Genomic DNA, 144,179 nt, shown 5'->3' with positions numbered 1-144,179 from the left:
TTATCAGCATGGTCAAAAGGAGACCTGACACGCACACCCAACAAGAGGCCATACAGCTCCCTTACATTATCTCACAAAAAGCTGCCACAGTTAGCTTTCATTCTGATGCATAAGAAGGCCAGGGGTCGGTGGTGGTACACTATGGTGGTTATAAAGCATTTTGTGTTCATTCCATGGGAGCTGTATAGACAAGAGGAATCCTGCTCAGCAACAGAGATAGGTCAACCCCACATGAAGAAGTTCAGTGACCTTGAATATGGGTTAGTCATCTACTCCAGAAGTAAGGAGTAGTGAGCATTTTATTGGATGGTGCATTTTATTGCACCATCAACTAACTGCTACTGACTTTCCTGGTTAGTTTGTGCAACCGATGCAACAAATTTTGGGAGAAAAATTCAACTAAATGTTATTAACCCAGGTGTCCTGTTCCTCTGATTCCACATCTAACCCCAGGATCACCTCATGAAAACAAATGTATTCCTGGAACATCAAGTTGCCCAGAAGACACAGTAACAGTGTCATTACCACAATGGATGAGCAGAACTGCTTTTAAAATGGTGAGAGCTCCAGCTTCCAAAAAAACCTTTACCCACCTCAGAGAAAACACTTTTTGAAGGTCCAAAATGTTCAGATAAGTTTTGCTCTTGGAAACCTTTGTATTTCTGGGGCTCAGGCAAGTAAGTATTCTCATTCAAGTGAGTATATTCATCCAAGAAGTGGATATGCCAAGATACTCCAGAGAAAGAGAGGCACACGATGTTTTGGACTAGGTTCAGAAACAAGGAGTACTGATTGAGAGAGTGACACTGTTCCAGCAAGATTTTTAGTCCAATCCTGTAGAAGCAGATGGTGGGGGGGCAGGGCTCAGCCCTGGGGGTTCCTTTTGGTTCATGTCTTATGGTCCTAAAATCACATGTTTCAGAATGTTAGCCAGTTACCTGCAGGGGTCAGGAAGGGATTTTTTAGCCCAATGTATTCTAGGTTTTGGGGGGCTTTTTGTCTCCTTCCTCAGAAGCAACAAAGATGGCCACAGCTGGAGGTAGGGCACTGGACAAGGTGAACCAGTGCTCTGAGGTGGTATTGAGAATGCTGTCTCTCAGGAGCTTTTCAAAGTCTCATTCTTACTCATATGCTTGGGGTATAACTGATCACTGCATGTTAGGTTGTGAAGGTTTTTCCCCAAGGTCAGATTGGCAGTGTCCTTGGAGGTTTTTCACCTTCCACTGCAGCGTGAGTCTCTTGCCAGGATTATCGGGGTATATCTCACTTAATCAACTGGCAGGGGCCTCAAGCATTGGTGCACCTCAGTCCCTCCTATTCTTTGCCTGTGTCACATAATAGTCTAGTCTCCTGTGAGCTGTAATTAGAACTGTTGGTCTAATTTCGGTTGTTGAGTTTAGTGTGCAGGTGCTGGTGGCCTATGATATGCAGGAGGTCAAACCAGGTGTTCTCTTGTGGTCTTAAACATGACTCTATCATGACTATGACTTAGGAAGTTCAGAGGTAGTCTAGCATCTAGTCCTCTACTCTGACGAGGGATTAAGAAGGAGATCAAGCTAGATGAACCAACGGGCTGCTCTGAAGTAGGATACTAGACTAGTCAACCAGAGGACTGCTCTGGAATGACAGTTCCTATGGTAATCTTTTTCTCCTCACTGCTCTCCTTTCATCTCCTCCTTTGTTCACGGCATTTGTATTCTCTTTCCTACTGTGACCCTGGGGACTGAATGTTTGATCCAACCCACTGTGGAAACATTTTCAGGTCTTTGTGGGTCTGCAGAGAGGAAGTAAAGGCCATGCCAGCTTTGATCCAGTTAGAAATGTTTCTATGTTTTGAGAATATGTGGTGGTTTCCTTGATTATCCACTAGTAGAATATTTAAGGTCAAATTCTGCCCATGAATAAACAGGCACTACTCCCATTCAGCTGTGCCTGTTACCCAGGATTCTCTCAACCCAAAGCTCAGGGTAACTGTACTCTTTGCGAGGTGCTGTCAGGAACCAATCAAAGGGGGACACAGCACATCTGTCTGATTAAAGATTGGCACAAACCAAGTGCTCTCATTCAAACTTACTATTTTATTAGGTCTCAAGTACACACAAATAGGCAAAAGCGTTAGAGCACCTCCAAACAGAAGTTACCCATGGTCTGGAGGGGTCTTGAGTGATCAAATGACAAGGTTCAAGTGGCCAGCTATCTGCAGGGATATCTCTGGGGATTCCCATAAATGTCCAGAAGGTCAAATCCAAATCACTCAGACCTGTCTGCCCCTTTTATGTTAGTAACTGCTACAATTACATCAACAACATGTCAATCAAAAAAAAAAACCCATTAAGCAAGCACTTTTAAGCCATTAGTCATACAGATGTGTTTTTGCAGAGTCTGCAGTCCCATGAGTCCTGACACACACACACACTGGAAGTCAAAGAGAGACAGACTTCCTGTCTTTCCAAAACCACATACTTAAGCAGTTTGAAGGAAGCAAGACAGGATGGCACAGGACCATGCTCAATTCTCGTAGTCACTTCCCCTCCTTTCCTGGCCTGCCTAGTTATGCTAAACCTGCTACAAAGGCCTAACAGGTACTTTTGGCAATAAGTATGATAATTGATATTCAAGGTACTGGCAGTGGCCTGGGCATTTAGCTGCACTGCCAACGTCTTCCCTAACATTCTCTACACTACAGATACATTTTGTCTGTAGAAGCTACTTTTGTGATTCCACTTGGATTTGGCTATATCAGTCCTAGGCTGTCTTTGATACATTTTGCTTTACTTCAGGAATCCAGTAAGAAAAGGGCATGGAGAGAAATTTTTACTGATGGGAGAATTTAAATTATGCTTCCTGTGTCCAGCTATTCAGTGGTTGCTAATCTGCTAGAAATTAAACATTATTTCATATTGAAAATGTAGGGACGTGACTAAAATATAAATAAAGCCTCAGGAAATGACAGTGTGAACTGGAGATAAGGAAAGAATTGGAAATTCATTCCACCTATCATGTGCGTCTTACACTTGGGTTTCCCATAGTAGGCAACTCTTGGCAATATTTCTGAGACACTTTGTTCCAGTCAGACAGCTTTATTTTTTTTTTCACCAAGCTGGAAGAAGAAATGGGGGGTTACATATGTAGGTGCACAAGTGCATGCACAGATGCTGGTTTTTGGATATGCAGTTCAGGCAGCCACTTTTGAAAACTAGGATCCTGTGATTTTTTACAAATGTAATTAGCACCATCCAATGCTATATGTTTACAACATCCAGTGATATTTTTTAAGTTCCAGCTCACATCAGCAGTGTTCATAAGAAGGCCTCCGATACAAACAGCAGTAGCTCTGGAAAAAAAGACCTATGCAACATATCAGCAAGAATTGCCAAATAGAACCAAAATTATAATTCATTATGACTGGGTTTTTATAAAGGTGCCTAAGTAAGTTAGGACCCCAACCTTGACTTCTTTTAAAATTCCAGCCTACATGCATCCATCAGTTAACAGTCCACTAGTATTCTCTCTATCAAGATTGAGGCCGGATTTGGCCCAGATATTAATTTTTCCAAAAATCAAACATTCACCAAACCAAAGACTGATACAAATGTATCCATTATTTTGTATTATTTTGGTTCCCTGTGCAGGTTTTTCTGCAAGCAAATGAACAGTCCTTTGCAGCATGTTCATCCCCAGCCTGAAGCACTGTGTAAATGCATGAAAACTGGAAACTGAAATCACCAATAAACAAAAGCCTGATTGTTTCCATTATTCATTTCTCTCTATTTGGGCCTCTAAAACAATCAACACAGTGAAAAGGCACTTCCATTTTTAAAAATCTTTCCTTCTTAATAATTAAAGTGTTATTGTATTAGTAACACAAGTAATTCCAGATATATTTTTACACATATGACTTTTAACTGAACAGTCTCCCAATGCTAGGAGTGAAATTCTGAGGCTGAGCATGAAGCCCATTCATAAACAAGGGTATTGTCTGGCCCTAAGCCACCTTCTTGGGAATGGTGAGCACCCTCAGTTCTCATTGATTTCAGTAGGAGTTGAGCATCTATAGGAAGTGCTCAACACATGCAGAATTGGACATGCTGTTCTGTGATGCATTAGCGATTATGTTGCTTTAAATAAAACAGACAAGCGCTGTTACTGTTCGAAGGATTGTCACTCATCACAGCAAACAGTCCTCACCCTAGGGACATTACCCTCAACCCCAAACAATCCTGGTTGGATCTCTCTTATTATTGCAAAGTAAAATATTTCTATTTATTGCTTAGATTATAAGCTCTTTAGAGCAGGGACTGTCTCTTTTGTTGTCTGGAAAGCAGCTACTGCATTTGGGGTGTGACTGAAATATAAATAACACATACCAATGGAACAGACAGGCCAGAAATACAGAATCAAGAAACTGAGGCTAATCCTACATCCATTAAATCTTCCTGAACTGTGCTGTTTCCTGTGTTCTTTATTTTGGATCATTGTTCAACATTTGAGCCCAAGCACAGTGAGTAATACTGTACGCCAAGGACTAATGGATCCTTCCCCCGTCCTTATTATGCCCTTCATCGCCAAGACAAAAGAGGCTTTTGGACAAGTTTCCAGTTTAGTCTGATACAGTGCTCTCTGTGAGGTAATGAATAGTGCCAGAGGAAACCCCGCTATTGCAAATGATCTGAGCGCATGTGGCTGTTTCTTGTTTAAATACACTTTTCTCTCAATCTTCTCTTCCAAAGAATATCCTGCGCGTTCAATGAGTTTCTGATCACCCAGGGCAAGGTCAGTGAGAGCATCAGTGCTGTCCCAAGTAGAATAATGGAGCTATCAATAATAGTTAGATCAGGGTTAATAAGTGAAAGATAATGAGGGGGAATGGGAGGTCACATTGACACATGCTGGAAACACCTTGGCTTAGAAAGACGGTTTGCAGTGAGGCTGGCTTTTCATTTCCACCTTATCCCTGGCAAGCATTTCATTTTTATTCTCCATTTATACTGAATTCAGACTTGCTCACTTGATCATTTTTCTGTCAGCTTTGGCAACTAAGGGCCAAATCTTGAGAAGTGTTTGACACCTGCAAATCCCACTGAAGTCAGGCTCAAGCCCAACTGACTCAATAATACCGTACTGAGGAAATTGCCCCGTCCAGAACTCCCTTGGTTAAACACAGTGAAATCATATTTAGTCCTCCCCATTTTCAGTGCACTGTACACACACTCCCACCCGACTACTCCTCACAGCACTGCACAGAAGAGGGCACTGAGACACCTGCCCTGCCTAGCAGAACACCCACGGGAGGACAATGGCCCCCATCTAGCACTACTGCCCCGCAGAGGCACAGATGGGAATTAAGCACCTTGTGTGTGCACCAGGAGCCTTCTTCCCCATGCAAGGGCCAAGAAAAATCATAGGCCCTGCTCTTAGGTGACTGCAGAGACTTCACCTTTCTAGTGCTCTGCAGCAACCACTGACCGAAAGCAGCAGGGGCATTGGCCCAACCTGCACCCAGCACCTGCCAATGGAGCTGGCCAGAAGCACTGAGGGGAATGTGTGCCACACCACCTTAAAGAACACTGTGGGGCGCACTCTTCACTCATGCTCTCACTCAATCCTTGGCCTCTCTGGCAAGACTGCCAGTTAATAATGGATTGTAATTCACATTTTTACTGACTTAATTTAGATCAAAATAGGGTACAAAATTTGTGCCCACACAGACTTGCAATGAAATAGCAAAGGTGTGAATCACAGACAAGTTGGTTAATTCCAGATACTGTATGGACAAGTCTGTAGAGAGAGCTGCTGTGGTGGTGATCTTGGTACTGGATAGAGACACCCACTGATTTCATGTAGGTATTTCCAGAGGGCATTTCCGTCTTTTCTTCATGCTGAGAATAACTGCCCAGACTTTCCCAGAATTTTCCACAGAAGTATGGTAAGTGCAGACACACTAGCCAGAGTGACACATGATTTTGGTGTGAAGAATGCTGCTATGTAAACACAGTTGAGACCTATTTGTTGTATAACCTGCTCAGACATGAATGTCATGACCTGCAGACAAAACGCCTAGCTGCGCCTATAGTGTCAATGGGTCCTTAAACTGTGCAGTACACTTGCAAGGGAAGGGGCTGAAATCTCACTTCTTTGAAACTTTTAATACAGAACACTGGGAAATATCCTCGAGGGAACAAACTTGCATTGGCAGAAAGAGGGACTGGATTACTGTAAGCAGACAGAGTTCCTACCAGGCTCCAGATTAACAGAGTATGCTCATACTATAGATTGTCCATACTCACCCTCTTCTTGGGATCTGGCTTTATTGGTAACTCCAACAACAAAACAATCTTCCAACCTTCTCCAAAAGCCTGGATGTTCCTAGGGGTTCCCCTGAAGAACCTCCTCTGCCCATAAAAGAGACACTAATCCCTTTTATATCCTTACTGGACCCTGATAGTTTAAGTCAACAGTAATTCCACTTTCATGCAAGGTTCAAGCACTAGACAAGATGCATAGACAGTGGAGTCTTGCATGCTTATTCAGAGTCTGCCACCCACTTACACTGATCAAGGGGTCCACAGGGTGCAACCAGCCTCCCTTTCTGTCTGGTTAGTTGGGAAAGGAGTCCCAAACCTGTTTCAGTTGAAACATGAGGTCACAATATGGAGAAGGTTGAAAACAGCTGTGCTGGGGGCAGGCAATTGCCTTCTATAACATCTATGATTGTGTGAACACCAGGCTATCCTGCGGACTCAGCTCCACAAATCTGCTAGGGCATGCCAATTTTGCTGGAAAATGTATTCTTCTAAAATATCACCTTGTAAGTGTGTATATTTCTTAATATCAACATAGTGTAACTAGATGGTGTTTAATGACAACATAGCCGCATGCTGCTCTCTGCCTTTGTTGCTTACTGCAGCTAAATACACCTCTTCACTTTGCGGAATGTGATTTAACCTCAGCAATAGCTCTGGAGTGCAGCAGGATCAAAGATGTACATTTGGAGATCGCTTCAATTAAAAGCAATCTCTGTGCATGTATATATAGTTCAGTACCATGCTTGCACCATAACTGGCCACTTAGCAGCCCTCTGGTTGGTAATCCCTTCAAAAAGGACAAGAACTGAATAAGCCCTGGAGACTTTACCAACCTCTTTGTTCTCTATTATGGTCCCTCCATGTCAAAGCTGAGGCACTTTGGCACAGAATAAGGATGGCATGAAGGAGGCTTGAACTACCTGTGGCCATAATGTGCCAGGGATACACAGAATAGTTGAGGCCTAGATACTATGGTGAGAGACACATTAACTATAACAGATTAGACAGACAGTCACACAGATTTCAGTCTCTGTGATTATCAGGATGGCACTTTACTTCAGCATCAGTTTCATCTTTCCAGAGAAAAAGGACATTGCAGTTGTTTTAAAATATTTTATTTTTTATCCACCAAGGAAACCTCTCAAAACAGCATAGTGGTAAACATGTTTGTGGATGTGTTCATTTTGTTCCCCCCTACAGCTCCTCCTTCCGTGAAAATGCACTCTAAATGATCTCACATGCCCTCACTTTCGCCCCACACACGCAGTTTTTCAATGTGCTATTTTGGGGTTGACAGAGGATTAGAACACACCCACTTCCATCCTCCCTCCCCCCCCCCCCAACTCCTGGACTCTTTCCCTGGCTAAACAGTCTCCCAAGGGAGATCACTCAGTAGTGTGGTCTCTTCCATTTCACTCTGAGGCTACCTCCTTCTCCCTCCTTCCCCTTGCTGTGCATGGTTCTCACACTGCAACATCCCCCCTTGGCCATATGCTAGGCTGACTCAAATAATCAATAGCCCTTTCAAACAGTCATCTCCTTCCCCTTCCCCACACAAGCCTGCGTGCAGTACAGTGTCAACTTGCCTGCCCCTGAGGAAATTAAACCGTCGATCCAAATCCCACAGAGCTTTGAGAAGCCACCTTTACCCCTGCCCTCTCCCTGATGCTGTCTACACAGCTGGAAACTCTCCTCAGAAGAGAGAGAAAAGCAATCAATAGTGTCTTTAAAGAAGATGCCATCGGCGGCATGGTAAGCACTTAACCACTGCAGTGAACCACATGCTGCTGATTAAGATGCCTGGGCGGGGGCTGATTGATTTGTCTATGCATGCAGCATGCTAACCAGCAACCCAGCTTTAAGCTGCTGCCTTTCCCCCCTCAGAAAGGAGAGAGCATACACGTGAAAGCGGTGCTTAAATCTACAGCTAGAAGAAATGCTGATGGCTGAGAGTTCTCTGTGAAAGAGAAGTAATGACAAGTCGGGCCAGAGCTCCTAGAAGAAAGAGAGAGAAATGGCCTGTTAGACTAGTTAATCCATCCCTTGGAGACTAACACAAAACTCTTCCTCACAGCATATTCTTCAGGGCTGTGTCCAGTCCAGTTTAAAATGACTTAAGCAGTGAGATGCTCACTCTTTCCCTCAGAAGATTATTCCAGAGTCACTATTGGAGCATTGTTTTTTCTCCCCAAATATTCAGCCTATTTTTCCATTGCTCAGTGTCACTGTCTTTGTATTCCTAGCCAGACCTACCCCTAGAGTGACCAGAAAGCAAGTATGAAAAATCAGGACAGGGGATGGGGGGTAATAGGCGCCTATATAACACTAAGCCCCAAATATCGGGACTGTCCCTATAAAATCGGGACATTTGGTCACCCTACCTAACCCATTGGATCACCCTAATTCCTTTCTTGTTTCCCTCTCTGGTGTTCATTTGCACTCCTCAAATACTTGTGGATAGAAGGGTTGTCATTATCATTAGCTATTTTCTAAATACTGACAATGTGCACATAGTGCTGCACTAACAGGGTAACAAAGATGGTCCTTTCCCTAAAGAGCTCACCGTCTCTGTTAAACAGAAATGGAGAATATAGCCTGGGAAGGTCAGAAGGAGGAATAATGTAGGGGGCAGGGAGGTGGGGATTCTGCTTGGTTTGGATCAATTCTTGCATGCACTGTGGAACTAGTGGGTCATTAGGAGGGCTCAGAATGTGGGAAGGGTGATGGCTATTTGGCAAGCCAGGATTAGTAGAGCATTTCATGTCTATGGGGTGGCATGGAAAAAGGCCCCGAGCTGGTTATCACTTCATCCTGAGTCGTGGTTTGTCAAGGCTCTTCCTATTTAACCTTTCCTTAGAAGTCAGTACATCCAACCACTCAATCATTCTTGTTTCTCTTCTCCGAATATGTTTAGGTTTGGTCACATCTTGTAGGTGCTCAAAAGAGAATACACTGGGTGCATTCTCACCAAAATCACAAAAGGGATTTAAGGAATACATATACCTTTTGCTCGTTCTCTATCCAGGGAGAAATTTCTCCCATAGCCAGAAACTATCTCCTCTCCTCTCCTTGACACAGTGCCTCAGCATATGCATCCCAAAAAACACTCTTGATGTATCACATAGCAAGCTCATAACCAATTTGCTATCAGTCTTATTTTTGTCAGTACTGCTTCCCAAGTTCTTATCCCTCTTTCCCGATTAACAGCTGTCTTTCTGATTCTTTTCTCCCATATGTATCAGCTTATGTTTTTTTCCCAAGAAGGCTGGTTTCTTTTCTACCCATATGTCAGTGATGTAAGTACCTATGAGACTAATGGCTTCTTTTGTGTGTGCTGCACTTTTAAGCGTACCTGCACTCTCCACCTGCAGAGAGTTCAGCAGCCATTTTGCTCTCATAGATCATCAGAACAGATTATCAGAGGAGACACACACCATGTAGTCTCTCTTTCTCATGGAGAATTTACTTTTGTTCTTCCTTGTCTTGTTTTCTGGCTGAAAATATCCATGTGCTCTCACTCTTTGTGGAGAGGGGAAAAACACAATGTCCAAGCTCTATTAGCCATAATGTACAAACCCCTTCATGTTATTTTCTAGTCCTTGATGGCATTTGCAACACCTTTCAACTTAATATTACCTGTAAACTCCATTAAGAGGCTATTTTATCCCTACTCCTAGATCATTAATGAAGGTGTCGCATAAGACTGGCTTAACACTGCATAACCTCACTTGACACCAGCTCTTTGCCACTTGATACACTGCTGTTCTTCACTGCCCTTTTGTCCTTTGCTCCTTCAGTCAGATTTCAGTCCAGGACTCCATCACCCTGTATTCATATGTATGGCTAATTCACATCTTAAATAGACTCTTTCAGGCTCAACAATTAGGGGAAAAGCACAGGAAAATAATGTCTCTGATTGATATCTACTGGCCATACCATTAACTAAATTCAGAGGCAGGGATATATCTATATAGCAGGTAGAGTTGGAACATTAAAAAACAGTCTATATAATTATGCCCTTGGGAACTTTCCCATATCTCAACCACCAGGTGGCAATTTCATCACATTATATGTTCCATTAGGTAGGCAATGGCCTAAATGGTGTGGAAAGATGAATGTATTTTCAGTCCATGCAGTCTGCAGAAGGATTGTGTCAGGCAGGGGGAACAGCTGAGTTCGCAGCATTCGGAAGTGGAATTGTTCTCTTCTCATATGCACTTGGTAGAATAACGCTCCTTTTTTGTTTGTGGCTTTCCTAGTTCCCATGCAGAATTGAGGTAGGCTGCTAGGTTCAGCCCAAAGTCAGGACGCAAGAAACAGCAGTGATACAAACACAAATGGAATTAGGTAACACAGTGAGTGAAATCTTGACCTCATTGAAATCAAAGGAAATTTTGGCCCTAATTTCAGTGGGGCCAAGATTCCACCCAGAATTTCTGATCATGTTCAGATTATGGGTGCGAGGATAAACCAGTTCACAGAAAACTGAGTTGGGTCCAAACAGAACCAAACCTGAACCTTTAGCATTGGATCGATTTGGAGAAGTGCTCTCCCATCTCTCCTGACCCCTTAGATCCCTGCCTACAACCCTCAACATGCCTCCAAGCCTTCAGTGTCCTCTCCAAAACCCTAATTGACCTCACAGCTTTCCTCTCCTTCTCCCCTCAATGGGCTACCCAGGTTTTCACTCACTACCAATTCCCCAATGGGCCTGCCAGCACTACGTGTGGGTTAAAGCTAAATGAGGCAGAGCCACCCAAGTTTTCAGGGCTACTAGAACAGGCTCCCATTCCTCTTTCCACACAGGATCGGACTGTTGTCTTCCTCTTGCTCCTGAAATCTTGATCTTCCTACCAGGCAAGATAAAAAAAAACAAAAACACCTCTACAGGCTAGCGGCAATCAGATGCACCCTGTGCTGCCACCTGCTAGTCCACATCTTGTCCAGCTCTCACCAGGGCACCTAGATCGCAAAGATGGTATCAGAACCTATATAGTATAGAATCCTACAAACCTAATGGACCTATTTAAATTTGCCTCTGAACTTACCATGTGACATTGGGAAAAGTCACTTCTCAAGATTACTTAGTAAATAGAAATGGGGGTGTGACGGGCTGGATCACAGAAACCCCCTTGGGAACTGTCCCCTGATGTGCTGGGACTCCCTCTGAGCCCGTTTGCCCTGCCAGCTTGGGACTTCAGTACCTTGCGTTGTTTGAGCCAGAACGCTTTTCTGCTGCAAACACAGATCCAAGTCTGAACCACGTCCCCCACAAGCTGCAGGCTTTACTGAAAACAGCTTAGGAAGTGCTCCTGTCTCTAGCACTCAGATACTCAGCTCCCAGTGGGGTCCAAACCCCAAATAAGTCCATTTTATCCTGTATAAACCTTATATATATAAACCTATATAAACCTTATACAGGGTAAACTCATAAATTGTTTGCCATCTATACAACTGATAGAGAAAGATGCACAGCTGTTTGCCTTCCTCCTAATACTTACTCTGGATTAATTCATAAGTAAAAAGTGTGATTTTATGAAATACAAAAAGTAGGATTTAAGTGGTTCTAAGTAATAACAGACAGAACAAAGTAAATTACCAAACGAAATAAAATAAAACATGCAAGTCTAAGCCTAATACAGTAGGAAACTAAATGCAGGCAAATCTCACCCTCAAAGATGTTCCAATAAGCTTATTTGACAGACTAGCCTCCTTCTAGTCTGGGTCCAGGAATCACTCACACCCCTGTAGTTACTGGCCTTTGTTCCAGTTTCTTTCAGGAATCCTTGGGGGGGGGGGTGGAGAGGCTATCTCTTGAGCCAGCTGAAGACAAAATGGAGAGGTTTCCCCAGGGGCTTATATAGTCTCCCTCTTGTGGGTGTAAACCCCTCTCTCTCCCATGTAGAATTACAGCTACAAGGTAGAGTTTTGGAGTCACATGGGCAAGTCACATGTCCATGCATGACTCAATTCTTTACAGGCCGACGCCATGTTAGCTGGAACATTCCCAGGAAAGCTCAGATGTGGGCTGGCGTCTATCAAGGTCTATTGTTGGCCAAGTACTCCCAATTACTTGAATAACCCCTTCACACTATATTGACCAAATCTGCCTTAGGTGCTTTCTACAGCAAACACTTTAAATACAAGCATAGAGCCAACACTCATAACTTTAGATATAAAAATGATACCTGCATACAAATAGGATGAATACATTCAGTAGAACATAACCTTTGCAAAGATATGTTACATGGTATATGTAGCATAAAATATATTCCAGTTATGTCATATTTACATTCCTAAGCATATTTCCATAAAGTGTTAGGGGGTGCAACTGCAAAATTCCAATCTCATTTTGAATTTTGAACACCCTAAAGTCTGGATCCATGTACTTTGACCTGTTAAAGGGGTAGAAGTCATTTGTGAAATTCAAAACAGAGGTTGGATTTCAAACTATTTCAAAATTCGTTTGTTCTCACATTGAGGTTTTTAGTTTGAATCCACCTCCATTAACTTGACTTCTGGGGCTCATGTCCCCATCTGTAATATGGGGATAACAACGTTCACTTAACTTAGGCTTTTGTGAAATTTGAAAAATCCTTTGAGATCTTTCTATGAAAGGCCGCATGTAGTAAAAGTAGAGAACATTGTGTACAAATGCAAACTGAAGATGTAGTTATATTGTTTCCAAACAAATGAGAAAATTGAGGTCATATGATGAGGTTCCTCTTTGAAGCATACCACTTCATAGCTGAGAAATGCAAAGAGCTGAATGCCAGAGAGCAGGAATTACAGAGTTTCTGGTTCCCAGGCCTTGACTCAGCACACCCTATCTAAAGTACTTATCTGACCCCCATCACCATAGTATCTGAGCACCACCTGATCTTTAATGTATGTATTCTCGCAACACCCATGGGAGGTAGGGTAGTGCTATTATTATTTTCCAGCTAGAGAAACGAGACACAGAGAGATTAAGTGACTTGTCCAATGTCAAACAGCAAGTCTGGTGGAGCAAGGAATTGAACCCAGCTGTCCCAAGCCCAGTCTATCATCCTAACAACTGGATCATCCTTCCTCTTTGCTGATCTCAGTAGGTTCACTGAACGTATAGCCATGGATTCTAATGCTATCAACCACACACTACTTGAACATGATATTCTGGGTTTCCATGATGTACTCAAAGAAACTATTTGGAAAATGTGTAGCCAGAGCCTTGCATTTCAGGTTTTTGCATAGTATGTGCTCCCAGGGTTCATTAGCAAAGATGAACAATTATTTTCCCTTCTGCGCCCCCTTGCTCAGTGTTTGAAGTTAGCTAAATAATCACTGCAGATAATCTGGTGATTTACGTGTTAACGCAGAGGTGAGAGGGAAAGGCAGCTTGCCTTTCACAGAGTTACGGCCAATAAATCCACCTCTGCCTTTCCTCTTGCTTTGCCCAATCAGTTTAAAATTCAAAAGGTGCCCTAACAAAAATTAAACAGCCATTCATAGTGGGCCAAGAAAAGGAGGTCTGTTCCATAGACAGATATAGTCTCCAAAGCAGCCAGCCAGCCAAAGCACTACATTTTATTACACCCAAGAGCACAATACCCAGAGCAGAAGAGGAGTCGGTAAGCTATAAAGGGGTCCAAAAATAGGTGTCCTAATCCTGTCATTGCAAACTTTAGTATGTCTGGTTGCCATTGCAGTGGTAGCAGGTACTTGAGAGGTATATTTTATTAAAGTTTGTAAAGTGCTTTGAGATCTATTAGTTCACGTATTTATCCTGTATTCATCCCCATGGCACCTGAGATCCTGGGATAAAGCAAATCGTAAAGTGTTATTACAAAGTATCCCTTGCTGGACTTTCTGTGGCATCTGTTTCCCCAGATTCTGGTTAAGTAAGGTAAAGGCCTTATTCTCAGATCAAATTAACAAAAGATGATACAGTTAGTTTTCCTTCGACATATGTCACTTCATAGCAGGAAAGTCCAGAGAAATACAATAGATTGGAAGCTCATCAGGACAGGGGGCCTTGTCTTCTTATGTTTAAGTGTCATGCAAACGTATGGCTCTATTTTAACAATAATATAGTTCAGTTTAAGGAACGAGCAGAAGTTTGTTCTTATGTCTCTTTTATTAGAACGAAAAATCAGATTATAGAATCATCGGGTGCATCCCAAGGAAACAGAGGTCCTAGATGAGCCACAGCTGATGTCACAACCTGTTTATCTTCCCTAGTTTATTGCTGAGGCCAGCTATACCACTGTATCCAGTCTAGAGCCAAAAGTCACAGCAGGCCTGGTGAGTTTGGTTATCTTCTGTCATATCACGAACCCATCAAAGAGTGAATCACTAGAAGACAGTAAGGGTATGTCGACACTGCAATTAAAAACCTGCAGCTGGCCCAGGCCAGCTGACTCAGGCTCACGGGGCTTAGGCTAAGGGGATGATTAATTGTGGGGTAGAAGTTCAGCTCAGACTGCAGCCCAAGCTCTGGAGCCTCCCACCTCCCAGGGTCCTAGAGCCTGAATCCTGAGACAAATAAAAGTAGGCGATAAGTGGGGCTCTGGCATATCATGTCTGTAAGCCCAGGATCAAGTTGTTATATGAATTTCAAGGGAAAACAAGCTCAGTGTAAGGCAGCCTGTTTCCGAATTGACAGTATATTGGCCCCCATAACAAAACCATCATGTAATTGGAGAAGGCCCTGGAATGAAAGAGTGTATGAAAGATTATGGCAAAGCTGGGGAGGAGTGAAACACTTGCATAATGCTTGCCCTCATGATACCTGTCTCAAATCAGAGTCATTGGCTTCTTACATTCAAGTGAACAATCTTTAAAGGCTGTAAATGCTGGGATGGCTATCAAAGTGTCTGGGTTACAAAAGACTGGGGCCCTCTGCTCTCATTTCACCCTCTTCTTGCTCTTTACACTCCTTCTAATCCTTCCTTTCCTTCTCCCACTGTTAGTTTGTGCCTTCTCAAATGCTGCCTCTACACTTAGAACGGCCAGGTTCCCTCTCTCTTTTCTCTCAGATGCCTAACCTGATCTGTTGTCCACTGTTGTGTCTTATCTTAGGCCCTGTCTACACTGGCAAGTTTCTGCGCAGTAAAGCAGCTTTCTGTGGTGTAACTCCTGAGGTGTACACGCTGCCAAGCCACTTAGTGTGCAGAAACTGCGCAGTTGCAGCGCTGTAAAAAAACCACCCCAACGAGAGGCGTAGAGCTTTCTGCGTCGGGGCTACAGCGCTGCACTGCCAGTGTAGACACCCTGGTTGATTACAGCTATTACCCTGCTATTGACTTCCGGGAGGTGTCCCACAATCCCTGTTCTTGCCTCTCTGGTCATCAGTTTGAACTCTACTGCCCTGCCCTCAGGTGACCAACCATCATCCCCTTTGGAATTTTGAAAGTCCCCTTCCTGTTTGCTCAGTGATGCGTGCAGTGGTCTCAGCGCATCTTTCCAGGTGGCCATGCCTGGTCCACGCACCAGGCGATCCCCCACTTGCAGCAATGCCGAGCTGCTGGACCTCATCAGCATTTGGGGAGAGGAGGCTGTCCAGTCCCAGCTGCGCTCCAGCTGTAAGAATTATGATACCTTCGGACAGATTTCACAATGCATGACAGAAAGGGGCCATGACCAGGACACACTGGAGTGCAGGGTCAAAATGAAGGAGCTGCAGAATGCCTACCACAAGGTATGGGAGGCAAACCGCCGCTCCAGTGCTGCCCTCACAAGCTGCCAGTTTTACAAAGAGCTGAACATGATACTCGGTGGCGACCAAACCTCCACTGAGAAGGCCACTGTGGATACTTCGGTGGCTCACGGGCCAGTTGAGAGTGGATTGAGCCAGAAGGAGGAAAACTTGGACAAGGAGTGGGACCCAGAAGCAGAAGACAACTCAGAGGTCAGAGATGTGTGCAACCAGGAGCACTTTTCTAACCCAGAGAAGGCTAGCCAGTCACAGCTGTTGGATCTTGGCAAAGCAGACAGGAGAGGAGGCCCCTGGTAAGTGGATTTGATTTTGGGAATCGCTGAAGCAAGTTGTTGGGGGCAGGAGGGTTGCAGAAAGCAGGCTTGTGTCTATAGGATGTGCATACTACCACATGCCTAGCCTGAGCAGCGGAACAGGCTGTTGATTGACTCCCTCATTTCATGGGAATCTGCCTCAGAGAGCTCCAGGAAACTCACAGAGATACTGGGCAATCCACTGCCACAGGTTCTTTGGCAGAGCTGCTTTGTTTATTGCCCCATTAACAGTAAATTTCCTGTGCCACTCTGCTATCACAGGGGGCAGCAGGGGGACCAATGCTGCACACAGGCAAGCCACATAAGGGCCAGGTTGTAAGCCGCAGTCTTGGAGATGACCTTCCCTCTTGATTCCCTGCTCACCCTCAGCAGCGAGATATCTTCCATAATGAACACATCCTGTGGAAACTGTGGGGACAGGAATGGTTATCAGGCCCCCCCTACAGTGCTGGCTCTCCTCAAGAGCCAAGTGCCCAGTGTACAATAGGGGCCAGGAACACTGATTTACCCTGCTCTGTGGCTACTCGCCATTTTGGGGGTCTTGTGGCTCATGTGTGCTTGCCTGGGGTCAGCCAGTTAGTGACAGGTATGTGAATACTGGCTGTGTTTAAATCACTGAGTCAGTGGTCCGTGTGTTGCAAACAATACTGATTCTTTAAAATGTTGTGTTTTGGCTTCACAGAGGAGACCTTGGGAGCCCAGCCTCCCTCTTTATTATCGCAGGCTGAACGGCTGCTCAGAATTAGAAAGTGGCCACGAAGAACTAAGAAGGACTTTCTGCATGACATTATGACACACTCCACGGCCAAAAAACAGGAATTGAAGGAGTGGTGAGACAGCGAGATGAGGGACAGAAAGGAGAATGCGGTACACCAGAATGAAGCCACGGAGCCACTCTTAAAATTTATGGAGCGCCAAGCGGACACACTCCAGGCGATACTAGCATGGCAAACCGAGCAGCTCCTTGCCGCCCTTTCCTGCAACCGTTGTCGCAAAACTCTTTCCCATGTGCCCCCCAGACAACGCCAACACACTCTTATCAACCTCCTGGCTCCAGTCTGTACCTGTGACATTCCACTCCTCCCCTGTCACTGTCCAACACTGCGGACTCCCAGTACCCACTACACTCAAGACCCATCCCTCTGCAGTTTGGCCCTGCTGAAGTACAGAAACCGCTGCACTGTACTCCAAAGGAGAAGGTTGGAAATGATCTCTGGACATACACAAATCTTTAACTGTCCCGGGACCCCACCTCCTCCTAGGACCTTCCCTTCTCCATCCCCCTCTGTGCTGATGTGTTTTTTGTTTGACTCTCTCTTCCAGTTGTTGTTTTTTAATAAAAGAATTGTGTTGGTTTGAAAGCAATCTTTATTTTGTTCATTGAAAGCAAACAGACAATTACCTTAAACCTTCATATTGCATCGTCTGCACCAATCATAATCACTCCCAAGCATAGCAACAAATATTAGTGACTTTCAGCTTCAGATTACTGCCTCAAGGCATCCCTGATCCTTATGGCCCTGCGGTGTGCCCCTCTAATAGCCCTGGTCTCTGGCTGTTCAAATTCAGCCTCCAGGCACTGAGCCTCAGCGGTCCAGCCCTGAGTGAAGCTTTCACCCTTCCCTTCACAAATATTATGGAGTGTACAGCATGAAACTATAAGCATAGGAATATTGTAATCGGCCAGGTCCAGCTTCCCATATAGGCAGTGCCAGAGGGCCTTTAAATGGCCAAAAGCACACTCAACAGTGATTCTGCACTTGCTCAGTCTATTGTTGAACTGCTCCTTGCCGCTGTCAAGGTGCCCCTTGTATGGTTTCATAAGCCACGGCATTAAGGGGTAGGTGGAATCTCCCAGGATCACAATGGGCATTTCAACTCCCCCTACGGTGATCTTCTAGTCCGGGAAGAAAGTCCCTGCTTGCAGCTTCCTGAACAGGCCAGTGTTCCAAAAGATGCATATGTCATGCACCTTTCCAGACCAGCCTGTGTTAATGTCTGTGAAAGGCCCACAGTGATCCACAAGCACCTGGAGAACCATTGAGAAATACCCATTCTGATTAATGTACTCGTTGGCTAAGTGGTCTGATGCCAGAATTGGAAAAGGCATGCCATCTATCACCCCTTCACAGTTAAGGAAGCCCATTTGTGCAAAGCCATCCACAATGTCATGCACGTTGCCCAGAGTTACAGTCTTTTGAAGAAAGATGAGATTAATGGCCTTGTACACTTCCATCAACACGAGTTCAATGGTAGACTTTCCCACTCCTAACTGGTTAGCAACCAATCTGTAGCAGTCTGGAGTAAACAGCTTCCACTGTGCAATTGTCACGCACTTCTCCAACAGCAGGGCAGCTCTCATTCTCATGTCATTGTGCTGCAGGGCTGGGCGAGCTCATCACACAGTCCCATGAAAGTGGCTTTCCTCATCCGAAAGTTCTGCAGCCATTGCTCGTCATCCCAGACGCGCATGACGATGTGATCCCACCACTCAGTGCTTGTTTCCCGAGCCCAGAAGCGGCATTCCACTGTGGTCAGCACTTCCATGAATGCCGCAAGCTATCTCGTGTCATGGCTAGTATAAGTGGGAAGATCAATGTCGCACTCCTCTTGCCTTTGTAGTTTAAGGAATAACTCCACTGCAACTAGTGAAGTGTTAGTCAGAGAGAGCAGCATGCTGGTCAACAGTGCGAGATTCATTTCTGCAGACCAAAGAGGCAGAGCGCGCAGTACACAAACCGTTGAAAGATGATGCCAAATGCAGACGGAAGCACAGGGATTGCTGGGATGTGAAGCAATGCATCACGGGGCATTGGGACAGGACCCAGGATGCCCCGCGACGCCCTCCACCTTCCCACAACTCTTAGTGGCAGAAGAGGAAGAGATGCTCTGTGGGATAGCGGCCCAGAGTGCACCGCTCCGAATACCGCTGCAAGTGCCACAAGTGTGAATACGCTATTGCACAGGCAGCTGACAGTGTGAACACACAACAGTGGTTTCCCTTCAGCGCTCTCTGAGCGGTGCTGTAACTGCCAGCACTGTAACTCTGCCATTGTAGACATACCCTGAGTCGTATCTTATTTAGATAATAAGCTCTTGGGGCAGGTGACTTGTTTTTTTCTATGTGTACAAAGCATGTGTGAATTGATGGCACTCTGTAAATGATTTAGAATAATAATAGTATTTGAAGATGCTTGCATATATTGACTGTCAGGCCATATAAAAGGCGAAAGTTTTACACTCAAAATATTAGCTATTAGAGTTCTATTTGCAACATAATTGAAAGACATTATTGTAATTGGTTAGCAAAGCCTCCAAAGTTTCAACACAGTCCTCTGCAAAATGAAAATGAATGGAGATGCGATGAAAATGACATCTTAATAACAATAATGAAATTCAAACCCCTAGTGCAAATGCGGTGTGTAATCCATTACATAGAGATTAGATGACATATAAATACCTCAAGGATATGACATTATTGATCTGACGTTAGTCATCTGTTTTTGCAACCAGAGAATGGGGCAGACAATGGGGACATGGATGAGGTACAGTGCCGAAATCCCATTTTGTCAGTGCCGAAATCCCATTTTGTCAAGGAGATTGAACAGAGAATTTAATGGCCCTACTTTGCCAGGCAAAAGCTTACTTTGAATTGCTTTTTATAACAAGAAGGTCTTGTCAAGGTCTGGACAGTCTTGTAATTAATGTAGTGGGACTGAGACTCCATGATCTGGGTTCCATTCCTGGTTCTGCCCCAGACTTAATCTCACTGTGTCTCAGTTCCCTACATAATGCTTCCCTACATGACAGGGCTGTTATAAGGATAAATTAATTAGATTTTGTAAGATACTCAGATACTAGGGTGATGTGAGCTATGGAAGTACCCAGAGAGATAGAAAAACGTGTCTCTAAATATCTGTGAAACAAACTAAACAAATTTGCAGCTGGCGATGATTGGATTTATTGAGCCTCATTCCCTTACACCACTATAAATGAGTAGTAACTCTTTTAACATAAGAACGGACATACTGGGTCAGACCAAAGGCCCATATAGCCCAGTATCCTGTCTTCCGACAGTAGCCAATGCCATGTACCCCAGAGGGAATGAACAGAACAGGTAATCATCAAGTAATCCATCCTCTGTCACCCATTCCCAGCTTCTGACAAACAGAGGCTAGGGACACTACTCCTGCCCATCCTGGCTAATAGCCATTGATGGACCTAGCCCCCAGGAACATACCTAGTTCTTTTTTGAACCCTATTATAGTCTTGGCCTTCACAACATCCTCTGGCTAGGAGTTCCACAGGTTGACTGTGCGTTGTGTGAAAAAATACTTCCTTTTGTTTGTTCTAAATCTGCTACCTATTAATTTCATTTGGTGACCCCTAGTTCTTGTGTTATCAAAAGGAGTAAATAACACTTCCTTATTTACTTTCTCCACACCAGTCATGATTTTATAGACCTCTATCAAAACAGCCTTAGTCATCTCTTTTCCAAGCTGAAAAATCCCAGTCTTATTAATCGCTCCTCATATGGCAGCTGTTCCATACCCCTAATCATTTTTGTTGCCCTTTTCTGAACCTTTTCCAATTCCAATACATCTTTTTTGAGATAGGGCTACCAAATCTGCATGCAGTATTTGAGATGTGGGCATACCAAAGATTTATATAGAGGCAATTTGATATTTTCTCTCTTATTATCTATCCCTTTCTTAATGATTCCCAACATTCTGTTCGCTTTTTTGACTGTCACTGCACATTGAGTGGATGTTTTCAGAGAACTATCCACAATGACTCCAAGATCCCTTTCTTGAGTGGTAACAGCTAATTTAGACCCATCATTTTATATGTATAGTTGGGATTATGCTTTCTAATGTTTATATGTATAGTTGGGATTATGTTTTCCAATGTGTACTACTTCGCATTTATCAACATTGAATTTCATCTACCATTTTGTTGCCTAGTCACCCAGTTTTGTGAGATCCTTTTGTAGCTCTTCACAGTCTGCTTGGGACTTAACTATCTTGAGTAGTTTTGTATCATCTGCAAATTTTACCAACTCACTGTTTACCCCTTTTGAAGTCAATGGAGTTACAATCGTGTAAAACCAATGAAAGAGCATCAGAGATTGGATCTCAGCTCGTGGGCACTGAGGTTGGAGGCCGAAAGAAGCAACTTCTTGGAGCTTGTTGGAAAAGGTGGTTGTATTTTTCAATGGATTGTCTCTTGTCTAGGGTGACCAGATGTCCTGTTTTTAAAGTGACAGTCCCATATTTAAGCTCTCCTGCAGGTGTCCCGACTTTTTCTTAAAAACAGGCAAATTGTCCCATATTTTCTGTCTCCCCCACATCGGTACTTGTCAGCTGCCTGCCCACCAGTGGACCAATGATGGGGGCGGGGTATGCAAGGCAACATGTGGGGGCCGGACACTACTGTCCATCAGCACAGCCCCCGCTACATGCCAGCTCTTGACCAGCAGGGCCACTCCCCCCGTTCCATTTCTGGACAGCACTGGCTGCGTGCTGCAAGTTGTGGTGGCTAATGAGTGCGGCCAGATGCCAGGCAGCGACCGGTTATGCGTTGCTTCTGCTCCCACCCATCAGTCCTTTACACACTCTCCATCACTGTCCTCTCTCTGCTTTGCCCCTTTGCCTCCCCCAGCCCCGCTGCTCCTTCATATCCTCTCCAGCAGGGTGCTTCCCTCTTCCAACACTGTGCAGAGAACCAGGCCCTGGTCGGAGCGCTCAGCTCACCTACAGCCTGTCCAGCAGGCTCCTTCCTTCCCCCACTGCCTCTGACTGGGCTTGCACCCTAGGAAAGCCCAGGACCCTGCAGCTCAGGATGCTGGTCAGGAGGAGCCGAGCCCTGTGTGTGCCAAAGCCCCATACAGTACGGGCACAGGGAAGCCTTTCCGCCCCTCAGCTGAGCTCTAGAGTGGGGGAGGAAGCGATTTCCAGCCTGTTTGCACCCCGACCCTGCGGGCTCCACAGCACCCTCTTCACACCCCCAGGTCCTGCCCCCAGAGAGCACGGGGCTGCTGCATCCTCTACACACCCTCCCCTGCTGAGCCACCTCTCTGGCCGGGTTCCCTGAAGCCCCTGCAGTCAGGTTCCCTGGGCCCTTGTACACAATGCATCCTTAGGGCTTAACCCCTTCCTGCCCATGCTGTAGCCAGGGGATAGGAGGTGGCTGGGTTATGTCGGTGGCCAGCACCGATAGGAGCTGCTTCCAGCTACAGGGGAGTGGGGGAGTAAGGACACAGAGTAATGAACTCAGCAAAGACACAGGCCAGAACATCCCCCCCCCCCCCCCGTCCTCCTGCTCTGCGGCTGAAAGCAGCTCCCATCCCTTCCCGTGTAATTTACCGGGTGTCCCATATTAAGCACAGGGAAATATGCTCACCTATCTCAAGCTGATACCAACAAGTGCAAATGCACTCCCTGGACCGGGGAACCTTCAATTTTATACCCCTGCTCAACTACTACATCACTCCTCTAATCTCTGGGCCTCATTCTTCTCTGCCTCATACCAGTTTTACATTGGAGTTACTCCAGATTCACGTCAGTGTAACTGAGAGCAAAATCAGACATGCTAGGTGTTCATATTGTGGCTATGCTGTGGTTTTGGGGTTGGAGGTAACATGATAAAGAAAAAAATGAAGAGAGCACAGACTCTTTCCACTCAAACTAACGAATCAAATCAAATGATTCCCCCACTATGATCTCGCTGCCCTTGTGTGTAGGTCTATAGCCACAGACAGTGATAAAATCTGTTTTTATTGGTTTGAGCTGTCCAGATATATACAGTGCACACGGACAGGCTGCCAAAATTAGTGAGAAAGAACAAGAGTATTGCATGTCTGTATGCCTTTGCCAGAACGCATTAGCTCAGTGGGCAAAAATTATGTGCAGAAAAGTAATTTGTACATCTTGTAAAAGGCAAGAAGGATGGTCTTGTGATTAAGGTACTAGACTGGCACACAAGAGACCTGATTCAATTTCTAGTCTGCCATAGACTTATTGTGTGACCTCAGGCAAGTCATTTATTCTCTTTGTGCCTCAGTTTCCTGTAGGTAAGATGGGATAATACTCCTTTCCTTCCACTTTTTTACTGTTTTAGATTGTAAGCTCATTGGGGAAGGGACTGTCTTTCGTTATCTATTTGCTGGGTTTTTAGGCACAAGTGCACCACAAATCATAACGATTATCAATTGAATAAACATGACAAACTCCCTGCAGCATGAGGAGGATACTAAAGTGGTTTTGCATACACATTAGGGTGTGTGATTGTTCCAGCCCAGACCCACTTTCTGTAGGATGCTTGCTAAAATCCCTAAATTCTGTAACAGATCTCCTCCTTTCCCTTCCCCAACACATACACATTAGGGTTCATCCTGATTACTGAGTCACTCTACTTTGATGTTGTGAGCTTGCTTCTGAATGCAGAGGCTACAGTCATTGGATTGCTGGTGTAAGATTGTCTGTGAGTGCTGAAGCTGGGCAGACTGGTTTGGTTTTGCACAGCTGCTCATGAGCTTTTGGGCTGCACATACAGTGTATTATTGTAGAGCTGCTTGTGCACAGCAGGGCTCTGAACACTGGTTTTTGTATTGTAGGGATGCCTGGCAGCAATGTATTTGCTTTTCACTGAGGAATAACAAAGAATTACATAGACATGGCAAAACAAAATTTATGGAGGAAAAAGGGAAGTTACATTTTCTTGCCAGTGTTCTTTTGACTTTACTCCACCATCTCGTTTTGTGTAATATCCTCACTCTTACAGAGTGACCAGAGACACTCTCCACATTCTAATGAAGTACTTGCCTGTTACAATACTCTCTGCTTCTAGAGATGCATCCTGAGGTCTTTGTTTGCCTTGTCTACCACTGTCCAGTGCAAACATTACCCAGCTGATTTAAGAGGCTCCTTCACAATGCCCTGCAGGGCTCTCTTCTGTGCTGTATGTTCTGTAGTCTGTTCCTACTTAAACCATGAACACTTTATTTAGATGTTATTAATGTCTTCTCAGTCATTACTTACTTTTCTTCTGCTGATAAAAGACAGGAAATATCAAGTGGACTGGGAAAATCATTTGAGTGGTACAAATGGAAGAGCTGATGGAGGATCAGCAAAAAGCAACTTCTGGCTAAGACCAGCAGTGCATCACTCCTTTTGCTTCTGATACTAAATGGCAGGGAAGTTAGAAATGAAACGGGTTATTGAGATGCAGTGTAGTCTAGTGGCCAAAGCACAATGGTGGGAATTAGGAGACCTGGGTTATAATCCTGGCTCTGCCACTGACCTGCTCTGTAACCTTAGGAATTTATTTCACCTGTTTTTCTTTCCATGCTTTATCTGCCTTGTCTATTTTGGGGGCAGGATGAATTATGTCTGACTCTGTGTCTGTCCAGTGCCTAGCACAGTGGGGCCCCAATCTCAATGGGGATCTTTAGACACTACTGTAATACAAGTAATAATAATTATAATAATATTGCAGAATGTTCACAGAAAGCAAATATTGAATTTATCATGAGTTTCTGCACCAGACATGAGTCTGAAGCTTCTGTTCATGCAATCAGTGAATAGAAACAATACCATGTGACCTGTGCATGCAACCTAAACTGCTTATATTCCAAGTACTGGCTACTTGAAGTAAACGGCAGACTAGGTGCCTATCCGGACCCCATCAGCAAAGAATATAAGCACCCCACAAAAATGAATGAATGCAGCCTCACAAAACTCCTGGGAGGGAGACACGTATTATCTCCATTGTACAATGTCTTTCTGGTACAACATACCTGAACATAGCAGTTCAGGTGCAGCCTCAGTATAGCTACCTATCTGCTCCTCTCACAAGGTTGTTTATTTTACTGCTATATTAAATTACCAGCTCATATCTAATTAAGATAATAATCTCATGGAAGTGATGCATCAGGGGAAATGAAGACTTTACAAAGTGTAATTGCCTTTAGGAGGGAAAGGCAGACACTGTGAATCCAATTTTGCTTGTCTGTTTTAAATGCCACAGAATTTTCTCCTAGTTTTTCTCCTATTATTTTTTCCTATGTGTTTCAGAGGTTGCTTTCCCTAGGCCCTGAGATTTCTGGCTGGCAGTGCAGAGCAGGGAAATGCTGACTATTGTAACTCAGTGTCAAAGCTAATTTTAATACCTTCCCCCTTACCCCATTTTGTTGAACACTTTCCAGTCATCGTTTCATCTGTTGCTTCTATACCATTGCATTCAAATATAACTGCCGCTAGAACACCCAGAATCCCAGCTCCTTTTTTATGCTGAAGTCTTTTGACTCTAAGTAACAGATCATCAAAAGCATTAAAATCCCTCTGGTCTTTTCATCAGCCTCCATTCATAGTACAGATTGCCAGAGGGATGATGGTGCACCCTGAGAAATAATTGCTACCAGCTTGCAACGACTTAAGACCCACAGCTTTCTTTCAGTCTACAGACCAACAAGGTGCATCTCAAACAGTCGTCTGGGTTGATTAGGTTTGCGCCCTTGCCTATAAACAAACACCTGTTTGGTTTGCCTCTTCTATTGGCTTGCTGCTCCTCACATCAAAGAATGATATACAATCTGGTTTTGTTTCAGTTTTGTAGGTACATTATTTTTTTTAGCAATCATAAATAGTGCTGGCTTGAGTGAGGAATAGGGATACAGGTATTGCTGTATGTATCAAGTCAATGGTACAGCTATTCTGGTACCGTCAGCCACAATGTCGGCCTGTACCATCTGCTTCAGAGATAATCCCCATAATGGGCAACTAGATAGCAACATGCCTTAGGTGGCATTTCCTCCTTTGCCCATGCAGTTACTGAGTGCCTTGCCTCCTGAAGGAGAGAGGATTGATATCCCTTTTAAAGATGTATCCTAATTAGTTGATTATACCTTTCCAGATGTTGCACAGGCTCCTTCCTTAACACAGTTCCACCACTGCACCTCAGTCCAAACCTGCAGCAACCCCTGCTCTGGCAATCCTGGGCCCCCTCCCAGCTCTACTAATACTTTCCCAGCCATGAACCACAGTCCGACCCCTCTCCACTGCCATTCTGCTGTAGGAGTCCAAGGATATAGACACAGGAACAAAGAAGAGCAAAGCCCCCTTATTTACTATCATGACCTATGATAGTGTTTGAACTTCTGTCCTTCAGCTAGAAGTGAGGGAGAATGTCAGTATGCTAGTCCACTAACACTCCTTGTTAAATGAGCAAAGGAGATGTGTAACTCCCTTGATTACTGCCTCCCCAAGCCCCAGCCATCTATACTCCAGCTGCTGCCTAGTTTCTCATATACACAAAGCATGACCACTTCAGCTCCCACCTTCAAACAGCTCCATTTGCTTTAGTGAATGGGGATTCATTTACAGCATCCAGTCCAAAACCTCCCCAGACTTGCTCCGTACAACCTCAAACACATCACTTCCCTGTACTGTCTTCTCTGTCTTAACATGATGCGTCAAATTCAGCTGTGGAAGAAGCCATGGTATTATTGCGATGGTAAGATTGCTCTCTTTGACAACACCAGGGACTGGGATTGAACCAGTGACCCTCCAGCCCCAAAAGAATGACTGGTTATAGCTTGAGCTAAAGAGCTACTCTTTCAAGCTAAGAGCAGAATAGACTCATGTCATCTGTGGAATGGGCACAGAAGGGGACTGCATACTATTCTAGTGACCCACTTACACCAGGGCTGAATGTGTTAATGGCTATCACACTCTGCTATTGCTTGTTAATTCCTTAAGCCTCTTGGGCTTTAAAGAGTTAACAAACCTTTGGGATGCAGGTTTGTTTTGTGGGGTCTTTTTTGTAATAAAAGAAGTTACGCAACAATCAAGCTGTATTGCACTAAAGCTCTGGAGCGATTTCAGATCATTAGAGGACGGTTCTGATTTTGTGCATTCCCAAACTTTCTTAGACTTTTTTTAAAATATGCTGTGCAGAGGAAGCAAAGCAGATAATAGGGGCTGCCATCTTTTTAATTATGCAAATGAGGGAAGTTGACGATGAGTTATCTAGTAATAATATCTTGGATGGAAATACCCATTGCTGGAAGGCTAATTCCACTCTTCACATACAAGCTGGTCAATAGAACCTTGGTAGATATTATTTTTCCCCTTACAAGCTTCTTGCTTAAATTGGGTATTAATGGGCTTTGTCGCCTGTAAGCGATGGCCCTGATAATGAGGACTGATAGGGTGAATGGCTAATAATAAAGGACAAGTCCAGGCACTGTGATGAAGGCATCCTGGTGAGATTATGCAAGGCTCTTTGCATTAGAACGCTTGAGATTTCCTTTAACATTTAAAAATACTTTTCTTTCTCCCCATAGGGAGCAAATCATGCCAAGGATACTGTGACAGGGCAAGGCCAGATGGCTATAGAAAAGTAGTGGGAGATAGATATATTAGCTCCAGACTAAACAAATCCCTGGTACCAGGATAAGTGAAATGGCAGCTGCTCCAGGTCAATTAAGACACCTGGGGCCAATTAAGAACTTTCCAGAAGGCAGGGAGAAGGCTAGGTTGATTGGGACACCTGAAGCCAATCAGGGGCTGGCTGAAACTAGTTAAAAGCCTCCCAGTTAGTCAGGTGGGTGTGGATGTCAGGAGCTGTGGGAGGAAGTTGTGCTGTTGGAGAGACTGAGCAGTACACACTATATAAGGCACAAGGAACGAGGCCCTGAGGTAAGGGTGAAGTGGAACTTGAGGAAGTGGGGGCTGGTGTGGGGGAAGTAGCCCAGGGAATTGTACGTGTCATGTTTCTAAAAGGTCAGCTACCATAGCTGATACTATTAGGGTCCCTGGGCTGGAGCCTGGAGTAGAGGGTGGGCCTGAGCTACCCCCTTTGTCCCACCCCCCTGTTAATCACTGAGACTGGGAGACAACAGAGACTGTGAAGGGAGGATAGCTTCTCCTCACCTCCCTCGCTGGCTTATGATGAAAATGGTTCATTAGACTGTAACCCTTGTCTCTAGAGAGAGAAGGGTTACATGGGGGGTCACACTAAGCCTCTGAGGCTAGTGAAATCTGCCAGGAAATGCGGGACCCATGGAGACAAGGACAGAACTTTGTCACAATATAGCTTGCAAGGGTCACTGCCCAGTGCAGGTGGAGGGTCCACAGCTCCCCACAGCTGCCTGTGTGGCTCTTACCCCAACCTGGCTCCGGATTCCTGCCTTGGGGTGGAGCCTTGGTGGCTGAAGAGCTGCATCTGGGCCATAGTAAGAGCCACCCGGCAGCTGTGCAGAGCTGTGGACCTTCCACCTGCTCTGGGTGAGAGTCTGGGGGTGGGGACACAGGGCCAGGGGCTGCTCTTGGGCCCCCCACCCCAGGCAGGTGGAGCGGTCTTCAGCTGCCTAGGCTCCCTGGGCTGGGCTCTGCTCCCAGCCTGGCCAGGGGGCTGTGCCTCAGGGGAAAGAGGAGGGATGGGGGCCGGGCCCATGACAAAAAGTGGATGGTCCAGGCCCGTCCACTTTCAAAAAGTGGAAGGGCCATGGCCTTTTGGGCCCCCCCTGTTCCGGCACCATGGCCTGGGGACCAGTGTCCTTGAAGTGAAGGACTCCATAAACTCACTGCCAATCCCCTGAGCCATCAAATGCCATCCTGAGCTATCCCCATCAATCCTTTCTTCTGTTTCTATGTATCTGACATATCCTCCTTCCTTCATTCCAAGATCTTGGTAACAGAGATTATCCCAAACCCAAACCTCAACTTCAACATAAGGGACAAGTTTCAAACCATATAATCCAAACTTGCTTCTACAGTTTGGTGTACAGGTCAGATCCATGAAGAGGCCCATTATAGTCCAGATGTGGCCCAAGATAGCAAGAATACCATGAGAAGAGCTGTTGGCATGAGATTTCTAGCATTCAAAATAGCAAGCAATCTTGCCAAAACATTTCTGCCATTTGGGACCAAAAATCTTGTATCAATATACAGGGACTATTATTCAGCACCAACAAACCCAAAATTTGAGCCTGATTTGGCCTCAAGTCTGGGCCCTGAATCCCATCCAGAACTGAATCCAGACCCCTGCCTGAACACCACTCCTTTGGGCTGTCTATAAGTACTAATAATGATCAGGCTTATTCTCTGATTCTTTGGAAACAGCCTTGTGTGTACTGTAAGCACAAAAACTGGCATAATTGTGCCCTTTCTTCCCCTTTCTACATTGAAGGCCAGCACTCAGTGACATACAATTACCAAAGATGGAATATAAGTGCCTTGCAATACTGAAAACCGTGTCGCTACCTGTCAGGGAGAGGGGAGCACAGAAGCTAATGCACTCTGTGACTTCGTCATATAATCATCTTGTGCCCCTTGAATAGCTCTCCCACTCACCGTTTGCACCTGCTCTCCCGCCCTGGTCCAGGATTAATGACCTATTAGAAGTGTCAGGAGCACATGGCACTTGAAAGGTAATGAGATGGCAGGTGGAGCCACAGGGAATTAAATTACCCTGCAGCCCGGATGCTTGAAACCAACAATTAGATTATAATCTCTTTGAAGCATGGACTGTCTTTTGGTTCTATGTTTGTACCATGTATGTTGTATGTTTGCACAATGGGGTGCCAATCCATGACCAGAGTTTCTAGCTACTGTGGTAATATGAATAATTATTAATATTTTACTCTGCATGTGTACCCTTGCAGAGCAGCTTTCAGATGGAGCAATCAGGATAAAAGGTGCATTTCAACACAGAAAAGCAGCATGTGGAGTCTTTCTCCAGGAGACGGTGCAAAGAAAATTCTCTCTTCCCTGATCTAGACTGTCATTTCAGGCAGGGAGGAGGGGGGAAAAGAGGACAAGGGAACCAGCTAACTAATCCAGAAACACATTGTCTTACAGGCAGGTGTGCAGAGGGCTGCGGGTGGTGGGGAAATAGGAAACCAAGGGATACCAAACAAACCTTAGAAAGCCACGTTTTTAGTGAAATAATCTCTACATTTCCTGGTTCTTTTTGATGCTGTTGTTTTTGAGGTGTAGGGGGAGGGCTGTGTGTTAGACTGGAGGTGGAAAAAATATGGCCCGGTGGGCTGGATCTGGCCCATCTTATGTTTTTGTCTAGCCTGCCATGACTAACGTTTCTGTCCAGCCTCCTCTGCCCCCACACGACCTCCGAGTCCAGGCTGCTAAAAGTCCCACGGCGCAGAAGAGCGCTCAGGCAGGCTGCATGCCTGCCGTGGCCCCATGCCGCTCCCGGAAGCAGCTGGCTGCTGCTGGCACATCTGGGGGCAGGTGGCTCCACGCACTTCCCCCGCCCCCAGCACTGTCCTCACAGCTCCCATTAGCTGGAAAACAGCCAATGTGAGCTGCAGGGGTGGTGCTTGCAGGTGCAGGCAGCACACAGAGACCCGCTGCCCCCCTATCCCTATACTGCCCTCTGCCCCCAAGAGGCGCGCAGAGACATGCCAGCAGCAGTCGGCCACAACCACTTCCAGGAATGGCGTGGGGCCCAGCATGCAGGCTGACTGCCTGAGTGCCCCGCTGCACCGCTAGCAGGAGCCACCAGTGGTAAGCGCCTCCCAGCCAGAGCCTACACCTCGCACCCACTCCTGCACCCCTACCCCAGGTCAGAACCCACTCCAGCACCCAAACTCCCTCCCAGACCCCGCACCTGCTCCATTAATATAGTAGAAATGTGTGGCCCTTGACGACTTACCAAAATTCACGGAGTAGCCCTCCTGCGAAAATTATTATCCACCCCTGCATTAAACCCACACCCACGTGTGGAAATGTAATGTCAAGCAAAATGAAAAGCCCTTCTGGATAATTGTTATAGAAAGTAATAAAAGAAGTAGGAGACAGAGAGAAAAAAAGAATCTGATCCAGAGATGTCTTGGGGAGAGAGGAAGAAAAATGATTCTGTTTAAAATACCGGCCTCCTGTGAACCCCTCTTCTTTTTCTTCCCCTGTCTCTCTCTTGCATGATCTGTCACTCTGTTCCCACAGTGATCTTCTGCTGCCATCTACTGGCACATGACACAGCTGGAGATGCAGCCTCCCTCCTGAGTTTATTCTTGCAGAGAAGTGAAGTGAGGGAGGCTTCAGAATGATGGAGGACCAATCATTTGTTGGTACAACATTGTCATTAACTGCTTCTCAGAATAGGGGAGGAAATCTCACAGCCAAACTTAAAATCCAAGGCACAACATTATCAGTGGACAGCAACAGCAAAGCAAAGTATATGTGAAGGAGATAGGGGCCTGAGTGAAAACGCTGACTGTGAGACCCCCACATTTTGGGCGAGGTGGGATCAAAACTTGTACCCAGATCCAAATTTTGCAGCTGATTCAGTCTGGTAGTGACCACAGGTTGTTGCTGTGTGATGAATGGTTCTTGGCCTACACGCAATGACTTTGGTTCATTTTCTATATGTTCTAAGTCTAGTTCACAGGGAGAGGTGTGTACATCACCACCTTGCCACCCCAGCCCACAGCAGAGAAGCCAAGAAGAAATGAAAATATCATTGGGGCAGGGGGGAAGCCTGCATTGTCCTTGCATCTGCCCACATCGTACCTGTTCTGTGGACAGAGGGCTTTAAGCCAGTAAATCAGGCACCTTCTGCCAGCATTAAATTCACATAAAAATGGTTTAGAAAACAAAGAGAAGCCCACAAACAGTTGCAAAAAATATTTACACTAAACTTAGAGGAAAGCATGAGTGTACCTTTAAAATATACATGGGAACGTGAACCCACCTATCCAGTATTTGAAAGTCAAATAGAAAAAATGAACAATTCTGTTTGATCAATGGAATTATCTTGTTTGTCTCCTGTAACAAAGCGAGGCCACCTGGAACTTCACAGCTATACTTCACTACACAACGGGCCCTTAACTTCATAGTGACAGCAGAGATTGGACCAAGATCCTCCTATTCCAAATAATTCACATTTTCCCCCATTTGAGCTACATGAGAATTTCCATTAGCAGTACAGAGCCTATGACACATGGCTGAGTAGCTCTGATTCCATTCAGCAGAGAGTAATGGTAAATAAACACATTCCTCTGGTCCTTATATCTATCTGAGGGTAAGGCTACAGTTCAAGGCGGGGGTACTAAAAATAGAGTGTAGCCATGTTGGCATGAGCAGCTAGCTGCCCCAAGTACATACCCATCTGAGACGCTATGTCAAGGTTCCTCCCCCACTCTGAACTCTAGGGTACAGATGTGGGGACCTGCATGAAAAAACCTCCTAAGCTTATCTTTACCAGCTTAGGTCAAAACTTCCCCAAGGTACAAAATATTCCCCCCGTTGTCCTTGGACTGGCCGCTACCACCACCAAACTAATACTGGTTACTGGGGAAGAGCTGTTTGGACGCGTCTTTCCCCCCAAAATACTTCCGAAAACCCTGCACCCCACTTCCTGGACAAGGTTTGGTAAAAAGCCTCACCAATTTGCCTAGGTGACTACAGACCCAGACCCTTGGATCTTAAGAACAATGAACAATCCTCCCAACACTTGCACCCCCCCTTTCCTGGGAAATGTTGGATAAAAAGCCTCACCAATTTGCATAGGTGACCACAGACCCAAACCCTTGGATCTGAGAACAATGAAAAAGCATTCAGTTTTTTACAAGAAGACTTTTAATAAAAAATAGAAGTAAATAGAAATAAAGAAATCCCCCCTGTAAAATCAGGATGGTAGATATCTTACAGGGTAATTAGATTCAAAAACATAGAGAACCCCTCTAGGCAAAACCTTAAGTTACAAAAAAGATACACAGACAGAAATAGTTATTCTATTCAGCACAATTCTTTTCTCAGCCATTTAAAGAAATCATAATCTAACACATACCTAGCTAGATTACTTACTAAAAGTTCTAAGACTCCATTCCTGGTCTATCCCCGGTAAAGACCAGCATATAGACAGACACAGACCCTTTGTTTCTCTCCCTCCTCCCAGCTTTTGAAAGTATCTTGTCTCCTCATTGGTCATTTTGGTCAGGTGCCAGCGAGGTTACCTTTAGCTTCTTAACCCTTTACAGGTGAGAGGAGCTTTCCCCTGGCCAGGAGGGATTTCAAAGGGGTTTACCCTTCCCTTTATATTTATGACACCCTAGCACAGATAGCCCCTCCAGCCACCACAGCTACACTCTATTTTTAGTGCATTAGCTCAATCAGAGCTAGCATGGGTATGTCTCCTTGAGCTGGGAATTTAACCCACTGCTTGAAGAACAGACATACTCTGGGACATGGCTCATTGTATCATTGAGGTGTATCTACACACACGAGCTAATCATGTTCTCGGTAAGACATGTATGGGCTTTTTTTCTTTGTGATACTCAGATACTATGAAAACATAAGTATATAGCACTCAAGTGCATTAGAGATGTACTTTCCTCTCCATTTTACAGATGGGGATTTGTGTCAGAGAAAGATTATGTAACTTGTTTAAGGTCAGATATTAAGACTGTGGTACATCAGAGCGAGAGCAGGTCTCCTGAGTCCTAGACGAGCACTAATAACTGAACCATCATCCCTTACGCTAGCTGTGGTCTCATAGGGGATCACTTAGGGATTGGCTTCCATCTGGCTGCCACTGATTCACTAAATAGCATTATCACTACAGGGAAAGTCTTGTTGTGGACTACAATATATAAAACTATATGTTTGCCCTGAATTTGGTCTGGAGCAGGTAACCCGACAAGCATCTCCATGAGAGAAAGGGGATGTTTGTGGATAAATCATGCTACTGTCCAACGGGAAGCTTCCTTCTCCTCTTTCATTATTATGTATGGGTGGCAGGGAAATCTGAAGTGTCAGGGTGGAGAGCGCAGACAAGAACTAAACTAAGAGGAATATTTCTGTGACTGGCTTCAATTGTTTAGTCTCTGTGATGAATTGTGCGGCAGGAATTTTTGTTTTACAACATGGAATTAAATCTGTGCCTGGAGTGAATGGTAGAACTATTTACTCCTCCAAGTTACAAGGGTAAGTGGAAGACACAAGGGACTGGATATGGAGCCCTCTGCCCAAAGAACATTAGGTCAAATCCTCCCCAGGCTGCTAATGAGACTGAAAATTATAATTATAATTATATTTGTAGTTGAAATCTCGTGCTGTCACATGAGTGTAATTCGTGAAGTCATGTGTGTGAAAGAGCTGAAAATGGGGGGGGGGTGTTTCCATGCACTATGTTGTAATATGCAATGTTGCTGTTTGAACATGTCCCCCCAAAGATTGTGCACAAACCTTCCCCTGGATGTAGGTGCAACTACTTCTTTGTTACCCCACGTGGCTGTTGCTCCCACCTTGTGTGATCAACTGGCACATCCCAACTGCCACAGAACCTTTGTACACATAATGAACCATTATCTAGGGCTTACGCAACCTCAAGTAATCTAAGCATTATCTAGGGCTAACGAACCTCAAGTAATCTAAGTTCACTTCCTGGCTCTGTCTCAGACTTCCTGTGCAATTTTGGGCAAGTCCTTTCATCTTTCTGTGCCTCAGTTCCTCATCTATAAAATGGGGGTGATGACAATAATACTCCCTCGGTCTATCTTGTCTATTTAGTTTGTAACACCTTTGGGACAGGGACTGTCTCTTATTCTGTGTTTGTATAGCACCTAGCACAATGTGGCCTTGATTTTGGTTGGGCCTCTAAACAGTATCATGATACAAAGAGTAATAATTATCGTGTATCTAGGAACAGAATTTGGTCCATTCTATTTCCTTTATATCTGCAAATAATATTTTCCCCCTGAAAGATCCCAAACACATATGGACACCTCCTCCTATAATGCAGCCACTTTTAGGATGAAACAAGGCAGTTGCTTAACAGTGCATAACAACACCACATAGCATTCAAGGACAGGAAATGAAGAAGAATCCTGTATCCAACTAAACTGTAAATGGATGGAGTATAATTACCCAAGATGGAATTTGTCAAGGAGATGGGGATTACAAAATGTGCCATGGAACCTGGCACTGGCCACTGTCAGAAGACAGGATACTGGGCTAGATGGACCTTTGGTCTGACCCAGTATGGCCATTCTTATGTTCTTAATGCCTTATGGCTGAGATCTTGGATTTTTCATCACACCCAAAAGTCCTATGTAAGCTTCATTTTCTATATAGAGTGAGTTTTGCTCTTAGTCTGCACTGGAGATCTCGATTAGACTCTGATCACTATACTAGAAGCACTATTGAAATCTATTTTCCTCCCTTTTGAATCGGGCAGATACAGATGCAGGAAGAAGGACGTACTTTATGCCTACCTGCTTTACACTGCTTACCCATATACAACTACTAGACCATCACAGCAGCAGTGACAAATGAGACATACCAAGGGCCACTGAACACTGCTAATTGTCATAGCAAATCAGCACACAGTGACTCCAGTTAGGTGTTTCTGTAATTGTGACACTGGGAGAATTCTCTGGCTCACACTTCCAGCTGTAGGGAAGTCTAAGGTTACTACATTGGGCTACAATAAAGACATTTATGGCACCAATGGACTCAAAACCTGCTAATGGCTTTTCCTCATACCTCTGTGTTTATCAGCATATATTGCTTTGCCACTTGATTTACATGAAATAGAGACAAACATGTAAAAAGATCATAGGAAAGAGTGAGAGGCCCATGCTGCAAGGTTTGGATCCACATCTTAACTTCCTCCAATAGTCAGCCTGGAGTTTATTCACAGACATCTCTGGTATGAGGTGATGTTAAGGTTTTGGTTGTTAGGATATAGATATTCAGGGCTGTCTGTAAAGGCCTATACTCTAAGAATTTAGCTGTATTCTTATCACTTAGCTAGTTATAGAGGTACAAAAGAAAGAATCAAAATCACTGTCTGCCGGTGTAAGGGCCTTCTCTTACTGTGACAGTCTGAGGCCCTGTTCTTAGGCTAAGGCCTTTGGCTAAGCAGCAGAGGCAGCCATAAGCTGGGAAGCGAATGGTCACATCCTCACATTCCAAACTAGACACATTGAAATAAGGTGCTATTGGGCTGATAGTGCCGACCACCTCCAGAGAAAAGGAAGTGCCTAGAAAATGTAAAAGGAAATTTAGTTTGATAGTTTTCTGTTCAGTAAGAACTCACTTATCAATAGACACAGCTGGGAAACCCTTATGTCTTTATAGATGTAGTTATGATATCCTCACTTCTATATTGTTTTGTCATAATAGTTCTCACTTTGCTATTGTTTATTTGCATGGTCTCTGTCTGGTTCTGTAATTGTTCCTGTCTGCTGTATAATTAATTTTGCTGGGTGTAAACTAATTAAGGTGGTGGGATATAATTGGTTAAATAATCATGTCACAATATGTTAGGCTTGGTTAGTTAAATTTCAGTAAAATGATTGGTTAAGGTATAGCTAAGCAGAACTCAAGTTTTACTATATAGTCTGCAGTCAATCAGGAAGTAGGTGGGGGGAATGGGGGTGGGGAAATTGGAATCATGTTTTGCTAAGGGGGGAAATGGGAACAGGGACACAGGTAAGGCTCTGTGGTGTCAGAGCTGGGAAGGGGGACACTGAGGAAGGAAACTGGAATCATTGCTTGCAGAAGTTCACCCCAATAAACATCAGATTGTTTGCATCTTTGGACTTTGGGTATTGTTGCTCTCTGTTCATGCGAGAAGGACCAGGGAAGTAAGCAGGTGAAGGAATAAGCCCCCTAACATTGGTCAGCACCAAACTAACAACCCATCCTGGTATTTGCGGGGGGAGGGGTGTTCAGTGCTGCTGGAGGTGCTACATTTTGATTGAGATGTGAAGCCAAAATGTTGATCACTTATGGAGTTCAAAGACGATATGACAGTTTGTGTATGAGTAGTGGTTCAGAACGGGTCTATTGCATTCTTTCCACTCACACTCCCCCTGCGGTTTCACATGAATATAATGGTCCCTACTTCTTGTCTCAAACTGTTGCAGAGAGTTGCTGTATGCTCTTAAGCGGCTGCTGTGTTTCTCTCCAGGGATGGTTGATGTTCAATGGTGGCTAAAATTATTCCTTTTATATACAACGTAAACCCATATAAGCATCCCTTCATGTACACTGTATAATCAATGAAGATTGCACCTTTCATCCAAAGAGCTCAATGTTTTAGGCAATGTAAATGTCAGTGAACACCAAAAATAAAAATAAAGAAAAACATCTCTTTTTCTTTCTGTTTGTTGCTTCACTCAACATTGAAACTTGCCATTTGCTCTAAATGATTGTTTTGCTCTGCTGTAGAAGTGCTGGAGTAAGCATGAGAACAAAACCTGTTTACCACTGAGCACCTTTCAGAGGTATAATATATTATAATACAATTCCAAAGCTTCTGAGTGCTATTGGCAGCCCTGCTACTAAAGTTTTCTATTTATAAAAGCTACTTATATTTTATCGTCAAAGGTTCGTCTAATCTGCCAAACACATGAGAGAGTGGGAGGAGGGAGTGGGAAGGAGATGAGGGAAAGTGTACTGTAAAAGTCTGACTGACAAGTTTGCAGTTTAAAGAAGTAATCCAGGCCTCTTAAATAGCCACTATTTACATTTTTTTTAACTTGGTTGCAGGATTCATTGCTATTCAGTATGTGATACATTGCACTTGAGAAAGAACACAAAATTGTCCCCTTCAGATAGCAATTAAAATAGCACAGCTCCCTTGAACATCATGCTCTGACATTGGGTTCATTATGGACTCAGAGGGAACCCACCCAGCTTCCCTTGTCGTATCACCAGTATGACAGATTGGCTCTGGAGCAGTACTGATGTTGGCAGCACACCAATCTGTAATGAATCTGCTACAGGCAACAGACATAAGACACACTTCAGATAGTGCCTTAAGAGTACTTAAGGCACTAGCTGAAGCAATCTTGATACCATTAGTGATTATCTTTGAGAACTCGTGGAGCATTGGAGAAGGGCAAACATTGCACCAATCTTTAAAAAGGGGAACAAAGACGACTTGGGGAACTATGGACAAGTCAGTCTAACTTTGATACCTGAAAAGATAATGAAACAAACTACTCAACAATCAATCTGTAAGCACCTAGAGGATAATAAGGTGATAAGTAATAACCAACAGGGATTTGTCAAGAGCAAATCATACCAAACTAAACTAATTTCCTTCTTTGACAGGGTTACTGGCCTAGTGGTTGGGGGCAGGGGGACACGAAAAGAGTAGACATGATTAAGGTGATATTTATGTCATGGAAGTCATGGAATCCATGACTTCCAGAGACCTCCTTAACACTCTCTGCTTCAGCCCCAGGGGCCCTGGCAGGGTTCCGGTGACAGGGGGCCCCCTGCAAGGTTCCAGCAACAGGTGACAGACTCCTCAGGGGGCCCTCCTCTGGGTTCCATAGATGGGAGAGAGCCTCACGCAGGAAGGGCGCCTTGGGTGAGCAGCTGGGGGTGTCCCATTTTCTCTTTGGGAAATATGGTCACCCTGCAGCTCCCAGCCACCATGGGTGGAGGGGGGACCCCACAGTTTCTTGCCACCATGGTGGCGGGGCAAACCATGGAACCGCAGCAGCAAAAGTCAAAGACAGGTCACAGCTTCCCTGAAATAAAAATACTAAAAATAAGCATGACACAATCTTAGCCTTAGACATGATATGTCTTGATTTTCATAAAGCTTTCTGTCCCACATTACATTCTCACAACCAAACTAGGGAAATGTGGTCTAGATTAAATTACTATAAAGGGAGTCCATAAGGAGGTGAAAGACCATACCCAAAGAGTAATTATATATGGTTTACTGCCAAACTGGAAGGATGTATCTAGTGGGGTCCCACATGGATTTGTCTTGGATTTGGTACTATTAAATATTTTCATTATTGACTTGGATAATGGAGTGGAGAGAATACTTATAAATTTGCAGATAATACCAAACTGGGAGGGGTTGCTAGCACTTTGGAAGACTGGATTAGAATTCAAAAGGACCTTGATAAATTGGAGAATTGGTCTGAAATAAGATGAAATTCATTAAAGACAAGTCCATAGTACTTAACTTAAGGAAATATGAAATGCACAAATACAAAATGGAGACTAAATGGCTCGGCAGTAGTACTGGAGAAGAGAATCTGGGGATTATTGTGGATCACAATTTCAATGTGAGCTAACACTGTGATAAAGCTGCAAAAAAGGCTAATATATCAGTGTGTACTAACAGGAGTGTGATATGTAACACACAGGAGATTATTATTCTACTCTATTTGGCACTGGTGAGGCCTGAGCTAAAGTATTCTGTCTAGTTTTGGGTGCTACACTTTAGGAAGGATATGGACAAATTGGAGCGAGTCCAGAGGAGACCAACGAAAATGATAAAAGCGTTAGAAAACTTAATCTATGAGGAAAGGTTTAAAAACTGAGGGAGGACACAGTAACAGTCTTCAAATATGTTAAGCACTGTTATAAAGAGGACAATAATCAATTGTTCTCGTTGTCCACTGAAGGTAGGGCACAAAGTAATCAGTTTAATCTGCAGCAAGGGAAATTTAGATTACATATTAGGAAACACTTTCAAACTATAAGGATAGTAAAGAATTGGAGCAGGATACTGTAGGGGGAAATACCTCTTGAGTACATCCATGCATCTGGGTGCAGTATTGCAGTCCTTTTCCACTCCTTTATATGCTCTGTCACTGCCAGTCTTCTGTGGCTTGGCCCTCTAGCCAGGTCACACAGTGAAAAATGACCCCATTTACAGGGTAGCAAAGAGTCCAACAAGTAAACAATCTATCTGCCCTCAGCAGAGTCTTCAGCCCCATTCTAAGCACTTTGATGTCAACCCTTTGCTTGGGCTTCAAAAAAAGTCCTGTCCCCTTCTTGGGGCTTAGGTAAGGCTTCCCCCTCCCATTCTTCTCAAGGGTTATGCCACATTATTCATGGCCAGTGGGGAACCCAGGCCCATCCACAACTCCAGGTTCCAGCCCAGGGACCCTATAAACAGCAGCCATGTACTCACTTTGATTAAGTGCTGTTACTTCCCCAGGCCTCTTCCTACCAGACCCTTTATCTTGACCCTGAGCTCAGGGCCAGAGTTCTCAGATCTCTCTCTCCCTGAAACCCCAACTGTGCAAATGTCACCAGAAGCTAGTGCTCAGGTTCCTGTGGCCAGAAGTAGAGTAAGCAGACAACCCGATATTAGGGGCTTTGTCTTATATATGCAGTTATAACCCACCAATAGTGTCCCAATTTTTCACACATGCTATCTGGTCACCCTAGCCAGAAGATCAGATCAGATCACACCCTTTCTCCAAGCCAAGGACTGCCCTGCTAAGCCCCAGCTGCTCCTTTTATCTGAGCCTGCTGGGCTCTGATTGGCTGTCACTAGCCCTTTCGGCCCCTGGAGAACCAGTTCTCTGTAGTTTCCAAGATGCAAACTGGGCAAGCCTGGAGCTTCACTGCCCCATATCATTGCTTCCTGGCGCGGGATGGAGTAGAATCATGGGGCCTCCTGTAGGGAGCCAAAAAGGCCAGGTACACCCCATCACAGTTACCAAGGGATGTTGTGGAACCCCCATCATTAGAGATTTTTAAGAACAGGTTGGACAAACACCAGTCAGGGACGGTCTAGGTTTACTTGGTCATATCTCAGTGCAGGGGGGCGTGGACTAGATGACCTCTTGAGGTCCCTTCCAGCCCTACCTTTCTATCGTTCTATGATTCTATAAGAATTATATAAATCTCTCTCACACACTAGAATTCTGGGCCTAGAACTCTAATCCTCTATTACTTGAGCTAAAAAAGGAATCCATTAGGTCCTGATCCTGCCAACACTGATGCATGTACTACCATGAACGGCTGCCTTGATTTCAGGGGTAGTAAAGTTAAGCACACATGTAAGCCTTTGTAGGATGAGGCTAGTAGCAGTAGTTGATCTTTTACTTTCTCTGTGGGCAGCTAATAAAGCGCAACCTCACTCATACACAAAACCAATGCATTACAAACTGACCAAAGCATTAATAGGTTTTGGAGCATCGTCTCAGAAACAGATTATTTTAGAGCTGGACAGAAATTTTAAAATGTAAAATACAATCAGGAAAAAATTTGGTGAAATTGTTGCACATTTTTTTCTCCTGGCTTTTGGTCAGCTATAGAGCCAACTGCATTTTTTTTTCTAAATTTCAGGATTTTTAAAAAAAATGGAAGGCAATTCAAAAAACTTTCATGAAATTCCCCCTACCCTTTTTTTTTTTTAACCCATTCTAGTTTAAGTCAGACACAGGCAGTTGTGATAAAACTGCTTCCTCTGTGATCTGTTCCTCCTAGGCCCTGGCACAAGCAAATTATAATACCAGTGAGTTGTTGAAACTCTATGCACAACAGCCAATCAAAATTCACAAAATAAATATGGAGTAGATCAGGCTTATGACAGTTGTTAAAATGCCGGGAATAGAACCCAGGTCTACAAAACCTGGCAAAGCTGATATTCCTATAGTGCCACCAAGAGGCTATGCAGAGGCACAGCCAGGGAGTACTGTGGAGAGTAGGCACCGTAGGACATACCATCCATGAGACCCAGAGTGACAGTACCCTGTGGCCCTCTGATTGGCCAAGTATCCCTACTTAACCCCAGGGGTTGCCCCAGGAAGTTGTCTGGGCAATCACACAGACCTTAGCCTACTGCAATGTCAGACCTTGCCTTATTGCCCTATTTCTGATGTCAGCCTACTCTGACACTGATTCCTCTCTCAATTCTAACCTCATACTACCACTGATCTCTGCTTTGTGATCCAGCCTGACTTTCACTCTTGTTTATGGGACTTGGCCTTGCAATTCCTCCAACTCCTGCCCCGTGACTCCCATCCTTGGTAGGCAGACCTCAGCCCAGCTGTGACTGCTAGGGCAGACTGCCTATGCCCTGGTCCCTTACAACAGTGTACCTAGTGGAAAACCTCACTAAAGTATTGACTGCTCAGCTATGTGTCATCACACAATGAAACCATGCAATGAATCATGGGATACAACTGTACCTGTCCTGTGCTTCTATGTGTTCCAAATCCATTTGAACTGGTTCATAGAGTGGTTGTGGAGAGTGGTGCCATCTAGTAGTATTTTCCCTATGAGATAAGGAGATGTTATGTCATGACATTTGTGTCCTGTTTCCTCTGTGACCTTGTGTCATCAAATATTGCACAACACCAGGATTTGAACTCAGAACTTAGCAATGTTGCATCACAACACCCATAACAAAACAGACCCAGGCAATTCCAGACAGTCTTGTGAATTTAAGAACAATTTCAAGCAGTAGTACTCAGCGTGGATGCTCCATGTTTAAGCTTAGTAGTGACTAACACTGCTACCATCTGATGGCTGTTTGGTGACCGGTCTCATCAATAGGACGGTCTCAGTCCAGTTCCCTATAGGCTAGTGTCCACTGCTCTGAAAAAAGCACTATTGGCACTGATGTGAAACTCTCCTGGAAATCTCAGTAGAAGCCAACGGCTGGATGGGTCATGGAAAATAAAATCCCTTCTTTATGAATCTTATCCCTAGACACGGTCCCTCCAAATCAGGGCACATTGGTGTGGCAGAAATGGAAGAAGCTTACATTATCACTGCTTGTGCTGTAACTGTCCTACAGATAAAAAGAAGGGTTCCAATGTAATCACTGGTGTAACCTTAAGACAGTCATGCAATTTAATCTGTATTAGTAAAACCATTTTCCAATACAGCACTGGTCTGTGCCTGCTTCCAAGAAGGCTTTAGAAAAGCTCTGGAGGCTGAAGAAATTATACTATGTCAGCTTCTTGCACCAGGCTATGGTCTTTTACACTGGTACCAATTTGGAGAAATCCTATTGAAGTCTGTGGAGTTACTCCAAATTTCCCCAAGGTTTGTCTACACTACTGAAGTTACAGCTATAGTGCCACAGTTGTGCCATGGTAGCACCCTAGTGTAAACACTTGCCACAGCAACAGAAGGGGCTTTTCCATCACTGTAGTTAATCTACCACCTTAACAGTAGATTAACCCCCCGAAAGAAGACTTCTTTCAACAACCTAGTACAGTAGTTCTCAACCTATTTACCATTGTGGGCCATATCCGGTACTACTTGTATGGCCCTGAGAATGTCACGGGGGCAGCAGCTGTTGGCTGATTGGACTGCAGGTTGAGAACCACTGATCTAGTGATATCTACACTGGGGCTTAGGTCAGCTTAACTCTGTATCTCGGGGGTGTGAATTTTTCATGCCACTGAGTGACATGGCTAGGTCGATGTTAGGTATAGACCAGGCCATAGCGTGACAGAGCAGAAAGACCGTAAATCCCACCTCTTGTATTCAAGCAAACAATGATGGATGCTATATTTTATTTTCCAAAGTATCATCCTTCACAAATGCAGTCAAACAAGTGGATATGGGATATCTCTGCATAAATAACAATTTATCTCCACTTGTCAGCTACTTACTGCTGACAAATCAGTATAAATATTTAAATACTTTAAAATATTGGAGATATGTTGAAACTGTTCAAATAACTGTTGCTGATACAGTTTCTTTCATTTGTAGAGTAGATGGAACAACATTTCTGGTGGGGTTGAATGTGGTGTGGGGAGAAAGATGCTGTCTCAATGCATGGGGACAGGAGACCACAAATGGACCCCAAAGTTTCCCTTCACCTCCAAGCTGAACATAGAAAAAGAAGTTAGCAACAATATATTATCCAGGAGTCTCCCTTCAGGAACAAGTAAAGGACAAAATCCTGATTTCTATTACACCAGCAATTGTCCACAGTAACTCCACTGACTCCACTGGTGTAACAAACATCAGAATCTAGCCTGAGTTAGCATCTACTGGGAAAACAGTCAGGTATTGATGAGTTTGGGTCAAATCCTACCATCCCTTCACAAACAAAATAGCCATTGAAGTCAATGCGAGATTTGCCTGGGTGGAAACTGACTGAGGCCTGCAAGGTTTGGTCCTTTTTTTTTTCCAACAAGAACTTACAAGTAAACTTGTTTCAGTCTCACTTTAAATGAGAGATGAGCCTGATCTGAATTCCAGGATCTCGGCCCAGGCCCCCGCCCCTGCCCCTGCCCCCACCAACACTTGATCCATCCCACACACACTCTGTTCAAAGAAAGAGCTAAATAGGTTTCATTAGGAGCCTCTTTGTTATTTTAAATGCTCGATCAGAGCTGAAATCAGTTGTGGTAGGACTGTGTTTCTGCCCTGCCTGCTAAGAGCTAAAAATCACTGAGAGCTGAAGTCACTTGAGATGGGGCTGTGTTTCTGCCCAGCCTGCAAAGAGCTGAAAATTACTAAGAGACTGACGTACAGAGGTCACAGCGGAGAGGCAGGTGGCAGCAGAAGGCGACTGACAGTCAGCTGGCAAACGAGTTGCTGGTGAGGCAGAGCGGTGTGGCGAGTTGCCAGCAGGGCGGCTGGCAGAGAGGCGTGAGCAGGATGCCGGCAGAAGCGGCCAGCAGGCGTGGTGAACAGGCAGCCGGCAGGAGCGGCTGGCGGAGAGGGCCAGAGCAGAGCCCCACAGAGAGGGGTGGCAAGTGAGTGCCCAAGCAGCGGAGTGAGTAAAGTGCCTCTTTACCTCCCCTCCACCCAGGGTGGGAAGTGAACTCTGCAAATGCACCTCTGAACTCTGTGTCTGCACTGACCAAGGACAGCAACTGTGAGTGGGGTGCAGAGAAAGGTCAGGCACATGAAAGGAACTTTTGGGTTGCTGGACTTAAGAACCTGAGGGGAAAAGGACACTGCCCAATTTACTTGGGGGTAGGTCTTTTGCTCATGGTTTATGTTTATGAACCCTGTTTGTGGTGTTTTCCCAAATTAACGCCCAGTTACTTTCTTCCTTTTATTAAAAGTTTCTTTTCTACACTCAGACTCTGTGCTTGCGAGTGGGGAAGTATTGCCTCTTAGAGGCACCCAAGGGTGGTGTGTAATTTTCCCAGGTTACTGGTGGGGGCTTGAGCCAGTTCTGTGTTGTATCAATGGAAAAGAACCCCTAGACATTGAACCTGGCCCTGGTTGCTGCTAGCTTTGTCATTCCTGACTCACAGCACCCTTCCCGTTTCAGTGGTAGAGAAGTCACATGTGTGCATAGTGCTTTGAATGCTCTCTGTTAGTAGCTTTCAATGGGAAATGCCCATTGGACACACTAACCAGAATTATTAACAAGGAGTTGGGTGAGGCCATATTTTGGAAAATGTGGGGGATATATCTCATAACTTCGGCATGTCCCCAATTCCAACTAGCCTTCTCCTGAGTGGATACTGGAATCTCCCACCAACAAAGGAATAGATTTTAACTGTGTTTCGGAAAAGTAATCATGCTGTATATTATGATAAATCGCACACATCTTTCTGCCAGCTGGCTGAGCATTGAAATCAACAAGGTCAATGGCTCAATCCTGATCAAACCACAAATTTAAAAGATTGGTGCTCTCTTCTTGACTCTCTAGTGAAGGTTCATGGACATCATAAAACCACCAATCACTTCAACACCATTGGCAGTGTTAATTTTACCATTTTTAATTTCCTCTTTTAAAATTCAGCACTTCCCATTCAGATGTGCATGCTACAGTACATAAAGTGGGCCTGATTATTTGTTTTTAAGAGGAGCCTCTGACTATGCAGGTGCAATTATTTGTGGATTTAAAATCAGAGGCCAGCTCCATACAATTAAAGCATCAACATTTATCATACTGTAGTATTTGACTTTATAGCAGTATTTTCTATACTTAGAATAAAGTCCATAGTAAGGTATCAGATGAATGCAGTATAAAAACCTAGATAGATATAGCTGCCCATAGCATAAAAACAGCTGACTTTCCAAGTTGCCTAGGAATTGCTATAGTGGATCGGACCCAAGGACCATCTAACCCAATATGCCATATGATTCAGTGGAAAATATAAGAACCCTGAAGTAGGCAGATATGAAGTAATCTGCACCCCCCCACACACACACACACATTGATCTCATCCTGATCTCTAATAGTTAGAGATTGGCTTAAATCCTGAAGCACAAGGTTAAATATCCCTTCCAAATTTTTTGTTGTCATTAATTATAACTGTGGGTATTCATGATACCCATAATGTTCTCCAGTCTCTTTGTGAATCTTCAGTTTTTGGCCTCAACAACTTCCTGGGGCAGTAAGTTCCACAGCTTAATCACAGATTGTATGAAAAAAATATTTCCTTGTTTCAGTTTTCAATTTCCCACATTTTAATGTTTTACAGTGTATTATATTACTGTGTACATACTTGTGCTATATCCTGTTTTAAAATTGCAACTTTAAACAGATGCTCTGGACATATTTTAGCTAATTGCTATAAAATATAACAACTCAATTTATATAAGAGCAGTAAAGGCAAGTGGTACAATTATGCTGGGTATACTGAAAGAGAGAGAGTTCAAGGCATATGGGCTTCAACCTTGTACCCAACACACTACATCTGTGGCTTCCAAATAACTGCTGTAACTGCCCAGCTCTTATTGTGCACTTTACCCATTTTGATCTCTGTAAATTGGTGCTATTTAGAACATGGACTTTGTTTCTTATCAATGTATTTATGGGGCCTGATCCTGTGAGATGTATTTCTGGGAACTGAGGGTACTTAGCACTTTGCAGGATGAGGCCCATATTTATGTCCTCTTATTTTAAGTATGGTAACAATCGGAGAAGTAACTTTAAAAATGACATTGCAGGGTGAGATGTTTATACTTTCCTATTGATTGCAGAACAAATTTACAAGCCAAAAAGGTGATTTTTTTTCCCAACTGCTAGTACCTCATACTCATCTGAGGGTCTGAAAATTCAGCGAGGGTCTGTCTGTCACTCTGACATTATCAATGAACATTTCACAACTGGAATTAATCTGACAATTCAGTTCATGTTGCATGATGCCGAAAATAATCCGTCTCCCTCTCCTGTCACTCTGTTGGCTCTGCAGGGCTAAGAGGAGTAAAAACTAGATTTTAATCAGCAGCTATGACTTGGAGCAACAAAAGGAACAGATAAAGCGGCACCTTCATACTCAACTTAACAGTCACTTTTCTGATTATTACTGCACTTTAAGGGGAAAAAAACCAATAAATGGAGTTAATGCTAAAAATTACCATGAAAAACCTATTTCACCTCAAGTTAAGGGACAGTGAGGTTACTGATTCTCACAAAGTGAATAGGGAAATTGCAGCAAGTAATGGGCCTAACAGATGATCTGAGTGCATTTAAGCAGATAAATTAGACAGAACATTAAAATTTATAACCGACCTAAAGTTTAATTTCTTTTAAAAAAAAAAAAAAGTTAGAGCCACTTTTCCAAGCTGTGAAACAAATGAACACATTATCTGCAAAGCGCTCTATTGTTTAAACAAGCCGGGCCAATTTATTTCCAGTGTAAGCTCATTGCAGCCAGGGAACTTACACCAGAGAGAATGTTTAACAGTTTATAGAAAGAAGGCCTTTTATATATTATGCAGCTATTCACACGGAGACACTTGCTTTTTTCTTTCTCAGCAGATGTGTCATGCAGTTTGACATTTGCTGCTTTTCCTGCCGAGCCATCTCTCCTGCTTTAGCTGATGGCTAGACAAGTGGTGTCAGGAAAGTACTCTGTGTGCCTGTTTGCTGAAAGCAACAGTGGGAGCCAGCAGTGGTGGACAATGCTAAGTGACCTGGGACTATGAGGAGAGGAGTACCTGGTCTCTCTAGATCAGTGGTTCTCAACTATGGTCCACCGCTTGTTCAGGGAAAGCCCCTGGTGCACCGGGCCGGTTTGTTTACCTGCTGCGTCCGCAGGTTCGGCTGATCGCAGCTCTCACTGGCTGCGGTTCGCCGCTCCAGACCAATGGGGGCTGCAGGAAGGGCGGCCAGCATGTCCCTCGGCCCGCGCCGCTTTCTGCAGCCCCCACTGGCCTGGAGCAGTGAACCGCGGCCAGTGGGAGCTGCGATCAGCCGAACCTGCGGACGCAGCAGGTAAACAAACCGGCCCGGTGCACCAGGGGCTTTCCCTGAACAAGCGGTGGACCACAGTTGAGAACCACTGCTCTAGACGTAGGAGGTTTGAGCTGGTATGCGATGTCTTGCCCAGATAGCATCTAAAGACAGGATATGCTTATTCCCTTGTTCTCTTTCCTTCTGCCAAAGAACTGTATGTCTGCCATGTCTCATTTCTTTATTGGGGGGATAATGGGATTAGATCATGTACATGTTTTAACAGCACCTAGCAGAAGGTCTGACCTTATTGCCCGCTAAGGGGTACCATGATATAAATATTCAGTAATAATTAACAACAACAACTATGGAGTGACTTACTCGTAGAAACAAAGTTAAACTGAGTGAAAAATCTGTGATCAAGAATGTCCCCTCCTCCCGTAATGGTGGATACCAGAGATACTGGAGGAGGCAGAGCCAGTTTCTTGAGGGTCAAGCAGGAATAACTTGTAAATATCAGCTGGATGCATCCCACTGCATCCATTTCCTGCAGTTTTGGACTTCAGTCTTTCCTATCTCCTACTTTTCTTATCTTGCCCCTAGCAATACCTCTCTCCCTTCAGTGGCAGGACACTGTGTAACCTTACCCTCATCTGTACTGTCATAGTTTGTTTTCATAGTATGTACCCATTGATCCTTCTTTTAAACCCTCTTGCATACAATCTCAAGGGATAACCTCACAGCGCAATGTATCCAGGCTCTTTCCTTCCCCCACCTCTGCCCCTACATACCAAATGGATCACCCTTTCCATACAAGTAGTGGAGAGAATCACTTGCCAGACCATGGTCTATCCTAGTCCTAGTGTGAAGGAATTTCAACAAAGTTGAAGCTCTTCATCATCTAGATCTGTTCTGCAGGCACAAAAACTGGGCCACCCATAAAGCCAGACAGCAAACTCCCAGCGTTTCTTGGCAACTTGTTCTTCCCGGAGCTATGTCAGGTTCCACCATCCCACTCAATATTTATTTCCCACCCTGTAATTCAGACATTATAGGGTGACCACTAACCTCCTGGAGTTGCCAAGAAATACAAGCTCACAGATTTAAAGCAGTAAACCTGAGGGGAAACTATTCCCCCGCAGGCTTCTGGCACTCGGCTCCTTCCTAGAAGTTCTCTCTCCCTTGTTCCAATCTGAGGGTAGAGTGCAGATATTTAATGAGGCAACATCCAGTTGTGCAGCTCCAATTTTACACAGAAAACAGATGCATTACACTGGATGTCCTGCTAGAGAGTAATCTTGCCCTTCACTGTGCCATTATACCAGCTGCATGCTCTTTAGAGTTACCTGGCAACAACACCATATGACTTCTAATGTAGTGGATGGGCACTAGGACAAGCCATAAAGTCCTGGAGCCATGCACATGAGCAGTAAAGCTCACAGTTTATGTAACTCACTATTTTAGTCTCAGTGCCTTGAAAAAAGCCCCCCTGCCCAGTAACCTAGAATATAACAGGAGCAGGGATATAAAGGGGACAGTGTATCTTTGAGTGCACAATAAACAAGAAAGGTTCTTGGCTTGTACGAAGTGGGTGTGCTGCCTCTTACAGGGTGGGATATATCAGACGATGTGTGCGTAAGCACGTGCTCTGAAACTTTTTTCATTTTCCTTTGATTCTGCAGTGACACTAGTGAGAATACTAAATTGCAGTCATACTTCAGGGCATAAACTGATCAGCTGCTGAGGTCACAACACAGTGTTTGCACAAGTGAGTACCCAATGTAAAAAATAGAATAATGTGGACCCTTGGTCTGTGCCAATGTTTACAATTCTTAGGTTCCTGTACAGTATCTCACATTCCTCCTAAATTTCTGGGAACCACAGGTGCATCACTGGGGTCACTCATGGGGTAGAGATGAGGATGTAACTTAATATGGGGCATGCAGAACAAAGCAAAGCTATCAGCAAGTACAGCTTGATTCTGTGCAATGTCATAGCCTTAAATAAACCGTCCATATGGAGAGACATTTCATATCTGATTCCAATGTATTACTACGTGCCAACCTTAAAAGGCACGAAAAATCCCAGAAGGAATAGATCCTGGCATGATCAAACTCATTTGCAATGCATCCCATAATTAAGGACTTTAAAAGAAAAAGAGGTAGGTTTTGTCAAATGTATTATTAAAGCATAATGGGGTCCCTGAGGTCCCAATTAGGAAACTGATTAAAAATGTTTGAGTTAAAAGAAGCTGCAGGTAGGGATTTCTGCTCTCAGCTGTCTTGAATTAGCATACTGATGGAACTGCAGTTCCAGCTGGGAGGAAAAGCACAGGCCAGGCACATGTCTTGCCAGGCCAGCAAGGGGCTCTCTGACTGTTGGTGCTCTCAAAATGTTGGCGCTCCAGTCTCAATAAAAGCTGAGTCATAATGCCAGCAATGACAGGCAATAAAGAAGGAGGTCATAAACTGAGGTACAATAGGCACATTCTGATTGGCTGTTAGAGAGGACAGGGGTGGTATAACTGGAGCTGTGCAACATAATTGTAATAAAATACAGTTTTGTTACAATGCGAAATGCAGGCTAGGTTCAATTCGTGATCCTAACAAATCTATGGCTAGGGTTTCAGAGTGGCTTGGGTTCTGGCCCAAGCCCAGGGCAATTTGAGACAAAGCCCAGGGTCCAAGTTTCAGAATGGGCCTGGAGGGGCTTGGGTTTGGAGCAAGTCTGGGCTGATTTTTACCTTTGTGTAGAAACCACAGGAATTCTTGGTTTCACAGGTTTTGTACCCAGAACAGGGCCCAAACCTTAGTGGTTTTGGCTGAGTGTCACTTTGATTTTCAATTGTTTCTCAGGCCCACCCAGAAACAATAAGACTGGCTCTGCTTAGGATAACGTTGAGCCCGGGACTAAGGAGGCCACTGGTGATTCAGGCACCTTCTGTGCTGTGGGTGTATCTGCCATTCCTGTGGGGGCAGTTGGTGAAATGGGAGCTTCCCAGCTATATGCAGTATGTAGTGCACACTCATTACCCCTGCCAGCTACTTGTGCCCACCTCTGCCTCCCTGCCCAGTCAAGACTGAGAAGAGCTGCTACTGGGAAGAAGCCTGGTGACCTGCCTCTTCCTAACCCAGTCAACAATGCCACAACCAGAGGCATAGGAAAACCTGTCCGCCACCCTGCTGCTGTTGTGAGGAGTAGCAGCCTAAAGGGGACCCATTTAAAGAAGATTCTCTGCAATGCGGGGAAGGAGGGCATGTGGGGAGGGGGGTGGATGGAAGCACTGATGGATTTAATAAATTGCAGGGAATGGGGTAGAAAAAGAGTCTTGATCTGATGGAGCTGGGGATGGGGGAAAGAACAAGGAACTGATTCACTGTTTTGGAAGGAGAAAAGAAGGGCATTTCACCCAGGGAATGTCACTTTTATTACTAAAGTGAGGAAAGTTACTGTGTGAATAAGCTTTTGCAGGATTGGGGCCTATGAGAGGTGCAAAGGCAGGGATGGTATTGAATTGGGTCACATGCTTCTGATGACAAGCTACAAGGAAAATGAAAAGTTATTTTTTAAACTCCTGCTCTATTACTAATAAAAACAACAGTTGTGTAGCCTCCTGGAAAATAAAATGAATCATAAAGGTCCATGAGAATGGCATGATCCAGACACTTATGCTCAGCACATTTTTCAAGAAGGGATTCATTCCCTGTCTCTCCTTCCAAAGACGCTATGATTTCCCTGGATGCCCATTGCTATCACACCTCTCTCTCACCGCCACGTTCGGCTTACAGAAAGATTTTGTTCGGTTTACGAACTGGCTGTTGCCCCCAAATGCATGCCATGTATGAAAGGAATGTAAATGCACAAGAGTGAGGAAATTCATAGTTATGACTCCCACAGCAACCGTAACTCAGCCCCCTTGTGCACGTGCAGTGGTTTGTAATACAGAATTTGCTGTTAAACGTATGCCTTGTTATATCCAGTGCATTATGGTGTATTTGAATGTTTAGTTGTTTTACAGCTCAGTAACAGTACTGCCTCTTACTCTCTTGATCACCATTCAGGCCCTATCATGACTCCAGTACATAGGTACTGTCAGTGCTCAGGGGCCCTCCCATGGAATTTGTCTCTTACAAATCCTTCTGGTGAAAGGGGGATTCCGGGTGGCAGAAAGACAGAGGAATGGCCTAATGCCACCTCCATTTTCACATCCTCCACAGGCTAGTGTCAGGGAATGACTTACATTTAAATTTTGTTTGTTTTTTTCCCCTTTCCCCGAATCTGAAATAAGTCATTCACACTGAAAGCGCATTTTGCTCTTGTACAGAAAACGTAACAATGCTCACATAATTATTCCCCTATAGCCACAGCACTGTTTATCAAAGTTGGTTGAAATTTTTTTGACTGAAAAATTTTCCCACTGGGGTTTGCCAAAAACAGGGGTTTTGTTTTTTTTTCCAGTACAAAGTCTTGGTCTGGCTTACATAGTTTGATGAGAGGTTTCAGAGTAACAGCCGTGTTAGTCTGTATTCGCAAAAAGAAAAGGAGTACTTGTGGCACCTTAGAGACTAACCAATTTATTTGAGCATGAGCTTTCGTGAGCTACAGCTCACTTCATCGGATGCATACCGTGGAAACTGCAACAGACTTTATATATACACAGAGAATATGAAACAATACCTCCTCCCACCCCACTGTCCTGCTGGTAATAGCTTATCTAAAGTGATCATCAGGTGGGCCATTTCCAGCACAAATCCAGGTTTTCTCACCCTCCACCCCCCCCACACAAATTCACTCTCCTGCTGGTGATAGCCCATCCAAAGTGACAACTCTTTACACAATGTGCATGATCATCAAGTCTGGCTTTCTCACATCCCCCCCACCCCCATACACACACAAACTCACTCTCCTGCTGGTAATAGCTTATCCAAACTGACCACTCTCCAAGTTTAAATCCAAGTTAAACCAGAACATCTGGGGGGGGAGGTAGGAAAAAACAAGAGGAAACAGGCTACCTTGCATAATGACTTAGCCACTCCCAGTCTCTATTTAAGCCTAAATTAATAGTATCCAATTTGCAAATGAATTCCAATTCAGCAGTTTCTCGCTGGAGTCTGGATTTGAAGTTTTTTTGTTTTAAGATAGCGACCTTCATGTCTGTGATCGCGTGACCAGAGAGATTGAAGTGTTCTCCGACTGGTTTATGAATGTTATAATTCTTGACATCTGATTTGTGTCCATTTATTCTTTTACGTAGAGACTGTCCAGTTTGACCAATGTACATGGCAGAGGGGCATTGCTGGCACATGATGGCATATATCACACTGGTGGATGTGCAGGTGAACGAGCCTCTGATAGTGTGGCTGATGTTATTAGGCCCTGTGATGGTGTCCCCTGAATAGATATGTGGGCACAATTGGCAACGGGCTTTGTTGCAAGGATAAGTTCCTGGGTTAGTGGTTCTGTTGTGTGGTATGTGGTTGTTGGTGAGTATTTGCTTCAGGTTGCGGGGCTGTCTGTAGGCAAGGACTGGCCTGTCTCCCAAGATTTGTGAGAGTGTTGGGTCATCCTTTAGGATAGGTTGTAGATCCTTAATAATGCGTTGGAGGGGTTTTAGTTGGGGGCTGAAGGTGACGGCTAGTGGCGTTCTGTTATTTTCTTTGTTAGGCCTGTCCTGTAGTAGGTAACTTCTGGGAACTCTTCTGGCTCTATCAATCTGTTTCTTTACTTCTGCAGGTGGGTATTGTAGTTGTAAGAAAGCTTGACAGAGATCTTTTAGGTGTTTGTCTCTGTCTGAGGGGTTGGAGCAAATGCGGTTGTATCGCAGAGCTTGGCTGTAGACGATGGATGTTTGGAATTGTACTTTTTGTTTTGTTTTTAGAAATGTAAACCAAACACTATTTTTATTCAAATCTAATCTAAACCAAAGTTTCTGTTCAAATTGAAATGGAAATTTCTGCACAAATCAAATGAAAATAAAGTATTTTCACAATTTCCTGAAGAAGAAAACAGAAGCATCCAAGGAAACAAAATAATTTTTTGATTATCTTTACTGTAGCTTCTTGGTACTGAGTAATTTTAGGGAATCTACAAGAGCAATTGTATTTCTCTGGGGCTTATTATAAGGGAAATGGGGGAAAGCAAATTATTACACAGTGAAATAACTGCACACATTTATTTCCTGACCGTTGTGACATTCAAAAGGGGAAAATAAATAAATAAGAAGAGTTTAATGTTAGCGGTTGAGCACTAGGAATGAGTAAGAAAAGGCTGCATTTAAACAACTTTTGTGTGGCTGTTGGGGTAGGTCTGGAGAAAGACTCTCTAGCTGAAACACTGACATTTTGTGATTGCTTCCTCACTCAATAAATGTAAGTATCAATTATCCTAAATGGACTGGTTTATCTGGAGTGCACATGCACTGTTTGTAATGAACTCCACATCCTGGTGTCTGGCCTAGTGATAAAGGGTCTGTCTATACAACAAGCTGGATTCTGTTGCTGCAAGCCTCAGAGCCCAGGTCTACAAAGTCAGGTCCATGACTGGGGCTCTGAGGCTCTCCCACAATACAAATAATAAATGGTTCTCAAACCCCTGTTCTAGCTATACTATATACTCTAGCTATATACTTCCAGCTATAGCTTCTTTTTTCTGCCAATCAGATTTGTTTCCTCTCTGAGGTCAGTCCCCTGTGAGTTAAATCACATGATCCGATGAGGACCTGCTCCCTGCCTGGATGCAATGAATTGACTGCAAGTCTGCAGTGTTAGTCATTCAAAATTTTGCAATGGCAGAATTGCTCCAAGTGACTTGTTTTATTAGTGCCTAATTTATATTAATTCCATATGCTGTGGTGTATTAATATCTCTCCTGCCTTCAGAAATAAAAAATTTGATTTATCGGTTAGCTCTTTATGCTGCCAGCATTTAATTGCACGTGGGTTAATTGTTAAAGCCCTGAGGGAGCTTTATGAAGGGATCAATCCTTTTATTGCTGTAGTAATGAGCTTCTAATGGTTGGCTGGAGAGACCTCCTAGCCTTCCTAAAGAGAGAGGTTTTAGCCTCCCACTTCCTCTGCCTGTTAATCACTGGTCCCCCTCGACAGCAGATCAAGGGCAAAACAATTGCACTACTGAAAAGAGGGAGCAAAAATGAGAATCACTGCAGCTCATTAGTGCTGCTATACAAACAGCAGGAGGGAAAATCATTTCCTAGAATGCTTTAAAAATGGACACTGGGTGGCTCAGAACAATGGTAAGGGAGAGCAAGGTTTTTTCCCCTCTAGTTCATTGATTCAACACCCACCCCTGGTTAATAGTGACCCAAAGCCATTATCATCTGACGGCACGTAGAGAACCTCGCTCTGAGGGAAGCAGCATCTCATGAGTTCCTCCACATCCACATCCCCATCTGTGAAACCAAACCAACTGATTCCACAGCCTTCCCAGACCCAAGAGCTCTGGAGAAAGGGAATGAAACTGGAGAACAGAGATCTCCTGTAGCTATCTCCCTGAGGTTTCCTTTAATACTACTAATGATCCTTGGAGCCATGTACAGTATCCTATCATACATCTTGTATCTACTGCTGAATGTGTAAACTTGTACAAGTATAAAATGGCACCCCTAATTTAAAAGGGTACAAAAGTATTTCCTCATCAGACTGTAAACCACATGTTTATCTACAGGTATATATGGTACCAAAGGTTCACCCATCCCACCTGGGGTGCCCAGTCCCTAAGTAGCTGAGGAGGATCCCCTCTTTCCATTAGTATGAAAAGCTTAAAAGCTCTGTCCAAGTGATGGGGAGTGGGAGGGAGCAGAGCCTGGGCTTACCTTCTCCATCCTGAGGTAAGAGGACCAACGTTTCCTCAGCACAACTGATTTCCCTTCTCTGGTCTGGGGTTTGGGCAGCCCAGGTGGGACAGAATTTTTTATAAACTGACCTCCCCCCTGCCCCCCCCCATCCAAAATTGCAGAAGAAAGGGTGGATTGTTTATGACTACTATATGGGGAGCTGGTCATGACCCCCTCTACTTAGGTTACCTAACACTTTCCATTATAAAGAATTCTTGCAACTTTTTCTTTGAGAAGCTCTTGCACCTCCATTGCTTGCAGCAAGCCTTTAAGATCTGGCAGGGAGAAAGCCCTCAAGCTAGGGAAGTGCCTTTTCTTTGTCCCATCAAATTCCATTCAGCTTTTGCTGAGTTACAAACTGTTAACAATCCCCATTCCCTTCCCTCATGAATACTGTGGCAACCTGCTAAAATACTACACACAAACATTCTAAGGCTGGGTTCATGACACCATTGCATCAGCAGCAATAGACACAGTACTGAGAATGCCTGGAAGTTATTGGAGAAGCTGTAGTAGGGAAGATGGAAAGAGAAGTACTTGGGGCTCCCCTCCAGACCCAGCACATGCCCCCCACGATATGTCTCCTCTGGATCGCCCCATCCATGTGATGCAGGAACTAAAGAGAAAGTGCCAGGTCAGGGTCCCTGCATTATAAATACTCCTAAGCCCAGCACTTGGCCCCTTCAACTCACTTTCCATCCCCAAAGGAACAACATAGGGTGGTAGCTCTCTGAACTGCCGGTGGGAGACAGACAGCTAATCGGTGATGGGCTCCTTCCCACATATTCTGGTTCACCCCCAAATCCTCAGAAAGGCCACTCAGCAGGCACCCTCTGTCCCTCCCTCTCTCCCTCCCATAATGGGAAACATGTCCACTTCAGGGCAAGGATGCATTTCCTCTCCCTGTTCCAGCAATGAGCCCGAGAGTACACAGCTCCCATCCCAGGCAGGCATTAAGGACTGCTTCCTAACTCTGAGCCTGACGACACATTCTGTCAAATGGTCTGGAGACCCTGCTACTGTCAAGCCCAAGAGTCCTTTCTCTGTGACGATTTCAGCCCTCATTGCCATGATTTGTCTGTTCTGCCAGCAGGGCAATGAGACAACTTTGCCTGTTGCTGCCTTCCAAGATGTTTATTGATCTGTGGATTCAATTAAAATGGACAGCAATTGCGCTAGCTTTTCTTTGCAAGCAAACGGGGAGGGGAGAGAAACACATCACTGTGAAATTAACACTGACTCCATACAACTGCCTACTGTGTCCCAGTAGAAGTGTAACGTACAGTCCACACAGAGTACAGGTGGTTATCTAGCCATCAAATGAGTCAGCTTTCTCATTGGGTTTCAGACTCCAGTCTGCAGACCTCTTCATCCTTTACCTTCTTCAGGAAAGATGTATTTATTTTCAATTTGCAAGAGAAGCCCTGGTTTGGGGCTGGAGGAGGGGTTGCACTATATTCTCACACACTGTCATAAACCCAGTATTCCCTCTGCATTTGGATAATATCTTTCCTTATCAGAGACTACAAACACAGAGATGGACAGAGACCAAGAGCCCTTTGAAGAACTAGCCATTTTTTCTGGAGGCATCTAGAACACTTTAACACTACACTTTTCTGGAAACCCCCAGACAAGAAGAGGAACATGATGGTCATTACCATTCTGCCTCATACCAATGGCCATTTTAAATTTCTCGTGGCAGTGACAGCAGGATTCAGACCTCCCTTTTTCAAAAGCTCAGGACTTTGCTGCTTAAGCTAAAGGAGAATCTTCTTTAACTATTAGCCTTATAGCACGTATGACACACTTACTCAGTTCTAATTATTCCAGCCAGCAGAATCCAGCAGTGGCACGTGCACATTAGCAATTGATTGCAATTGTAGACTTCAGAATATGCAAAGTGAAGTGTGAATACATATTTACTCCATGTAAAGAAAATATATTTCAGTGAAAGTTCTGTGTTAGACTGGTTTTAGTAACTACAACTAGAGATTGCATGGCATTCTAGGGCTGATGTTCTATGAAGGGAGACACAACCTGGCTGTTTGCTAAGCAGCACTAATGTCTCATTTCCTGACCTGGCCCAGACCTGTGTAACTTGAAAGATTGTCCCTTCCATCAACAGAAGTTAGTTCAGTAAAAGGTATTACCTCACCCACCTTGTGTCTCATTTGCTGGTGATTTTCTTGTGTGTAAAAAGAAAAGGAGTACTTGTGGCACCTTAGAGACTAACCAATTTATTTGAGCATGAGCTTTCGTGAGCTACAGTGAGCTGTAGCTCACGAAAGCTCATGCTCAAATAAATTGGTTAGTCTCTAAGGTGCCACAAGTACTCCTTTTCTTTTTGCGAATACAGACTAACACGGCTGTTACTCTGAAACCTTTCTTGTGTGTGTTCCTGAAAGCAATCAAGCTACATCTCCCTCTATAATCAAACCCAAATACCACATAGATTTGATACACAATTTGTACAAAAAGCATCTATGCCTTTGTAGAATCTTAGGCAGCGGGGCCCAGAACAGAGACACACAGCATCCTTTTACAGGACTAATCTTCTCATTCCTGTATCTGAGAGCAAAGGCTGTTTTATATGCTGTGTGCTGGCTAATAACATGAAAGGATTCTGTATTTCTAAAATGAAACTGGCTCTTCATTAAGAGGTCTATATCTATATGCTGCCACTGCAACTATCATGAAAGCCATGTGCACCCAGACTAACTTTCCAGTGCCTCCTCCAAACACTTCCCTCCTGCAACTTGTGCTCCTCCCTCCAAGTTCCATTCAGGTTACTACAAAGGCTACTTTCCCCCCACTCTCCCGTCTAAAAGCAGCCAAGGATCCACAAAGAGTCTTAAAGTCTCTTCCTTACCAAAAAAGACACAGACAAATACTCTATAATGAGGAAGGCAGGTCTTACTCATGCCAACTCCTCTGAATATTTTCCCCAATCAACATCACTGCCATCTCACCTGGATTCAGCCTTAGGCAGCCAGTTCTCACTCAAACTCCACTGGAAAACAGACACTGGAAAACAGAGCAACTGCCTATCTGGAACCAATTAGGAAATCTAAAGCTGAATGTCATCAGCCTGTTGTTGGCATTGGAGCCCAAATTGTCATCCTCAGCAGCTTCACATGCACTTTGGACAGGGAGACAGAAAATAAATGTGTGGTACCATAGACAGATAGGTACTGAGGATGGATAGATGGAGAACTAGTCCAAACTTAATATTATTATAAATCATTTAATTAAACCAAAAAAAAATCAACAGTTTCTCTGGATTAACCATTCCTTTTCAGTATTTGCAACCCAAATATTGCAACATTGGGAAAACCTGAAACTGATTAGTCTCTTTTTATTGTTCAGAGTTAAGTGTAAAAAAAAAAAAAGAGGTAAACAAACAGCAATAGGGGAAAGTAAATGAGATTTTTAAGATTCTTTCAACATTAATCACCTTTACTATTAACAGTAACACAAGCAAGAAAATCTGCTTCTTAAAAAACATCAGTTTTAACTCTTTAAAGAATGATGTGGTGGGCTCTTATACAGAGTCTCTCATATTGCTGAGGGAGGCCATGAGCCTGATTTCGCACATACTGTGCTACCTGTATTCTTTTGTTTTTAAGTAGACACCATGACATGAGTTAAATGCAGTAACATATGGAGTTTCTGATGAATTTCCAGGCCAGTCAAGTTATCTTTTCTCATTTCAGATCCACACATAGCAGTTTGCTCATTATCCACTAAAAGTAGAAAAACAAGAGTATTTGTTTATACATGTAGCACCCCCTCTCCACCTGGTTACCTCCTTTAATGCCAATCCGCTTACAGCTTTTGATGGACAGGTCTGGGATCTTTTGGATCTTGCCACCCACTCAGCAGGGTGTATCTTCTTTCTTTTCTGCCTATGAAATTATTTGGCGGTGCCTCCACCCCCTCGCTCCTTCCTGGCAGGGTCACCAGGGCAGCTTGGGTGGAAAATTCTAACTACAGAGTAATCCCCACTTACTTGCCAGATAGTTGGAGACTTCCAAGGAATAACACAAACAAACACAATAATTATATTAAACAGGAGACAAATACAACATAACAGGATAAAACACTATTTTTAGGGTCACCGGTGTCCACACTGCAAATACCCATGACTTGATGTAGCAAATGTAAAATTAGTGTCCTGTTGGTACGCATACTTTGCTGGGGCACTTGATGACCTATAACCACAAAATTCTTCTCTGCAGTGGTTTAGCAGCGTGGCTGACTGGGTTCAATACAGCCCAAAGGACTCACAAGTGGGAGAAGGCGGTAAATCCATCCACAGGTGTAATATGCAGCAGGTTATAAAATCCTCAAACCTTTACTCCCTGGCTTGAGGGCACAGTTCAGGGAGTAGGGGGTCCCCAAAACAAATTCCCTGACTAACTAACTAAATGATGGTGCACTTACAAACTCCATGAATGATCCTCAGATTCGAAGATGACTCTGGACTCCTCAGTCACTGCAGAGGGGCTGCTCTCTGCTGGCAGGGATCCTCCTCAGGCTGGAATCAGGCTGTGTCGGTCCCAGGATTTCCCCTCACCACAAAGGGGTGCAGGGCTCAAGGTGTAGGTTACACAACTACACTAACATCCAAACGGTAGCCTCCTAGCACAGCCTCCAGTCACACACTCAGCAGGCAGCTTCCCTGGACTAGCAGACAGAGCAGAGCTGACCATGTGGTGACTGATCTCACCTAGGGAGCCGGAGGGCAAACTCAGCCTGGCTGGGAAGTTTCCCAGCAAATGCTACAAATTGGGACTCATCAGTGGGAGGAGGGATCTGCTGCCAGGTCCCTAGAGGCCTGTTCTCAGGGGGAACCCTGCATGCAGTCCTGGGACTCACCAGCTCCCCACACAGCTAGCCCTGCCCTTTTCCTGGCTGGCTCCAGACTGACTACCAAATGGCTTCTCCCTGGGGGAGGGCCTCTTGCTCCCTATTGGTTGCTGGGAGGACTCTGAGTCTGCCTTGGCTCCCCCTCCCTACCAGGGACAGTGTGCCTCTCCCTGAGCTGCCAGCAGACAGAGTCCCAGGAATCTATGTCATCTCCTTGGGGGTTACATACAGAAATGTCAGGCTTTGCACTACTGTACACAAGATGAATCAACAGGCCTTTTGCATAAATCTTTTGAAGTCCTTAATCATTCAGATAGGGGAGAGAAAATAAAAGATCTGATAATGCAATGTTTTTCTTTAATACTTTGAATGATCAATACTGAGTGAAATCCCATTGCAGGTATGGTGGGGCATTTGTTTTAGATAAATGTTGTTGCTGTTGTTTTCCAAAATAAGATAAAACAGAAACAGGGCTGGCCTTACCATGAAGCAAACTGAGGCGGCCACCTCAGCTGCCAGACTGCCGAGGGGGCGTCACAAGGACCCAGAGTGTAGAAAATTGTGTCTGCTGCTGGTACATATGTATTCTCTCTGCTCTAGATGCACAGAGATGGTGGAGCGCTGTGCTGGAGGAAGGAGGGCACAAGAGACATAACAGGCAGGCAGGAGGAAAGGTGAGAGGGAATAACAGAAAGCAGCAGGAGCTGCAGAGACAGAGAGGAGGAGGAGCCTCTTATGTACCTCTCTAGCCTCCAGGAGCCTGGACTGATTAACACTAGCTTCTCAGGGAGCTTCCTGTTTCCTGCTGCTTCCCTGAACCCACTTGAGGAGAACAGGCAATCAACTGAAGTAGTAGGAGCCAGTTAGGCCCTTAAGACGCTGATATCTTCCCTCACTCAGGCCCCGCTACCAGCCTGCTTATTTGTCCCCTTCAACTGGGTGTTGAGAGCTGGCACAGAACAGCAGTCATGAGTGAAAGAAGAAAACACCCCTCTGGGGCAACATTTGGAAAAAGAAAGAAAGCAAAGGAAGCTTTTCTATCTAAGCAGGAAGGAGCTCTCCTGAGATACATAGACACATATGTTCACAGTGAGCCTTTTGACCCCAGTGAGGATGTGAGTGGTAATGAGATGCCTGATCTTCCAGTTAGTCAGAGTGCAGGTGACCTGGCAGCTACTGCAGCATCCATATCTCCATCTCAAATGGATGTAACCATGCGCATTCCTGAAGAAAAGTGTAGATCAGAGAAAAGTGTGGTGGAGGCACAAGAAACAGCTGCTGCTGAGTTTAGTTCCTTATGTCTAGATGATCCAGGACTTTGGGCCCACTTGAGCAGTAGCCCAAGGGACTTCCTTGTACTGCATGGGCCACAGCAAATCAAAAACTTCATGTTCCCCAAAGACAATGAAAATAGAAGTTTCCATCCAACGCATTACTGGCGTGAAATTCCCACTGGTGAAAAAGTGGAGAGGCCATGGCTTGTGTACTCAAAAACCCAGAATGCTGCATACTGTTTTTGTTGTAAAATCTTCCAGCCTAATGTTCCGGCCTCATTGGGTTCTACAGGAACAAAGGACTGGAAAAATCTGGCTAGAAATCTGGCATGCCATAAGAAGGCAGCAAATCACCAGAGAGCATTCCATAGGTGGAAAGAGCTTGAGATGAGACTAAGGTTAAAGGCCACCATAGATGATCAGCATCAACAGAAGATTGCATCAGAGTCTCTTTACTGGCAAAATGTTCTGAAAAGGCTCACTGCCATTGTGAAAATGCTTGCTACCCAAAACCTAACACAGTGTGGCACTTCAGATCAGCTATATGTGCCAAACAATGGAAACTTCCTTAAAATTGTGGAGCTGATGGCTGAGTTTGATGCTGTACTCCAGGAGCATCTAAGAAGAGTCATCACCCAAGAAATGTACACACACCACTACCTTGGAAAAACAGTTCAAAATGAGATCATACAGTTACTGGCCACAAAAGTCAAACAGAAGATTGTAGCAGATCTGAAGTCAGCCAGATACTACCCCAAACAACAATTCAAAGTTGAATTCTTTAACCAGGTGCTAGATTGTGCAATACAGTCAGTTGAAGAACATTTCATGCAGCTCAAGGAACACAGCAGTATATTTGGGATGTTGTATGATATTCCAAAACTCCTCACAGTACCTGAAGAAGACCTACACCAGCAATACAGGGCACTAGAGACAATGTTGACACATGTTGACATGCGCAATATTGATGCGAGTGAGTTAGGTGATGAACTGAAAGCCCTTTCAAGATACATTTCAGCAGGATCAACTCCAAACGCTGTTCTGGAATATATGTGCACAAATAAGATGACCACCCTCTTTCCACGTGCTTCTGTTGCTCTGCGCATACTTCTAACACTTCCTGTAACAGTTGCCAGTGGAGAAAGCAGCTTCTCCAAGCTGAAGTTAATAAAAGCACATCTACGCTCCACAATGACACAGGAGAGGCTGGTCGGCCTTGCAACCATCTCAACAGAACATGAACTGGCCTAGGAAGAAGTTCAAATCTTTGCAACCAAGAAAGCACGAAAGCACCACTTTGATTATTCAAACAGATGAAAGTGCCAGTGTTTACTATGCAGACAAGAAAAGTTACATTTGCTGTTCAGGGGTTTGAAAGTTAAGTGTTACTTAAAATTTTTGAACAAGGCATTTTAAGTTGTTAGTTCTCCTTTATTGGGGTAGGTAGCAGAGCAGTACCATGAGAGGAGTAGAACAGGAAGAAGGTAAAATTGAGACCTTTCAAAGTTTTGGCCCAAGAGAGAGGGAATGTGGGTGTCATTTGAGCTCCCCGCCGAAAGTGCCAAAATGTTGTGGTCTGGCCCTGAACAGAAAGAGAGAGAAACATTTTGAAAGGTTATGTCATGTATAAATAAGATACCACCTTCTGTTCTTATTAGCATGGTTTCGCTAATATGGCTATGTAGTGTTCTTAGGTCTAATTCTTCTACCACAGGATAGAAGCAGTCTCTGTTGGCTTCTCCCATTCATAGGTAGGTCTTTTCGAGACAGTCCATCAGCTCTTTATTTCACAAAGGGACAGAAAGTTTATATATGTCCAGATAGCCAAGACCTGATTCTCTACTGTCTCCTACCTTGTGTTGCCTGTCATTTACAACTGTGCAAAGGGAATGTAACCACCAAGGGCCTGATTCACTGATACCTTGTACAGTCACTTACACCAATGCAAAGGGCATATAAAATGTTACTAATTCAGAAAGGATAAGGTTTACACCCATTTTGCACTGGTGTAACTGACTGCACAAGGGTGCAGGACCATAGAGAATTTGGCCCTAACATTCTAATCTGGTAGCATTTTACACCTAGTTTGTGCTGGTGTAAATTACTATACAAGGAGCAAGACAGTGGCGATCAGGCCCCCGCCATCTAGAGGACAATACAATTCTAGCTGTCAACAGAGTAGAATATAAAGGACCTGCTCTAACAGCTCTTTAAAGCCCCTGAGTGATGGCCCACTATGGAGGCTGGGTCCTATGCATGGAATGCAGAGAACAGTGATGCAAGTTCCAAACAGACCTGAGATAGGAAAGGCAGTGCCTGTGTAAATGTGATGAAGTACTCTGCCAGTCAAGGCTGAGGAGCTGGATAAACAAGTCTTGTCCAATCAGCCTTTGCTTCTTAAGCCTTCTATTTATTGTCTAACAGATTGGAAACCATCAGGATTAAGCAGCTCCCAGACTCAGCCTATGAGAGCAGACTTCTGCTATGTGTAAAACGAAGCATTTGAGAAAGAAAGACTCATAAAGCATTGATTTGAAATCATAGCTAAAGAGCTGTGTCTGCCTTCACTGCTGAGTCACCACATTACAGACAGTACAGCTTTCCATTTCAATGATTAGAGGAAACTATGTTGACATGCGGAATCCCAGGAAGTTAATGTAATAGCATTACACCCATTGCAAGATCTGGTAGAGAGTCCAGTCTCAATATTGTAATGCAGCTGTGAGGCTGATCTGGTGTTGCCATTAGCTCTGCTAAAGCCCAGTCTACAAGGTATTCAAATAGGATCTGAACCCTCATTTGAAATCTGAGCCTATTAAACTAATCTCCCATGAAGCCAATTTCATTGTGGAAACAAACACCATGTAATGAAGAAATCCCAAGGTTCAAATCATGATTTAACCATAAATCACAAGGGAAATGGACCTGGCAGGTCTCTTCCAAGTGCAAGACACAAAATCAGTGGACAATCTGGCATGATTTGCAGACTCCACTCAAGAGAAAGAGGACCTTGGCTGGGATATAAGAGCATGTTGCACACTAGGATTGGGGTGGAGCAGCCGATGTGTGTGAGGGGTTTATTTTGAAATAGTTGTAGAACAGCAACAGAGAGCCAGGTCATCAGCTAGAGTAAACTGGCACAGCTGAGTTGAAGCTACTTCCATTTATAGCATCTGATGATTGGACCCAGAGGCCACAGGCATAGCTTGGTGGTGATCCAGAACTGAAACTGCAGAGCAGTGTTCAGCTGATCAGGAATGAGGTGTACTGCTGAGAGCTTTATGGAGGGCGTGAGAACAGAAGGCACCCAGATACCACAGTGATGGCACAATATAATAACCTTGACAGACAGAATAATGGTCAGGAATGAGATGCACTGGCAAAGCTGTGCATTGAGGAAGCAAGCACCACACCATATCTGCCTGCTCTCTGAGTGCTATTATCCCTCTCTTTTTCAGGAGCATCAAATTCATTCACAAATTTTATAAAAATAGTAAAAAAGAAATGGGTTGAGAATGTACTATCTATTCCACTGCTGATTGGAGGAGGAAGAAAAATATTGTTATTGATGTGAGGAGAAAGGCCAGGGTTGTGAGTTCAATCCTTGAGGGGGCCATTTAGGGATATGGGGCAAAAATTGGGGATTTGTCCTGCTTTGAGCAGGGGGTTGGACTAGATGACCTCCTGAGGTCCCTTCCAATCCTGATATTCTATGATTCTATGATTGCTAGGGTGCAATGAACCACCTTTTATAGGACTGTAATCCTTTCTTTGTACAGTAAAAAGATGACTCCTGAAATGACTGAGGCTGGGGTTTTCTTGTATCTAAACAGTCAGCATCTCCTTTAGCTGCCTTCTGAGTTCTCATTTATGTGGTTCAGTGCCACGGAATTAACATTTTTATTACCACGGGCAAGGTTCTCAGGCTGCCTAAATGGCTTGTGTCCATCTGAGAACATGCTCCACTCTTTCCAAGGTTGGGAGACAAGACTTGGAACAAGTATACTGTGCCAGTGAGTTCCACAGTCTAATTACACATTGTGTGAAAAAGTATTTCTTTTTATTGGTTTTGAATTTGCCATCTTCAATTTCATTGAATGCTATGAGACAGGAAGAACAGAAGTTCCTGATCTACTTTCTCTGAACCATTCATTATTTTATATATGTTTATCGTGTCCCCTCTTTGTTTGCCTCCTTTCTAAAGTAAACAATCCCAATCTTCAATCTCTCTTCACATAAGAGTTATTCCATGCCCCCAGTCAGTCTCAATGCCCTTCTCTGGACCCCTCTAATTCTGCAATAACTTTTTAAAGATGGAATGACCAGTACTGCACCCAGTTTTCCAGATGAGGCCACATGCTGTCCCCAAGAATAATTTAGTTTTAAATTACATTGTATTGAATATCTGAGATTGCCAGGAAGTGGGAGATAAAATGAGGTTATTGTGTTAATTGTGAGTGCAGGGGTGGAAAGTTATTAGGTCAGTGGCCACACAGACACTTCGGTTAGTAATGGTCCTTAGCCAATTAGTGTACAGTTATTGCGAAATAACAGTAGATTTGTTATGCAAAATTAGAACACCCAATCAGAGTGCAGGGCACTGCATAAATAACGAATAGTTTTCTACCTTGCGCATTGATTGACTGGCAAAACTCCACTGCACTATAATCTGGTTTAAAATGAATCCATAGTTCCCCCACTTGAGCAGTACAAAGGAGGTGTTTTCTGTGGTTCGTGACGAATATTTTGTTACACTGAGTTATACAAGAAAACAAATGTAAAGAACTGCAAATCTTAAAGAGAAAAATAGAAGGGGGAGCTGTCCAAGAACCATATGTTGCTGTTGTGTAAATGTTCATTTCAGCCATCTTTTGCCCCACAGAAAAAAACATACCAGTCTGTACAGTCTACCAGAGTAGTGATTTAAACAGTTCTAAAGAAGTAAATTGTAATAACAATAGTTAGTTAATTAAATATCCATTGGGCCCAGTGGGGACACAGCATCAGTGAGTCCAGCTCCAGATGGCTCTGTGCATAGCCAGAAACAGCAGTGCTGCCAATTTCAAAGTTCAAGTGAAAAGTTCCCCAAAAAATCACCAAACAACAATTTGCTTTAAAACACCCTCGTTTTTGCCATTTAAAAAGAAATGCTGCACCATCCCACTCACTGTGACCTAAATGGGTCACTTCCAGGTTTATACCCGACCCCCATCTTCCCACAGATTGCCTCCCCACCTGATTGGATACTTCCCAGGAACAATAGAAAGCCCGCTTTGCCACGGCCAGCAGGGCTCTGTTCCAAAAGAACATGTGCTGTGTGGCTTCTACTGGCCAGAAGTGGCAGACTTTGTCCATCTGTGCATGGGTCTAGGTGGCTGCTCATTCGAAAGGCTGCTAGGAGGCAGCAAAGAGACAGGGACTGGGGAGCAGCGGGCTCTAAGTAAAATTGCCCAGATTGCACTCCAAGAAAGTCATCTGTAGCCCAAAAGTCACCTGTCACCAGTTCATGATTTTTTGTTGCCAAGGCCTTTCAAAAGGAGCCTGACTTAAAAAAATTGTGGAAACCAGTTACGCAGAGCCTGAGAGCCCTTATAGGTGAAAGTGATGCCTCCCCAGCCCCTTCCTGAGCTCAGGAACCTCCACCAGAAAGGAGGCTGCCAAAGAGCTCTTCTCTCTTACAGGGAAGGAGTTCTGAGCCCCAACCTGGTTCCTTCAGCCTTCACCACCACTTGCTAGTCAGAAGGCCACATTTCAGCTTTTACTCAGACAAGACTAAACAGTGAGTGCTATCCCTCTTCCCCTCTCCTCTCCACCTCCTTCCTCACGCAGGTAAGAGCAACAAGGTTATCATGACAACACAAACAACTTATTTCAAGGACATGGATGTCCGAAGCCATGGACACTTCCACTTATTGGGCTCAGCCCTACCTATTACTATTGTCATTTATTACTGTTTCCATTGCTGCGGTGCCACCATGCTCCCAGCACAGCCACCAATACTCCAGGAACAGACTGCTTCAGCTCCATCCATTCCAAGGCCTTGGCCAGGTTACAGCTCCAAAAGATATCCAACAGGTCTGCTTTTCCCAAGGCATATGGCAAACCAGGTAACCATTCCTCCCTTTGGATCATCCTATGGCACCATCTACACCATCAGACTGAAGGACTCACAAAGAAGCTCACTGATATCCTGTCAGAAATGGTGGTGAAATACGTCAGCCTTGTCATTCTGGGACATTTCAACACACATATCAACAAGGCTGCAGAGGCAAAAGCCCCAAAACTCATCTCTTCACTTGCCTTTGACATGGCACAGGACCATCACTTAGGCAGGACCCAGAAGCACAGAGATTTTTGGATGCTGCTACACAAGTGAAACACATTGTTTATAGCAACATGTGATGGAAGCAGAAGGAATCAAAGCCCTAACTGCATTGCTCAAATTGAAAGACCAAAGATTCATGGACTCAACAAATTTCAAAGCCTGCTAAAATACATCGGCAACCCACCCACAGGTCGAGTAGCCAAGAATCTGCTGAATCATTCCCATCCTACACTCACCTCAACCATTGACATGCTGGCCCCCAAACTGCCCCATCCTTCCCATCACCTACACACATACATACATACATACACCTTAAGGTCAGAAGGGACCATTATGATCATCTAGTCTGACCTCCTGCACAATGCAGGCCACAGAATCTCACCCACCCACTCCTGTAACAAACCCCTAAACTATGTCTGAGCTATTGAAGTCCTCTAATTGTGGTTTAAAGACTTCAAGGTGCAGAGAATCCTCCAGCAAGTGACCCGTGCCCTACGCTGCAGAGCAAGGTAAAAAAAACCCCAGGACCTCTGCCAATCTGCCCTGGAGGAAAATTCCTTCCCAACCCCAAATATGGCAATGAGCTAAACCCTGAGCATGTGGGCAAGACTCACCAGCCAGACACCCAGGAAAGAATTCTCTGTAGTAACTCAGATAGAACATCTTCTTGGTTTCCTGACACACAGCAACAGATGAAGAGAGAGGAGCAGAAGCACTAATGCGGGGTTGGAGACTATGGAAATAACTCCCTAAGGACCATCACAAACCTCACTACTTTCCATTCCAACTGCAAGGCTTTGTCTTGTCTTCTCTTGCCTTGCCTTCTTGTCTTGACTTTGTCTTTCCTAACATAAACACATAGCAAAGGCATATTTATATTTAAAAAAACTCCACTGCACGGGCATCTGGGACAAGGAAGAGAGAACAAACATATAACAAATGTGTAGTCATATTGCTTAATGGTCTACTGGAAGGCACTCAGATACTATGGTAAGAGCTGTGATATAAAAACCTATATAGAATAGAACTCTATAATTGATTGATTAGAGCACATCCCATGGGAGACCCACGTTCCAGTCCTTGCTCCAATGAAAATTTAAATATTTTATACAAAGTAAAATAGCTTCAACAGGAGAGACTGAGAGCAGCACCCCACGGAATGCCCTATACTATAGATCTGTTATTAGTGCATTCATCTGGGAGATAGGAGACCTGGGTTCATGTCCCTTCTCCAGACAAAGTGGGGTTTTGAACTCAGGCAGTGGTGCAAATAGAATTCATTTCTTACCGGTACGCTGCACCAGCTAAAGGGGGGGAGAGGCACATGACCTCCCCACGTGACCCCCGCCACATGACTCCTCAGATGACCCTGCCCCCAGCCCGGGGCCCCCCGCTCTTCCTCTCCTCTCCCCGTGATCCATCCCATATTACCTGTGGCGGGGGGCTCTGTCCTCCCACTGCACCGGAGACTTCTGAACCACAGGGCTCTCTGGAACTGCAGCGGCAAAAGGAGCAGAACATGGGTCCACGGGGCGGCCCCATGCCGGCAGCTCCTTTGGCGTGGCTGCACCGGTACCACCACCAGCCCTGTCCTCCGGCAGGCTGTCTACAGACCCCAGACAGGAGATGCTAGATGCAACTGCGTGGAAGGGCTGGGGACGGTACAGCCGCAATGAAGGAGCTGCCTGCATGGGGCAGCCCAATGGCCCCACCTTCTGCTCCTCCTGTGTCTTTCCAGTACAGCGTATTAGCTATAAATATCTTACTGGTACAACATACCGTACCGTACTACCCTACATGCACCACTGAACCCAGGTCCCCTATGTCCCGGATGAGTGCTCTTACCACTGGACTATTGGATATAAACACCAACTCTGGCTGTGTCTTGTACAAGGCCCAATCTGATAGGTGGCCTCTGAGCAGTGGTTTTGTAATTGCCACTGGCATCTAAATCCCCCTTGTGAGTCTTGTCCCTATAGCTCCACTAAAGTCAATGGGAGCTGCAGCCACTTTTGAAACTGGACCCTAAGTGCCTTGCTTGGGAACACTAAGTAAATCTCTGTCAGAGCTAGGAATATAATACAGGAGTTCTCAGCTCACACGCTTCAAGACCACAGCTCTCATGTCACTGAACAATGAATATTCAGGTGATATTAAGTATACAGTCACCTCATACAAACACCACGGCATGTTACCTCAGAGCAATATATAATATTATTATTTTATTATGTATCTCCATTCCTCCCCTACTGGTTTTGGGGAGGAATGGAGATATATAATAAGATAATAATGGAGAGGCGAATATAAAAGAAAGACAGATAGAGAAAAATGGGATTTTAATACTCCCCTCTGTTTAGCTGCAGGGGATAAAATATGCAAATGAATCACAGGGCTTTAAGAAGGTTACTAATGTTGCTTCTATGAGTAGCATATTTAATTGCACACATCTCCCACAGAACAGTCATTCGTTTCAATGAGGACTGCAGTTCATTTTGGAGTAGGGAGGGGAGATTTAAGAGCTTCAGACAATTTTCATTTTTAATCTTAGATGTATGCAGCCATTTCCATTAGCCTTGAACATACAGCCTCTGTTTGCTTCACTGCACTTAGTTAACATCAGCAGAAAACAACACACACACACATGCACACTCAGAAAAAACTATACATGATGAAGCTCATTTGCATAGTATGTGAGGTTCATTGAAAAGAGCAGGAAGAATCACATGGATTTCATTTAAAAGTTAAAAAAGAGAAAAAAACAAGAGGTCACACAACCACTTATGCTAATATTTAACTGTAATTCTCTCCCAGTTGACACTAAATTACTGAAAGGCAACTACATTTTAATAACAGTGCTAAATCTGCTGAACATCACAACATGGGTCAGGTGTTGAAGGGACAGCAGCTACAGATGTTTGAATCTTTTCTTTTTTAAAGGCAAAAAATGCCCACATGTTCAGTTAGCCTCAATTTGAGCAATGCAGTTAGGGCTTTGATTCCTTCTGCTTTCATCACATGTTGCTATCAACGATGTGTTTCACTTGTGCAGCAGCATCCAAAAATCTCTGTGCTCTTAATCAATGCGCCGTGTATTCTGCAAAACAATGGGACAAAATTCTGCAGTTGTAACCCCTAAATTCTGTAGCAACATTAATGTCATCTGCCCCTTGTTCCCATCCCCATTTCCCTAGCCTAAGCAAATACACATAACTGTAGGTCATAGTTGAAAATACTCATTCACATAAAATTTTGTGATTAGTTTCTGCAGACATTCTGTTCCCTGATCTCAGCTCCTACTAAGGGATTGTACATACTACCACTTATGTCACTAAGCCACCCCCCTGAGTATCATAAGTGACATCCACCTAAGCACGGGTGTGGACAGCGCTTTGCAGGTGAGAGAGCTTCTCCCACCGATCTAGCTACCACCTCTTATGTTGACGAGAGAGCTCTCTCCCATCAGCACAGAGCATCTTCACCAGATGTACTACAGCATTTCTGGTGTAAACTAGCCCTATGTTGTCCAGATGATGTGGCTTAAAACCTCCTTCCTACATGTCTGCTAGGGAAGAGAAGAGCATGTAGCTGGCAGCTTATCTCTCCAGGTCCCTGGGTTTTGCACTCCACTCCAAGCTCCCAGCTCATCATCCTTCACTTCTGCCACCACTTGCTTTCTGGCTGCAAGTTGGACTCCTGGTCTAGATCCCAGACCCTCTGACACCTGCCTTCATGAAACAGTGCAGGAGTCATGCACTGTACTCTTATTAACTCCCTCTTTGGGACAAAGCGGGAGAGCATGGGGAAGCTGCAGGCAAATCCCAGTAAGGCAGAGAGGAAAAAAATATGGGTGCCTAGCTACAGCAAATGATAAATTACCCTGCAAAAATGCTGGGTTCTGTGACATCTTTAAAAAAATGCTATATTCCATGGCTATGTAATATGGAGTTTTGGGGCCCTGTTTGAGATAAATAGGGCAGTTTCCACTCCCTCAGGCATTGTTTCAGGCAGGCATAACTATACTGTTTACAATTGGTTCCCTTTTTGATGTTATCGCAATAACCATAAGTGCTAGAATCATAGAATCATAGAATATCAGGGTTGGAAGGGACCCCTGAAGGTCATCTAGTCCAACCCCCTGCTCGAAGCAGGACCAATTCCCAGTTAAATCATCCCAGCCAGGGCTTTGTCAAGCCTGACCTTAAAAACCTCTAAGGAAGGAGATTCTACCACCTCCCTAGGTAACGCATTCCAGTGTTTCACCACCCTCTTAGTGAAAAAGTTTTTCCTAATATCCAATCTAAACCTCCCCCACTGCAACTTGAGACCATTACTCCTCGTTCTGTCATCTGCTACCATTGAGAACAGTCTAGAGCCATCCTCTTTGGAACCCCCTTTCAGGTAGTTGAAAGCAGCTATCAAATCCCCCCTCATTCTTCTCTTCTGCAGGCTAAACAATCCCAGCTCCCTCAGCCTCTCCTCATAAGTCATGTGTTCTAGACCCCTAATCATTTTTGTTGCCCTTCGCTGGACTCTCTCCAATTTATCCACATCCTTCTTGTAGTGTGGGGCCCAAAACTGGACACAGTACTCCAGATGGGGCCTCACCAATGTCGAATAGAGGGGAACGATCACGTCCCTCGATCTGCTCGCTATGCCCCTACTTATACATCCCAAAATGCCATTGGCCTTTTTGGCAACAAGGGCACACTGCTGACTCATATCCAGCTTCTCGTCTACTATCACCCCTAGGTCCTTTTCCGCAGAACTGCTGCCTAGCCATTCGGTCCCTAGTCTGTAGCGGTGCATTGGATTCTTCCGTCCTAAGTGCAAGACCCTGCACTTATCCTTATTGAACCTCATCAGATTTCTTTTGGCCCAATCCTCCAATAATTATAGAAGTATAATTATTTGAATGAAGTCTGAGATTCAAGAGCCCAGTTATGTGGGACGGAGTAAACTCTGTAGGTACCAAATACAAGGCCATGATATTAATTAATTTACTCTCACACCACACTTGTGAGTTAGGCAGGTACCATTATCCATTTTTTACAGATGGGAAAACCGAGTCACAGAGATTAAAGGCCACGATTTCAGCCTGGTTTTTATCAGGTCGCCATGATTATGGTGCAAAATTGTGGATGCAGTTTTGTACCCTACAACACGGGTTCTGCCCCCTTTAAGGGCAGAGAGGACTGGGGCCAGGCAACTCCCTTCCAAGATATAGCCCAGGAGCTGGAACTAGGAAAAGATCTGGGGAAAGGACTCTCTAGAAGGAACTCTCAGACCACCCTGCTTATAGGGAAGTGGGATCGGGGAGAGATTTGGTGCTTGACGGCCTGAGGAAGGAAAAGAGTTGGAGCCTATAAGGGCCTAGGGAACGGTATGTTTTCGAGAGAACTTAACAAATTAAACCCCCAGAGGGGAAATGTTACATTAACAAACAAACTGGCTGTGGATGAGTTATCTGGAGAACCAACAGGAGGAAGAGAAAGGCCATGACTTTAGTGCCATGCCATGAGATGAGATGCTGGCTCTGTGGCTGCATCCTGCAATATCCCCAAACCTACTTTAGATCACTTAAACATTGGACTCCCTGACTGAACCCATAAATCAGGGACTTTAACATCAAAGGGCTTGATCCTGCACCTTTTGACTTCACTGGCACATGACCAGGCACACAGATGAGGCAACCTTTGGCCCTCAAAAACAGAAGCCAGCATCAGAAAATCAGGCCTCATTTGACTTATCAAAGTGGTGAGAGAGGAAGTTCATGGATGAACCAGGAATAGAGACCAGACTGCCTGTGTCTTAGTCACCAGTGAAGACCATCCTTCCTCTCCATTTCTTAGTTGCAAGTCTGTTGGGGTAGCGGCTGTCATTATCTGTGTCTTATGCAGCACCGAGCGCATCACAGAATCATAAAAATGTAGGGCTGGAAGGTAGCTCAAGTGGTCGTCTAGTGCAACCCCCTGTGCTGAGGCAGGACTAAGGAATTCACTGTAATTATAATTTCAAACATCTTCCTAGCCTATGGCTTTCTGTCTGACTGGTTCAGTGGTTGTTTTCAATAAGTGAATTTAACAATCGACTCCGCTGCTGCTGCACACTCACATGAATAACTGATCCTGTTGTTACCTGCATTGTCGCTGGACACATCACTTTAGTCTTCAGGGCTGCCATTCTGGCACCTCCCACAAGTCCTGAATTTACTAAAATATTATTGGAAAACTAAAACTGCCTTAATGTCTGTAAATAATAACTAAAGAGTCTTTTGGGAAATACCAGCCATGTCTCTTCCCCTGTGTATAAATGTTCTCTCCCTTCTACTTCTTCCTCAGTGGCAAAATTCCCCCCATTTTACTAGAGCTGCTCTAGCTAACTAGGCTTTGGAGCACCTACTCAGCTAGGAGAGTCATTAATCTGTTTTTCAAACCAGTTAGCAAAGAACTTTCTCCTTAGGTTCTGGCTGCACTTTTCCCCACACCTCTTCATTTATGCACACCCCATCCGTGGCCCCACAAAGTTGCGAGACCTCCTTGTCAACCTCCTCCAGGCACTGGCCAAGGTGGCCATCTTTAAAAGCAGGGGGAGGATGCTGGACAAGGAGGTGTTCTGCAACTATTTCCATTCGTCCTTTGAATCATGCACCCGGGAAGAGTTCCTCTGTGCCACATACATTGGCTCCCTAGACACCTTTGGGGAGCCGGGTGCTGTCCAGAATTCTCTGCTCGGTGTCCTCTTCTGGATCCCTGATCTTGAACCTGTGACCCTCACTCCTGACCCTGGTTTTTATTTGTTGTCCCTGGTAATTATGTGAGCCCTAGATTTAGTAGCTCTTCCCCTTAGGCTTCAGATGTGGGGGGGGTTCTGCCAGCCCACCTCCCGGAACTCTTTAAAAAAATAAACAAAGATAAAAACATGTTTAGGCTAATGGTGGTCTCTCCTTCACCCACTGCAAAACAAGAGTCCCTTGCAGTACCAGCAAGTCTTGTCATGTACTCGTTACAGGGTCTGCTTGTAATTGCAGCAGGGACACAGACACTTCGCTGGGGTTTGCTACAAATGGCGTTGCCTCTTGCCCACATGTTACCAGAGCACTCATTATGGACCCGCATTGAAAGAGGCACATTTTCATAACAGTAACAATAGCTGCCCCTTTCCGGGTTCTGATAACATTTGACAGACATGAAGGGCTTCAGTCATGGCAGTACACTGACATGTCCTGTCCCAGCAGTAACTCCTGCTCCAGAAGTTCCTTCAGGAGCAGAGTGGGAATGTAGCTTCTGTGCCATCTTGTGACTGGGTTTAGTGTGTGCCTCACTTTCCCATGGGGCTAGCTCCACTGGCTGGTATGCAAGAAAGTGGAGGCATGGGCCCACACCATCTCTGCTGAGTCTAGCACTGCACACAAGGATACATCTAAGCTGCTCTTGTCTGGTCAAAATCTTACCCTTTCTCAACATACAGACTCACCCGTAAGGCAGTAAAGTATAATTCACCATTTTACCCACGAGGAAACTGAGTCATAGGGAAGTGCTAAGCAGGAAATAGAACCCAGAACCCTAACCACCAGTCCATATAGCCTCTCTTTCATGCCTCTAAGAAAGCTCCCTTTCAGCAGCGCCTCAGTTTATGACTGGATTCTAGCTATAACTTTTAATGCTATTTTAATGTACACAATTAATGCAGGGCTGCCCATTATCCTGCGCTGCTTCATAACAAACTAGTTTATGGTTCAATTAACAACTTTAAAAAATTGCTCTTCTCATTTCCTCTTTCTACTAATAATTATTAATGTATTTTATCCCACTCCTCCGACCTCTCCCAGGCGAGCATAACTAGGAGAGACCCAATTAGAGAAGAATATTGCTTTCTAAAAGCTTTGGCTAATGACTTATTCTTGTCGAGAAACCCTAGGGTGCCAGCTTCTCAAGTGTCAAAAGCTTGCTGAGAAACCGCATCACTTTGTATATGAACTTTCACCCACACTGGAAAATTAGCAGCTGACTCATTTAACTTTATCTATTTAGGGGAAGCAGTTCAGAGTTAGTTGAAGAGGCCTGGCTATTTGTCTGAGTATCTCTCGATATTTGTAAGCATGCACTCATAATAGCACACTGTCAGAGCCAAAAGTTTTCCAGAGATGAGTTTGCTCTCGTGTGCCCAGTTTAGCCTATGTTAGTGTATAATATTTATTTCTTGAGAAATACCATCATTTGCAAAATGGTGGACGGTGCATCATTCTCTGAACATGGTTAGAATGGAGCTCATTCTAGCCAATCCACCTATCCACACACCCCCTCTCTTTGCATATGCAGTAAAAGCTGCCTTAGAGACCTCCTCTGAAGAGAGACCACCTGTCACAAGCGACTACTTGCAGAGGCCGCTCTCTGGTGTGCAAACCTTTGAAAAGAGACAATCTCTTGCAAGCGACCACTTTTGTTAATTCCCATGAGTAGTCACTCTTGGAAGGTTTGACTGTATATGTATACATCATGCTACATAATTGCCAATCTAACCTGGTTTTGGAGTGAGTCCCTCAACCTAACCCCTTCCACCTGACAATTCCATGGTCAAAATTCATAGGTGTACAACAACTCGTTTGAAACAGCTGCAAAATGATCCTTAAGGAATCACAGCGCCAGCTGAGAACAGCCTGAATGTAGCATGCTGCAGCCTTTTTTCCTTCCGATGCCTCTCCCAAACTCCAACATGCCTCCTGCACGTGGGGGGGTGGGGGAGGAGGAAGGATGCAGAGAGAGTAGTTAGGATCCAGCTTTGTGCAGGCTAGAGACTTCCATATGACAGGGGAATCCCTAGCCTGGGGGTTGCTGCCAGTCTTTGCTCCTTTTGTGCTGCCTGAGTGATATAAAGAGAGCAGAACAGAACAGAGAGGCTGTACCTTAATCTATTCATGCCAGGTTCCCAGAGGTCGGGGATGCAGAACTGCTTACTCCCCACTTGCCTTTGAAATGCATTGCCATGCTAAAGCACCAAATCCCAGATTCTCAGGGACTTGTTTCAACACAGCTTTGCTCCTTGCTGTTTAGTATCACACTGAACATTCACTGAGCATGCAGCCATCCTGAACTCCGCACACAGCATCTTCCTTTGGGAGAGTCGGGCCTACATCAAGTCATTCTGCGAGCTGCAGTTCTTAGAGCTCTGGGGGCTCAGGAAAGCTAGCATCAGAAAACTGAGTTCATTAGTCCTTTGTTTGTATCATCAACTTTGGTACTAACTATGAATTCACAAACAGACGAGTTGGGTGTGAGGCTGGAAGGATTTGACCCTGCAAATTTAGCTTTCTCTGTCTCTCCTGCCATACCTTTGCCTCCAAACTGTATCAATGTATCAAGGATTGTGGTAGATTCTCCATTACTGGCAATTTTTGAATCAAGATTGGTAATATAGGCTTTAGTTCAAGTACCAATTAATCAGGAAAAGTTCTCTAGCTTGTGTTACACAGGAAGTCAGATTAGGTGATCACAGTGGTTTCTCCTAGCCTCATAGACTATGGGTATGTCTTCACTACCTGCCAGATTGGCGGGCTGTGATCGATCCAGCGAGGATCAATTTATCGTGTCTAGTCTAGATGTGATAAATCGACCCCCGAGTGCTCTCCCGTGGACTCCTGTAGTCCAGCGCCATGAGAGACACAGGCAGAGTCGACAGAGGAGCGGCAGCAGTCAACTCACTGTGGTGGAGACACCACGGTAAGTCGATCTAAGTACGTCGACTTCAGCTACGTTAATAACGTAGCTGAAGTTGCATAACTTAGATTGATCCCCCCCCTAGTGTAGACCAGAGCTATGAATCAATTGTTTGCTCATTTTGTGTTTGCTCCAGCTTCCCTCTAGCCTTCCTAAACTGAGAGGATCAAATAAGCCACAGTCTCCCATCTATACTCAGACCAGAGTTATTGCTGTGAAATAACATGTGTTGGAAGTCTCTTCAGCTTGCAAAGATTGCAACTGTCATCTATGCCCTTATATACAGTCACATCTTTCTATATGGGTGCTTTTGGTGACTGGATATTTATCCTTCTACCACATGCTTCCCAAAATCCCACTATTCATTTCTTACACTGTCTGCCTTTCGATAGTATCTGACATGCAAAGGCCTCAAAGCACTCTACAGACATAAATCAGGTGAGCCTCGCAAGCATCATTATCTTCATTTTGCAGCTGGAATGCCTGAGGCATTGAGAGGTTAAGGAATTTGCCTGTATCAGTGACAGAGCATGGGATGGAACCCAGGTCATAGAATCATAGAATATCAGGGTTGGAAGGGACCTCAGGAGGTCATCTCGTCCAACCCCCTGCTCAAAGCAGGACCAATCCCCAACTAAATCATCCCAGCCAGGGCTTTGTCAAGCCTGACCATAAAAACTTCTAAGGAAGGAGATTCCACCATTTCCCTAGGTAACTCCTTCCAGTGTTTCACCACCCTCCTAGTCTTACCACTCTACAACGCTTCCTGACTTGCCACTTTGCAGACATGTGAAAGCTGCATAGAATCAGACATGATAAGTTGTAGGCTATTTTCTGCATCGACTGGTAAAGATGTAGAGACACAGAGAATGCCTCATCAGTCTCTCTCTCTGCTCACTCAGAAGAGGCTCATTGGAAACCAACTAATTCATTATTTAAGGCACATCTGTAATGGGCGATTTGTTCTAATTATTCTAAATGGAGCTGATATCATTTTGCAGGTTTCATTGGAAAAAGCTAGCTCTAACCAGGGGGGAAATGTCAGGATTCTGAATAGTAACTTTTCCCAAGAAGGGTTCCCAAAAGTTATGTGAGATAAAGCAAGTCAGACAGAAATATAACCTAGACATTTCCTCATCTCAGAACCAAGTAACTAAGAATTTCCTCAAATATTTCTTGGTGATATTGCAACAGGGATCAATTTTTACAATGTTGCCTAGTGATTAGAGTTTGGCATTAGTGGCCAGGCCATCTGGATTCTTTTCTTGTCTCTACTACAAGTTGCTATAATGAAAAAAATATTTATATTAGAAATGAACCAAAACCAGAACCAAAGAACTGAAGTTTTTCAAATTTCATGTCGGGGAAGAGTGTGGTTTGGATGTGAGCCACCATTCTACAGTTTTTGTTTCAGGTTGGGTCAAAAGCCAGTAAAGGGTCTATTTCCAGTTCCAGCTGGCAAAGAACTGAAGTGTCATGAGAAGAGCTTTTCCCCAAGATAGTGAAGACAGCTGCTGTCATTAGATTTTCACCATTTTCAGATGATAACAGCTAGTAGGATTTGTGTGTCATGGACTTTGAACCCGGCGTCTGATTTAGCCTTGCCTCTGACTTGGAACCTCATTCAGATCCAGACCCAAGCACCATCTCTTTGGCCTGGCTTTACATTACATTTTGGTACGCAGGAAAGTCCAATGCAACATTTCTCTTTCCAGCATGGAGACAGGGCCCTTCTCTGAATTTTTCTGCCACATCAGTGACCCCAGTAAAACCATTCCTCTTTCCACCAACAATCAGATCACCACATTTCACAAGAAACTAGAACAATTTCCCCTTTGTCTTTTAAGGGGATGCAGCCTGGCCAGTATCCAGTATGAAGTGACTGTAGCTGTCACAGGACCAGAGGTTGGAATTTTAAATTCCACTCAAATTTGTGTTCTTATAAACTGTATTGGAGGCAGGAGTTTGAGGGGAGGGGTAATATAACTTTAAAAAACCCTTGCCACTGTTTCATTACATCTCAGAACAACAGTCACTGTTCAGCCTTGTGGAAGGCACTTGATGAGAGTCCTTAAAGATATACAATACCCTGATGATATTTTTAAAAAATAAATACAGACTATAAAGAGGCTGATTCAATAAAATGGCAGTTTGGTCGTGATTGTTTGTTTGTTTTTAAGACTGTCATTCATTTTAAATGAGTTTTAAAGGCTTTGATTACATCCCTGATGGATAGTGTTCCAGATACAACCTTTATTAAAAATATGACACTATTCCATAGTAGCGATCCCAAACATGGTAATACTTGTTAACATTATAACCTACCTCAAGTAAAGGGTTAGCACATAGCTTTGCCACCCTAGGAGCAGTTCATGAATGCATGAGAGTCAGACTTCCCTTCCTACTTTCCCGTTGCTCCACACGGCTCTCTGCCAGTAGCAGATTATTTCTCTCCTCTGCTCTAGTCACCTATTTTGCTTCCTAAATGGGAGTCTAAATCTGTCCCTGTCTATTGATGCTGAGCACTTGAAAAGCTGGTCCTTAGCTTTGTAAAGCATTTTGAGATCCTCGATAAAAGGTATGGCAGGAAAGCAAAGTCTTATTATTAATTATTATTATTATATGGATATAATAGTTATATAGTATTTACAGGTGCCCTTAAGGGCCTTTCATAATCTCCTGTGGAACCTTCACAGGGCTATATACTAAGAACCCTAATAAATGGCTGTACATAGGATGATTACTAATTCTCTGCTTATAACAAGTGGTAGACCTAAAATTCTTCTCTCTGAAACCAATTCTTCTCAGATGGTAGATCAATTATATTATCTCCTCTTTTACACTTAGAGAAACTTAAGCAGAGAAAGATTAAGAAATCCAGAGTTCCTAGCTTGCAGGCTACTTCTCAGACCACTACAGCATGCCAATAATGCTATTATAAGCTATTCTGTATAGGGACTACTGCCCATAATCATTAACCTGGGCCTCCTTTTTTACCAACAGCTGCTCAGGTGATGCCTTGAGGAAGGGCTGGCTAGCAAGTGCTCATGGTGGTGTTTGTCTCCGACTGAGCAGATAGAAGTCTTTCAGGAGGTGACCATACCTTATCTATTGAGAGAGAACAGATTTTGGTCTCTCTCTGACTTTCTTCTGGGAGTAAATATAAACACTCTGCACTAAAATCTTAGTTGTCATATTGCTAATGCACCCATCACCATAGTATCTAAGCACCAAATAGATCATTTCCACTCCCATTACATCCTCATCCAAAGGATAAAAGAAAGCTTCTTTACTGCACCATCTACTTTAATGTGGAGGACCTACAATTATATAAATGTTAAGCAACTATAACTGATTAACTAATTGCAGCTGAATGTAATTTACAAATGCATTTGAATTGAATTATATGTGTTTGTAATAACCAACATTTAAAGCTTCTCCTTATGGCACAGAAACAGCTGGTAAGCAAATGTTTGTAATATGTATTATTACTGTCAGCACCTGATCGGGTATGAGAGATGTTGAGTCAAAGATTTTAAAAAATGACTACTGATTTGGAGTACCTCCATTTTTTTTTTTTTTTTGCCCTATGTGCGGTACCTGAAAGAGGGCTTTGTATTCAGAAAGTGCTGAGCACCTACTCCCTGAACATAAGCATCCTTCTCAATAACTGGGTAATTGTTGCCTCAGAAATTAAGCCATTCCAATTCATTAATTTTGTCTTGAAAATCTTGACTTGTCTCATCACGAGACTGAGGTGACCATTTCTGATATAATAAAAGATAAATTCCAACTCCAATCAACTCCCTGGCCCTTTAAAACTTCAACAGGGTTCAGTACATTTAAAAAAAATAATTTTCCACAAACTGCTGCACATTTTAGTTTCATCCAGAGTCAAAATAGCAAAATATAATGCAAAAAGCAATTTTCTCAGGATTTCAGATGCTAATACTGGGAGGATCTAGGAATCTTGACAGGGAATGTGTGTGCCTGAGATTTTTAATTCAAATTGGTTTCAAAAATACCTGAGTTTCCAGAGAGGGATTGGCCTAGTGGCCTGAGCCCAGAACTGAGACCCAAAAGTTCCTGAATTAATATTTATATTGACTTATCAATCATCAGATTGCCTTGAGCAAACCATTTCATCTGCCTCAGCTCCCCAGTTTGTAATATAGGATTGATTATTTTTATTTACCTACTTTAAAGGTGGGATTGTGAGGATTTACTATATATTACTTACAAAACACTTTGATAATAAAATATAATTCTAGAAGTGCTACATATCATTTTTGCTATGCTTATATGAACCAGACTATTTTACGTTTTACTAGATGCACAAAAAAAACACAACCAAAAAAGAAAGTTATACCAGTTAAAAACTAACCTGATTTAAAGGGGAACGATAAAGAATTATATATATATAACAAAAGGAAAAAGTGGAAGCTGAGAACAATGAATATAAACTAGAAGCTAGGAATAGTAGAAAATTAATAAGGGAAGCAAAAGAACACAAGAAGAAATCTATGGCCAGCACAGTTAGGAACAATGAGGAGGTTTTTTAAGTATATTAGGAACAAAAGGAATCCTAACAAAGGTACTGGTCCATTACTACATGAAAATAGTACAATTGTCAATAATAATGCAGAAAAGGCAGAAGTGTTCAATAAATATTTCTGTTCTGTTTGGAGAAAAGACAGATGAAGTATTTGTATCGGATGGTGAGGATGAAACACTTTATATTCCAACAGTCACTACTAAAGCTAGACATTTTTAACTCAACAGATCTGAGAGCTTTAAAAGTTGGCCAAAGAGCTCTCTGGACTGTTAATGTCAACTTTCAGTACATCATGGAACACTGGGCAAGTTCCAGAGGACTGAAAGCTAATGTTGTGCCAATATTTATAAAGCATAAACAAAATGTATCAGCCCATAACTGTGAGCTTAGGCTAACATTTGGATGTTTAAAGTTAAGCACCTAAATAAGTGGCAAAGATTCTGCAAAGAAAACTGATCTGCTAAATTCAGACTGGAAATAAGGTATACATTTTTGACAATGAAGGTAATTAACCATTGTAACAATTTACAAAGGGTCATAGTGGCTTCCCCATCACTGGCAATTTTTACATCAATGTTGGGGTATTTTTTAGATATATGCTCTAGATCCAAAAAATTTATTTCGGGGGAGTTCCCTGGCCTGCATCATACTGGAGGCCAGACTAAATGATCACAGTGTTCCCTTCTGGCTTTGGAATCTATGAATCTAAGACGAAAAAGAGCCACTTAATGGCTTGCCACTGAGGGATATTAAATGCTATCAACTGTAAGCAATGTTTGGAACCCTCAGAAGGTGCAGCATATGCTGCCCATTTAACAACCCCGCATAAATACATTCACAATTTTTTTCTCTCAACAATCCAGCAAGATAAAATATTTGCCTATTGCTAGCCTTAAGCTCCTAGTGTCTGATATTTGCAGATTCAATAATTAGCAAGTGAAAGAAAAGACAGATTTAAATTTGCATAATAAAAGTTTGTTGACTTTGATTATAGCAGGCAATAAAAGTCTTTAGGATACTATAACTATCCTAGGTGGTTTACAGGCTGTAGTCTGTAATAAGCGTTGTTAGTAGTTGCTGCTGAGGGGATGAGAAGACTAGATGCTTTAATGCATTTCTATCCCAGACCTCTGTTAATTACTTGCCTGGCCAGTGAATTCAGATCAGCAGCATCTTTCACTGTTCACAAGCTACCTGTCACTGTCTAAATTGTCTTAATCTCTGTGGGGAGCATAAACATGTCCATCAGGGCTGCTTGCATAATCCACTCTGATGCAATTGTTCTGAGTAGGACCTCTGCCTCCCCTCACCCTGGAAATGTAAAGAGCATGAGATGCAGTTAGTCTGTATTCCCATAGGGATGGAAACTAGTCATCAGTTACATCAGACACATGCAGCATCAAGAAGAAAACCTGGAACCATCCATAAACACAGGCCTCTAACTCTTCGGCTAATAGAACAACTTTGTTAGCTGACAGCAGTAACACAAGGGCTTTATCTTGCACTGGATGCTAGCCTTTAGACAGGGTTATACTCAGAAATGCTTGAGCTGATCTGACATACCAACCAGTAGAAGGCAGTGATACATAATACACATACTCTGTAGATCATTACTGTAACTCCAAGGCCAGAACGTAATCTCTGCGTCATAGTCTGGTTGCAAAAGGACAACTCAGGGGATGGGGTGAGGAGACATGATGCCCTCCTAAGACTTACCTGCATTAGAATAAAGCACATCTTGTTGGATTACATTAAAATCACATGCCTTGGGTCAACTGAGTGCATCCTGATGTAACAGAAATCCAGTTCAGAGGACCTCACCAGATAAGGTGGCAAAGAATATTTTACACAAAGACAAGATGAACTGACTTAAACCAGAGAGACACAGCATGAGGAGACTCACTAAGCTGACAGGACTCAAGCAAGAATGGAGCAACTTTAATAAGGAGATCAGAGAAAATGAAATTACAATAGAAGAGAAGACAAGAAGGGCCAACATAATGGAAATCTCATCTGAGTACAAAGGCTGCAGAGATGAAAGGCAAAAGGAACATTGTGTGTTTTCCACCTTCTTGTTTTTGGTTTTGGATGCATTGGCATAATTGGCAAATGTCAGCAAGTCGGAAAGTAAATCAAAAAGAACTGAGGTGGTGTTTTTTAAAAGGAACAGGTCTGGAGAAGGTGAAATACAGCACATCAGGCCACCCAGATAATGAAGGGCAGCTGAGGAGATAGAGAAAAAATGATGTCAGCGCCTAAATGAGAAGGTTGGTGGAAGAGATGTATCCATTTTGTTAGCGATCCCATTAAGAACCATTTATGTAACAGTACTTCAGGCGGCAACTTTTGTTCACTCTTTCTCATATAAAATGGGAGCTGTTGGATGAGAGATTTCAGGGATGGATCTTCTTGAACCATCAGTGACCATTGCTATCTTCAAACCGGTTCCATAATTCTTTGAAAACACTGGGACAAATCCTGAGATACTTACTCCATCCTTACTCCAGCAACATTCATTGATTCCAATGGGAGTTTGCCTGAGTAAAGACCGAATAGAAATGAGCGGGACCTGAATAAGGACCATAGGACTTGGTCTCAGTGAAGACAGGGGCTACCCAGGGACAGTCTAAAAAAAGGGTGACACACCATCATCTTCTCTTCAATTGTATTTCTTCATGACACTTCCCCTTGCTGTATGGCTACAAGAGTGCACATTAATTCTCTGTGAATGCAGATGATCTGCGGGCCACGTCTGTCTCATTTCTGCCAGTGCTTCAGAGAATATGGTGTAGCTAAGAGAAACATCTAAGGTGTTTTGACTTGTAAACTCCATCTCAGAATGCTAATTTGCCAGTCATTGACTGGTTCAAGAAGAAACCTTTGATCTCCTATCAAGAAACAATTTCAAGGGGAAATTCCAACAGATGAGCAAGCCAGCTCTATAGACCTTCACTTTAAGGATATAAGCATTCAGGTCTGAGAGAGACAAGATGGGTGAGGTAATATCTTGTATTCCACCAATTTCTGTTGGTGAGAGCTTTCGAGATATTACTCACCCACCTTGTCTCTCTAATATCCTGGGACCAACACGGCCATATCTGTGAGGCACTCAGATACACTAATGGGAGACATAAAAATACCTCCATAGACAGAAATGTAAATCAGCTGTTGGGGGTGGGCTGAGAAGCTGATCAATGGGAATTTTAAAAAAGATGTGAAATACAGTGAGCCTGGAGGTGCCAGAAACCTCATCTGAAAGCCTGTTCTTATGAGATTTCTGCACCAATGACACTCAGATACGCTTGGATAAGTATCTGAACCCATCAGGATTTATATGATCAGAAATGAATTTCAGAGTCATTTGACATTCTGAGGGGGTCAGGTAGTGGCCTGCAACACGCTGTTCTGGCAGAAGTAATAAAGCCATGCAACTAATAACTGTATTGAAATGAAACTGCTGAAATTGGATCAGTAGAGGTTCAGGGCTATTGCAGCTTTACTGAGCCTAGTATCATTAGTCGGTAGGTGCTTTGGCATATTACCTGTATTGTCACAAAAGCAGTCAGTCCTTGTCATGTATAATAAGTGAGTATGCGTATGCTCTTCTTCTATCCAGACACATTCGATACCTGTACTGAGTGACTTTTGGGTGGTCCCTGGCCTATGAGATTAGGGTGATGACTGACTGAGTAGGTAGCCAGGTCTTAAAGGATCTTTAATATGTTTGAGAGCAGAGTTAAGAATCAGATAGAGACAGCAGTGTTGTACATAGCAGAGAGACATTGCTGGCGGAAGGCTTTTCAGCTCAGCTGCTATCAGGGCACCAGGGAGTTGCACATTTTGCTGTTGCTTCTGTACTTTGTTGTTTTTGCCATTTAAATCCCTGTCCAAGATTGTAAATGCTTGTGAGTAAAATGGTCCAGGAATACAGTACTCCATGTCTGCATCTACTCACTTTTCTCCCAAAGGAGGAATAAATTACAACTTCGGTCCATTCTTTCTCACCCAGTCTGAAGCCCTCGTTGCTCCCCCCATACCTGGGTTCCCTCCAGGTCCTAGCGACACCATAATATTGCCAACCACTGTTTCACAACTAATACAGATGGACCTACTGGGAACCCTCTCGAGTCCCGCTTCCAGGTCACACCCCTCAGACTGATAAATACCAATGCAGAGAAATGAGGAGACATTAACGGGTTATTTAAACAGGGGGAAATACAGACTTAAGTGTAGGCAAACTGCTATGTAGTTTTCACGGTAATTCACTGTTAAATAGCAGCTATGTGCTACCCTACAGCTGGCTGCATTTCAGAGGTGGTTGACATAATTCTTTTCTCTAGGGCCAAATTCTCCCCTCAGTTACATCCCTGCAAATTTGTTACCATCAATAGGGAGATGTAGGTAAGAGCAGAATTTGACTCATCATTTGCAAAGCTCTTTGGGATATTTTGGGATGAAATGCAGTGTAATGTCAATCATAAAAATAAACTCTATAGCATTGTTTTTCTGTGTGCTTGTAACATACTCGCTCAGATTACGTGCACCCACTGCCCTCTGCTGCCTGGAGTGTGTCAAATCACTTCCAGTTTTTTATCCGCTTCTTCTAGCAACAGAGGTATAGATCTTTTGGCTCTCTGGGCAGCTGCTTGTGTTTCAAAAATCAAACAATGGTGAGTTCTCTCAGTGAACTCATATGTATGCAACAGCTGGGGATGGTGGGTTCATGTTTGGCCAGAGATCACTGAATGTTGCTTCAAAGAGATATGAAGAGAAAAATTAAGAAAAACATCTGAGCCACTTACCAGCAGCTATTGGAACAAGTGGAAAGTCAGCCAAAAGCAGAAGATCCGGGGTGACACACAGCACTGGTTTCTTATCATCACTAACTAGAACTGGGCAGATACTGAAAGGAAACAAAATCCAAAAATATTCCTTTGGATTGTTAAATTAATTCCCTTCAGCTGTGTGCACTTCCTGCAGATATTCTGGTGAACAAGTTTCCTGACAGGGATAATCATGGCAACAGCAAATTTTATGTGAATATTGCAGAATACTTTTTATTCACAATAACTAGTATTTGCACTGAAATCCAGTTTGTTCCTCCAGTTTAGTGGACAGAAATATACCCTGTGACCCATGTCCAGTGAAAACAGCTTGAATCCCAAACAAATGGCCTGTGAATGAGCTCTGGGCCAAGAATGATCTGCAGAAACTATCAGGCAAATAATTTTGAATAATGGACACATTCAGGAAATCTGTTATTTGTTTCCTGACAATATGCAAACAGGAAAAGGGTGAGATTCACTGAATATTGTACTATCCTGTACGTATAATGGGTCACTCCCCCAGCTCTGTCACTGATGAAGAAAAGGTCATTGGAAAAGGAAGTGAGGCTGGGCTGCGGGCTACCACGATGCCTGAAAGCTTTGTGCTGGCCTGTTGCACGGGGGTGGATTTCACCCACAGTGCCAAATCTTGCCATCATTATTGAGCCCAAACCTGCCATGGTTTCAATGGGAATATTGCCTCAGGAAGGATTTTAGGGTTCATCTCTTGGATTTTGTGCATCCCCTATGTTGAAATAGAATTAAACTCACCTGCTGTGTGACCTTGGACAAGTCACTGCACCTCTCAGTGCCTCTTTCCCCTCCCAGCCTCCGTCTGCCTTGTGAGCTCTCCAGAGCAGGGACTGCCTATGACTGGGTTTTTGTACAGTGCCTAGTACAATGGGGTCCTGCCCTCACTTAGTGCATCTAGGTGCTGCCATAATCTAAATAATAATTGTGGTCAGCGTCCCTTTAAAATACTAAGTGAGAAATCCCGCCTTACCTCAAAGAAAGCAGAAACAGCAGAGGGATGGGACGGTATCCTGCGGCTTTAATTAAAACCTTAAAGGGGATTACTGCATGGTGCTGGTTTATTCTAGGGGGCTAATATCTAGTCCGTCATACATAGAGGAATTCTATTTATTAAGAAATAGATATGCTGGGGGTTTAATGTTTCTCTTATTAAGAGACATTCTTGTGTATGCATCAGGAAGGGCTGAATTGGAATCAATGCTGTATTCATCATCTCCTTTTATTAGAACCATCAATACATTGAGTGCCAGATCACTCCACCAAAATCCATGAAGTTACACCAGGGATGAACTTGACTTAGCATGTTTTTTCCCCCAAAATGTCACCTAGTGGTTTATTTTGTTAATATTGGGGGAGTTCTGCATTGGTGGTGTTTGTCTAACAGGACTGGGCTGTATGTTAAAGGGCAGTAGTAAAGCTGTCTGCTTGCTGGGTATTACTGTTTCCTGATCCAGCCATAGTCCTTATGACACTGGAGCCCAAATGCTATACAGTATTTGGATTTAACAATATAAACAGCATATCCCAGTGGGAAATTAAAGAGGCACCTGATTTCCACTCCTAGTGGAACCTTTTGAGGATTTGGAGGATTTGAGAAACTAAGGAGGAGGTCCCTACTTTTGGTGGGAGGCACTGCCTCCTCCCAGCTGTGCCAAGTGCAAACCCATTTGAACCCTGTGGGTATGTACTCCACACGGCTAGCCCATGCTGCTGTCCTGTGCACCTCCGGCTACACTGCTCTTTTTAGCGTGCTAGCTTGAGGAGAGCTACCACATGTCTGTACAAGCTGGGAATCACACCCCTAGCTCCAAGCGTAGACTGAGCGTCTCGCCTCTTCAGGTATTGCAGCTCCATGTTAGCTGCAGGGAACAGAGAACTAAAGATTTCCACACCCTAGATATTTTGCAACAGATCCATAGCCAACCAGGACTTGATGGTTGTCACTCTGCTGCATGTGGCTATTTGGCATTTCACACCAATGTCAGGGCTAGAATCCAGATTCATCAGCTTCCACAGCACAGCCTGCTGCTTGTTGAATTAAGGAGAATTCCTACGTGCTAGTCAAGTCTCATTCCTCTTTCCTCCACGTTAATTGGCTGAGTTATGCACCAGTTTTCATAGTGGCCAGAGAAATCCCTTTGACAGCCATTATAAACATTTTCACTGTATTTCTTGTCCATTTTTCCTTATGAAAAGAAAACCACTGCATCTGGATTATTTTCTATAGGGTCTCTTTTGATTAAGCAGTTGTGCATATGGCTCACTGTCTAGGACTTCATCTCCCAAAGGAGTTCCTCAAGGCAATATCATCTTGGAAATAAAGCTGTTTAAGACTGAAAGGCTGCATCATGCAAGATTGAGACCTATATCCCTCTTCAACAAAAGCAGGCGCATAACAATTAAAGGCAGCCCACAGTGCAAGAGAGCTCTCCTGGAGTAAGTGGCAGGCAGGCATGATTACTTTATCAGAGAGGTCTACAATTACCCCATCTGTTAGAGAGATGATGAAATGTGCAGTGAAGGAAATGAGTTCATGAACCTCAGATGTTAAAAAAAAGCCCATTCAATATCTCAGCACTGCCTAGAGCTTCCTTTTAGCCAAGCTTAATTTCTTTTGTCAAGTACCATTTGCAGATCTAATATGACATCAACCTTGCGTGCATGTTGCTCTTCCAGTACATTATGTATTGTAGAGTACAAGCTCTAAGCAACATGATGATGTGAATGTAATTTACCTAGAGGCTGCATCCCAGTCTTTAATTCCTGACTTCCTGGTCTGAAGAAATCCACTACATGACGCCTCCTTCCCCCATCAGTTACTCTTCTCCAGAATAAAAGATCAGATGCATGGGGCACCAGCCTTAAGTTACACTGAATTTCATACAGGAATGATGAAGGATCAGTAGATACCTTAGAAACTCTTCTTTCTGATAATGTTATCTCAAACTGGTTGTCATTTAAAAGGATACTGTTCAGTAACCTAGGGCCAAAAGTTAGCTATTGTAAAAATAAATCAAGACAAGCTTTTTACACACCCTAATAGCAATGTTATGACTTTAAAAGAAAAAATATTTTAAAATGAACATAAACATTCCCCTGTCATGACAGAAGCCCAGATCCAAGAACCCACATTGTGCTGGAGCACTGGATCTCAACCTTTTGGGGTTCAGGACCCATTTATAAATGTTTATGACCTGTCATGACCTAGTAAATAGTCTGAGTGTGGAGGCCCTGGGGTGGTTTCAGTTGGATCCTGCCCGCTATTGGAGGGAGGGTTGGGTCCTGCCCAGAATTCACCCTACAGTGTCAGCTAGTAAGAGAATGGGACTTCAGTTGGGGGAAGAAAGAAAACAGCTATTATTCAACTTGTCGGGAAGAAAGGCAGCTGAAAAGGCCAGGCTCTGGTTCCCTCATCCTGTATTAGAGAAGGGAGAACGGAATAAAGCCACACTCTCACTGTTCTATATGCTGGGCATTAAAGATGGGAAAGACTCATTGTGTCATCCAATCCACTCCTCAGCCAACGTCTCTTCCCCATAGCAGAAACCCTCCATTGGCTTCTGACCTCTGTGGTAAATAAACCAGCTGGGTAGTACATTTAAAATGGTGCCCAACTACGCAAAAATATAGGTATTTACAAGACGAGTCCAGGTGCTTTCAACAAGGAACATGGGCCAGTCCCCCACTGGATCATTTTAAATGGCTTAAACAAGGAATCCCCCAACATTTTCCAGAAAATGATAGACCTCAAGGAAGGGGAAGCAATGGGACTATTCCAGGCTGACAGAACTCACTGTTAGAACATCTTTCTTTACCCTCAGCCAATGACCTTGTCCACACTGCACCTTGAACCATGCTAGCAGCAACTATGTTAAACAGGTCTAGTACTCATAGCTTTGCAGTAGCTCTGCTGAATCACCATTTTCCAGCATTGCTGTCACTAATACAACTCTCAGAGTAGCTGCCGTGTTAGTCTGTATTCGCAAAAAGAATAGGAGTACTTGTGGCACCTAGTCTCTAAGGTGCCACAAGTACTCCTTTTCTTAGTACAACTCTAACACTGTTTTACTGCCCAGTGTAGAAATGGAGTTTGATTTTAGACTCAGGCCAACATAAACCCATTCTATTGATCCACTCAGTTACTTGTTAGTATTGTTTCTGAACATACATGACAGGAGATGGATGCAATTATTCTGGGCTGGAAGCATGTTTAGAAATGGTTACAAAGCATCATAGTGCAGACAAGACTGAATTTCCTTTTGCTAAATTAAATTCCATTATTCCTAGTTAAATCCCCTTGGACCATCCTAACCAAATCCCTCTCCTTCCTACAACTCCTTTTAGAAGGTTATTCTTTGCCTCATCAGTAGCCACACAGCCCAGCTATACATACTTGGTTCTTTTACTTTTTCCTTGTAAAATCACTCCGGCCCTCTGGTTGCCATTGTAGGGTCATCTCTGAATTTCCTGCAACATGGCATCATTGCTGAAGCTACTGCTAGTTAAACAAAACAGTTGAGAGAATAAATGGAACACACTCTTGAGAACTCTAGAGGGAGCTGAGGGGAGGATTTGGCAGCAGAGAGAAAACACGATGGTGAAGCTGTTCCATTGCTGAGTGTTGGCTTGAAGAAAGAATCCAGTTTAATCCCTAGGTGCTCAGACACCATGGTGATGAGCCTGATGGAACTAGGATAGCTCCTGTAGATTAGATTAGCCAAAATACAACCCACATCTTTCCTGCATTGATATACACAGAATTGTGTATGGGATTGCATAGTATTCTGGGTGCAAACAAGATGCAGTATATTTTTATAATCCTACTGTCCTTTCACAGGCAAAATTCACATTGATTTCCCAGTCTTGTGAAATTTCCTTCTGCATAAACAGCACCTGTGATATATCTTGGTCTTGAAAGGATGTCTGTGACTTTTCATATTCCATAACTGTCATGTCTGACTGAACCACCACTTAACAACACAACGATACTGAGCCAAATTCTTACCTAGGTGTTGGATTCTTTCAATTAGGCAGGATGCTTATACAAAAATATCAATATAAAAAAGAATTGTTCGCCAGGACACAAGGTGTGCTGAGTTCTTTAGTGACTCTGGCAACATAATTCCTGTCACACAGAGGTTTTTCCTGCTTGAGATCCTTTCCTTGTTAAATGGAGGTTGGGGTGGGTGGAAATTATATTAATTAAAGCCATTTTCAAAGGCAGATGGTAATAATGAGTCTGACATGAAAGACTATGGCAACATATAAAAATAAAATAGCATGATACTTAACCCTTTACTGAGGAAAGACATTAATTAGCAAGGTAGTCAGCTTAGCATGAATGAAGCAGTGTTAGGGTTTAATAGGGCTGTTAGTGCATGCTTTCAGGGAGCAGCTGCTATTATCATCCAAACCACTGAAAACTGACTGCTTTTGGATCCTCTATCAGCTGAAAAAAAGCTTAATTGGCACACAGATGCCTCCTGGCAAACTATGGCTAAAGGTGGGATTTTCAAAAGAACCGACGTGATTTAGGACCACAAATCTACCTGAAAGTCAATGGGATTTGTGATCACAGATCACTTAGGCACACTTGAAAATCCCAACCTAAATTTTGCCCTGAGTTGTGCCCATGCCAAGGAGATGGATGGAATAAGGGAAGCCCCTTCCTCCTAACACCACTCTGGCCCAACCAAGTGCAAGCAGCAGGCCCAAATCCCTGCATAATGCTCAATAGATTCAAACACACTGGCCCGAGCTATGCACCAAAGGGGCCATGATCTGTGGTTTATGGTGTGTCTAATTGTGCTGAGTCAGGTAAGGAGTAGGCTGCAGTGTCCGGAAACCATGTCACTGTGCCTCTTTCATTGTGACACTCTTTCGGTCTCTAGTCCTATTTACTTCCACTGACTCTTGGGTATCTTCACGTATAGTTATTATTAGAACATTAGAACACTGAAACTCCCATTAGAACATGCAGCATTCAAAACCAGCTGCAAAATCTTCAACACTCTCCAAAAAACTGCTATCAAGAGAAGAGCATAGTAATTAGAATGACCATTATAGATCAGGGCCTTCTGTAACTAATATTGCTACTCACTTTGCCAATTAGAAGGGCTTTGATCTGAAATTCCTTTCCTAAGTATCGGGAAGCAGGTTGTTTGCTTCATTCACCATGGCTGAAAAATGAATGGCCAGATTCTAGCTGCCTGTGAGCAAGATCCTTTTCACTCGCCACCCACACAGACATCATGTGCAGGAGCCAGCCACATGCAGTCTTTTTTCTTGCTGAATTGCAAGCATTGGATCAGGCTTGTGCTACGGAAGCACTAGCTTTCCTAGGAACTAGCACATGCTGTATCCTTCTGGAGCTTCAGCATGGCCTCTCCAGAATTTGAGTCAGCCAGGATTCCTCTGGGCAGTCCCACTGCCGGCTTGAGGCTATTGTACACACACGCACACGCCAGTGTAACCAGTGGCTTAAAGCCAGTTTGGCACTAGAAGAAGGAAATGTTTTTTTTATTCCCCCATCACTCCAGTCCTCAATGTGACTTGCACCTTAATGTGACTTGCCCACAGTTCTCACTGGTTTCCTGTAGGAACCCTGTCCTTCCACTACAAAGTAAAGTTGGCTCCTATTCTATCACAAGCATTATCCTTCTGTCCATCTACTACAGAGGAAAATGGGAAATTAACAGGGGCATATAAGCATAGTTTTGGATTGTACTACAACAACCAGATTCTGGAAAATGGGATGGTATTTATCAAATTACGTCTCCTTATCTATCTGTCTCTTTTAGGAGTTTACAGAGTTCCAATCACCACTGTACCTTGCCACTTGTTCAGAAGCTTGGTGATAGTGTAGAGAGCCCTTTACATCTCAGTTATTAGTCTAACTCCAGTCCAGATTGGGTGAGACTACAGTTTCCTACCATCTGATGACTGCTTGGAAGCCGAAATAAAATGAATTGGTAGGTCCAGAGCCTAGCGGACAAGTGTCTACTTTGCAGAAATCACCATCAAAGTTGACAGCCTGATTGGTAGCGTCAGCACACAGAAATCTTTCATAGCACTGAACAGGACATCAAGGCTGAACTACTATCTTACTTGCAGAAATGCTCCCTACAGATCAGAGGTAAAGCAGTTTAAATGAAGGGTAGTGCTTGAAAGAACTTGTACTACTACTGTCCATGTTTATATCTTTTCTAGAAGTACAGGGTCTGATCCTGAGAGGAGCTGAGCATCCATAATTCTCCAAATTGGATCACTTGAGTTCCCAGAACGATCCAGCCAGCCCCTTGGAAAAGGAAAACCCATTCTGTGAAAAATGTCAAAGTCATTTTCATTCTCAAGGAGAACGATTTTTCATTCTTTTTCCAAAATTTTCATAAAATATATTTTGAAAAAATTCAAAATTTCAGGGTTTTTCCCTTTTCCTCTGAAACACTCCCCTTTTTACCTTTTTGCCATTGAATTCCACAGAATGATGTCCAGATTTTTATTTCACTTTTTCAGGTTTTTTTCACTCTCTTTTCATTCTTTTGCCATGATAGCTTTTCAGAAGCTGAGGTTAAAGAAAAAAAAATTTAAAAATCTGGACACTGTACATTCTCTTGCATCCAATAGCAAAAAGGAAAACAGGACAAAAGGAAGAGGGAAAAACAAAAAAACAAAAAAACCCAAAATATCCAGTTATGATGAAAAAACTGAAAATTAAGAGAAGCAGCTTTTTCTGGAAACTTTTATTAAAAGGCCATTTTTTCATCCAGAAAAAAATTGAATGAAAATGTCAATGAGCAGTAGTGTTGCAAAGTTAGGAGTAGAGCTCAACATTGTCATGGACATGGTATTCTATGTAGAGATACAGGTCTTCATTCATATCTCAATTACACTTCTGCAAATCTGGAATAATCCACTGAAGTCAATGGAGTTACTCCTGATTTACAATGACGTAACTGACAACAAAATCTTCCTATTTTGTAAACAGCTAGGGTATAAAATAGTTGAGTTTTGTCATCATGATATTTGTCGTGTCTTTTCGCTGTTCTCCTGAGCCTACCTAGCAGTAGAAGAAGAGTCCACTTCCCAGTATCAGAGTAGCACTTCAGTCTTTATGTGGCACCAGGTGAATAATGTTAATTCTATACTGTCTTACACTGAAATCTTTCTATCACTGGCATCAACTTGATCCCCTTCCCTTTCACAGACATTCACAGTGGCTGGTGTAATTCTAAGGGAGACACTTGGTCTTGTTAGAACACTGGTTATCAATAAAGGCATAAATAGAAACATAAGAGATGCCAAGGTAGAAGGTTTGAGGAAGGAAAGAAAAAAAGCACAAAATGTATTCAACATAATTACAATCTAAAAAAAATCCAGTTCTTCTTCATAGTTTAATTCTGAAGTGTACCCATTTTAAACTAATTAGGTTTGGAGGCACCACTAATAAATCCGAATATTTCTCAAGGAGAAAGGAATGACTTGGAATTTAATTTTTTATTAAGCTGTTGCTAAGGTCCATGCTAATTAAGTCCAGGCATCAATAGCAATTTATCCAAAGTGAGATTTGAAAATGTAAATACCACAATAAAATAAGTAAATAACATTGTGTTACCCTGGTGAAAATGAGACTGGCAGGGGATTGCGGGGGAGATGAGGAAAAGAGAAGAGAGAATGTGTGTGTCTCTCTCTCTCTGTGTCTCTGATGTAGATTGTTTAATATTTTACAAGGCCTGCTGGGTTCTGCATGTAATTCCTTTGGAGAATGGTTCCCCTTTTGTTGTCAGTGTTAAAGGTTGGCTGATGAGGTGACGTCTGTGAACAGATATCTTGTCAAGTCCTGCCTCTGGGGGCTGAGATGAAACAAAGAGCAGGGCAGGAGTTGCGAGAGAGTATTCAGGGACAAGAGTGGATCCCAAGAGCATATTGTGATGGATGTATTCTCATTAAATGATATAAACTTAGTTTCCACCCACTCCTCTCACCAGACACGAGGGCCTGATTGTGCTCTGGGGCACACCAATGACAAAACTCTCATGGGTTTCAGTGGGAGCAGAATCAGGCCCAGAGGCAACAGAAAAACTGGGCTACAGATGTATGTGGGTAATCAGGAGGGGGTGCCTGTGTGTGAGTAGTAGGTAGATAGATAACACATCACAAACACTGAAGGCTGGATTGTCCAAGCCCAGCCTCGCTTGCTTTCTTTGCAAAATATGAATTATTATTTGTATTAGAGCATTATCTATAGACGCCCCTCCAAGCTGGGACCCCCATTGTGCTGTATATACACACTGTGAGAGGCAGTCCCTGCTCTTCAAAAGCCAGTAGTCTAAATACATAAACAGACAAAGATTGGGAGAAAGGAAGTGCTATTATCTCCATTTTACAGATGGGGAACTGGGCCCAGCTGCCCGAGATCACACAGTGAATCTATGAAAGAACCAGGAACTGAATCAAGAGCTTCTGAGACCCAAGCCAGTGCCTTCACCATCCTATACAGGAGTAAGTTAGCTCCCACAGTTATCTGTGCCCACAACTGATCTCTCTTGGGCATCTAAGTAATGATTTGCATACATGGTCTGGTACCATACATAGACATACAAATGAAATAAACTACACCCACAAATAATTGGGGATGTGAAAATGGAGACTGCACTGAGTCCAGGTTGGGGAAAAAAAACATGTCCCGTCCCCCCCTGCATTTTAAGGTGGTGAGTTTTGAAAAGTCTTCAGAGTCTGATGTGACATTGTCCCATGCACAACTCAGCTGTATAAAGGCATAGCTGAAAGAAAGCGGGTACCTGCCAAAGCCATTATATGATGCGGCCAGTCCCCTGAATTCTTAGTTAAGCTCCTGTCATGCATGGCTTTGTACCTGTTAGTGGATGTAAAGAATCCATGTTGAGATGCATTTGTTCCATTACTCATGTCCCATCAATAATGAAATGAAGCTAGTTCTGAATCCAATCTGGGCTCACGCAAGAGTTCTTCACCATGCTCCTTGATTGCCTACTGAGGGCCTGATCCTTGCAGTGGCTGGGTAGAGCTGCATGAAAAACGGGAGGACAGGAGAATCATCAATGAAACCCAGGTTTACTTTAGCCTCATAATATCACACTACTGTAGCATGAGGTCCCATTGTGTCCACACAACCTGGTGACACTATATGAAAATCAGAGTACACAGCTTCATCACTCAAGACCTGCCCTGTTACAGAATGTAAAGAAAAACATTCCTCTACACAAGAATAGAAAGGACAATCCAGAGAGCACTTCATTATAGTAATGGATTCAGGAAGGTCAAATGGGGCCCCAAATTTATCTTTTATAAACAGAAGCTTTTACAGATACCTAGCCAATAAAAATGCCATTTTAAAATATTCCAATGGAAACAGTTTGAAGTAGGGGTGTCAAACGATTAAAAAAATTAATCGCAATTAATTGCACTGTTAAACAATAATAGAATACCATTTATTTAAATATTTTGGATGATTCCAGTTACAACACAGAATACAAAGTGTACAGTGCTCACTTTATATTTATTTTTATTACAAATATTTGCACTGTAAAAAACAAAAGTAGTAGTATTTTTCAATTAATGCTGCCCACTTCTTCTTCACCTGAAAGTGAGAACATCTATTCTCATGGCACTGTTGTAGCTGGCATCACAAGATATTTACATGCCAGATGCGCTAAAGATTCATATGTCCCTTCATGCTTCAACCACCATTCCAGAGGACATGCGTCCAGGCTGATGACAGGTTCTGCTCAATAACAATCCAAAGGAGTGCGGACTGATGCATGTTCATTTTCATCACCTGAGTCAGATGCCACCAAAAGAAGGTTGATTTTCTTTTTTGGCGGTTCAGGTTCTGTAGTTTCCGCATCAGAGTGTTGTTCTTTTAAGACTTCTGAAAGCATGCTCCACACCTTGTCCCTCTCAGATTTTGGAAGGCACTTCAGATTCTTAAACACTGAGCTGAGCACTGTAGCTATCTTTAGAAATCTCACATTGGTACCTTCTTTGCGTTTTGTCAAATCTGGAGCAATAGTGTTCTTAAAATGAAATATGTGGCAGAATGCGGGTAAAATAGAGCGGGAGGCATACAATTCTCCCCCAAGGAGTTCAGTCACAAATTTAACTAATGCATTATTTTTTTAATGAGTATCATCAGCATAGAAGCATGTTCTCTGGAATGGTGGCCAAAGCATGAAGGGGCATACGAATGTTTAGCATTTCTGGCACATAAATACCTTGCAATGCCGGCAACAAAAGTCCCATGCTAACACCTGTTCTCACTTTCTGGTGACATTGTAAATAAGAAGTGGGCAGCATTATCTCCCGTAAATGTAAACAAACTTGTTTGTCCTAGCAATTGGCTGAATGAGAAGTAGAAGTAGGATTGAGTGGATTTGTAGGCTCTAAAGTTTTACATTGTTTTGTTTTTGAGTACAAATATGTAACAACAACAAAATCTACATTTATAAATAGCACTTTCACAATAAAGAGATTGCACTACAGTACTTGTATAAAGTGAATTGAAAATACTGTTTCTTTTATCATTTTTACAATGCAAATATTTGTAATAAAAAAAATAATATGAAATGAGCAGTGTACATATTGCATTCTGTCTTGTAATTGAAATCAATATATTTGAAAATGTAGAAAAACATCCAAAAATAGTTAATACATTTTAGTTGGTATTCTATTGTTTAACAATGCAATTAAAACTGTGATTAATTGTGAATAATTTTTTTAATTGTGATTACTTGTTTTGAGTTAATCGCGTGAGTTAACTGCGATTAATCAACAGCCCTAGTTTGAAGAAAACTATAAAACCAAAATTCCCCTGTAGTGTTTGCAATCCAGACTGCAGCACCCTGTTAATGCGTGTGTTCTCAGCTTCACACTTGTGACTGAGACCAGGGGCATACCAAACACCCTCCCTTCCTTTATGGATAGGTGGGCCCTGGGCCCAGTTATGAGAGTGCTCAGTATCAGTATAAGTAAATAATTAGCAAATAGAAGTAGATGGTGTTCAAGAATACATAGCATAGTTTCTGGGTTTTGTACAGCCAATAAAACGAGTTGTTGTGCCCTGCAAATGACTTCCTCCATGCAGCTCTTCACATCAGCACTGAGCTGTCCCAAAACTTTTTGCAATTGTGCCATAGAGGCGTGGTATAGAATCAGGTGAAAAGCGCTGTACTGCTGCATGAGAACCCAAACATGAAACTCATCAGAAACAAAAGTGGAAAGGGCCTAATCTACATTCACTGTCCAAGCTGAGAGAAATGCAAAAAGTAAAAAAAGTGAAACCAAGAGTGAAAAGTAAAACAGGTTCTTAAAGTTCTTTTGCTTTAATAATCTCAAGGTTTAATGTTAACATGGCCGAGAAGAGCTGTTTTTCAGAAATATCTGATAGTTATCCTAATGGCACCCCTTTAACAAGACAAACCCTTGTACTTGTATGTTTAAAGTCAACCCAAGAACATCAACAATATTTTGTGTCTGAATTTTATTCCATTTTGTTCTGAGTGCGAATGCATTTCTAGTGAATGGCATTAATCCTGTTTGTTTCTTTTCCATGCAATTGTTTGTTCATTCAGTTTGTTTAGCATATAATGAGATTGTAGGCAGCTAAAGGACACTTTTTTTTTTGTATTTATCATCATTACGTTTTATTATTTCTACAAGTTCTACACTGTGGAACTTTCAACCTGATGTTATTCTGTGTATCCTAATATCTTCAAAATAAATTCCAGTTCTGGAAATGACTATACAGATGCTGTGTGGTGTTTGCCTAATGAGGAGAACATGTTTTTCAGTGATGACCTTTCTGTCACATTTCATCTTCCAAAGGGAGAGAAATGTTTCTGTCCCCTTTAATGTCAGGCTCCTTGGCTCAGTGCAGCTTGAACATACACATACAAACAAGCAAGATCATTAACAAGACACTGTCAACTTGAAAATCACTGTTCTGTCCAAACATTACCTGCCATTGATACAAGGAACTTCTGAGATGACTAAAATGGAAAAAGGGGGGGAAATATAGGGGGGGGAGTTCTGTCCTTTCAGTTTGGTTAGGGCTGCACTGTGACTTGACATACATGTTTTCACAGGAGAGTAAGAAAGAAAGCTGGCTTTCGGGGTTGTGTGGATTGTGATATAGGCCAGCATTAATTTACTACTCCCCTGGAGATAGGGGAAAGCAAGCAGGGAATTGTGCTTCAGCCCGTCACATAGCACAGATCACGGCTACCTTCTAAACACTAACAGGGAGCAGAATATATTCTGCTAAGAACATTTTAAAAGGATTTTAAAGGGAGTTCAATCGAAAATAGGATTTCTTTTAAACTTAGTCCATTTTAAAAAAATCAAGTTGGCAGTGTCCTTTGAAATTATTTCAAGGGTTCTGTGATATCATCTACAATTTGGGGAGTCTGAGGTGCACAGAAGCACTAGGGAAGTTTTCCTGAACATTTCATGGAACATGATTCGGAGAAGGAAGAACAAGAGATATCATCTGTAGTCATCACTGTGTTAAAATCAGCATAAGCAAATGAGTAACCTACAACTTTAAAATCTCTATAATCTCCTTTGATTGCCCTAACTATTATGAGGTTCATAATCAAACTCAGAGTTAACACAAAGCAGCCAGATATAATATACATCTTGAGGTTTGTTTGTATTATTTTTGAAACTGCCAAAATACCCTATTTTTCATTCTCCAATTTCTCATAAATAATTATACAAAATGCACTGTAAATGCCCCAAAGGAAAATTCCGCTTTTATGAAGAAATACAAAAACCTTATGTACCAAAACCATATACACACACACACACACTTTTTTCTTTAATTTTTTTTCTCTGCCACCTTCACATTTATTTTAATTACAAACATCTATTCAGGGGACAAATGGTCTCATGTGCTATGCAATATAAACATACAAACAAAAAAATCTATGCTTTTCCCATGCCGGTCTGAGCATTCAGTGAATGTTTGCCGGTGAGTTAAAAAAAAAAAAAAAAAAAGCTCCTTACAAAGCCAATTAAGAGTAATGCAGCAAACAATATATGGGGTTTTCCCCCCGGCTTTGAAGCCAGCATTTTTTCACACAGTGATTTTTATAAAAGTTTCAGTTCATCCAGCCTTCTTTGCAATTTCCCTCCTACAGTATTTCCATTCCCCATATCCCAGAACTAATGCATTCACTCTGCCAAAAAAAAAAATAAGTATTTCTGCCTGTCAGACGGTGTTACCTGCTCCTCTTCAGTGAGTTTTATTATTATCATCATTAGAAATGGGCTCTGTTGTTTTTGTTAGGAAGTTTCTGAAAGTTGCTTCTCTTAAAACTACAACAGCAAAACCTTTATGGATGGAAACAGATTCATGCTCTCTATTCAGGTAGTGCTAACACGGCCCTGAGAAACTCCATCTTTTTCCTCTGCGCAGTGTGATCTTGCTTGAATTTATGTTAAAGTTGCATCAGGTTTAAAAAGTTTGCTTTTTTAAATTAAATCCAAATAGTAATAGATCAGACTTCCTTCAAATATAACATATAACATAGTATTGCCCATTCCAAGAATTCAAAAACAATGAGTCAGAGCCAAAAAGTATGAAATTGGACCAAAAATATGAGATTTTTTAAAATAAAATTGATAAATCCTGTTGTTCTCTTCTGTCACCCACAATGTCTCTCCCCCATCACCCACAATGTGTATGCGACAATTACAGGTTGGAAATTCATCCTTACATTCATGCAAAATCTACACATACAAAATGCAGGCTCTGGATTCCCTAGGCAACTCTTTCACTCCTTCACTTTTCTGCAGTCCAAGTGGCCCAGTGATCACTAGTGGCCGAACAGGAAAACTATAAGCCGCTCAGGCAAATTTCCTGAACACGAATGTTTTATTGCAAATTCAGGAGACTTCCCAAAAATCAGCCTGGAATTGTGACACTCACAACTGTATCATGGGTGTTGGCAAAACAAAATCTGACTTAGCCAATTCTGTTGAGTTATCCATTCACATAAGGCCTCAGATTCTGATCTCACTGGTGGAGCTTCACTGGTATCATACTTTATACCAGTATGAGAAAAGAATCAGGCCCCATGATTTTTAGTTCTCTATAACTTGGAAGCACATTTATCAGTCCAGGTGTACTTGCTGGTTAGGCATTTATTGTTTCATCTTTATTTAAACTGGTGACAATTTCACATGAGAGAAACAGTTTGACCAAGAATTCTCTATGGACCTGGGTGATATGCCATCAAGACCTGATCCAAAGCTCATTAATGTCAAAGGAAAAACTCTCATTGACTTCAGCAGGCATTGGAGCAAAACATTAGAATCTTTGCTAACTACTTTCTCTAGCCCTTTCCTTCATTCATTTGGTTTAAAGTCTTTTACAAGTAATGGCTGAACACCTTCTATTTCTTTCCCTTCTTCCACTTGAGATAGTCTGCAGAAGATATTTCTCATTTGATATCAGAGTTTTGACTCTTACAGGAATTTTCCCATAGTTTAACTCACAGACAGTTTTCCATTAGCTAACACAACTTCAAAGGCATGTCCATAACAGGCAAAGACTTACAATTTCATCTAATAGTAGATAATGAAATGTCTTTGATTATTAATGCCTCAGTGCATAACCACTTATATTTGAGGCCCCTCTGGCTGTTCACTAATTCTGCCATTCCATCACCTTTTACTGCAGTTTTGTGTTCTAAAATCTCAGCTTTTTTTTTTTCATTTAAATTTCTAGGCCTCATAGTTGTAATGGTAACTTTGAATATGAACCAAATGCCGTGTTTTCTGCCTGAGAATGCAGCTGGCCTGAAACAATGTCTCTGAGAGGTGTGAACTGCACATTGCATCTCAATGGGTTGTCAACTCTGAAGGTTAATGGCATAGGAGCATTGCCAGCAGATCAAGGGAAGTGATTATTCCTCTCTATTCGGCACTGGTGAGGCCACATCTGGAGTATTGCATCCAGTTTTGGGCCCCCCACTACAGAAAGGATGTGGACAAATTGGAGAGAGTCCAGCGGAGGGCAACAAAAATGATCAGCGGGCTGGGGCACATGACTTACAAGGAGAGGCTGAGGGAATGGGGCTTGTTTAGTCTGCAGAAGAGAAGAGTGAGGGGCCTTCAACTACCTGAAGGGGGGTTCCAAAGAAGATGGAGCTAGGCTGTTCTCAGTGGTGGCAGATGACAGAACAAGGAGCAATGGTCTCCAGTTGCAGTGGAGGAAGTCTAGGTTAGATATTAGGAAAAACTATTTCATTAGGAGGGTAGTGAAGCACTGGAATGGGTTACCTAGGAAGGTGGTGGAATTTCCATCCTTAAAGGTTTTTAAGGCCTGGCTTGACAAAGCCCTGGCTGGGATGATTTAGTTGGTGTTGGTCCTGCTTTGAGCAGGGGGTTGGACTAGATGACCTCCTGAGGTCATCCCTAATCTTCTCTGATTCTATGATTTTCACTACTGATTGTTCTAGCAGAAATATCCAGTCAGTGTGCCAGAGCCAAAACTGCCTCCCCACCTGGTAAATTTAACATCAAAATAAATAAAGAATACAGTGGCTACTCTGCTGAATGTGTCATTCATGTGCAGATTCAATTAATTAAAAACCTGCATTCTAAATTTAAATGAAACCAACACACCATTTACCAATCTGCCACACTAGAATGCTGCAGAATCCAGGGAACTCGCTGCAGAAGTTACATTAGTTTGACATCTGTAGTATGCAAGGTCTTGGAAAAATTTTTGAAGGAGAAAGTAGTTAAGAACATTGAGGTCAATGGTAATTGGGACAAAATACAACATGGTTTTACAAAAGGTAGATCGTGTCAAACCAACCTGATCTCCTTCTTTGAGAAGGTAACCGATTTTTTAGACAAAGGAAACGCAGTGGATCTAATTTACCTCAATTTCAGTAAGGCATCTGATATGGTTCCACATGGGGAATTATTAGCTAAATTGGAAAAGATGGGCATCAGTATGAAAACTGAAAAGTGGATAAGGAACTGCTTAAAGGGGAGACTACAATGGGTCACTGTGGTGGGGTGGTGCTCCACCCCCCTGAGAAGAAAGGCTGAACCAGGTCAGAGAGGCTGCACAGACCCGCAGCCAATCAGAGAAGGCCTGGGGAGAGCCAATCAGGGCAGGAGGAGAAGCAGCCAATCAGGGCCAGCATAGGCAAAGAGCAAGGCAGTCTCTCCCTGGCGGGCAAGGGAGGAGGACTGGCTCCTGAGCTGAAAGGTAGCACCTTGGACAGAGCAGTGCTGGGGAAGGGCAGAAGGAGCTGGGGAGCTTCAGCCAAGAAAAACCCCAGGCTGCCAGCCTAGCTACAAAGGGCTGGGCAGGTGCATAGGGCCGAAGGGGAAGCAGCCCAGGGACAATAGCAGGGCAAGGGGAGAGAAGGAGGGCAGAGAGGCTGCTGCTAGAGGGTCCCTGGGTCGGGACCCAGAGTAGCAGGTGGGCCTGGGTCTCCCTCTTCCCCCTTGTACTACACCTGGCTGAAGAGGAGTGTGGCCTGATCCAGGCTGTGCCTGGTCCCTGCGACAATGGGGCTAGACTCTGAGGCTGCAGCCGGCCTCTACAGCAGGTGCAGATTGTGGACTGCTGATAACACCAAACCCCTGGAAGGCGGCTAGACCGGACTAGGGGACACTGCTGGAGGGCAGTGTCCTGAAGTGGATGTCGCTGAGCGGGGAGCAACGTGAGTCCGGATACCGGCTCAGCAAACAACGGATGGGACACCACCGGCAGAGAGCGCCCCACAGAGGACAGACCTAATTCCCAGATGTGCCAGCGGGAGGCGCTGCGGTGGTGAGTCTGAACCCCGTCACAGTCACACTGAAAGGTGAACTGTCAGGCTGGAAGGAGGTTACTAGTGGAGTTCCTCAGGGATCAGTTTGGGGACTAATCTTATTTAATCTTTTTATAACTGACCTTGGCACAAAAGGCAGGAATGTGCTAATAAAGTCTGCGGATGACACAAAGCTAGGAGGTATTGCCAATACAGAGAAGGACCGGGATATCATACAGGAAGGTCTGGATGACCTTGAAAACTGGAGTAATAGTAATAGGATGAAATTTCAGAGTGGAAAGTGCAAGGTCATGCATTTAGGAATTAATAACAAGAATTTTTTGTTATAAACTGGGGATGCGTCAGTTGGCAGCAACAGAGGAGGAGAAGGACCACAGAGTATTGGTTGAACACAGGATGACTATGAGCCGCCAATGTGATGTGGCCGTCAAAAAAGCTAATGCGGTCTTGGGATGCATCAAGCAAGGTATTTCCAGTAGAGATAAAGAGGTGTTAGTACCTTTATACAAGGCACAGGTGAGACCTCATCTGGAATATTGTGTGCAGTTCTGGTCTCCCATGTTTAAGAAAGATGAATTCAAACTGGAACCGGTACAGAGAAGGGCTACTAGGATGATCCAAAGAATGGAAAACCTGTCTTATGAAAGGAGACTCAAAGAGCTTGGCTTCTTTAGCCTAACCAAAAGAAGGATGAGGGGAGATATGATTGCTCTCTATAAATATATCAGAGGGATAAATACCATGGAGGGAGAAGAATTATTTAAGCTCAGTACCAATGTGGACACAAGAAAAAATGGATATAAATTGGTCATCAGGAAGTTTAGACTTCAAATTAGATGAAGGTTTTTAACCATCAGAGGAATGAAGTTCTGGAACAGCCTTCCAAGGGAAGCAGTGGGGGCAAATGGCATATCTGACTTCAAGACTAAGCTTGATAAGTTTATAGAAGGGATGATATGATGGGATAGCCTAACTTTGGCAGCTAATTAATCTTCAACTATTAGTGGTAAATACGCCCAATGGCCTGTGATGGGATGTCAGATGAGGTGGAATCTGAGTTACTACAGAGAATTCTTTCCTGGGTGTCTGGCTGATGAGTCTTGCCCACATGCTCAGGGTTTAGCTGATCACCATATTTGGGGTCGGGAAGGAATTTTCTTCCCAGGCAGATTGGCAGAGGCCCTGGGGGGATTTTGCCTTCCTCTGCAGCGTGGGGCATGGGTCACTTGCTGGAGAATTCTCTGCACCTCGAAGTCTTTAAACCACGATTTGAGGATTTCAATAGCTCAGACATAGGTTAGAGGTTTGTTACAGGAGTGGGTGGGTGAGATTCTGTGGCCTGTGTTGTACAAGAGGTCAGACTAGACAATCAAAATGGTCCCTTCTGACCTTAAAGTCTATGATTCTGCCTGCTGTATGAGGCAGTGGATCCTAGTAAATATTTAATACTCACCATCTAGACCTAAATTTAGTTTTACCCAAGGATGAAGCAGTAAATCTAGAGTGTGCAAAGGCTTGTGATCATGAAAGCATCAATCCCGCATACAAGCATTACAGCTTCTTGTCCATTATTCAGCATCCAGGTCCATGTCCATAGGCAGCTGGATATGATGAGGAGTGCAGTATAAATACCTAGATGAATGGAGAGGTGGATGTTAGGCCAATAACATGTATTGTCTACAATTTGGTTTAGTCAAACAATAACTTTTTCAGTCCCACAAGCAAGCATAACTCTTTCTTCTACTTGGAAAATAAACCCATATGATACAGTGTCTTTCCAGAACAAGCCCAACTAGCAGAACCAGGTCCTTCATGATTCTGTGAAATGGATGATGTTTGTCCTACTGGATGTATATATGGCCATCTGATTTTACCATTTACCAGTTTGCACAGTTTAGGAAATTTGATCTCTAGTTAATCTCTAGTTCCACCACAGCTAATGCCTCCAAACTGGCAGTGCATGATGAAACCTTGTCTTCTGCCATCTGATCCAATGCAGTCTCTGGGCATGACAGACATAGCAAAACACCATTAATTTTTTCACACATAATGGATGAGATCCTCACTCCTGTCCTGCCACCTTTACACCATGTCAAAGGGCCAGAATGGCACAAAGGAACCATTGTGGACAACAACCAGAAAGCTGCCATCTGAAGTCTCCTTTGCAAGCCCTGGTGTATGGGACATACTAGGGGTGGAGGTGTGCATGAAGCGCAGGGCTACAGCATGTTGTGCTGCAGAGATTTTGGGCAGCTCTGGAGCCCATAGGGCTGCCTAGGGAGGCTATCATAACCGATGCAGATCGTGAAGGCATCTTAAAGCCATCAGAGCCTCCTCTCTCCCTAGGCTGCGAGTTCTGTGTTGCAGCTCTTAGAATCACACTCATTATATTTAGTGCTACCTTATAGCATAGCTATTTCCTGAGGGACACTTCCATCATCTCTTTTGGGTTTCTTTATGCTACTGAAATACCATCAAGAGGCTGGAGTAGAAGGGCTAATTGGGCATTCAAGCACTAATGAAATTTCTTTCACTCCCAGTATCAATTATTGTTTTCAACTGCCCATCAACAGTCACAGCCTCTTACTATTTAATTCATGAAATTAACCCACTCTTCTGAACCTCAAGCAGTGTGATCCCTCTCTACAGCAGCTCAGATCTACCTAACTGATGTCCCTCGTTAATGTATTAACTGTACACCTTTTTCTCTCCTATCTTTCATTTAAGGCTCCTTACATGTCAGTATCTTTTCTGCTTAATTCTCTCCTGTTCTGCTTCTTTCCTACCAAGTATCCCATTTCACAGCAGTTAATCTTGATTTAGCATTCCTTGCCCCACATTTATCTTGTCCGTGTGTGATCAGTCTAGAGTAAGAGCAGGCCCTGCTATTATTTGCCTTGGTAACATCAATAATATCTTGCACATGATGAAACCTCTTTTTTCCTGGCTACAAGTGACCTGAAAAGGGGGGGCGGGGAATTGGCTTGTGCCCCTTTTTGCTTCCCTGGGCCTGTTAGGCTTTCTATTTATTTGTTTCTTTATTTGTAAAGGGGCTGGGTTTTTTTCATTCAAAGTTCAGGTCTTGTCTATACTATTCTCCCAGAACACCCCATGGATGACTGGAGAACTAAAGATAGGATTATGACATCACAGGCTACAAAGAGGTGAAACCCTACTTATTCGAAAAGGAAAGTGAGTCATTTTAAAACTCTGTGTTAAATAGAAATTAAACTCAAACCATTTAAAAATGCCAAGCAAACCTGGGAGGAAAGAGCTCTTTATCAAAGACTCAGTCCCCTACACTTTCACTTAAGGGATGGGAAAGCTCCCAGTCCATTTCTATCTTGTTAGATAGTTCTATCTAGTTCTTATATGGCCCCACCACAGAGCTGAAGCATCTCCCAAATATCTAAAAATACAAATAATAATCTCTCTCCTTCTTCCATCCTTGTAGGGGAAATATGGTTGATTGGGGCGGGGGGTTAAGTGAAAGGTGCTTGTTTGTTCTCGTATTCATTCCCCTGAGTCTTCCAAGGAGGTCGCCATCAAACCCAGAAAGGACAAGACTTGACATTACTGGTATTTCTACGGTAAATGCAAGTGGTAAAAAATAGCTTTTGGAAGTTCCTTGTACCTATCATAAACAAGGCACAAGCACAATTTAATTTTTTTTCTTTACAGTTCCCGTTTAAAGCAACTGTTCACTCTGGAGAGACACAGAGAAAAGAACTCTGGATTCCTCCTACCCAGTGATGAGCTGCCAAAATCTTAACAACCGGTTCCCTCCTCACTCCACGAGGGGGTCATGGCCCGCCTCCGCCCCCCCGGGACTCCTGCCCTGCCCCCGGGACTCCTGCCCCATCCAACCCCGTCCCCTGTCTGCCCCCAGAACTGGGCAGGAGGGTCTTGTGGGCCACCGTAGTGGGTGCCCACCCCGCCCTGCCCCTAAGAGCCAGAGGGAGCTGCCAGGGGCAAGGTGGGGAGTCCCACCGATGCTTATCTGGGGCAGCTCTCAGGAAGCATCCGGCAGGTCCCTCTAGGCTCCTAAGGGTGGGGTAGCGTAGCTAGGGGGGGAACAGGAGGAGCGGCCACTCCTCCACTGATCACATCAAAAGTGGCACCTTAGGCACCGACTACGTGGGTGCTCCGTGGCTGGACCAGCAGCTCCCCACCCCCGCCCAGCCCCAGCTCACCTCCACTCCGCCTCCTCCTCTGAACACGCTGCCGCGCTCTGCTTCTTCGCACTCTCCCCTGGCTTCCCACGAATCAGCTGTTCGTGTGGGAAGCCTGGAAGCGCTGAGAAGCAAGTGGCAGCTTCGTGCTCAGGCCCAGGGAGGCGGAGCGGAGGTGAGCTGGGGCGCGAGGAGGGCTGCCCGCGCCGCAGCAGGTAACCCGGGGGGCGTGCAGGGGAACCGCTCCCCACCCCAGTTCACCTCCACCTCTGCCTCAGTGGGCCTGAGCACGAAGCGCTGCTTGTTTCTCAGCCCTCCCAGGCTTCCCGCGCGAACAGCTGATTCGCGGGAAACCGGGGGGGGGGGCAGAGAAGCAGAGCAGGGCGGCGCGTTCAGGGGCGGAGCAGAGGTGAGCTGGGGCCAAGCGTGGAGCAGGGAGCTTTGGAGCACCCACCAAATTTTCCCCGTGGGTGCTCCAGCCCCGGAGCACCCATAGAGTCAGTGCCTAAGGCGCCACTTTTGGCCAGTTGTTAAATTTAGAAGCCCTTTTAGAACCGGTTGTCCCTCCACCAGTTCTAAAAGGGCTTCTAAATTTAACAACCGGTTCCAGCGAACTGGTGCAAACCGGCTCCAGCTCACCACTGCTCCTACCCCAACTCCAACAGTCAACCTAGGAAAATGGTGGCTGCTTGAACATAGGAAAAACCAGCTTGCTATCAAGGTATGCCTGTTTGAGAACAGCGCATACTACCAGCATCACCACTTGACTGCAGCTCCTGTGCACCTGTAATTATTCAATAGATCTATTGCTCCAGTGGGAAAAGCTATTCAGTTTCCTCATGGCTCATCTGGGGGACATAGTCTTTGTAAATATTGACTCACTCTCTCTTCTTAATGCTTAGTGGGAACATTGTCCCAGAAAAATAGCAGGAGGTGCTAAAAATACACACACACACACACACATATAAGAGATAGAGATCAGAATTCAATCTAACAGGATTCACCTCACCCACTTGATGTCAGTGTGTCCATTTTTACCCGGATTTCAAATAATTGTAACAAGATATTTTACCTTAAAAGGTGACAGGGCAGCTATTTTTTCAGCAGTGTTGCTCACTCATAGGTCATTTTATTATTTCCTAACAGACCACAGAAGGATGAAGATCTACAATGAACTAACTAGATAATCTTGAAGGTGTCAGTTACTATTATACACACTGGATTGTGCATTAAACCTAGAATTTGGTTTTCAGGAGCTGATTTGGTTGTCCCAAAGCTCTGACTCACAGGAGAACATTACCATGGGACCAAAATTTATCTTACACTTCTATAAATCCAAAGTGACACCATTGGCATCTGTGTTTTTACTCTGGATTTACACTGGTTCAGCTGAGATCAGAATCTGGCCTCACATTAGCAGGGCTAAGGAGAACATATCATCTTTTTTCTTGGCAAATGTGAAGAAATAAGAAGAGCTGCTTCATGGCTCCCTTGGGATTCCCTGTTACTGTTGAATTGTTCTGAGCATTAAATACTAAAAAGTGTCTCGCTTCTCAAGCTCAGTCTTGCCTGTTAATGTAAAAGCACCATTAGAAATTTGATCTCTTTCCTTGCTTGGCTGATGATCATTGTTCTTGACACTCACTGGTGCACAGGACTGTGACTAATTTAGTGATGCTGAGTTGTTCAGTGACAAAATCAGTGGGTGGAAATGAGACCTGACAGTGCAGCCTATTTGTCTGTGGTATAAAGCAGAATGAAGGGGGACAGTTGCTCTCTTATATCTTAATATCATGATGACAGATGGGCCAGAGCCAAAAACACACACCCCAAACAGCCCCCCCCAAAGCTTCAGAGGAGTTTGGCACATGATCTGAACTTTGGGGTTCAGGTCCAGCTCTAATTCAGGAATAATTCTTCACCCACTTCTTCAGCATGAACCCGCTCAGATACAAAGGCCCAGTTTACACTGCATGGACTAGAGCGACACAGCTATGTGTAGCTCATAGTGTAGAGGCAGCCTATAGCAACAGAAGGGGGTTTTACATTGCTGTAGGAACTCCACCTCCCCAAGCAATGGCAACTGGATCAACAAAAGCATTCTTCCATCGACCTAGCAGCATCCTACACCAGAGGTTAGGTTGGCTTAACTACAGCACTCAGGTCCTGGATTTTTCACACCCCTGAGCACCGCAGCTATGTCAAGCTAAGTTTTAAGTGTAGCCCTGGCCAAAGGAATATCCAAATACTGACTTCCTGCTCAAAGGAATATAGTGACACAGGTGCTTGCCTAGATCTGCTCAGGGTGTTTTACCTGCCTAATACCTGCTGATGCAATTGTAACCTAGTCTATGAGAAAGCTAGGTGACTTGGTTAGTCCGAAAAACTGCTTACAAGGGTTTTCTCTCCCAGAAAGACAAGGAATCAGATGTGAATGTGCTAAGTTAACTAAAGTGGGCAGGACTGATTAAAAGCCTGCAGCTCTTTGGCCTTGTGTGAGGAGCTGAGCGAACAGCATGGGGGCAGCAGATTGGTAGTGAGGGGCTGGGACACAGCTGTGGAGTAGGAGCCTAGGACTGGAACAGCAAGGTGAACTGGCAGAGCTGTAGCGGAGGGGAGCTCAGACAGATACCACCTACACCGTGGCTGACTCTAGCAGGGTTACTCATCAGTCAAATCACCTCCTTAATAATCACGAACAGCTGGGTTTCTTATATACATTTATGCCGACTTCATCTTTTTGGGGAGAAGGAATCTGGAAGCTTGATTCTGTAAGATACATTTGAATGAAGACACTTGCTACCTGCCGTGTGCTGGGCTTTTGTAACTGAAAAAAAAAATTGTCTCCTTCTAACTGCCATTCGCCTAACAAAGACACCAAATCCCTCTTTCACTAGCATGAGGGGAAGGTGTTCAACACTGCCTGTGGTAGTGAGCACTGCATGCACAGCAGATGGTACAGCCAGGCCCCAATGCACATAAGGAGGGAGGAGTTTATACTTCAGAGTCTTTTCACAGCAGAGTGGAGGGAAGCCAGACAGGCACAGGGTTTATTGTAAAATGGATTTAAAGGGGCATTGCTAAAAAGCACAGGCCCCAAACTTAGGTTTTGTAAAAGTAAGGTTTTACAAAAGATGAATAAAATGCAGCTAGGATTTATTTATTTTTAAATTAACTTTCTGCCTATTAAATATTTCCCTGAAAAAAAAGCAATTTTGTTTACTTGGAAATATTCCCCTTCAGTATTAGAAACCCAAACACACCGGGCATGTGCATGAGAATCAGCACTTCTAACAGCTCAGGGGAAGAATGTGAAAACGACCAGTCTTATTTCACAGCCCCGAAGGCCAGAGGCGAGTAAAGAGCACAGGAGAAAGAGGTGATGAGATGTTTAATGTCCTTTTGGTTTTAACAATATAACTCTCTGTGACTTCCTAACCCAGCCCTCATCTAGAGAGACCCCACATGGTGACACTAGTCACTGCAAGCTGTACTAGTCTGTGTGATTCGAGCAATTACTTACTGGCAGGACTTCATTGCTTGGTAGAAAATGGATTTCTATTGGGATGAACTTGGCATTTGATTTTACCAGGCACCAGATTCAAATCCATTATCAGGGATGGTGATGAAATAAGTTGTTTTACCTTTTACTTTAAGTGGATATTTAACCAGCTAATTTTCTTATTTTTCTACATTTTAATTTCCCACAGTTGTCATTAATAAACATTTGGAATCTAGAAATGAAAATCTTATAGCCTTGCCAAAGGTTTCCTCCCTTCCATATTTATTGTAAGGTGAGCACTGGCCTGAGCACACTGGTCTCTGACTGTGGAATTTCTGGGATCATACGCTGTGTTATTATCAGCAGTTCCTCATGACTACACAGACTGTTCTGTTCCTGCGGAATTGTCATCATAGCTCTTTTCATGAGCCCTGTGTCGTGTAGACTGGTTTGTTCGTTTTTACTGCAAGGTTGCACAAGCATACAGGGCTGAGTATGCTGGTTTACCAGGAGCACTGACCTGTACATACTAATTTGTTGTGAGCTAGTTGTCAAAAAATGAAAAATGAAAATTTCTATCTATCTATTTAAACAGGGGAAAGTTCACCAAAAATGGGAAACATTTGGGAAAATGTTCACCAAAAACTTTCCCATCTCAAGCAGTTGTAAAGGTGGCCTGGAGCACTCGGATGTGCATTGTATGATGTGGTCACTTGTCTGCCTCTTAGAGATTAAAGCTTTCTGCCAGGTTGCCCCGCATGCTTGGGAGGTGCTCCCCGTAAACATCTGCAAAGCTCCCTAATTCATCTCCTTCAAATCCCTCCTCAAAATTCCTTCACCGTGATGTCCGCAAAGAACTTGACATCAATTAGGTTGCTGGTGTGCTGAGGCCATTGCCGGTCATGATGACAAATATTGTCTTATTGTTTCCTCATACTCCTCCATCTGTCTGCATCCATCTGTTGATTCTTGTCTCATACTTTGACTGGAAGCTCTTTGGGCAGGGACTGTCTTTTTGTTCTTCGTATGTACAGCACCTAGCACAAGGGGTCCTGATATGTGATTGGGGCTCCTTTATGCTGTGATAATATTGCAAGCAATAAATAACAATAAAGCTCGAATCAATTCAGCAGTAACAGGAGAGCACAAGGGCACTCTCAGTTGTTGGTCAGGATCACTGGGTGTATAAACTGATCATTACTGTAGAGCCGGTCGTGCTGAATGCTGGGCTGCCAGCTCTGATTTTGTTATTTTAAGTGTACACAAGCTTTGCAACTAGACAGAAAAAAGAGCAGAGGTTAGTTGAATTCTGGCCCTCTCACCCCTGTCAGTTACTCTTCTAGCACTGATGTGATGGTGCTTTTTCTTTTCATATCAAAATGTGCATCTGCACTTACTGCACCAGTCTCTTACTGGAGGCTTTTTTCAGGCTGGAAAGCTGAATTTGGGTAATTTTGAGCAGTACATATTTCATAACATTCATTCAGAAAAGCCTGTGCCAGTGTCCGTCACGTGACTTTTTAATTTTTCATGCTAGAATTGATTACAATGTGTTTCCAGTTTTATTTTTGGTGCCATAACAGTAAAGTTGGTGACCTAGCGATCAGTTTGGCTGTTTGGCCTCATTTATGGGCCCAATCCTGCATTCCTCATGCACCCACAACTGCCAGTGAAGTCAATGGTGCATGAGGAATGCAGGATGTCCACTGAGCTGGTATTCGTGCTGAGTACAAGATAGGATCTATGTTCTTTCTAAGGATGGTGTCACAGCTGCTCCTGGGGAGAGAAGCAAAACAGCTAAGGAAATTAGATTGCTGCATTTCTAAGTCCGAGCACAAGATCGTTTCCCTGTGTCACTTCTCCATGGAGATAAGAGAGGAAGGGAGAGAACGCACTTCTGGATATTCATGCTGCTACGGCAGGATCAGGGGTGAGCTGGAAAGGACAATGTAAAGATAAAAATCATGGCTGAGTTTCATCTCGGGGTCTGCACTAACTTCTGCCAGCATAGATGTGGGTGGAGTCTCCCAAATTATGAGGTGACAAAAAGTCCACCATAGGGAAACTATAGACAGCCTCCCTGCCACAAAGGGACCAGGAGTGAAATCCTGGCCTGACTGAAGTCAATGCGGGGGGGGGGGGGGTTGCCATTCACTTCAATGGAGACAGAATTTCACGCCGAGAGTGAGCCGGCACCACCTAACATGTAGGCGGAGCCAGTAAAGAAGTGTGATCAGGGCAGCTGTGGCATGCACTGATTCAGTATGTCCTTTGGACAGCCTCTACAGATGAGGATCAGTGCATTAATTTACTGGGGGCAAACACCACAAGGGAAAGCAAGAGGCAGCAGCAGCTGCTGTCCCTCAGAGTGAATCCTTTCTGTGGTGTAATTTATATGCAGAGAACAGGGCCAACCAAAGGATTCAGGGGGCCTTGGGCAAAGCAATTTCAGGGGCCCCTTCCAGTGGCGTAGCCAGGTGGAGCAAACAGGGGGAGCGGACATAAAGAAGGGTGCCAGCCGCTTGTACTCACCCAGCGGCGCTCCAGGTCTTCTTTGGCACTTCGGCGGCGGGTCCTTCACTCGCTCCGGGTCTTCGGCGGCACTGAAGGACCCCTGTTCGCCACTGGGTGAGTAAAAATTAAAAAGGCACCACTTGTGCTCAGTGGGCCGCTGCCTCGCTCCCCACCCCCCAAGCTACGCTACTGACCCCTTCCCTGTCTCAGACCTCAGACTTCAGACATTCTCATGGGGGGCCCCTATGGAGCCCGGGGCCTGGGGCAAATTGCCCCACTCACTCCCCCGCCCCCCGTCTGGGCGGCTCTGGCAGAGAAAGGGGGAGCGGGGAAGAAAAGGGTTGTGCTTCCCAAAAGGGCTGGTATGGCGACTATGATAGCTTTTGACAGCCAAACTCCCCATCGCTTGCCTTCACACGGCAGAGGTGTTTTTACTAAAAGTAGGAGAGAGAAAGGCAGATCTCTTGGGCCTTTAAAATATCCAGATAGCTCAGACAGGTGGGACCCCTTATCTGGGAGGGCAGCCCAGCTAGGAGAAGGAAAACTCTGATCTCAAACCCCCATCCAGGGGTTAAATGAAGGCTGGTGTTGGGCAGCGGTGACACCACTACTTGCTGTTGGCAGCCCATCAGGACTACGGCAACAAAGTGGGAAGAGAGTGGGTATGTACTTAGTCTAAGTGGGAAAAGGCCCTCTCACTGCGGTGTATGTCAGGGACACCAACCGATACACGATCGTTCTTATTGATGCAAGGTGATGACATTGGTGCAAGCAGGAGAAGAAGAAAGAGAATGGAGCTGCTGGAATTGCAGTACAGACACCGCTGCGCTCTCCCTGAAAGGATGGCAGAGTAGAGCAAGGAGACTGTGTTCAGGTTCCCCTTACCAATGGAAACAAATTCGCAGGGGAGGGAGGAAGCCATGATCCAGAGCGGGCCTGATGGTCCAGTGCAGAGTTACTACAAAATCTCCTGAAGGCTGAGAAAAAATATCCACACCCCACCCCTCAATTAAATATTTCTTAGAAGCTAATTCCTCCTCCACTCACCCCCAGCACCAGTCCCATATATATGGATCTCATGTAGGAGGAGTCCATGGGGATAGGAAAAAGAGGACTCCTCTCCCCTTGTAGGGCAGAATGACAACCGTGCTATTACATGACCACCACTGCAAGCCAGAGCTTGCTGTAGCCCCACCTAGAGAAGGGTTGCATTCTCAAGGAGGAACGGTGGCCCATTCACCTCACCCATACACCTCTACAGGCCCACTCTGCCCTGGCTCCTGAGCGCTACTGCACTGGAAGCACTCACGATGCTGGGCTCTCACAGGGGAAGCATGGACCCCTTCATGTGGCCCCAGATTCTATTCTCTGTACACCACATGTGGGGCCATCCTCAGCAGTGGAGTCATCTGCAATCATGGAGGGGGGATGATTTGCCCCTAAAAGAGATAAAGGAAAGAGGGAAATGTCAAATTAAGGTTCCTGATCAATTATGATAATTAATGATTCCACAGCACTTTTCAGAAGTGTACGGGTGATAGACTTACTACTAAACCCTGGTGGTCCTGCACAAACTTCCCTCTGGCCTCCCAAATTGCCCTTGCTGTATCAGTTGTATGTGATGTATGTTTTCCCGTTCTGGTCCTAAACAACTGCCATGTTCCACCCCAGAAGTGACAGTTATATGCAGTACACGCAGGATGTATTTTCTTTTGGGTTCCCTTAAGGTGAGGGAAAAGCTCATGCTTGGAGGATCTGAGGATCCTCTACTGCAGAAATCCCCTCAGAATTGTTAGCTGATCTCTTAAGAGTCCATTCAGTGCTGTCTGTCATCACTAAGCATAAGCACAATTGCCCATATGCATTTCTCACATTCACCACAGAGAGCTCAAGAGCCCTGGCAGAAATTCAGTTGACACCAGGAATTTGTTCTCATCAAATATATAAAAAAAACCTGCCTTCAGGTCCTTTTCTTTTTGCATGGGACTCTAAGTGGATACCATGTAACTGGTAATTATTTAGCAACCAATGTGCAGTCTTAATTGCTTCTCCCTCAGCTGTGTCAAAACCACAGAATTTCAGCCTGGAGGAAGGTTTTGTGCATATTCGGAGAACTGATTCCCTATTGTATGACATGTCATATTAATTTCTCCTGGTGCTGTCACTGGAACCTGTACAGCTTCCTTGGAAATCAGGATTATGGACAAATTAAAACAACAATAATAATAATGAAATGCTGCAATTTAAGGCTAGACAATGGTAAAATTAGTGTCTGATGAACATGTTTCTCCACATTACCCATATATATAAATATGCTAAAATTAGCCTAAAGATCTCCCTAGAAGAGGGTGTGATTTCTTGGGAGGTAACTGGGTAGCTCCCACTTGTGATTGGGTCAGAAATATGATGGGGACACCCTTTCTCATAGTATTATGGGTTATGATCCCAAGAAGAACCTGGACATAGAAATGCATCAGAAATCCCGAAAAAGTAATGTATAACTAGAGCCCTAGGCCTACCCTCTGTAAAAGATTGACAGTGGGGAAGAAAGGGAGAGAAAGATACCAACTCCCATCCCCACCCTCGCCTCTCCACATTTCTAAGGGGGCACTAAGAAGACCTGTGCTAAACATCACTAGTTTTTATTGTATCCTATTCTCCAGCCTATACCTGTGCATAGTCTAATTAGACTGTAAGCTCCTTAAGGCAGGGCCTTTATCTTTATGCAGTACTTGCCTGTAAAGGATGCTGCACATTTTGATGTGATATTAATAATTAGTAAATGCGAGAGATGCCATACACAAAGGGCAAGACTATACTATTAGTCTGAATGAGTTATTTTAGATTAAGGAAAAATAAGCAAATGCAAAGGAACAAAAGCCAAGTCTTCATGAGAGAGAGCGCAGTGTGTATGTTTCCTCTGTAACACTCTGCACCCATTCTGTCTCAAAAACCACATTAAAGGTGCCACTACACAGAAAACAAAGTCCCAATAGATCCTTAGCTATATACAGGGAAAGTCACAGAGGTGGGCTTTGGGTATTCACTGAGATATGAGTTCACCTAATGTTCTGATCCAAGGTTCTGGTTCAGACAGCAATTCTGAAGAGAACTTTCTGACAGTTTTAGTGTGAGTTCAGTTCTAATAAAAGGCAAGGATTATTTTTTCTCTGTGCCTGCTAATCCACAGCTTCTGATTAGATGGTAGAGCAGGAGCCTGGCTAAAATTTGTGAGTCCAGAGCACTATTAAGATGTTGCAATGAAAAGGGGTGTGGCAACAAACCCAATGACACCCACCTGCCTGTAGCAATTGTGTTTAGAATGTCTTTGCTTCTGCTATCACAGCCATGCTTGCTGGGACAGTGGGGTGCTCTGTCTCATTTATGCGCCCCCAACCTCCAATTTTTTTCCCCGCAAGCTGAAGCCTTATGAAAAGCTCAGCAGGCTCGACTGCATTGGCAGAGTGATAGGAAATCAAAGAGTTCCTGCCTCTCTAAGTCTCCCATGGAAGAACTGAGTGATATGACTACCTCTGCAGCAGACTGAGGCCTGTGGGAGTTTAAGCTATATTAGGCCATTTCTCTGTTTAATAGTTACTTACATTTCTAAAAATTTAAAAATAAACATCTCTCTCCTCCCCCTCCAGGTCAATTTTTGTTTAACCTTTTTCAATGCTAATTACTAGTGGTTCACCTTAAAATGCGAGCCAGACAGAGAGTTGGAGAAGTGGGAGGCACTGATGCCCAGACGTGGGTGTCAGGCTTACTTACCCTGTCATTATTTACTGCCATTTCACATGGGATAATGGTCCTTAAATGCACTTCAAAAACTGAGATATGCACCAAACAATAGGATCTCTTTACTGATCACTTCAGCTCATAGCACACATTAGCACTGTGCAACAGTCTACGTCAGCAGGGTGAATAATACTATGTCCAGTTGAAAGTACAACCCCTAGTCTTGAAAAGTTCTATGGGCTCCTAAATGACCTTGGGTGGGAATATCCTCTGTTTTACAGCTCATTCATAAGATGGCCAGCAAGATGGCTCATTCATAAGATCACCAGCAGTACAGCATGCCCACCAGCATCACTGCTGGGACATTGGTCCACTAATGAATTAGAGAGAAGATTGCTCCCTGGTGACTTACTGACAAAATCTACTGCAGAATATAAGTGCAACTTGGAGGCATCCTATCCAAGTACTGATTAGATATAATGCTCCTAGCTTGGGAAAGCTGACAAGTACTCAGATACCATATCAGTGTAGTAGAATAAAATCCTAGAGAAATAGAGAATGGATGGATGACACAAAACTCAAGGGAATTTATCAACACTCCGTAAGAAGTGATGATCTGGATTTTCACAATGGCTCGCTCACCCCTGGTAATGATGAACACTTAACTTTCAAGCAGTTATACAGGGAATTTGTTGCCCAGCACACACTGGCATTACGGAGAGTTGCTTAGTTACACACATACTTTTGTGCCCCTTTATTAGTTATGAAGATTATTGGTTCCCAGCCAGAGAATTTCCAGAACAACTCTCTGTCCCCAAAGGAGTTTTCCAGCCAAACAATAAATCCCTGACACAGACAGTTCCTGATTTCATAGAAATGCTGAGGCTAGAGACTTAGTTATGCTGGGTATCCAACTCAGAATTGGTGGCAGCCAAGCTAGCAGTTGGACAGCTGACTCATCTCTTGATTAAATTCCCCAGATAAATTAAAACCTCAGCCAGTAAGAAGCTGGCTTATTTTTTTAAAAGTGACTTTCACTTTGGCTGGATAGGCCAGGAGACTAAACACCTCTGTCCACAGACCAGGCAGGGAAAGGCCAGCTGCAGTCCATGTGTCCCCTACACCATTTTTCTCTAAGGTGGCACAACCATGACCAGGAGGGGGTCAACCCTTGGGTTAAAAGGTGAGTTTGGTCTCCATGGCCCATTCTGTGCCAGACTCTCCATTGAGTCTGCCAGCATAGGGGTATTTGTGATGTGGACTGCTGTTCTCTAGGAACTGGATTAGAATTAACATGTCACAAAGGCCAGGGAGCAACCATCAAAGGGTAATAACTTCTGATCCCCATTGATTTGGGCTAGATTTGAACCAGTGACCCACAAATAACAGGTTCTGTAGCTGTGAACTAGTTCCCTGAGACATCCACGCCCCTAGAAACTGCTTTTGCTTTACAATCCCCCACACAAAATCAGTCTCCTTTATGGGTGACCATGGAAGGGAACTGTTCAACATTTGTACTGAATTTTTAAGATACCTACAATAAAGAAAGAGTAATAGAAACTTGGAAGGAAGGAAGGAAGGAAGGAAGGAAACCAGCCTCAAAATATGCTATATACGGTCTGATCACAGTGGTGCAACATTCCCCACCTATATTCCCCTCCTCTATCTAGCAGATATCCTGTTCCTTATGAAAGAGAAGGGGAAAAGCCAAGGGGAGGCCTATTACAGACAGATATAATCAGCCACAACTCCTGCTGTCAGGCAACTTTTGGAGAGAAATTGCTTTGGCTCTTCAGCTTCCCCCAAATCAAATTATAAAGTGTAGGGAGATTTTAATTTAGAAAGGTGCTGACCAGTTCCAGCATCCTCATAAAAATTTTGCCATTTTTCTATTTGCCTTCATGTAATTACTGGGAAGTGACTGAAAATAAAATGGCATAAAGAAAATCAAAGGGAGCACTGAGGAACCTCTCCAATTTTGAAAGTCAATAGCACATCAAGAAACTTCTTCACGCAAGGTCAGCATGTGAAGGTAGCACACTGGATTTCAATACAGGAGGGTACCAAAGATGCCTTCATAATGGGATTAATTTTATTTCATGGTTGTTCAGGATGCTGATGAAACAATACAGTGTACTTTATAAAATATATACTTTTATGGACAATTTGTCTGCTGACTTGCTTAGAGAACAGACTCATATGTTATTTTGATTAAATCAGAACATGTCTGTTTAATAATGGCGCTTGAAACTATTATGAAGTCCCGTGGATAGCGGGGTTATTGGCATGATATTCACAGAAGCCAAACTTGTGTGTTTAACGCAGAATACACTCTGCAGAGGAGCCCACAAAGTATATTTGCTAAATGTTCTTAGCAGGGAAGCTGCCTGTGCAGCAGACACTATCTAAACCCCAAAATGTTCTGCTTTCTTTTCAGTAGTGTTTGAAGGCTTCAGAAAACCCTAGGTCCCTTGCTCTGCCAACTACTGTCCCAGGGGCCAGGTAGAATCCACCAGGTGTACAGCCAAATATGCCAGTAGACACAGCGAGCACACAACTGCTGTGCTGCTGAATAACCCAGGTGTATCCACTTAGAATACACCTGCTGTCCTGCAAAACATCCTCGCTTCACCTAATAATCCAGTGATTTCATAGACTGTCAGTAAGACCAGCTGTAGTCAAAAAGTTAGAACCAGGATTTTATTTATTTGCATTCCAGTAATGCCCACAACAGGCATTGTCCACTCACACAGGCAGTCCCAGAAAGGGCTTCCAATCTAAGACAAACATACGAAGGAAAGGGATGAGGGAGGCAATCAAAAGAGATGCTAAGACAGATTCTCAACTGATGCAAATGGGAGCCACTCCGTAGCCTTAAATTGAGCTACTCCAAATGTGGATCTGGCCCACCCAACTCCATATATTTTTATGCATTCTTTTTAATTTAAAAAAATTAAAAAAATAAAATATCAGCTGTGTCTCACTGCCCCTCAGCCTGTCCATTCTCATTGGCTAGTTTCTTGTAGGCATCACAGCTGTGGGTCCATTTGAAAGAGGAGAAGGTGGTAGATTTATTGATCAGTTCAGGGAAGGGGAGGCATGGAAAAAGGCATGAAGATGGTTGTGGGATTAGCAGACAAATGGCTCCTCACTATTTAGGTACTAGGCCAAGCACCTGGGAACTAAGCTGTATATAAATCAATTGGGCATGGAAAGGGGTAGAGCACGGGCACCTACTTAAACATTTAAATGGTGAGAGCTAAAACAATATATTTCGCCTTAGGGGATGAGCCATTTTCAGCCTTCTGATTATGGAAAGTTTCCTGAGCAAGCTAAATCTCAGCAGTGACACAAGAGAGACCCCAGTGCCATTTGCCAGGCCAGTCACCAGTGCTGAAGTCCCACTCCACCGCACTGGTCTTTTCTACACCAGCAGCATTTGTAACCAGCAACAACAAAGTGTTGAGGGCTTCTGTCAGTGCCTGCCAAGGAATAGAATCGTCCATGCCTGCCTGCCTTCCCTAAGCTGTGACTATGCGACTGACTGACTAGCTGACAGACTGGGCCTGTGAGTGCCAGAGCAGCCTAATGCATGGAGAAAGGAGATGAAAGGGCCTAAGGCAATATTTCCTGCATGCTAGCACATCTAATAATACTAGCACTTTTCTCTTTATGACATCTTACAAACACTAAGCAGCTGTGGGTTGGCATGGTTCCATCACCACCATTTCAAAGGTGGAGAGTCTAGGCACCAAGAGGTGAAGTGTCTTGCTCAAGGCTACAGAAGGCGGCAGCGTCATAGCAATCTCAGGAGTTCTTGGCTCCCACTCCTTTGCTCAGGCCACTAGGCGGTCCTTTATTCGTACACCCACCCCCAACACCTGAATTTAAGAGCTTTACAACCTGAACCCAGATCTGAACTTTACACTTGGTCCCTATTGCTATACTGAGCCAAGCTGCCCTTAGATTCCAACATCCTCCAATGCTGGGATCTTCCAGTTTCAGACCCAGATCTGAATATTACTGGTCAGGCCCATTTCCATTGTTTGCCTTGGTGTTTTTATGTTACTAAACACTGATAACTAGAGATGAATGACACTCGTAGGAAACTGATCCACAGCAAGACCAAAGAGGACCTACAACTGAGGAGTCAGGTGATTTTGGCCACGAATATCAACATAGACCTGCTGAACTGAGGACTAGAGGAGAAGGTCTGTCTAAAACCCATCAGTTTATGTCCAGATTTCTTACAATGCTCCCCAGAGCTGAGCTCCAGAAAGCGGGGTTAACTCCTGCCTGAACTTCTGCCCATGCTCCAGAGAGAGGTTCCCAGAGGCAGTCACATTTGTGTTATAATGCAACAATGCAGTGTCCATGTCAAGGTGTCTGCCACATCAGATGGCAATCTCCAGTGCAGCCAGTGGATAATAAAGTTGCAGCATGCCCTGGGAACCTGCTACCACATGATTCTGTCACTGAGCAAAATAAAGCCCCTGTTAGTCAAATCCTGGGCCTCCATGCAGACATGGTGCTGCTACTGTATCTCCGTCCTCATGCACAGTAGGGTTTACTCTTTCAGTTTCAATGGCTATCATACTACCACTGCATAAAGCTAGGCCTCTGCTGTATCAGTCCTGGGTCTCCTGCCAGGCCTCAGCCAAGGCATCTCAGGTCTGACTCCCAGAGACCCTTTCTTTTTAATCCTGGACACCTCTTGAGCTGTGACTGCTACATGGTCTTTTCATGACCGGGACTGGGCTGAAACCAGAACATATATTTCATATATCAAGTTGCAAGGTCCAGAGATATGTCCTCATATGCTAACATGATTAATATATGACTTGCTCCTGTTTACACTGGCAAGAATCATGTTTTAACCATCCCAAGAGCTCTAATTATTATAACTGTCTCACCCAATACAGTAGTTTTAATATTGCAAAGAGGACCACAAAGTCCCTGGGTGTTAGTCTAGAGCAGGGTTACAACCTGGGATTACAAACAGATGTCAGAGGGTCACAACCACCCTGCCCTTCCCATGATAGTGCTATATCCTGACAGAGAAGGGGGTCTCATGGGGTTCCAGGATGGAATAGGGGGTCCTGAGATTGAAAGTATTGAGAACTACAGGTCCAGTGATGTTAGGATTAGTCTCATAAAAATCCCCACGCAAACTGGTCGGGAAACCTTTGCTAGAAGCTAGAGGAAATCACCACATTTAAAAAACATAGTTAAAGTAAGATGATTTCAAACATAGTGTAGACAAGGCCTTTGTTACTGCTGACTCTGCTGCCCAGTTAAATTGCATTCTTGGCTTTCAACAAGGCTTTAAAAAATATATTTGTGTCTCTCATGCCCCCCCGCCATATCATTTTCCCAGGATAATATGGGGAATTGGATATCTGTTCATTGTTCAGTAAAAGAGAAGGCCTTTGGGCCTTATTAAGAAAGATCTCCAAGAGATTGAACCATGTGTGACCTAATTGGCTTCATAAGTGGCTTCTGGAGGGCAGAAAATAGTGTTACTAGCATAATCGCCTTTCACCTTGTGGTTAATTACATACTTCAAGCATTCAAAAAGAAGCAAGTCTTGGCCAGGAGCTGGAGTGTTTGTAAAATAAACATGTCAGGGACAAGAGTCAGGATACTATAAGATGAACAAAATAGGCAATTCAGCGCTGTTAAAAATCCTTTCTTTCTCTTTTTTTATTCCCTAAATCTCCAGCATGGCCCTAACAAAAAAACAGTCCTTTGTTAGTGAAGATGGAGAATATTTGTGTCTCCAAGTTACTTGGTTTTTAAGAAAAGAAAAGAAAAGAAAAGAAAGTGAACACACATTTTTTTTCTTAACCCATGAAAATAAAAGGGTCTTGCTGGTTAATAGTGATTTAAAGAGCTGGGGGTGCCTCAGGGACTCATACAAAGCATTTCCCTTTAGAAACCATTCTGTTTCCATAACCTGTAATTTCTGCATTTCTCTTCCCTTCATTCCTTGTTACCAAGGCTATTTATATGAAAACAGGATTTTTTTTAAAGAATTTCACATGCTTCTGCTGCTCATTACCCAACTGAAGTCAACATCCCATGCTTTTGACATCAGCATTAGCTGGGTGGCTTTGTCTGGGATTTAACAAATGGGGGGCAGTGATGACTTAGACAAAGTCATGATTATCCAGAGACTCCTCCCACAGGAGAAGTCATCCTGGATCTACTTACCTGACTGAACTAATGGAAAACAGGTACCATGAGCTGCCTGAGTTCAGATCAGGAAGGTCTCCAGGGTGCAGAGAACGCGGCAGGACACAGATTTAAGTTTCACAACAGCAGAACCCAGACAGGGATCCTGATTGAACCCTGCCTGTAGGCAGGTTTCCACTGGAAACCATTCCATTGCTGGGGCTCCATTCCCTTTCACAGAGAATTTCAAAGTGTTTGGTGTTTGTTCTGAATTGGAATGAAAGCAAATTCCAAAATATGAAACTCCCCTCATGAAACTAAATTACCGTTTTCCACATAGCTCTAGCAATGGAATTCTGTCCACTCTAGAGAAACCGCTTCACTCAAGATCTCTAATGACCACGCAGCTAAGGGAAATGGGTACTTCTCTATCCTTATTCTTCTATATCTCTCTGCTGCCTACTGGACTAGTAACCACTGTCTCCTTCACTTTATCTCCTCTTTCAGCATCCTTGAGTCTCCTGCTTCTCTCCTAATTTTCTGACCATTCCTTTTGTCTCTTCTGTCAGGTCTTCATTGTCCCCTCTTCTCCAATATGTTGTCAGTTCTCAGGGTTCTGTTCTCAGTCCCCTTCTCTTTCTCTGTCTTGTTACTGTAAACTCATCTGCTTCTGTGGGTTTAACTGTCCCACCTCTACACCGATGATTCCCAAATCTGCCTCTCTATCCCCAACCCTACTTTTCCTTCTAGCCTCACATCTCTCTGAATTCTCTCTTTGGATGTTCACTCTCCAGCTCCAATGCAGAACATCTCATTTTTCCTCTCAGTCCCTCTCCACCACCATTGTTTTCAGTATTTGCTGACACCTCCACTGTCTTTCCTGTCTCCCAAGCCCACAAGCTTCACCTCACCTGCATCTCTGCTCTCACTTCCTCCTCTCTCCATCCAATGCTCTCATTTAGTTTTCCCCTTTGTCTCAACTCTTTCCCTTCTGACAGCCACCCAATCTCCCCTTGTTCTCATCCACTAAATACCTTCCTTTCTTCTTTCAAAAACCACAGTGCTCTATTGAGCAGTGGCCCCCTGTGTCTCCTTCTGCCACTCCTGACTTCACACTTTCCTCCACTCTACTCCTTTTGGTTGGAATGAAGCCTGCTGGTCAATATAAACCAAGCACTCTCCTTATTCTTCAAATCATTGCTGAATACCTGAATACTTTCTTGCTCTCTGAAATCTATCTGTAACACTTCGTGCTCTGCCCTTTATCTCTGTCTTGCCTGTTCAGGTACTTATTTCAAGCTCTTTGTAGCCAGGATTTTGTTCACATACCTACTTACTGAATAATGCTATTTTATAAACCTGTGGCATCTTCACTGTGGTTCAGACTTGAATTCAGTTGCAATGATAATTTGACTGTCAATGCTAATTTGAGGCGGAGGGGATTCTATTATGATGCATGTGTTTGAGATTAAAGCAACATCCTTTACATAAAGGACTCCTGTCCTCCTTCATGTAAGGACAAGGATATTAACCATGAGCAGAAGGAATGATGGTGACATTGACTAATCACTCAGGATAATCAAAAAACATAAAATAAAATGATAAGGGCACTGGCCTTCCTGAGCTGTATTTTTCATGAGAATTTTTTTCCATGTAATTTATCTTTCTGCAGCCAAACTTTTTTCTCTGGGCTGAACTCATGTTCAATAGTTTTAGAATGGGTGACTACTCGGAGGAGAAACCTCTAGCAAAATAAACCCGAGTTACTGCAGGCAGCTGTGTTAGTAATTCAGCATAGGAATAGGGGAATTGCCATACTGCATCAGACCCATAGTCCATCTAGACAGGTATCCTGTCTCTGAGAGACTAGTACCAGATGCTTTCAAGGAAGGTGCAAGAATTCCTGTAGTGGACTACTAGGAATTACATCCCCATAGGGAAAGTTTCTTCCTAATTCAATCATCATTTAGTGGCTGGATTATACCTTGAAGCACTTTATATCTTATTTTATAGCACTTATTTTTTAATTAAAAATTATTCCCTCTACTCTGTAGCTGTGAATATTCTCATTATCCATAAATGTCTGACCCGTTTTTTTTCCCTCTCGGCTCTTGGCTTCAATGACTTCTTGTGGCACTGAGTACCACAGGTTAATTATGTTGTGTTAAAAAAAATCCATTTAGCCATTTTAAATTTGTTGTTTTTTAACATGATAGAACACCCCATTTCTCCTTTGTTATGAGGAAGGGTAAACAGAATCATCCAATTTACCTTCTCTATGTCAGCCATTATTTTCTGGACCTCTATCATGTTCCCTCTTATTATCTCCTGTTTTAACTAAATAATTCCAGTCAGGCAGTACTCTTCTTCTGAGTCAGTACAGAGCCATTGCCTCATCTTGATGCTGCTATGTTGCAGGAAGTGGTGGTAGGGATTTAGAAGATGGCTATGACTGACTTCTGAGCCAGTTCCCCAGCATGGTGCTATGGGTCCCTGTGCTACAGAAAACAAGGTCTTTCAGCTTAGTCGAAAAGTGCTGTTCTACTCTGAAAAGTGACAATATAAGACTGCCTCTTTTTTACCCAACAGATCTGCTCCCTGTGATTCTCTAAATTAGATCTGCTGACTTCAGTGATAAAGATATGATTTTAATACTTTTGGACTCTTGATAGCCTTGCAGAGTACACAGTCGGGGGGGGGGGAGAGATGTAGATTGTACTCTGTCTACAGGTTTATTTGCTGAATTCCATTCACATCCGTGCAATCTCACAGAAGACAATGGAGTTGCACAGATGTCACTGAGGCTAGAATTTGTGCAAGAAAACTTCTATTAATGGTGATGATGTTCTGGAAGAAAAGAACTGTCTTGACTTCACTCTCAGACTGAGTCTAGCAATTAGAAAAATTATCATTTTACTTGTAAACTGAGCACCTTGGAGCTGGAGCTCATTGAGAGACAGTAAGCATGTGGCATGACAAGGCCATATTTAGAACGTTTATAACAGAGCAGCATTTTAAAAACAAGATCCTGATTGTTATAATTAAAAAATAAGGGCACTTTTAGCAGGGGTAGGGCTGTTAACACATATGATGGACAAATTACAGTTGGATAAATACTTGCTACCACCCTTAATTGTTGCACTAGTTGCAAATGGCTACTGCATTCTTCGCATCCTGTCCCAAACTGTTGAGTAGTTTTGCATTATTAAACAATAGCTGCCTTTCACTCCAGAAGTGTGTGATGTGACAGTTATGCCAATCAGTTTGTTTATTAACTGTTCACATGCGTCAATGGTGCCATATAAAATGTATAAATCAAATAATAATAAAACCAATAAGCACAGGAAGAGTGCAAAGTGTCTGCTTCTCACACAGGCCCACAGTGGAAGATGTGCTGCCAGATGTTATCTGGTTCTTTGGTTCTCCCATTCTTGAGGCTGTTGGGTGGATTCCAGTCTGCCCTCCGGGGGTCCTCTGGTTATTTCCACTTGATGCCTTCTTCAGCCGATGGACACTGGATTCTTAGGCTGGCACCTCCCTGATCATTCAGTTGTTATCCACACCAACCATCCATCCACATACATCTTCTATCTCTATTTTAATCACAATTGTTAACAAAGAGAGATGAATACAACAAAAGGGCGGGGAGTCTCTGGGTGCTGTTTCTGTTGTTACCGAGTATTGCTTTGAGTCTCTCTCTGTGTGAGTAGTTGTTGTTACAAAGAATTGCTTTGAGAACAGACTCTGTCTTAGAATGTACTAACACAATTAGCAGCTTGCAAGTTTCACACACAGAGGGAGAGAAACAGTACCAAAAACCAAGAGACCTCTTAATTAGTAATACCCTGGAATTTAAACTATGGGGAATCAAACTCATTTGTGATTTTAATACAGAACTTCTTTAATAAGATCCTGCTGGTTTTTATTTTATTGGTATAACATAGTAATAGTGAATTATTTAGAACACTTCCAGTTAGTTGCATTACAATCACTGCTCTAATCAGAAGCTGTGGCCACAATGATTCCACCAATAATTCATGAGAAGAGCTTTATTTCAAAGAATAAACAATACTAAACAAATCAGTATTTTCAGCATGGTTAGATCAAGCATAGTTTAAAACCATGTATTTATTTTCATCACCTATTCAGTCACTGAAAAGCTTATATTAATATGAGTACCATGAAACTATGACATCCAAAGAAGTTATATTTAAATTTAGGAATCCTTTACAGGCTCCAATCCCAAACTAGTGTAAGAACTGCTTTTTTATTTATTGTCCTTGCTATTTTTAGAGCTTAAAGCAATGCTCAGGTCTTCAGAATCTTCAGTACTTATGTGGCCCCGATTACTACAGTATCCAAGCCAGTCACAATCGTTAATCCTTACAACACTCCTGTGAGGTAGAGAAGTGTTATTATCCTCATTGTATAGCTAGGGAATAGAGGCACAGAGAAGCTAAATGACTTGCCCACAGTCAGAGCCAGGACTTGAAGCTTGGTCTTCTCAGGGCTAAGCCAATGCACTAATCACTGGACCATCCTTCTGTGTAGAGTATGTATTTTCACTGTTATGTGTTTAGCGGCATGGATATTCTGACACCTTTAATGCACTTCACAAAGCATTATTTTGGCCTTGCTCATTTTGGTCCCGATCTGGAGCCCTTTGAATTCAATGGGAGCCTTTCCATGGACTTGCTGCATTTTGGGTGAGGCCCTTTTTAAAGAACTTGAGATGTGTGGGTTCCCTATGGAAGTAATTCAAGGAAGGGCAACACAAATAGCGAAGGTGTGAAGAAGTTGGTATAGGAGGAAAGATTAAAGCAGTTAACTGGGCCAAATTTCAATGGAACTGGGCATGAATAGGACCAATATGATGAGCTTGGCCAAATGACCAAGGGACAAATATGATCACTGTCTACATGTAGTTGCTAGGCACTTATGTCAAGGATGGAGTGCCAGCTTTCCCCATGTTCCCTGAGCTGGTGGAGAACCCAAGTCTGGGAAGAGGACAAACTAGTCCCCATGGCCCATTCAGTCCTTGTTCACTTTGAGGAGTCTGCAAATGTGTTTGTCAATGGGGATGGAGGTGTCTGTGGTGTGGGCACATGTTCCACTAAGGTCAGGTCTGCACTCAAAACTTTGCCAGTTTACTGTACCAGTTAAATCCCCTAGGGTAGATGCATCTTGTGCCAGCAGAAGAGGGCCTTTTCTTGTGCAGTTTATATCAGTGTCAGGCACAAGGACTTGCCACTGCACCTGCTTAGTCTCTGTGCACCCTCTGAGCACACCTGAGCCACAGGAGGGCCACCTGATTGACCATTCTGCCTGATTGGCTGAGGAAGTCAGAAAGCCTGCTCTTAAGCCCAACAGCAACAATGGGTCTCTGGCTTATGCCCATAGCTGCGATTGTTCCTCTGCCTGCCATGTTCCCAGTCCTGCTCCAGTCTTGTCCCTGCCTGCCAATCCTGCTGCCCAACTGGCTTCCTGACTCTGGCTCTGTCCCCTTACTTTGGTTCCTGACTCCCAACTCCTTCTCCGACCAGAAGGCATGACCACCCATGTCCTATCTTGTGACAACCGGATCCCTAAGCAAAATAAGCTATACAAAAGGACTTTTATGCCAGTATGACTATGTCTACACTAAGGCTTTTGAGGGTATAGAAATGTCATTAAGAAACCATACCTCTAAATTACATAGTTATATCAGCAAAATTTCTAGTGTAGACCTGATCTAAGTAAATTGAGCTCTACCATCTTATTTCATGCAGGCCACTGGAATGGGTATGCTGGCCCTTCAAGCCTTCAGGGCCAGAAGACCTGTTCCAGGCACACTGGAACAAAAAAAGGCCTAGGAAGTGACCAAAGGCAGAATGGGAAGATTAGATACAGTCCCAGGGAAATCGTGGTTGGGGAAAACCCAGGCCAGGGTCTCTTTAAGGGACCAGGACGAGGAGCCCTGTAGTATACAGTGAGCAGTGCTCCCCACCCTCCAGGATGAGCCCAGAAAAGGAGGGCAGTATCGTTGCTGCCTTCTCCCTCCCTCATAAAGAGAGATGTTAGCAGGAGGAGAGAGCCTACCTGCTGATCTCTTCAAGATAAAAGGGCTGAGTGTGAAATAGGGGCCAGCTGGAGAGAAGCTGGTTGAGGCAGCAAGAGTTACAACCCAGCCTGGAAGGGAGAGCTGAAAATTCCTGATCCAAGGAGGGGAATGGTTTTTATTCTAATCCTGCTCTTAGAGGGCTCTGTGGACTCCTGATGCAAGTGGAAAGAGACTGACAGTTATAACCCAGCAAGAAAGCCTACTTGAACCCTCAGAGCAATCCTGGAGGGCCATGGACTAAAAAAAGACTGAATAAGAGGGAAACTGAGGTAGGAAACCTGCTGGGCACCTCAGACCACAAGGGAATGCCCTGGAGGTGGCCACCCTATGACAACCACCAAATGGCTGCTAGATGGCTGTAATTTCCCATTGGTGCTGGATTCTGACCAATGATATAATGTTAGGAAGCTCTGATCCATTATCTCTCAGCTTCTGAAATATTCTCTGTTCTTGGGGGAAGGGATGGAAATTATACATCCACAGATAACATCACAGCTCTGTTTTAATGAAAGAAGTATCTAAAAGTAAGTCAGAAATTAGCTGGTTATACATTTCCATTTGAAAGCTGACAAATAAGGACAGAAACAGCATTTATTTTATTCTACAAATGAAAAATCTCTCCCTGTTATCCTTTTGATGACTCCATCCCCATTAAGCTTTCACTTTGTGTTCAGTTCAATAGAAACAGAATATTTTCTTTTTGTAGTTATTTATCAAAAGATCAAATTAATAAAAAAAATAGAAAGGACTGATGAAAACTTTCAAATGTGCCCTACTTAAAACTTCAACCCAATCCTCTGTCTCATACCTTCTACATAACAATGATCATTTGCAGTTTTATCATGCCTCTCAGCCCCGGGTCTGAAAGCATTAACATCGATAAGTTATCCCTCACAACACCTCCATGAGGTCAGCCAAAATGGGGCAAAGAAACTATTATTATAAATAAAAATAATAATAAAAATAAATAATATTTTACAGATGGGAAAACTGAAGCTCAGCGAAGTGACTCACCCAAGTTCACACAGCAAGTCAGTGGCAGAGCCAGTCTTAGCATCTGGAAGACTTGGTGTCAGAGAGTAGTTAGTCCTCTAAAGTGGGCAGGGGCCCAACCTATCACTGACAGGGTCCACAAGGGAGAATAAAACAATTCACTTGGGATTAGTTAAATCATTGAGTTTCTGAGAAGCACCTCTGCAAGATAAAAGGGGTAGTGGTTGGGGACAGAGGCTCCCGAGCAGTGGAACAGTTTCCAGAATGTAGAAAAAGATGTTCCTGTAATGAAGGCTTCTCGGGGGTGGAGGGCGGAATTGGTAAACGAGGGGTGGGGGGGACGGGTTACCAGTGAAGGGAACCAAGGAAGAATGCTCCGGGGTGGGAGAGTTTCTGAAAGGAAAGGACTCTGAATGCTATGTCTCAGAGGAACTTGGATCCCATGAAAGGCTTCACCAGGCAACAGTAGAAGCTCTGCTAAAAGAAGAAGAATATGTTGTCCTGAGGAAGGGTCGTTGTGGTTAATCCTCCACGGGAATCTTGACCCAAGAGGAGAGACCCTTCCCCAGACAGTGAAAAGAGAGAGGCTCCTCACTCCTGGAAAGGGTTCTAGGTCATGAAGACCTCGCTGGTAAGAGACCTTGGACAAAACTTGGGTTGATGGTCTAAGGTTGATTCAGCCCCTCTTCCCTGCAGCTAGAGAGGCTGAGGGGGAGGCCTGTCCATGTCACGTTTCACCTTTAGGGTTGAATAAACTAGAATCCTCAAGGGGCGCTGTTCAATACATAAGCCTCACTGGACTTATTAAAACCCTCACTCGGGGACACTGAGGCAGAGATGCAAAGGTGGCACTGCACCAGGCTGCCAGGGAGCCACCATTACACCTGACTATTAGCTTTCTGTTCTAATCAGAATCACCTACACAACAGCCAATTGTAATGTCACAAACTTTAACGAGCATTTAGGTATTTAGCACTTTCTACTTGCTAACATTGTGCTTTGCTTGATAGTCATTATCTGCTGAATGCTTTTTTTTAATCTATATTAATGGCTCATTCATCCTCTGTCAGAGGAGCAAGAGCTGCTGTTGAATAGAATAATATGATATGAATGAAAAATAAGGGATGGCCAATTGTAGTAATTTGCAGTTTCTGGACCAGACTATTATTATTATTATTATTATCATTATTTTAAGTGAAGCTGCAGTTAAGATTGCCTGACGCTTCCCATTATAAGATCCTGTTTTCAATTACTTATAACTCTGTCAAACTTTAACCATTTGGGCTGAAATTTTCCATGCCAGGTGTCTAATTCAGACTGATTTTTTTTTAATGTTTCAATTAAAACAATTCACCCATTATCAAGAATGAGGTAAAGAAAAATTAAGTTCTTTTGCTCAGGCTAAAACAAATCTGATAGCCATTTTGCTGAGAAGGTCTACACTTCCATGCTTTGGAGCAGGGACTTAAAATTTGGCAGGGAGGTGGCTTTGGTGTCAAGGATGTGTCTTTTGCTGTCCCCGTGAAAATCTACCCAAATTTTCCTGATTGATAGGAAACAGAGATACTTTGGGAGGGGAAGGGAGCTCTGAAGAAGTGGGGCTAAGTATCATTTCATGTTGACACTTTCCCCCTGACCACCTACCTGTACCACAGCTTTTCTCCCATGGATTTTCTCTCCTCTCCATCGTACATTCAATTTGCCAGTACTTTTCTCCTTTCCCCTTGTTATCACTGGCTTTTGTGTCTAGATAACATTGTTCTCCCTTCGCCTCCTGCCAGAGCCTGGTCCTGCAGTGAGCTGAGCAACCCCAGTTTCCACTGGGAGTTGAGTTCAGCCAGCATCTTGCAAGGCTGAGCCCCATATTTGCATGCCACAAGATCTTTGGTTCCTCCAGTGCTCACTGGCTCTTGCTACTTCTCCCCTTGTTAGGAGCCAGGGGCCTCGGTTTGTGCCATTACAATCGCTACTCTGTAGATAATTGTGGTTACTGTTCATTATTAATTACTGTTATTTCTTACATTGCTCCTCACAAATCCATAGCACTTTACAAAGCTGTCCATTAACAACTGCAGATGGGGAGAGAGCCTCAGAAGTGGGTGAACCTGAAAGGAAAAATGCTTGACCAGATTCTGATCTCAGTAACACTGGCATAGATCCAGAGTAACTGCACTGAACTCAGCAGAGTTTTTCTGGATTTACAGTGGTATAGCTGAGAGCAGACTCTGCCTCTCTGTTTTCATATAAATGTCATTGCTAATACAGAATGAGCAAGGATTATTAAACATGTGACATGACATTTAGCCCAATGGTCTGTCAATAGAACGTTCTTTCAAAGATTTCCATCGGGCAGCAGTAGCTCTTTGAAACCTCCATTGGGAGGCAGTACGGCTTATAGCTCATTATTCAATGTTTTGTAAAGCGCCATGCACATTTACAGCACTGTGTAAATGCTTGTTATTATTAATACTAAATAAAGCTGAAAGTTGAAGTGTGGCTGAGCCATTAAAACCATTCAGATATCATTCCAGCAGTGTATCAGACTTTGCCTTGTAATGTATCGGATATCCAGAAATATCCAGCTGAGAGAGCTGGATAATAGTGGGGAAAAGAGACTCGTGCCACTTGGTCAGTAATTCAAATCAGCTTATTTCTGGTAGTTACAGTCTGGTGGACACGTGACAGGTGATATTAGCTTAGTGGGTCTCAATCTAGGGCCACGTCACTAAAACAATCATTTTAATTGGAACACTTGTTGGCTGTCTCAGCAGGGAGTCCAAAGATTGAATGGTCTGTGGAAATCGAACTGACCTCTCAGCCCTAGGGTGATTCCTCCAGTCCAGGTCATTGTGACACTTTGGCAGGGTGGTCTGCTGAGGAAGTTTGCACTGCCCTGGCTGTGCTGTACCTGTTCCGTGGATGAACAGAGGCAGTTGTTCTCTCAGATTGTCAAGCTGACAACTTTCACCAGCACAAGATTCACTCAAAGGTTTTAAAAAGTGAAAAGAAAAAGAAGAAAGGGTGGTAACCATCCAGCAGTGAAGATAATTGCTATGAATACAGAGCAACCGTACAGCTGTTTAGCACTTCAAAACAGGCCTTTCTTCTTGTGTATGTTCACAGTGCTCCAAATCCATCATCAACAACAAAAATCTTCAAGTTACAGGAGCTGCAAGTCATGTTTCAAAGGCGATTACCCGGATGGATCGTTGTATATTGTGTCCGCACGTCAGTGTGGACGGAAGTGAAGCTGTAGAAGTTATCAGTCAGTTCCAGCAAAGATAAAAAGTGCCACTGCCTCACCATATTTCATAAGGCAGGCACTGACTGCTGGCTTCCCGACATGATGGATTTTATGGTCAGTTGTAGTGACATCTCATGACCGAACAGCCTGCACAGAGCGGCCGGTTTGTTCCTGATGAGGTTGACGGTGATAAATCACACTCCAGAACTTTCCATGAAAAACAACGTTCCAAGTTAGCAGTGTTGCATGGGATGTGAACGACCTCTTTCAACCCTGCAACTTTCGCTCTATAATAGACCTGTGGGAGTATTGGATATTTTGGTTCACTCTTCGGCTATCCCTCAGTATGAGGCTGATGTCTGCCACGGGGCTTCATTGGTGAATTTTTAAGTGGCTGAGGAGCCCAATTCTTGCCCTGCATATTTTCCCACAGAAGTGACAGGTGAAATCTTGGAGGAGACATAGTTGTTGGCTGGAGTATTGTGCCCTTTCTTTCCTCCTTTGTCACTTCTCTGTCTCATGAGCATGTCTGTTCTCCTCAGAGTCAGCTGTGGCTTGGTGTATGGTGTGGCACCACTGTGCTCTGTTCCGCGCCAAGTCCTCCCAGATTGTTGGATGGATGCCTCCCTTTTTAAGATGTACTTTCAGTATGTCTTTGAAATGCTTTAGGTGCCCTGTGTGAGCCCTTCTTCCCTGACTTAAGTGAGAGAAGAGTACTTGCTTCGGGAGGCATGTGTCAGGCATACGTACAGCCAGCCCAGCGGAGCTGGTATTTCATGACCTGAGCTTCTATACTGCTGATGCTGGCTGCAGAGAGAATGCTGATGTTAGTGTGTTGGTCTTTCCAGCTGATCCTAAGAATCCTCCTGGGCAGCGCTGCTGGAACCACTCCAGCCGCTTGAGATGACGTCTGTAGGTTACCCAGATCTCACGCCCACAGAGAAGGGTGGGGATGACAACTGCCTTATAAACCAAGATCTTGATACTTGTTTGTAGATCCCTATCATTGAAGTCTCATTTGAGTAGTCTTCCAAAGTCTGGCACAGCAGATCCCATATTCAATTTGATTGTCATTGCTGGCTAGTTGGGAGAGGTGCCTGCCAAGGTACAGAAAATGATGCACATTTTGCAGGGGTGCTCCGCTGTTGGTGATTTGTGGAGTACAAAGACTAGTCTGTGCAAGTGAGGGCTGGTAGAGTACCTTGGATCACTAGCAATTCTGAAAAGTAAAAAAAAAATGGGGGTCAAACCTAAAATATTATTTTGGCAATTTTTGGTGAATTGAAAAACAAACATTTTGGTTCAATTTTGAGCATTTTTTAACATTTTTATTTTTAAAAAATTAAATTAAAGGAAATTTTGAAATAAAAAGTCATTTCAAAGTAAAAAATATCAAAACATTTTGTTTAGAAAAATGTCAAAATGAAAAGTTTTGATTTTGGGGGATTTTTTTAACCAAACAATTTGATGAAACCAGCATGAATTTGCAAAACACATTGGTGTCACCAAATCTGCATTTTTCACTGAAAATGGTTTCGGCTGAAAATTTTCCCACAGCTCTATTCTTTAAGCTTTCTTAGTTAGCATGGTCCTTCCATGTTTGTTGGCCTATACTTTTTCATGCCTTACATGATCTCTCACCTATTTCTCAATAACCTTCTCCTTTAAGCTATCCTGTTCTTATATGTCCTTCACAAGGCAACATGAGAAGGAAACCTAAGTCAGGAATATTAGTGGATGGCTCACTGAAGAGTACTGGGCAACACAGAATTTTAGTTACACATCACTGATCCAACTGAAGTCCAATTTACTAGCATCCAAAATTATTACTATCTGATGGTTGCTTGCTGAGATGGTTGTCTCATTCCAGGTCATAGTGACAGGAGGTCTCAGTTCAGGTATCCAAATCACTAATTGTCCCCTTATTGACAGACAGCCAAAAAGCCAAGAACTGAATAGCCTATGAAGACTGTATGATCAACTTAAGAAATAGTCCCTCCAACCCAGGGTTGAGTCATAAGAACATAAGAACGGCTATACTGGATCAGTCCAATGGTCCATCTAGACCACTATCCAGTGTTCTAACAGTGGCCAGTGCCAGATGCTTCAGAGGGAATGAACAGAATAGGGCAAGTTATTAAGTGATCTATCTCCTGTCATCCAGTCCCAGCTCTTAGCTCTCAGAGGTTTAGGGACACTTGGAAAATGGTGTTGCACCCCTGACCACCTTGGCTCATAGTCATTGATAGACCTCTCCTCCGTGAACTTATCTAATTTTTTTTAACCTAATTATACATTTGGCCTTCACAACATCCCCTGACAATGAGTTCCATAGGTTGACTGTGCATTGTGGAGGTGGCTGTTAGAAGAAATTGAAGCAATCCCTCTCTTACCACTGGGGAGCTTTGCGTAGCTGTGCAGTAACTTCAGCCCCTGTGTCTGAGGGGTATCAGTACTGCCATGGACATAGCTCTGTACTATGTCAATTTGATCAGTAGCCTTGCTACGCTCGTCTTGGATCCACTCCAGATATTACACATTGGGAATATAGCATGGTTAAAGACTCCTCCCCAATGTGCAGCTGGCTACATCTGTTCTCAGCATATTTAAGACCAACTTGGCTTTAGTGACCACCAATAGCTGTAAAACAAGTGTTATTTCCAGAGTCTGCTGTGGAGGTCATACAAAATATCCAGGGATCTGTGAAAGGAGAGAACATTTGTATTTCCTTCATGCCCAGGTCTTGCACAATTTTTCAGCTCAACAGAAATGCAGTTCTCACCATGAAAACATTGCTTTTCATTTTTTATGGGGGAAAAGGGGAATCTGAGGCAAAGTCAGAAAATGTTTGATAAAACCCAAAGTTTTTTTTCTTTCTCTTGTGCTAATCCAGCATATTTTATACACACACACACACATTAATTGGCAGAGTGCCCCATGATACATATAACAATCAAGGAGCTTCCAGTGATGGAGCTAGCCTCCAAAAACTAAAAAAGTGGACAGATTCAATTTTAGGAACTCCATTGGTTCCTATGGATGTACACCAGGAATTAATTTGGCTAGTACACTTTACAGTTTATCTATCAAACGCCTGGGTAAAATTGCCTCCCTAAAGTATTGATACCATCTGAATTACTCATAACCACAGCCTCCCAGCTTTGCCTCTAAATAAATGTAGTTTATATAGCTGCAGACACTAATGAGGATTAATGATCTCAAAGCTCTCCTTACTATGGAATAATCTACACCAGTGATTTGTATGTTTTGGCCACACATTTCTGTTGCCCTCTGTCCTTTGCAATCTGTCTTGCTCTCTTCTCTCATAGGAATTAAATGTAACATTCCCCTTTTACTAGGAATGAATTAATTCCTAGGAGAGAATTCTGTCTATTTTGATTGTGGCCTCTTAAACTGTTGCTGGACCTCAGGAAGACAAATCTATATCCCAGAGCACCCCTTTCATCCACCCACTCTGCCTCTTCCCTGACCCCTCTCTGCTCATCAGCCAACAGGAATTCAAACATATTTTAATCCTAAAGGGCTGAGTTTATTTTGAAAAGCAGCCACTGCAGCAAAGCAATTACTTCTTTCCTTTTTTAAATATGTGCATGACTGTAGTTCTTTAGAAAGTGACAGTAAAGCCAGGATTAGTGTGGGTAACAAGCTTCTCATGCACAGCTCTACTTATGCACTTCCAACCTGATCGGTAGCTGCACCACCCCCTGCTATTCAACCCCTTCCTCCTCACCCCACACCTCTGCCAGTGCACCTCAGTCCAGGACTATAACCCTCCCAGACATTCTATTCTTGAACTTCTCTTTGAAAGAGACTGCAGCTTGTGCCAAACTGCAGGGATTGGGGGATGTATAATATGGGGGTTAAGAGGAGAGACCGACTACACTCCTTTCCCCTATGACACACGTGAGTATCCACACTCAGGTTTCTAGAGAGAAACAATAAGTATGCTAACAGGCAGCCACTCCAAATTCTCCAATAACTTTATTTCTAACTGGGAGTGGGCCCAATCCTACAGTTTTCTCAGGCAAAACTCCACTTGAAGTCACCAGGCATTTTGTCTAAGCAAGAACTACAAGACTGGATGAACGGAACATTTTTTCAGCACTGAAAGTTAGTGCATGTGCCGGCCCAGGGCTGCTATCAGTTTACTAGCCAAGGGAGGAGTAAGGATATTACATCAATGACTGTAAAGGCTCCAAAGGATTAGTTGCTATCTGTAGAATCAGTAATCCTGCAGGACTGAATTGGAGGCAGTGAGCAGACAGGGAGTGTTAGAACATAGTTTTTAGACATCTTTATTTCTCTATTCCCCCCCACATTCCCCAAAACAAAATATTTATCATGTATTAAATTAATGCAAGGACTCTCCAAAGTTCAGCCAGGGTCAGTCTTCAAATTCAAGCTAATCAGTTCCGCTCCAAGCAAACCAACAAGGCTGTTGCAAGCTGGGAAGTATCAGAGCCATCAAAATCAAATACATGTAAGACAACATGCAGATTAAATAAGCAGTTTACCCAAACCTTCACCTCAGAGGCACCTTCACCTCACCTTTAAAGGTTGCCCCATCAGTAATCTACTTGCACTGCTAGGTCAGGGACACTCATTCCATCCTCAGTGTCTTTAACAAATACAGTAGAAACTACAGTTAGCAGCCTTACAGAAAACTGTAGATGAGAATAATCACCTACTCTATTCTTGCCTAAACAATATAGGGTCTGGTCTACACTACAGACCTATATCCATATAGCTGTGTCACTCAGGAGTATGAAAAATCCACGCCCCAAGCGACAGAGTTATACGACCTAACCCCCTCTGTAGACAGCGCCATGTTGGCAGGAGAGCTTCTCCTGTCCCTCTAGCTACCACCTCTCAGGGAGGTGGATTAACTACACTAATGGGAGAGCTCTCCCGTTGAGTTAGTGTGTCTTCATTAAAGCTCTACACAGGCACAGTTGTGCTAATGCAGCGTTTTACGTGTAGACTTGCCCAAGGCCTTCCTGTACCACATAGGATACTTTAGCTGTTCCCTTTATACACATCAGGGTAATGCTCATGTGACCCCAAAAGTAAGTATTCTCTCTGTTACGGAAACATAGATAAACCCATGATAGTTTTCTGAGCACTATCACAAGAGCCAATACTGCTAACCCAAGCCAGAAACAAACACCGAAAGGTTAAGATAGCCCCACTTCCCCTAGAAGAGCCTGTGAGGGAGCTTTTAAAATAGTTATTGAGGGATGCACCATTAAAGGATATCCCAGCATTTTACTGCCACATCCTTCTATCTGATCATAAATCCTGCAGGAGAGAAAAGCAAACATTTTAGTTTTACTGCTGTTTGTATTACAAATTGTGATCTTTTCCCCTGGCGTCGATGGATTTTGAAATCTACTGGAACCCTATTGTCTTTGCTTCCTCCTCCATTAACTATAAGGGTTGATTTTTTTTATATTTATTTTATTTTATTATAGTATACTGCTCTGCAGTAGAGGATGAGAGAGAGAGAGCACATATCAGAACACAAACTAGCTAGTCAGCATTTTTAGACACATAGTAAAAAAGAAATAATATATTATACAAATCCAGAGCTTCAAGGCTGTCACTTCACTAGATATTATAGACACTCTGAATTTTATGATGACTGCAGGGACAGAGCACAGATCTTCCTGTTCCAAAAACCTCAGGACTAACCATCTGAGGCAAAGGGAAAACTCCTGAAGTTGTTAGCAGTATAGTGCACAAGACACAGTTGAGAAGTTCTGATTCTATACAAGATTTACCCACCCTCCACCATCACTTAAGAGCTTGGCTTTATTAATCTGATATATTTAGTAAGTGATTGTCACAAATCCACATTATAGGAACACGTATTGATAAGATCTGAGCTTCCCAACATTCCATAAGTATCTCTTCATGGACAAGACAGAAATCTCCTACACTCCCTACTTCCAGAAGAAAAATTTCTTTGCTGTTTTATAGAAGTTCATATATTAAAACCCAAATGACATTAGCAAAAAGCTACATTCTAGTCAGGTGAAGGCTGCTACACTGAATAACAGGAGGAAGGTGTCACAGATTTACCAGGCCTGTGCTATGCCCCAGGTTTTAAACATCTCCTGGGGAAATGCTCTTTCTTTGCCACGCCTTAAACTTGGCCTTTCCCAAAGGTTTCTCCGCAGCTTTCCAGCTCCAAGGCTGGGCCTTCTGTCTTCAGCAACTCTTGTTTCTCTCCCTGAGCTTTTACAGCAAATCCAGCTTAGTTAAGACTACTATTTTGAGACACGAGTAGCTGCAGCAACACAAGGCAGCCTTTTCAAATCAAGATAGCACTTATTTCGTCAAATGGAGTGACCTGGGGTTAGCACGGTAAAGCAAAGCTTATGTCAGTGTCGATCTTAGCTCACTTTCTAGGGACTCCTCAAATCCATTTCTATCACCTTGTCTCTCTAAGTTCCCCTGCCTGTTTGGGAGCACAGTCCTTGACATCTTGTCCCTTAGCTCTCCTGCTGTAACCAGGCTGTGTTCATATGTTCCCCTTCCTGGGCTGCTGGTCATTAGGTGTTAATGTTCCAGTAGTTTGTTCTTCCATTCTTATATGCTGATGCCATTCAGTGTATGATGTCGCATTAGAGTTCAACCCAGACAGACTACATAACTCAGCCTCCCCTATCCCTTAGCCCCTGTTTTGGGGGAAGCAATTTAACCTCTATGTGCTAAAGGGCTAGGATTATAAAGTCATTGGGTAAACTGAGTCATACATAATGGTCAGGTACATATTACAAAAATTCCCTCATTCAGCAGACAAGGAAATTCATGTGGAGGAAGGACTAGATTCTCTCCTTGAGCAGAACTGAATTATATGTGGTGTGGTAAACCCAGGACAAACAGCTACAAAAGGGGGGTAGTAATTAGTCCCAGGGGATTAAAAGGTCACTCCCTATCCACTGAGGAGAGAGAACCAGGGGGCAATAAGGTTCAGCTGGAAAAGGGGTTGCTAGTGAACCAATTAGGTTCAGCTGACTCCAACTGCTTGGGACCTTTTTAAACCCTCCCCTGGCTGGGGAGGAAGAGAATGAAAGGAGTAGGGAATTTGCCAGTAGGCTACTTGTATCAAGACATCAGACCTTCCCAGTAGGAAGGCTGCACTTGCTCCCCAGAAGGAAAGGAAAACAAGCACAAGGGACTGACTGAGCAGAGGAGTAGCAGGACCCTGTGCCACCTATAAGGATTTGCCTTGCCCCAAACCTGAGCCTCCAAGGCTAAAAAGGACTGAGCCTGCTGAGGCGAACAAGGTATTTTACCACAGTGGGTATCGCGTGGTTCACAGAATTATTTTAAACAGAAATATACAAATATACAACTTGAGCCTTGTCACAATGGCAATTGAGGGCACTCAGCTTCCAGCAAGAGGTGCTCAGGAATGGGCACAAAGCTTGCAAGGGTATTTAGAGAGTCTCACTCACAATCATAATGGGTAGGTGATGTACCATGTCTCATCACGGTGTGTGCAGATCATGAAAAACCTGCCACAAATGCCCCAGCTTTGTAACATCAGCTCTGTCTCTGGGACACACATAGCGGCCCTGAACAGGAATACTATGTACAGTACCAGTCACCCCCTTTCAAAAAGGTAAAGCAGAACTAGAGGAAGCTCAGGGAAGGTTGATTTAAATGATGAAAGACATGAAAAAACTCTCATATGAAGAGAGATTGAAAGATTGGGATTGGTTTTCCTTAGAAAGGAGACAAGTAAGAGGGGACATAATAAAAGTACATAAAATAATGAATGGTCTAGAGAAGGTAAATTGAGAACTTCTGATCTCTGTCTGATAACACAAGAACAAAGGGACACTTTCCGAAACTGGACTAGATGGCCACTGGATCTGATCCAGGCTGGCAGTTCCTATGTTCCAATATTGTTAATAAGTTAAGAAATTAATTAATAAGTTAATTAAGGTGTCTGACTGTGCTTCTTCGCCTTATTGTTTAGCTATGTTTCCAGACATAATAATGCCGGAAAAACAACCATTGTATTCCACCTTTGCCTCTTGAAAACATAGAAATAAAACCAGACTCTGCTACAGTTTTAGAAACAATTAAACTGACTTTGATCATATTAATAAATGTAGGGCTTAAACTACAGGTAAATAGAGCAGGACAAATGTTAATGACCAAGAGGAAGGTTAAACTGGCTTTAGAGAATAGATGTTACAGTAGGACCATGGGTCGCTTCCTAATCAAGCCAGTGCTGGTATAATAATCTGTCCTAAATTA

The sequence above is a fragment of the Lepidochelys olivacea genome, assembly GCF_965140295.1.
Source record: "Lepidochelys olivacea isolate rLepOli2 genome assembly, chromosome: 6".
Classification (NCBI taxonomy): Eukaryota; Metazoa; Chordata; order Testudines; family Cheloniidae; genus Lepidochelys; species Lepidochelys olivacea.
Note: the sequence above shows the minus strand (reverse complement) of the source record.